The following is a 123,097-nucleotide window of genomic DNA, read 5'->3' on the forward strand; positions in this document are numbered from 1 at the left end:
CATGTGTTTCTCAGTTTTTCTTTCCCCTCTTAGGTGGGACAGGATGGCTACAGGAAGCTGGAGTTGGCTATTTCTTCTCTCCCAGATGAGTTAGGCTCTGATAATATCCCAGCAGTTTAGGTTCTGGTTAACTAGTTTCCCCTGACGGCCTTCTTAAGAACACCGTGCTCTGGCATTTCAACCTGGCTCCTTTTCCTTTCCTTCTGCTGGAAGCATGAGGGGATTTCTCTCCAAAATTCAACATGAGAGCCTGATCAAGCTCCTTAAGGTAAAAGCCACAAAAGTGTGGGGTCTCCTATGACTGGTTCCATCTGAAGTTTTTAACTCTGAGACTTGTTCACATTGAATCCCCAGCAATTTGTCAATTATAGTCCAGGTTTTTCTACCCTGGCACTGGTCCCCTGGTGGTTTCTGCTTGTGAACCTCTGCTCCAGTAAGACATGACTCCTTGTATTCTCTAGTTTGTCTCTTTAACCTTGGGGGGCTGTGGTTTTCTCTGTGTCCTCTTTTCTTCTGGTTCCGAGAAGAATTGTTGATTTTTCAGTCTGTTCATCTGAGGCAGGAGATAGGAAGGAGGGAACTCTGGAAGTGCCTCAGGGCTAAGATAAAGGACATTGATCTAAGCTGGAGATCTCATTCTAAGACTAGTTGTTTCTGCTTTCTGGAAAAGCACCAAATCATGGTGCATCATGAATGCACCTGCACAGAAGATGTTACATGACCTCTAGTTCACTATAATAGCATTATAATACACTAAATTAACATTATGGGATCCCCTTCCCCCGTGGCCAATCAAGGAAAATCATGGGAGACCACATGCACAGTAGCTTTAAAGTAATATAACTGCTTGTACATGTCCAATAAAACCCCACCAAAACTAGCCAGGAAATATCCACACTATAAGAATAGAATCCCTCCAGCTCATGAGGTCCATCCCTGCTCCGAGTTGGCCTGCTCCCATTTTCTGTGGAGTGTACTATCACCTAATAAATCTGCTCTCTCTCTTTCTGCTATAAACTCTGTGTGTGCGATTCAATTCTTTGTGATCACCAAGAACCTGGTTACCTATGCCCACCTGTGATAATTAGGACTTCTAAGCTCCTTACATGCAAAACCAGAAACCAGAAGTAGAATATTTTAATAGCTTATTTTAATTTCCACTTCCCTCACTTCTGGTGAGATTAAATATCTTTCATAGACCCCTTTTAATCTCAACTTAAAAGATGAATCAGTGTTCAGCAGAGAGAAAAGTGTGAACAAAAGCATAGATCTATTCACTGTCCACAGGTCCCAGGGTGTTTTAAGGGGATTGAAATTGCTTAGTACAGAGGAAGAGAGGGTGACTTTAAGAAAAATGAGGCTTAGAATAGTAGAGAGGTGTCAGATGAGAAGGCCTGCAATTCCTGTTGTTTGAACTTTATCCTGTTCCACAGTGCAGAGCTACTGAAGGGTTTTAAACAGGGCTGCAAGTGGTCAATTTTGTTTTGTTTTGTTTTTAAAGTGATTTCTCAGCTGTGAGAAGAGTGAAATGCGATGAAAGCAGAGAGGCTGAAAAGCAGAGATCAGATGGGAGGGAACTGCAGTGGGAGGGCAGTGGAACTGGCTGGAGGAGGGGTGGGGGGCAGGTAAGAGGGGTGAGGAAGACAAACCATGGCACCACCGGCAAAGTGTGTGTGAAGGTAGGAAAGTGTGAAGTCAGTTTGAGAGCCAGTTTTCTATCTGAGTGTTGTTGCTCTAGAAAAAAAAAAATTACAGAGTGGTTCCATTTAAATTTCAGTGAGGTTTCTACAGAAGTGAATATTTATTTTTTAAAATAAAAAAATGCACATTTACTTAAGAGAGAGACAATATTATCTGAAAAAAGATAGTAATAAATGAATCTGCAAGGAAAAATAATAGAAATATAAGAAAAGGAAAATATTTTTTAAATGGATGAAGGAAAGAAAAAGGCAAATGAAGATATGAAAGAAAAACTGAGGAGTTTTAATATTTACTTGTTTACATCTTCTTTTACATGCACTAGCATTATGCTCTGAAAATATAGAACATTAATTTATGGAAGACAGTAGATTTTGAGCCCCACGTTTGGTGAAAATCACAAAGTGACCCCTGTGCAAACCCACATCGTTGAGTTCTCTTGGGAACCGAGTAGGTATCACCACGCAGCACTCTTACCCTCTGGACACTATTTATTATAGAGAGAAATCATCATCTCTATTTCATAAAATGGAGTCCTAAGGTATGGGAAAAAGTTATCTACACATGTTACCAATTAGATATTTGATTCTGTTAGTTAGTCATTATTAGACACTTATTCATTGCTGGGGTAATTTTTATGGGAGTTCTGAAATCCCACAACATTCCAGTTCTCTTTCCCCTGGATGTTTGCCCCTCTTCAGAGTGTCTTAGACACAGCAATCACTGCTATTGTTTCTTTAACTCTGTGCATGCCAACTTTTAGATGAATAATGATTTATTTTGAAATCGGTGATACTTTTTTCAATGCATGTCGGTGAAAATCACCTTTGGTTGAAGGATTCTGTGGAAAACAAAATGCTTTGTTATTATCATTTTCATAAACCTGCTATGGAATAAAAATATTAACATAGAAAGAATATATAATAGCAAGGTTGGGTATTTATATAATTTAAATTTTGTAATTTAATGTTTTAACAGTTAGCAGATATAGAAAAGGACTGCTATGCTCTGAATGTTTGTGTTCCCCCCAAATTCATATGTTGAAATCCTGATGCCCAAGGGATGGTCTAAGAAGGTGGGGGCCTTTGGAAGATGCTTAGGTTGTAATGCTGGAGCCCTCATGAATAAGATTAGTGCTCTTTTGGGAGAGATCCCCTGCTTTTCCCACCTCGTAAGGACATAGCTAGAAGTCGCCAGCTATAAACCAGGAATAGGGTTCTGATCAGAAGGTAGCCATGCAGGTGCCTTGATCTTGGACTTTCAGTCTCCAGACTGTGAGAAGTAAATTTTTGTTGTTTATAAGCTGCCCACTCTGTAGTATTTTGTAGTAGCAGCCCAAATGGACTGAGATAAGCACAAAGAAAAAATAATAATCATCCATATTCCTACCATCAATACTAATCAGTATCATCATATTGGCATTTTTTAAAGAAAAATTAGTCTATTCTCATACCTATTATAGGGAATTCAAATACTAGAACTGCACAAAGACAAAAGCTCAAAAATCAGTACAAACCTACCACCCAGAAATAACCATTATTAGTTTTAGAATAATATTATTACATACATCCTTCTAAGCATACACACAAATAGAAGAAATACTTTCATAAATATAAGATCATGCTATCTATCTCAAACATATTAAACTTAATCTTATTTGAATTTAATAAAAGAAAGAAAAATTGAGAGAAGCTGAAAGAATTGTTGAACTTGAAATAAATATTTCTTCACCACAAGATATATTATTTCCTGCAGGATTCTATATACTCTAAAATGTCAAAAGGGTAGATTAACTGTGCTTTAAAAAAACACATTTCAATTGGATATATCATCAATGATTTTCTCCTTTAAAAGATAAAAACATTAGTATTTTCGTACTTCTCATCTCTTCATCCTCCCCTTGTTCAAAACATTACCTTCTACTTTACAATAATAATTCTCATGCATTTTAGCAGGCATGGCTAACGTACTGAAAAATCCTCTGTCTATCCCTTTGCCCGTCTCAATATTTTCTACATGGAAGAAGCTGCTTCTGAAAACTCTCCCACTGTCAACTCCCAACCAAAGCCCTTCAACACAATCAACAGGTCTAGAATTTCCTCCTTTCCTCATCTCTCTAATAAAGGCCAGGAGAAAGGTAAGTGGAAAAAATGCCTAGAGAATGAGTAACTCCACAGTTTTACTTAGCTTGTGGGGACAGGGGAAGAAGCTACGAACACCCATACATTAACAAGTTTGACTCTCTGTGAGTTTTTGTAATGCTACAATTCTCTGGGATGACAGACATGAACAATAGAACTCAGATGACGCAACTGGCTTCTGAGAACTTAAAGAGAAAGTGGTGGCAGGAAGTCCAGAGAGAATAGGGTCAAAAGACAAGGAATGATGGGAAGGATATTTCCCATGTTTCCAGTATCAGAGGCTGGCAGAGAGGCTGCACCTGTATCTCAGAGGAGTGTAGCCAGTCTCCACTCATCTCCAGGCTTCCTACTCAATTAAACAGAAAGTTCAGTATCTAGAGCTGAACATCTGGCTTGACAGCAGGGAACAGTGTTAATGGTAGTTCAGAGGAATTGCTGTGTTTGCAGCTGTTTCTTCTTGATAAAATAATTGTTGTTTCAAATGGGAAATTGTTATGTAGCATTGGAATCAAATGAAAAAGTGGTGTCTTACCACAGCTTAATTTAGTATTATATAAATAGGTTTTGGGAAAAGAAGGTAAAACATTAAAAAGCAAGATCATTACAAATGGTGGATAAGCACTTTTCTAAAGAAGAAGAGGGAACAATACCAGGGAAGTGTGACATGGGACAAGAGGCTTGGGTCACAATGTCGGATCAATGACTACACACATTTTCTAACCCAATTGCACAGAAAACACACACACTTGTTTAATCTGCTTTGCCCAGACTACAGGCTCAGTTGTTTATTGGAAGGCACAGAAAAGCTGCTTGGAACAGCTATGTGTATGATTTTTAAGTATTTCAAAGTTTCCTGTGGCAAGCATTAAGCTGTAATTTGCCTGCAAAACTATTAATAAAAGAAAGAAATTAATAAATGAGTGATACATCTTTTTTTTTTGCCTGCATCTGCAAGGAGCAAGTGAGAGAGGTGCTAGGGTAAGAAGGTAGCCTGTGGAACCTAAAAAACACAGTCATTGAATGAAAGAAACAGAGCCCAGGAAGGAGATTTCAGAACATGCCGAATGTCCTGATTTTCTCTTCCTGTGATACTTAGCCATGGTAAAAGCCCTACACTGGCTATCCATTGAAGATGTGTAGCTCCTATGTTGCAAGAACAAAACAGACAAGATTAGATTTGATAAATTTGGGGTAGCAAGAATTTCAGCACCTGGGGAGCCCAGACATAGAGTCTAGATGTAATGCAAACTTGTTTCCAGGCACTCTCTGCTGCAGGGAGTGGTAACTCGCCCCAGAGTTCCTGTATTGGGGCCTCCCTCACTGGACCCAGAGAATTTCTGCCCCTTGTGTCTCCACCTTGGTGCATCCCAAAGAGGATCAGAAAGAAGCAACCAGAGGTCTCACTCGCTTGGATGTATCTTTGGTTTATACTGCTGGCATTTCATTTTGAGTTTTGATAAAATTTACATTAGAACAAGTCACAGTTCGTCAGTTTCCTTTCTTATCATTATCATTGTATTCCCAAACCCAGTCTTATAGTTGGCCCTGAGACACCTAAAACCCCTTTCATATTTTTAGTTTGTGATCAATGTAGATCCAAAATCACATGCACCCCTTATTTCATTTGTTGATGATCCCATTTTGCCCTGTTCTTTCCATATTGTTTGGGTTTCTTGATATTGCCCTTTTCTCCTCAGTGACCATTAATGGAACCCCAGGGCTTGGTCTTTTAAAACTGGAGGCACATGTAACTGCTCCCTCTTTCAGCAGCTGATGAAAAAAAGCAGATGGTATTTTGCGTTATAAAACTGTTCTTACAGAAGTTATTTTCATTTAAAAAAAAATCTTCTCTTTCTTAAAGGGCCTGATAGTAAACATTTGTGGCAACTACTCACCTCTGATGTTGTAGCATGAAAGCTGTCAAATGAATGGATGTAGCTGAGTCACAGTAAAACTTTATTTACAAAAACAGAAGCCCAACGAGGCAGTAGTTTGCTGAATTCATTAGCTGTCAACTCCAGTTAGAAATCTGGACTTGAGATCGTTGTTGTGGCCTGTGAAAGCAATCCTTAATCCTTAAGAGGTTATAAACTGGTTGTCTTATTTAATGTGTCGCCCTAGTAACAAATACTTAAAATGACATCATTGTTTTCCAAAAGACATAAATGCTTGTGAATTGTTCTTGTTGAACAGAGGAGGTTATTGGCCTTCTCGTTTCTTTCTCATGCATGAAGTAAAAGAGAATATGTCACAGGTTAGGATCTTGAGAAGTCAACGGTGTGGCAGAGCTTTGAAAGCAAGTTGCTTTATTAGGAACAACACTTGTGAAAAGTAGGGAAAGATGCAGGACTGGACAGAGAGAGAAGCGAAACTGTTGTGCAGGTCCAAAAACTTCATCCGACCTGGCATGGAACTCTAGGAGAGTAGTACCCCAAGAGGCCAAGACTTTATACCCTTACCTTACTCAGCCACCAGAGGCAAAGGTACCCCAGGAAGAGGGAGGCTTCAGGCAAAGTAGGTCTCTGGATAAAGCACATAGCTAGAGGCTGCTGGCTGGCTGCATGCCTCCCGAGTGCCCCGCCACCCGAGCCACCGCCGCATACCGCAAGGCATCAAGTACTTTCTTGAAGGGCAGTATTGAGAGAGAATCTTCACATCTACTGCAGACAGCTAGATTTTTTATTTCAACAAAAAGTGTGAGAGTGTCTCGTATAACACCTGTAATGTAGCCATAAAGCCATTGAACATGTTAACTTCCTCCTTTTTATTCTGTTTTTAACTTTTTATATGTGGAAATACCCTCCATTTCATGAAGGAAAGAAAAGACTGTGGGACACACACATCATGATAAAGGAATATCTGGGCATCTTTTTTTTTCTGCTCTATTTCTTCACTTGCCTTTCCTAACTAGTTATCATTCATTTCCTATTCTGCCTTCTTCCATTCTCCCCTCTTACCTTCTTGTTTCTCCATTACCCCCTTCAGTGACTCCTTAAATTTACACCATGTTGTTGAATAGCTTTACGAGCTAATAGCAATGGAGAAAAACTTCACAAACTACATTAAACATTTCCTTGTCTTTAATCACTATGTATAATGCTTCCATGAATATTCATGTATAATTTTTGTGTGAACATATGTTTGCAATAGCTGTGGTTATATATCTATGAATAGACTTGTGTGGTTATATATAACTCCATGTTTAGTCCTTTGAGGAACTGCCAAAGTGTTTGCTGAAGTGGCTGCACCATGTTACATTCCCTCCAGCAACACATGAGGGTTTCATTTCCTCCACCTTCGTCTACACTTGCTATTGTCCATCGTTTTATTTATAGTCATTCTAGGGGATGTGAAGTGATATCTCATTCAGGTTTTGATTTGTATTTCCTCAATGACTAATTGTAAGCATCAATTCATGCTTTGTTTCTCTTAGTATATCTTTTTAGAGTAATTTTTTTCATGGTTGCCTACTAAGATACTAAGAGTAGTAAACTCTAAGTAGTATCTTAACTTATAATGATCAAGTCTGGATCAATAGCCCTGATCAGTATAGCTCAGTGGGTAAGGTGTCATCCCACAAAGTGAAAGGTCACCAGTTCAACCAGGTCACCTGATTCCTAGTCAGGGCACATGCCTAGGTTGTGGATTCAGTCCTTTAGGAATTGCCAGAGCACCCTTGTTGGGGTGCTTAAGAGAGGCAACAGATAGATGTTCCTGACATCAATATTCCTCTCCCTTTCTCCCTCCCTTCTCCTCACTCTAAAAATAAATAAATAAAACATTTTTTAAAAAGTTTAGATCAATAGTAACTTAATTTCAGTAGTAAAGAAAGGCTTTACCTAAATAAAGCTCCATTCCCACCCCCTTCCTTTGTGATATTATTGTCATATAGGTTACATGTTTATATATGGCATACCTATAGACACAATTTTATAATTATTGCTTTATGCAACTTTTGATTCAGATAAAAGCAAAAATACATTTCTATGATTTCTTAAAATATTTGCCCAGTATCAGTAAAGTTAGCTTCACTTTACTGATACTCTTTATTTCTTCAGGTGAATTCAAATTACTGTCTAGTGTCCTTTTATCTCAGCCTGGGCTCCTTTTAGTATTTCTTGTAAGGGCAAGCCTCCTAATGAGAAATTTGTGGGTTGTTGTTGTTGTAGTTTTTTAACTGGGGATGTCTGAATTCCTTCTTATTTTCAAAGTCCATTTTTGTCGAATTCTTGGTTAACGGTGTTCTTTTAGCACTTTGAACGTGTTATCTCATTGCCTTCTGGCCTTCATTAGTCCTAGTACTTGAGAGTCATTTTCCTCTTGCTGCATTTAGGATTCTCTCTTTGTCATTGGCTTTTGACAGTTTGCCTATGATGTATCTAGGTTTGGATCTCTTTGAGTTTATCTTTTGTTGCACACCTGAGATGTGTAGATTAATGTCCTCCATCAAATTGGGTTAGTTTGGGGGCATTACCTCTTTCTCTCTGCCTCTTTCATTGTTTCTTCTGTTTCTTAGGTTTTCATTACACATATGGTGGTATGTTTTATGATGTCCTGAAAGTCCTTTTGAATCTGTTCATTTTCTTTCACTCTTTTTTCTTTCTGTTCCTTACACTGGATAATCACAATTGACGGATTCATTCTTCTTTATTCACTGATTCATTCTTCTGCCAGCTCAAATCTGCTATTGAATCCCCTGAGCATAATTAATAAATATTATTTTATTAAAAATATTAATATATACAAGGTCTGTCTGGAAAAAGTCCCACCATTGTTACTATAATGGGAACGGTTTGCATGACATCCATGTAACTTGGCAGCCAAGAAGAGTGGACTGGAATGCACATGCATGAGCAATGATGGCTTGACTTTACTAGTTAGTGGGGAAATGGTAGACATTGAGCGAGCATGTTTACTGTGTGACCATCATGTTCAAAATGACTGAGTGAGTACAGCAAAAAATCTGTATCAAACCTTGCATTAAGCTTGAGTATTCCCCTGTGGAAACTATTCAAATGATTCAGAAGGTTTTTAGGGATGATGCAATAAGTGTGGTACAAATAAAAGTGTGGCACAAATGCTTCAAGAATGGTTGAGAATCTGTTGAAAGTGATCCATGTTCTGGAAGGCCTGCAACAAGCAGAACACCTGAGAATGTTGAACGTGTATGGGCTCCAATCAATTACGATAGGTGACTGACTGTGTGACAACTAGAAGCTGATTTGGGGATTCCAAAAACTACTGTGTCTGAGATTTTGACACAGGATCTTGGCATGAAACATGTTGTAGCAAAATTTGTTCCACGGCTTCTGCTACCTGAGCAGAAGGAACATTGTACTGCAGTTTGAAGAACTGTGTGAGGTCCCAAGGTGCCTACTTTGAAGGGAACTGAGGCATTATTGTTCTGTGTACAATGTTTCTTGTATCTTATATCTTCTTCAAGCAGTGTCTCTGTTTTTCATATTACATGACTGGATATTTTCTGGACAGACCTCATATGTAGCCCTGGCTTGGTGGTTCAGTTGGTTGGAGTGTTGTCCTGTACACCAAAAGGTCGTGAGTTTGGTTCCTGGTCAGGACACATACTTAGGTTGAGGGTTCAATCCTTAGTTGGGGTATGTATGGGAAGCAACTGATTGATGTTTCTCTCTATATATAAAACCAATAAACATATCCTTAGGTAAGGATAGAAATAGTTAATAATATATGTACCATATAAGCAGTGAATATTCACTTTTTTCACATTGCCATAAAATATTTACACAAAAAATTAATCGTATTTTAGGCCTAAAGCAAATAGTACAAAGGGTATTATTTGTATTGGCTACAACATCAGATCACAAATGCAGTTAAAACTAAACATTTTGAAACTAAAAAAACACTCTCCTAAATAACTATTGGGTAAAAAAAAATGAATTTGAAATGGAGATAACAGATTGTTTGGTCATTAATAATAATGACAATGCCACACTTAAAACAGATAGGAGTGGTTCTTATATTTAGAGGACAAAACGCAGATGTAAATGATTTTGTCCTGACTGGTGTAGGTCAGTTGGTTGGGCATTTTCACACAAAGTGAAAGGTCGATGGTTTGATTCCCAGTCAGGGAACATGCCTGGGTTTCAGGTTCAGTTCCCAGTCGTGGAGCATGCAGGGAGGCAACTGATCAATGTTTCTCTCTCACATCAGTATTTCTTTCCCTCTTTTTCTTCCTCCCTTCCCCTCTCACTAAAAATAAATCAAATCTTTTAAACAATAATAATTTCATTATTACAAAAAATTTCAAATAAGTAACCAAGTACCTACATCAAAAATCTAGGAACACAATTGCAAAATAAACTTAAAGAAATATAATTAATAAAAATTGAACACATTAGTGAGAAAATAAAACAATCTACAAATAAAAATATAGTTTTTAAAAAGTTATTATTTTATTTTTGGTCTTCAAAATGATTGTTTATAAAGATTATAAAATAGGCATGTTTTAGTCAAAGAAGCTCTTTCATACACAAACCAGGCCACATCTACAGCCTTCCATAGGCTATATACTACTATAATTTCTCTCTTAACATTCAACAGTTTCAACTTGATAGTTCTTCTTTTATGCACACATATGTTGTTTGAATAATCCACACAATGTGCCTGTATTTTCAGACATCTCTAGGGTAGAGAGAAGTTCATAAGCATTTCTATAGCAGAATAAATTAAACATTGTCAGGAAAGAAGTGCTGTTTGAGATAGGAAAATATAAACATGTTTCTCACTCCAACCAAGGTTTCTGTACTTTGGACTCTGTAAGAACTCACTGAACTTCTGGACAAGTAAATTACCGGAGAATTCAACAAGCTCGACAATAATCACACACCAGTAAAATTTGTGCCTCAAGGAAATTGTTGAAACTGGAAAACCATTTAGGACAGTGGTGAGTTGTCTCTGCATTGGATACAGGAATTTATATTTAAACCTGGACCCTCCCTTCTCTTTGTTCTGGGTGTGGCTACTTTGGTGAACTTATAAAATCATTTTGTTGCAAACAAGTACCTGGCATTGTTCTTATGGACACACTGAACCAATTATAAATGTTTCTAATTAAGGTATTACCTTTCTTTAGAAATCTAAATTGTATGTCTTTCTAGAATGAGGCCGCTACAGAGTTAGGAGGGTAAAATCTTTCTACAAATTCTAATAGAATTGTTTTTGAGAGATGAGAGGGCTTTTTTATTCAGTTATTTCCTCACAGGAAATCATGAGACTGGGATCATGCCAGGAGGGCACGTAAGTCTCATTTCTTCCTTTCTGCATACTGAAAAAAGGACTGTGAAGTGAAACTGCACTGTGTTGTCACAGTCCACTATGTACTGAAGTTAATGACTCATTTGTGATGCCACTTGTAACTGAATGAGCAGGAGGTTGGGAAATAGACTGTTGGTTTGGGCAAAAAGTCCCTCACATTTTTTCCATATGATGGCTCTAGTATCGCTTAGTTGTCTTTAACTTCATTGGAAACAATTCTGTTAGATTGTATTGTGACAGCTGTCATATCAGTATACATTTAAAAAATACTTATCAAAATTGGTGAATTTTTGTGAAGCCATTTTAATAATGAAAATGGAAGGCAATAAGCAACATTTTCAGTTTATTATGCCTTATTATTTCAAGAAAGGTGAAAATGCAACTGAAATACAAAAAACCATTTGTGCAGTGTATAGAGAAGGTGCTATGACTGATTGGACATGTCAAAAGTGGTTTGCAAAGTTTCTTGTACTATTGACATTTTGGCCAAATAATTTTTTGCTGTGGGCCTGTCTTATGCATTGGAAGATGCATTGGAAGCGCCCATGGCCTGTACCCCTGTAGAAGTCAATAGCAGGAGACAGCCTCCATACTCAAAATATCCAAATCAGTTAAGTTATTGGTGAAAATGAAAAATGTCTTATTTTATGGAAAAAACATAATGGACTTTTTGGCCAACCCAATACTTGTACCTTTGCGCAGGTGAAAGAGGCCAAAGGATCACTGAGGGTGAGGATGGGGAATTCTCTGCTGAAGAAAATGGTAGCTCCACCATCAGTTTCTTGGAGAAACAGGAATGGTAGCCTTAGATTAGAGGAAGGGACAACTTCATCCTTTCTCTCAACTAGTGACAGTGGCACCCGACTCTGGTTAAGGAGGACATGATAGAGGTACATAGCCATGGACAATAAGATGACATTGGCTACTCGAGACGTGCTAAGGGCTAAAGAGGGCGATGCATGCAGAGGATCCGTAGTGCAAGACAATGGTGGCTTGACTCTCGGCCCAGTATCTAAATTTCCATTTTATATATTTTTTGTATGTTCCATTCTTCCTTTAATATTTTTAAGCCTTCAGTAAAACTCTGAGTGCTACAGTCCAATGTTCTTCATGTTGTGGGGAATTAAGAATGGTCCTGTGCCTACAGCTGAAACAGACTAGTGTAGGAATGTGAATTTTGCCCTGTGCTGCCCTGTCCCCTGAAGTCTTCTTGGTGGTAGTTGTCATAAAATTGAATGGGTGTCCTGGCTGAGCAGTGTGTCTGTCACATGCCAGGCAATAAGCTGAGTGCAAGTGAACACTTGACAGTGGGAGACAGCTTCCCGACCAATAAGCAAAGGGAGGACACTGTTTAGAAGATAGGACATATTCTGATATTATATAGATGGGACTGACTATCTAGCCAGTAGATATTTTAGTTATAGTATGTCAGTCATCTAGAAAGAGTCATCCATACCAGCTAGGTGACCTTGGCAAATCATAGCAGCTTGTGGTACATTATAAATACTACAGAAAATTCAATTGAAAAAATAAATTATCCATTATTAATAGTTAAATATAAAATAGTGAGACTATTACCATCCCAAAAATGTTTAATATTGAGCAGAATATGATAAAAACATAAAATTGAGTTTCTACCAAATGAAAACCAGATTTTAAATGAATGCAGCCTGCTTCCCATATGATTTTCCCCTACAGTATCATTGACAAGATTAAAGGGACATGTTGACCATCAGGATGTGAAAAAATATTTTATGTTAAAAACAGGTATGGTTTGGCATCTCTTCGTTTATTGGGCAAAGGTACAAATTCTTCCTGTTTCTTGGGAAAATTCTATAGCTTTTAAGATTGTTAATAACCCCGTGTTTTCTGAGATTTTTTTTGTCATGTCATGATTCTTATTATGCTTAGCAGTTTTAAACACATGTGGAGGGGGCTATTTGCTTACCACAAAACACAATGGGACACAGGTTGATTTGCAAAGTATGGTAGTTCTTCACGGGCACAGATATTTTTTAAAACTCTAATTGAAGATGGGCAGCGAGAAAGGAAGTGCATTTACAAAAAATATTTTTTTGTTTTCATCATCAATTTTGTCACAAATATGTTGTAGTTATTCTGTGTATATATATGTATGTGTGTATGTATGTATATACATATATATCTGCAAATTTTGACAATTGAACATTCTACTTTGATTTGTAAAAAAATTATAGCTTGTTTGGACACAGTTGTAAATTTTACACTTATTACAACAAATTCTATGTACACTTACACTTTGCTTAATGAACCAGAAGAGGGATTAGCAAAATACGGCCAGGGCCATATTTACCCACCATTTTTTACGTGTTATTTACAGGCCTGGGGCTAGTCAAACCACCAAGTCTGAGAGCCCACTCCCCAAGGCTGCCGTCACTCTGACACCACAAGTAAGTGTGGGAGATTACCAAGACCACCCTCAGGTTTAGTAATTCACTAGAAGGATTCATAGAACTTGCTGAATGTTACTGTACTTACAGTTATGATTTATTGCAGGGAAATGATACACACTAAAATCAGCCACAGGAAGAGAAACATTGGACACAGCTTTGGAGGGTTGCTAAGGCAAAGCTTTTGTTGCCCTCTCCCAATGAGTAATGACCCATTAACTTCCCAGCATTGATGTTTGAGAATATGCATGAATTGGCATTCACAGTTTTATTGGAGCTTCGTTCCATATGCAAAACTGATTGACTGATTGATTACCCAAACGGTTGAACTCAGCCTCCAGGTCAACCGATAACATATTACTCAAAGCCCCTACCCTCAATCGCATGGTTGTTCTTTCCACTGAGGCCAGCTAGAATCCCAAACAAAGACACTCCTACTATTACGGCATAGATCATCTTCCAGAAACTTATTACACATTTAACATATAATTAATGCCAAAATCAATGTTTAGTCCTAAGACATTCATGGACCAATCATACCCATAAGAGAAAGGATGGTAAGTAGGACGTCTCCTTGCTAGGGCTGGATTTAAACCTCTGAACCCTGTTTTGCACTGAGTAGGGTGATTAAATTTTGGGAAAGATCCAGTAACAAGGGCCTTGTCATACCATCAGTAAGCTTTAATGAAGGGCCTCCTTTCAGCAAGATCACTTTCAAGAACATAATTCTCCAGTCTTTCACACATGTGCTCCAGATCATGTGGGAGGAAAAAATGGTGATTTACGAGCTAAGGCACAGAATTATTTGATTCAATGAAGTTTTTTCCATATCTGTAAAGTGAGTTTTTTCAATTCTAAGTCCTGTGAAGATTTGGGCTTATTTATATATATTATTAAAATCAAAACTAAGCTATATTCTTTCTTTTAAACTTATGTTTAAGTTGTTAAAGTAATGGATGATCATTAAATAAATGGAGAGTAAGGTAAAAAAGGAAAACAAATAATCTATTGTCTCATCTATTTTCTTTTCTAATTTTAGGCCTTAAAAATGAAATTGTACCTTTACTCTTTATATTCTATATATCTTTCCCTTTCTTATTTATTATTATACTTATTCTTACAAATTATTACATGTTTTTAAAACATCATTTTAATGTTTATATAATAATCCTTGCACAGATTTAGAATTGTTGATTTAATCATTTGACTTTAGTTTTCTATATTTTTCCTCAAATGATGATTTTGTTTCTTTGTTTAGTGGAGTAACATACCAGAATGTCATTCCAAAATTGTTTTTTAAATTTAGGCAAGCTGATAGGGTAATCCAGAACTTTTCTTCTAGTGGATATCAATTGCTTATATAATAAAACACATGCATTTACATCAGTTTAATTTTATAATCAAATCAAAAGTTTCTTATTTACAATTTTCTTTACCTTGGCAAATACTAAGACATATTTAATGCTACATCTCATTTGCATGTTTAATCAATTGAGTTTTCAGAAAATTTGCACATGAGAAAGAACAAAAATCAGTGTTGTCTAGTAAATATCAGTGAGACTTCTCTTGGTCAGTGTGGTTTGGCCTGAAACGGACAGTCACAGGGTTAGAAGATTAGAGGATGCCTTTTCTGATTGTGCCACCCAGAAGGCATGCAGTGTGGTATTAATCTCAGCTCTGCTTCTTAGCTGGTGGCCGGGATGCCTCCACCCTCCTCTCTTGATGTTACTGCTTGTCTTTGCAGGTTATTTTATCTGACCTCCCTCTTCTTCCACCTGGAAGTGCATGGTGTTGCCCCCTGTTGCCCTTCCTGGCCCCTCTCTCCAGTCTCTGAATATTGGCAAGGTTCTCAGTTGTGAAGTGAGGTATTTTTTTTCTTCATGCAAGGCAGAGCTGTCTGTTGTCAATTCCTTGCTGTGCTTCTTGTGGTAATAGCTCTTTATTTAGCTTCCTCTCTATTACAGCATTTTTCTCCCTAGGAATTTGGCATGCATTTCTGAGGGATGGACCAGAAGGCAATCAAAGGATGCATCTCACACTGCATCCAGAATTGTCCCTTCTCTTGGGCCTTAGCCTTTGTCCACAGAACAAGCCTGGCTCTCCTATTTCCTTTCCTGGGACCAAACTCTTTCCACGCCGATCATATTGCCTGTGAGAATATAAGGGAAGAGTTTCTCTTCCCTGTTGGCTTCAGGGCCTCAGACTTAGAGGTCGGCTCTCAGCAACTCCCACTGTCCCTCCCATGATGCTCCTGGGTCCTCTTGAAGTTGTTCTCTGGTGAGCCTGCCTACAGTCTACCCTGACATGGTTAGACCTGTCTGAGTTCTCAACTTCTCAACTTGAGCTAATGCTCTGGAGTCCTGACTCACTGATTAAGAAATTATTAGACTTGATTACTTTGTGTTAACATTAATTTTTTAATATCACATTGCTAAATTTCCATTATTTTACAAATTCACTTGTGTACCAAACCACAGTTTAATCAGGAAACTGGTCTAATACTCTCATGAAAATGCGATTAATTTATTCAGAACTTTGCCTGACAAAGTAGATGTTTTCTGTTTTTATCATCATTGATTTTCCTTTGCCCTTTATGGTGAAAAGTGGGTGACAAAGCAGGCAGTGGAAAGGCAAATGATATTTTTAGTTTTTTTAGTACAGAAATTTAATTGTTTTTTAAAAATCTTTTTAGAAACTTTTACCACTGCTTTAATGTACTGTGATAAAATATAGCATTATATGGCAAAAATTCAGAACATGTTGTAAAAACTACTATTAACAAAGCAATTAACAAAATGAGGTTAGATGCAGGGCGGGGGAGGGGGGTAGTGGTAGAAGGAAACCGGAGACCAATTGTACTTGAACAAAAACAACAACAAAAACAAAATGAGATTAGAAAAGCCACTAGGTGAGTGCAAATCTGATGTGGAAGAAATTTCTTTGGCTTTATGTCCATCCATCTATCCATCTATCATTCCTTCCATCTGTAAAGCCATCCATTATCCATCCATCCATGGCCTCTCCATCCACGCAATCTTTTAGTTTCCATCTACGCCACATGTTGTGCTGAGCATCAGGGATGCGAAAATGATCGAGGAATGCTGTGTACCCTAGAGTAATATGCGATGTAGAGGGGGGACAGAGGTGTGCCAAGAGGTATGATAGATGTCATCGATACCCCAGGTGACATTCTTTTGGCCACTTCTGATTTGATGTGGTAGAAACCGTGTATGTTGATGGCTTCTCACTACTAGTGTCCATTGAATATTTCAGCTTTACTGCCTCAGGGATTTCCCTGAAGTTATTCTACTGCCTCTGTGTTTGTGTATAATTAACACTCTAAGGAAAATCCCAACCAGAGGGATATAGGAGTTGGTAGATAAATGTCTCTGGATTCTCATCCTTCATAGGACAATTATAGGGAATGTTTTACATCGTTCTTCAGAGATCCCCACTGGGATTTGAGCCCCAATCACCTGCAGTTGTCAGCTGCTTAATAATTTCTCCTTTGTTGGTTTTCCCTATCTACCTGTCTTGTTTTTTCCCTCTTCCTAACTCTGGCTTCCTGGGAAACACCATCCAAATACACTGTTTGTACCCAAGTTCCTTGACACTTTCACCCAAGGTCCTGCTTTGGCAGAACCCAATTTTCATATTTCCAATACATAATAATAATTTCTATAGATAATAAAAATATACACAGAGTTCTCTTATTCTATAAAGGATGGAGCAACTAATTTCTTTGGTAGGAGTTTTCAGGAAAGAATATAGGTCAATTGCAGGAGCCAAAGAAAGGGAGAAATTCTAAATTTGTAGTTGAAAAACAAGGTTCTCCAATTTCTTTATTTTTATTTATTTATATTTTTATAATCGTCACCTGAGGATGCATATTTATTGAATCTAGAGACAGAGGAAGAGAGAGGGAGAGTGGTGAAAGATGTGAGAAAAACACCAGTTACCTCCTGCATGCTCCTGAGGATGATGCTCCAACCAACTGAGCCACAATGGCCAGGGGTCCAGTTTCTTTAACTAGAGTTCCATATGGGACATGTGGTCCTGGGATGATATAATGAAGGCTAATTTGCATATCTCTTGTTATTTGAGTGAGTTTTATATGCCTGAGCCCTTATGGGCTCTTGGGAGGAGTCAATGATGAAATAATTTGGATCTAATGCCCAGTCCTTGGACTAAGCAGCTTGGAGAACAAATATGAACAGGTCTACATTTTGACTTTTGAAACCGTTCCCTGGACCAGGCAGGATGCTTTAAGGTAGGAGGTCAAGAAATTCAGGCTTGGTCCGGGGATAATTGGTGTGGCATGGGATAAAAGGACAGTTTGCTTGCAATGCTGCATGATGGCTTTCTACTGTCCTGTAACTGAGCTCCCAGGGCAATGCATGCCAGGTTCCATGAAAGAGGGGCTGTGACAATATAAAGACTGTGTCAAAAGGAAAAGTTGTGATTCACTGAAACACTGTGAGAAATTAGAGTCATGAGAACTCCGCTGTGGAAACCCATTCAACAGAACCCAGTGCTTTTGCTAGGACCTCTGGAGGGTATGAAGTTTGAGCAGGTCCATACTGGTATTAATGGGATGAACCATGTCCTCCCTCTGCCCTAGAGCCTAAACTTATACCAAGAGGCAGGCAGAACCATCCAAGTTCCAAATGGAGGGAAACCAACTGTGGAGATCACAATCAGAGGGAAACCAAGTGTGGCAGCTGTCCCACAGACTGGTCAGGTGAAAGAAGGTATGCAGTAGAGATGGGTAAGGGTAAGAGGTCTGGCTCTCAGACCCAGAGACTATGGATACAGTCATCCACGTCCCTGTCACTATTTCTCCCCAGTTATCTGGTTCAGGTATTGGGTTATAACGGCATACTTAACCAACAAGATTACAGCACTTGTCTAAAAAAGTCCCAACAACCTGAAATTCTCTCCTTGGGCAATATGACCAAGCTTAATGTAGAATGCAATGACAAACAGTACAAAATCCCAGATATGAGGCATCTATTGTTCATAATAATTCTTAAAATAACTTTCAGGTTCACTTCACCTCTCTGAATTCACCTTTTCTCATTTGTAAAATGAAGATAATAATACTTATCATCTAAGGGTATGTCACATACGAGAAAATGTCTGCTGAGCCTCCAGCATCTCTGTACCTGACACATGCCTGATGCTCCAGACATTTTCGGTGTCTCTACACTCCCCCCTTGTAAAGTAAGGAAGAGAATAGTCATTTTAAATGAATCTGATTTCTTTTTTAAAAATTCTTAACATTAAAGTAAACAGGGAGCATCTGAAAGTAACCTTTCTTTTTTAAAAAAAGACCTAATAATCAGGTTGAAGTATTTCTTTTGAGAGGTAAGAAAATGAGTTAGATTCCTGTAATTATTTCCTCTCTTATGAGTCCCCTGAAGATTTATGCATAAATGCAATTTAAGAATTGTAAATTGTTCTCACTTTGAAGACTTTTGTGAAATTGCATAGACATAGGTAATATCAAGTATGATTATATAATTTATTGTTCTTGAAACAAACAAAATCTGTTTTCTGAAATTGTATCTAGAAAAAAATGACATAGTCCATCTTCTGTTTCTTTACATAAAGTGTCCAAAGTATTTACAGGACTGTAATACTTATTTTATTACGTTTCTATATTACTATATAATATATGTGACTATATTTATATTTTACTATTACTATTCACTTTATGTACTTATTATGTATTACATATGTACACACAATGTAGTTTGTTAAATACTATATAATTTATATATTATTACTGTATACTATTTTACTTTTTCTTGTTTTTAAAGTTATTTTTTTATTTATTGGCTTTAGAGAGAGAGGAAGTGGGGGAGAGAGAGAAAAACATCGATGTGAAAGATCAACATTGATCAGTTGCTTCCTGTACACATCCCAACCCATGTACAGGATTCAACCCACAACCTACGTATGTTCCCTGATGGTGGATTGAACCCACAACCTTTTGGCATATGGAAATATGATCCAACCAACTGAGCCACTTGGCCAGGGCTTATTTCTTATTTTTTTTATAGCTGTTTAAACATGATCATTGATAAATGCCTCCTTAATATTTAGGTATACATATATGTGTGTGAGTATATCATGTACATGTATGTACAATAATATATTTCTGTCTTGTAAAATAAGGATAATTTCACCATAATGTTCATATGCAGACTGTTCTAGGAAATAAAATGAGCTTTATAGTCCTTGCATCTCACTGGTCTATATTATTTGAAATTCTTCCATGGTCTTTCTATGAAGTCAACATTTAGAATTCAGAATTTCAGTCCAGAAGAATTTATTATGGCAGCTGCAAATTCTGTTTGTATTGACTAATAAATTGGCTCTTAATCTTATATTTGGGCTTACTCTGACCAAAGATGTTATGTGGCAATCTCTTTTATAAACAAAGACATCTTAACAGTAAACACAATTATTTCTTGAGTACCTCCTTTGAGCAGAATGCAGTGCTAAGCTCTGTGAATAAAGATAAAATCTCTCCCTGCCTTCAGCAGAGAGACAGATACATTCATTCATTCACCCCAAATATTGTGAACTACCATATATGCTGGGCATGTACTAATAAATTTATAACCATAGGAGACGGTATGTTATAAATTCTATAACAAAGATTCAAATTGTTTTAGATACTATGGGAAAGGAGAGACAAATGTGGATTAGGGATGGCCAGGATGGACTTATTCAGAACATGCTATTTGAAATTGGCCATGAAGGATTGATTGAACTATGACAAGTGGAAATTGAAAGGGAGAAGGACATTCTTGGTAGAAGGGACTCTATGTGCATGTATAATCTTAGGTAAGCTGAGACTCAAAATATATATTTATTTTGGTTTTATTTATTGTGTTTCTGTGTTACAGAATACTTTTTAAAATATCCTCATGTGAGAATATATTTATTAATTTTAAAGACACAGGAAGGGAGAGAAAGAGATAGAGAAACATCAAAACATAGATATGATAGAGAAACATTGATCAGTTCCTTTCCACACACCTCTCGACCGACTACGGATCAAACCCACAACCTAGGCATGTGCCATGTCTGGGAGTCAAACCCTCCAACCAGCTTAGATACCTGGCCATGTCCTGCACTACAGAACACTCTTATCTAATGAATCATAAAATAATACCACTATGATGTAATTATCCGAAGGATACTCAGACCATTCAGCCTTTTGAATAGCATATAATCACATGGGAAAGGGTGATTACTTTAGATATAGCTGGTTGGGCTGGAGTTGGCTTAAGTGGTGAGCTTGGAAGGCAGTGAGCTGGATAATGGGGGGTGGTGTGATTATCTTACAGTCCTGTAGGTCAGAAGGCCAGCATGGGCCCCATTAGGCTAAAATATTGGTGTTAGCAGGGCCTGGTTCCTTTTTGAAGGCTCTAGGAGAAAATCATTTTCTTGCTCACTTAGGTTGTTAGCAGAATTCAGTTCCTCATGGTTGTAGAACTGATGCCTCCATTTTCTTGCTGGCCACCAGCTAAGGGCTATTCCAAGCTTCCAGAAATCACTTACATACCTTGACTCATAAACCCATTCCTCCATCTTAAAAGCCAATTACTCTTCTGCCTTCCACTATTAAGCACTCATCCGATTCCACTGGGCCCACCTTGGTAATCCAGACTAATCTTCCCTTCTCAAAGTCCTCAACCTCAATCACATCTGCAAAATCCTTTTTGTCATGTAAAATAACATATTTGAAGGTTCCAGTATTAGAATGTGGACATTTTGGGGAGGGACCCTTATTTAGCCTCTCACATAGTGCATTCATCTCCTCTGATACTTTCTGGAAGTGTAGCAAGTGGCAGAATGGAGAGCCGCTGGTGCTCCTGTTAGGGTGTCCATAGGCATCAGTAACAGTGGTCACAACAGCAAACCTGGAGACTGGGTCTGCTGAGAGAGATGGTGGATTTTTAGTTCTAAGTCATTAGTGAACCCAGAGTCTAATGAAATTTTGGGGGTAAAAATTATATCTTTCTAACTAGACATTTTCTCAACATCTACTAGCTGTATGCTAGCCAGTATAGAAAACACGAAATTCAGACCGTAGCCCCTGCCCAGTGGATTCACAGATAGAATTTGGCAGATTGAGAACCAGCATGAAAACAGTGTGAGGCATGCCCTGAGGAAAAAATAAAGACAAGAACAAAAAACAAAATAGAGTTAAGCAGGGATGAGCCACTGTCACAGATGAAAAGAATGTTAGAGCTGTCCAGAGAGCCTGAGGCGTCATTTAGTCAAGTCCTAGACCTTTTAGGAAGTTTCTTGGGAATGGGCCCTACCCTTGTATCTAGCTCTCTGTTTTATCCCCCACATGTAAAACATTGTTTACTGCCTAGTGGGTGATGAGTAAATGCTTATTGACTCACTAACTAGGTGGAAACTAAAGGCAGAAAGGCAAATTGGTATGACTAAGGTCACATAGTTGGTTTATGGTAGAGCTGGATCTAGAAACTAGTTTTGATTTTTCATTCTTTGTTCTATAAACTTTAGGAAGCAGCTCCTGGAAAATGAACTACTTCAACAAATGACGCCTCTTGTATGCTGATTTTCATTCTACCTTGCACATAGCATCTCTTCTTCTTATATAAAATATTGCTAACAAAATCTATCAAATTAATGACTGAGGCAAATCACTTCACCTGTCCAAACTCAGTTCTTCACTTGTCATTGGAAAGGCTAAGATTCCTCTCAGGTCTATGCCCCGTGATTCTACATTTCATGAAAGTTAATGAATTAATAATCTTACCCATGGACTATATGTCTGAATATCTTTATATCAGTGTTCTTTCTTAAAGTGTGGTAAGAACATCACCTTTATCAGAATCACCTGTGGTGATTTTGCAATTGTTAATTGCTGATTTTGCAATTGTTAAAAAAATTAGTTTGATTAATAATTGTTGGTTTGAAGGGATTTCTATTAGGCCATGCTTCCCAACCCTTTCCATCTCTATAGCAATGGTACCCCTAAAAAGTAATTATATTTATGTGGTTTATTGGGGTAAGAAATCTTAGACTGTCTCTTTGCCAATGCACATCTCACAGAAAACTCTGCTGTAACATCACTGAGAAAAACAAGTTGCAGAAAAATATAAGTATGACCCCAGTTTTTCAAGACAATGCCAAAACTTTGTACAAGTGTATAAATATGCCTGCATGAATATGTATTATATATTGCATATGATTATGTTACAATATGTGAGCGTAGGCATATAAGAATGTTGAAAGTGACATACCAGGTTGTTAATGTAGGGGGAAAAAGTAAAGACAAAGGATAAACATAATTTTTGATTTAATATTCATTGTACTTATTTATTTATAATATTTTTAAAGATTTTATTTATTTTTAGAGAGGGGAAGGGAGGGAGAAAGAGAGAGAGAAACATCAATGTGTGGTTGCCTCTCACATGGCCCCCACTGGGGACCTGACCCGCAACCCAGGTACATGCCCTGACTGAGAATCGAACCTGCGACACTTTGGTTCACAGCCCGGGCTCAGTTATGCCAGCCAGGGCATCACTGTACTTTTTTAAAAAGTGAAAACACCATATATTTGCCATGAATCTATTTATGCATTTATGTAAAAGAATGTATTTGTATATATAAAGACATTTAAAAATAAAATAAAATATAAAATAAAATAAAATAAATAAAATAAAATAATGCAGATACAGGTCCTCTACCTTAGATCCCTTACAGCAGAATCTCAGGGATAGGAGATTTAGAGAGGTGGATTACCAGCATCATTGACAAGTATTTCAAGTGATTCTGGAACAATGAAGTCTGTAAATTTTTGCATTAGGTGCTAATGTCACCAACTGTAAACACAGCATATTTGGAAATATCCATCCTGCAATGTCCTCATCTGATTCTCATTGTCTTGGAACATAGTAGATGCATGATAAATAGCTGCTGATTATTTGGGTCATTTGAAGGACAAGTGCGAGCCACAGTGGTGAAAGAAGCAGATCAGCTGGGCAAGATCAAGCTCAGAAGAGATGAGGGAAAGCATCTGAGAACGGTGGCCTGGGCCCCCTTGTCATTTTCAGACATTAAACAAATACTATTTGTTAGACACTAAATACATGAGGGCAGTTTTCTATGTCTCATTTCATTTACTTCTTAAATAACCCTTTACAGACCTACAGAGGTGGAGTAGCACGTGTAATATCACAATTGGGATTTGAACACATAATTGGGTTTTGGAAGCTAAACAATCAACCAGATTCGAGGCTGCTGCTGACAATTGGATGGTGAACACAACAGATTGTTTGCTCTTTTTCATATCTAGAATCCTGCAGTTCTGCCGTGATTACCCCTATCTATTGTCACTTATTAGCTGACACCCTGGTCGGCTGTGTGGAAGCTTTTCATACACCCCAACCTGGATCCCGCCAAAGCCATATTACAGAAAATGTGATTTTTGTCCATCATCACCAGCTAGTGTTTTCACAGCAGGGGTAAAATATTAATCAGCTGACTTTGCATAGAATAGTGCATTCTTTCAAAAGGCCAAAGCAACTTCCAATTCTTAGGCATCTACCAAATGAAGATAATTCTGGCTCTTCGTAGCTTCGTTTGCTAGGTGCGTTTCTGTTAGTGCAGAAGCAAGATGCAAGTGAGGGAAAGAGATACTCTCAGTTCAGGGGTGAGGTAACGAACTATTAAAATAAATTCCTTACACCTACCTAATTTTCAGTAACCTCAACCCTGTTGTTGGAGTGAATAGGCAAAAACCAGAGGTGTATATTTTGCGCCCAAATGTTTGGAAGTAGACAAAAACGGCATCTTTTTGTTGCCACTAATACTAACTTGATCTTTCCACTTCTGTTCCCTTTTGCCCCAAACCATTCCGAAGTGGCCATTTTGCAGATTCCAGAGAATGGGAGCAGGGACTGGATCCTGGTACTAAACCTTATCTGTTTCCCAAACCTCCTCGGAGCCAATCCGGATCGGTAGCTCCAAGGCTGGTCTCCATGATTTGGCAGAAACCTAGAGTCGGAGGGACCGGAAGACTGGAGGCTAGGATTCACAGGTGGGGTCCACGGTGTGCAAAATTCTGTAACAGGGTTTGGGCCCCTCGGGACCCTGTCTTTGGTGACTGCGCCAGAGGTTCTCCGTTCCCCAGGCCGAAGCGTGGTTAAATAGCCACTCCCTCCCCAGGTGGGAGTCCCAGACTGCCTTCTCATTTGGGGCAGTGGGAGCAGTACGCATTCTTTTTGCCCGCATAATACCACCTCTTTCCTAAATTACGTTCGGCCATAAGGGCCGATTTTAAATTGATGACAATACAATCAGTCCACCTCAGTGCGTTGCTGGTCAGGATGAGATGTACAATCTCAGCCCGGCCCAAAGATCCTAGGACCGGAGTAGCCGGTCTCTGCTCCCGCCTCCCTCCGCCCTTAGTTCCTATTTCGTCGTAGCCAAAGTGCGGAGAGCGGAATTCAGATCCAGAGGAACGGGTCGGCGAAAGGGAGCCGCGCCGCCGGCCTGGAGCCCGGCGCACCGGGCATGCTCAGTGGCGCGGCCGGCTGGGTGGCCCGGCGAGCTGTACCCGGATCTGCTCGGCAGCAGCCGCTGCGACGTGAGCGCGCAGGGGGGCGGCGGCCTTCCCTCGTCTACCTCTTTGCGCCAGGGTCCGGTGGGTGACGCCGAGCGCGAGAGAGATGTCGGATTTCGACAGTAACCCGTTTGCCGACCCGGATCTCAACAACCCCTTCAAGGTGAGCGTTGTCCCCAGCATCTCCCGCCGCCGCAACGCGCCGTTGTTTGTGAAAACAGACAAGTTCCTTCGCGTCCGCTGCTCCTGCTCCTCTGCACCTCTCAGCCGCCTAGACTTGGGGCTCGGGGCCGCCGCAACGGTTTCGGAGGTCGCGTTCGGCCCCCCCTCATACTGGGGTCTGAGCGGAACCTCCTTAGCTCCGCGTCGGGCCGCCCTTCCTCAGGTCCCCGACTGAAAAGCGTCGCGCTCTCGCTCCGGAGTGGGCCCGCGCGCAGGGAGGTTTCCTGGCCAGCCTCTCGGGAGCGGCTGAGTGAGAGCCCTGGGCAGGTGGAGTTGTCACCTGCCAGGCAAGTGTGGCTGGCCTGGCGAGACCGGGAGGCGGCGGAGAGGGGGCTCGCTCTCGGGTGGGGTTGTCATGGAGACTCGAGGCGGCGGCGAAGAGCTGCGTGGGGTGATGGCAGAGGTGTGGAGGAGAGGTGAGGGCACCGAGTACGCTGCAATTAATTAAAAAAAAAAGGTTGTGTTTTTATTTTTTAAACTTGTGTTGCGCCCAGATACCACCAGCGGCGCTGCCATCCCCTCCCTACATTTAGGCTGAGCTTGCGGGTCTGGTATCAAAGTTAAAAATAAACGCACCTGGAAAAGAATAGTGCACGTGGACGATCATCTTCCTACCTACCTGCTCTTAGGAAGGTAAACGACGGGATATTTTCCAAGCTTCTGGTTCGTCACCGCTCCTCTGGGCTGTATGAGGATACCATTTCCCACTCGAGCTTCTTTCTTTCTTGGAGTCCTATTAATCACACCTGGGGAAGGGCTTGGCCCAGACAGGGAGGCAAAGGAAGGAGACTAAGAAGTTCATCATCTGTACTTAAATTCACGCAATATCTAAAGAAATATCTCTTTAAAATACTCCAGGTTACTTAATGAACTCTGTTGCTTAGCACGCGAAAGTAGTTTCCAAATGTTAGTTGAAATTTCTTAATTTCTCCCGGATATATGCAGTAGTAATCTTATTTTGTAGTCATACAAAATGAAATAGTAACTTTAATTTGTGGTCACATAAGTGTCACTTCTGGATTGTTGAGTTTACATCTCTTTTTACTCCTGGTTTTATCAGGAATCTTGAAAGAGGAAAAATATCCCCATTCTGATTATTGGCCTGATAATTTGATGGAGGATTATGTTAATTAGATGACCCTGGTTATAATTGACAACTTGACTCTGTATAAATGTAGAGTAGACCCTGTCACTATCCCTTTGCCTCTAATGTCACTTAAGAAAATTCGGTACAACTGGCCTGGAACTTTGAGGTTTTTACAGATGATGTGGTTGCACTTCAAGGAGATTCCCACCTCCTATAATTTTAATATTTAGTATTCCATCATTCCATTTTGTAGAAAATTGGATTATTGAATCATAGACATTCTAAAGAGCTATTTCATAACTTGCCAAATGGGTTTTATTTTAAAATATTTTTAAAGATATAACATTAAGAACCTGTTAGCTTTTCCTAATTCAGATAATTCATTGATGCTATTTATTCAGCATCTGATGGCATGACTGTCTATTTTCTCTTTGGTGATTCCATTTCATAGCCCATTTACCTAGCTGGTTCTCTCCTTAGTGCTTAACATTGTCTTCCTCTGAGCCCAGGCAGGTCTTTTGTGACATCGAATGTTGCCATGCTCTGCTACACATAAAGTTGCTATAGTAATTCTAAACCCCAAAATAGTACTCATTCATTGTGGCATAAACTTATAAACTTTTTTTGTTCTTTGTAAGTGGATACATTCAGGATAATTTTTATTCAAGTTCATAAAACATTTCAAGGGCTGTATAATTTAGGCCTAAAGAAGACTTAGTTGTACACATGTTGCTGTGTACGGTCACAGCACAGTGTATCTGACTTGGCACCTTTCCATTTGTGCCCAGCTGCCCTTCGTCTTCTCAGAGTAAAGCTTTGCATTTACAGCACATTCTTCCCTTCTACTTTTGCCTTCATTCTGTGTCCTCTCTACTTAAATGTAAAAAGTTTTTACATTCATCTTTGTATTACTATATGACCATCTTTCTTTTCAAATATGTTCTTTCTTTCAATATTATAAAATAAAGGTTGTATTTTCAAAATATATGGTATTTCACATTTGGCAACCACCAAATTTCTTCTTGATTAAAAGCGACTTGATTTCCATTGCTTTTTCAGTTTTTTAAATATTTCTTTCACTTGTATGTTAGGAACATTTTTGTTAGCATCTTCACTTGAGCCATGTCATGAAAATGATTTCTGAGGATACTGTCTTTAGATAATGTGACTACAGTGGTTTAGTTGATTTTATTAGCTGTTGTAAAGTTATTTGCTGGATTCATTTTTTGAGTGCCAGCTTTATTCTAGTGGTTGTGAATGAGTTAATGAGTTTATGTCATTTGAATAGTTTTCATTGTGCATGAAGAAACTTGGAGTAACTGGAAATGTGTAGTAATCTGAAAGAAAATAGATTATCAATTACATGGCTGTTTCTGATAATCCAGTCTTGAGTTGTAATAATGTTGTTCTAAACCTAGAGAGGAAAAACATCATCTGTATGGTCACTGTATTTATTGAATAACTGTTGTATGTCCCTCGTTCTTTTCAGTTATCCATTCTTTCATTTTTTAAAAGATTTTATTTATTTTTAGAGGGAAAGGGAGGGAGAGAGGGAGAGAAATAATCATTGTGTGGTTGCCTTTCACACGCCCCCTACGCAGGAACTTGCCGGAAACGCAGGCATGTGCTCTGATTGGTAGTCAGTCAATCCTGGGTCCCCTTGGTTTGCAGTCCTGCACTCAGTCCTCTGAGCCACAACAGCCAGGGCAATTATTCATTCTTTCATTAAAAAGATATTGAAGAAAAATCTCTGTTTTTAAGGACATTAGCCTAACATGGAGACAAGCATGCTTGGAAAAGTGAAATGAAAGAAGAGAGTTCAATAACCAGCAGGGAGATCAGTAATATAGGCTCTCATAAGTCAGTGTAAGAGTGTGTAAGTGCTAGAAGGAGGACAACTTGTTCAAAGAAGGGAACAATAAGTGGTCAGAAAATCTTCATGCCTCTTAATACTTCAGTATATTAATATGGTAATTGTTAGAAAATTGATTTTGGAACTAACATTTAGTGTAATTTTTAAATAGAATCAAAATTTCAAAGTTGGAAAAGGAAACTCTTAAGATGCGTTTAGTTGTATCTCATTCTATGGTTGAAAAAAGGCTCAGAGATACAATATTCTACATTTGGCAACCATCCTAATTTCTTCTTGATTAAAAACTATTTGACTTCCATTGCTAACTTGCTACTTGCTCATTGTCCTATGTCCAGGTACAGGCAGTACAAAATTGGCATTAGAACTTAGATCTCTGGATTTCAAGTCCACTGCTGATGATGGCACTTTATTTGATTGCATTTTGTACACCAAAATTCTTGTTTTCTACGATTGGGGTATTTGATCTTGGCTTTGTCCCTAACCCTCTGTGAGACTTTGGAAAGTTATTTAGCCTCTCTACACCTCAGTTTACTATTCTGTAAAATAGGATAATGGTACTGTCTTCACAGGGTTGTTAACAGGATTGGATGAACATACACTTACCATGTAATAAGTGCACAGTGTGTGATGGCTTTAATGTGGTAATAAGAAGTAGTATTAATAGTAATTCAAGAAATTATATTTAGTTATATATAACCATATTATTTTTAGCTTATTAATTTGGTGAAGTTCATGTTCCTTTTGAATCTTCTAGAGTGCTAGTAGTAGTTTTTTGGTAGGTCATAGTCATGAGGAATTTTTAAAAAATGATTTTATTTATATATTTTTAGAGAGGGGGGAGGGAGAGAAAAAGGAAGGGAGAGAAACATTGATGGATCAGTTGCCTCTCCCACACCCCCAACCAGGACAGACCAGTAACCCAGGCAGGTGTCCTACCAGGAATCCAACCAGTGACCCTGTGACTTGCGAGAGGACACCCAAGTGACTGAGCCACAGTCAGGGCATACTCATGAGGAATTAAGGCAAAAAATAATTAAGTGGTTTGCCCTAAGTCACAGTGCTACACTAGATTCAGGTTGCCTGAATGCTAATGCTTTGTCACTACATGTGCTTCCTCTCTAATTAAAGAACTCCAATAAAATTGAGCACAATGTCCATTTTGTTTTGGCCTCAAAAATTAATTCTCTAATTTAAACTAACTCTTAAAAATGTCTTACAACTCAGCATTCTTATTTGTGTTATCTTTTAAGTTATAATAATTTTAATGGTATCCTAAAAGTTCAGTTGAAGTTAAAAATTGAAAACTTTGTCATTAAAAAGTGACCCATAATTCACAGATGTTACCCATACTGTTTTCATTTACCTTAAGTTTATGTCAGTCCTCCTTTATCCATTTATAATTTAAGATTGGAGATTGGCTATCACTAGGAAAGGATTTTGAGGATTTCTTCTGCGATAGCCTTAGCTTTGCAAACTTGTCTTTCAACATTATTTTGGACGTAGTGATAGTAGTCTATGGTCTGTGGTATTTTACATTTGGGTCAACTGTGTGAGTGAGTTCCCACTCTCTTATTCTCGGGTTATTATTTTAGAGAAGCCTTTGTTGAGCTGCTGATTTTGTTTCATCAAATTAAGATGCATACTTATTTACCACTGTCTCAGTTAACTGTTGCTATATAACAAATAATCCCAAAATGTACTGGCTTAAAACATTTTGCTCGCTGTTCTGTTGTTTGAGCTAGACTTAGCTGGGTGGTTTATTTTTGAATGCAATTGTCTAGAGTCATTCATGTGGCTTTAATCATCTAGCCCAGCAATTTTCTACTGGTGTGCTTGCAAGAATTTTGCAAGAACATGTAATACTTGACTATTTAGTCAGGGGCACTGACCTCTTTTCCCTTAGATTGTCAAATTAAAAAATGGCAACAACTAACACAACAGTAGCCGTCTGGTGTGGATGCCCTATCTTGAACCATAAAAATACAGTGTCTGGCACAAATAATGCCCCTTTTTTATTACAAAATCTTTTATTACAAAGCCAGTCATGTAATTCTGTAATATAACAATATCATGCTCAAGCATACCATATAATACTTTAGGTGAAATGTTCAAATTAAAACTCTTAAATTACTACATCCATATTAGTATTCTACCAACCAAACTCAAAGCAGGCCTTACTTTTGCCAGACCCTGTAGAGGTCACATAGAGTTGCATCTTATTGGTCACATCACATAATAAGGTTGCATCTGATTAGTTAATTCTTGGAACCAGAAATCCTTATATACAAGTGTAGGTCCCTGAATTTTTAAAAAGTCACTTTAGAGCAAAAAGGGAAGGTAATTATTATTACTACTACTACTATTAGTATTATTTTTGGTATATCAGTCAACATTATACGTATTTTTGCCAGATTGGCAAAAAAATAATTTAATTTTTGGTATGCCGTAGAATTTTAGTAATTAGTTTATTGTGCCCTGAGATAAAAAAGATTGAAAATTACTGATCTAACCCCTTGACTGAGGCTGAATGGTTTAGGAGTGTCCAACCTTTTGGTGTCTCTGGGTCACACATTAAATACACTGCGACACATAATGATAAAAAAATCTCAATGTTTTAATAAATTTGTGATTTTGTGTTGGGCTGCATTTATAGCCATCCTGGGCAGTGGGTTGGACACCCCTCACTAAAGTTACCTGGGACTGTCAGTGGGGGCAGGAATTGGTTCCCTGTCATGTAGCCTCTGCTAGGAATAGCATAGGCGGTTTAAGCAGTGGCAGCAGCGTTCCAAGAGGGAAAGAGCTGAAGCTGCAAGGCTTCTTGAGTCATTTCACTTCTGCTCTATTCTGTTAGTCAAAACAAGCTACAAATCCAGCCTGGCTTCAAAAAAGGAGTGGGAAGGATTAGATTTTACGTCTTGATGGGAGCAACTGTGTCTCTGTTGATACAGACCTAAGAACTGAAAAAAGACACCCAGCATCAAATGGTGAGATAGGTACAGGATAACCTCAATACACACTTCCATTCATATAGAGGAGGGTTGGGAGGCATGATTGCTGGTCCATAGAAGTCTGAAATCTAGCCAATCTCATGTTGTCGTGGCCTCCTACTTTGGGGGCATCGAGTGTCCCTTGAACAGGTCCCAGTTTTACTACCTGGAAATCTTTCCTTAGTCTGTTACTCTCTTCTCCTCTTGGCTCCACCCTCTGGGAGGTCATTTTCCTCTGTAATAAATAACCCCTTTTTGCAGCTGAGTAGCACTTTCGGTCAGCTTTTTACCCATTGAAAATTGGGAACCCAGAAGTCTTTTTAATTTTGAAACGTCTGTATTACTTTTAGTTCAGACAAGACAGCTCTTAACAATTTCTTGTTACCTTATTGGGGTTCAAACTGTACCTTAAAACATATCCATAATTCTTTTAGAGACAGTCATTTTCATGTAGAATAGAGTTTCAGGATACTTTGGGTCAATGCTCTTAAGATACTTAGAAAACCTTCTTCTAGATTGAGCATCTCTTGTGGCCAGTGAAAGTTCTCAGGCAGGTACAAGGGGAGGCTTCTAGTGCAGGTGGGGTATACCTCTTACAAGTGCTACATTGACAAAACTAGTATGTGAACACAGTTTTTTTAAAAAATTATATTTTATTGATTATCTATTACAGCTGACTTGATTTTTCCTCCTTTTCCCGACTCCACCCAGTGCCCTCTACTCCCTCAGGCAATCCCCCCACCATTGTTCATGTCCGTGGGTCATGTGTGTAAGTTCTTTGGCTGCTCCATTTCCTATACTGTACTTTATATCCCCATGGCTATTCTGTAACTGCCTGTTTGTACTTCTCAAACCCCTCACCTCTTCACCCATTCTTCCCTCTCCCATCTGGCAACCTTTTGGTAACTTCTTTTCTCTTACTTTTAAGAGTCTCTATCTTTAGCCTTTGACCTTTTAATAATAATGTGTGTTGGAGGGAGCCTCTTTGCATCCATAATTGGGACTCTGCATTTCCTGGACTTGCATGTCTATTTCCTTCACCAAATTATGGAAGTTTTCTTTCATTTTTTCAGGTTTCCAAGTTCTTGCTCTTTCTTTTCTCCTTCTGGCACCCCAATGAGGCAAATTTTGGACCTTTTAAAGTCCCCCAAGCTGTTTATTATCCTCATTTTTTTGGATTCTTTTTTCTTGTTCTGTGTGGTTGGTTTTTTTTTTTTTTTTCTTCCTTATGTTCCAAATCATTGATTTGATTCTTGGCTTCATGCACTCTATTGTTTCCCTGTAAATTGTTCTTTATTTCAACTTGTGTATCCTTCGTTTCTGACTGGGTGTTTTTTATCCTGTTGAGGTTCTTACTAAGTTCCTTGAGCATCCTTATAACCATTTAGTTTAGCTCTTTTTCTGGAGTTTTGATCTGTTCTTTCATTTGGCCATGTTTCTTTATCTCCTCATTTTGGCAGCCTCTCTGTGTTTGTTTCTACGTATTACATAGAGCTGCTCTGACTCCATGTCTTGGTAGTGTGGCTTAATGTAGTAGGTGTCCTGTAGGGACCAGTGGCACACCCTCCCCTATCACCCAGACTGTGTACTTGAGGTGTGCCCTTAGTGTGGGCTGAGTACATCCTCCTCTTGTAGCTAAGTCTTGATTGTTGTTGGCAGATCAATGGGAGGGATTCACCCAGGCTAGTCAGCTGCAAGGACTGGGTATGACCACTGACCACCAACCTCGGCCCTCCATGGATGATCAGCTCTGAAGGGGCAGGATGGTAGTGCTCTGACATGGTCTGTAGCTGTCTACTGGCTGAGTTGCCCCTGGGGTTTCCAGGGTGGTGCAGGCCAAGGTCAGCCCCCAACTGTGTTTTTTCATGGGCACCCTGCCTGAGCTGTAAAGCAATCTGAGATGGCTGCTATTTGTGCTGGGCTTGGAGATTTCCAGATGAAGCCAAGCTATGACTCTAATTTGGCTGCTGCTAGGGCTCACTGAAGCCAGCTGTTGCTTGTTTGATAGGATTTAGTAGCAAAGACCAGCCATTCTTATGGAAAAGCAGCTTGGGTCAGCCTGTGAGTTGGGTGGGAGAGAGTCTCTGGGGATCCCCAAGCTGGGTCACACTGTGTTACCCAGGTTAATGGAGTCTTAGATAAGGCACCAGCCTATTGGCCCTGTGGGGGGAGGGCTCAGCAAAGGGACAATGGTCTCTGTTAGCGCGATGCCAGACACTTCAGCTTTTCCCCATGTGCCACTGGTGCCTTTCAAGCTGCTGCCCTTGTGCTGGACCTAAGAGGGAGTGAGTTTCAGTAGGTGAGTCCGTGTGTGGGTTCCTCAAGAGGAACTGCTTAGGGCTCCAGCAGCCTCCTCCACTGACTCAATCTCTGCTGGGTTTCGCAGCCATAAGTTGTGGGGGCATATCATCCTGGCACTGGAATCCTGGACTGGGGGGTCTGATGGGGGTCTGGGACTCCCTCCTGAATTTTTATCCATGTGGCTGTGGGGCCAGCCCTTTCCACGTCCTCGCCCTTCCTACCAGTCTGGATGGCTGTCATTCCTTCAGTTCTGTAGTTGTGGGACTTCCATTCAACTTGATTTCTGATGTTCCTGAAGGATGGCTGTTCTATATTTCAGATGTAATTTTGATGTGGTTGTGTGAAGAGGCGCACCATGCCTGCCTGCATCACCATCTTGACTGATAGCCCTGAACACAGTTTTATTTGGGTCCCATGAGTCTAACATTAATCATAATTTAGATGATGGTGATTGTGAAAAATTTTGAAAATAAACTCTTCTCTTCATGATATTACCAAAACAAGTTTTTTTTGGAGTACAATTAATATTTAGTAGTGCTGAATGTAGATTCAAGAAATTTATTGGATATTTTCTTCATATGAATCACCAGTGTGATGTAGTTCCTAAAATATATGTATGTATGTGTATATAGGATCAATTAAACTAGTAATCATTTTCTAAAAGTGAATGTACAATATTCTCTTCTGGCCTATCTCTTGGGTATTGTCTTCAGTTCCAAGTGCCTATTTAAAAAGAAATTTGGAAAAAAGTAGGATGTGCCCAAATAAGAAGTCAGAATGCTTGATGGGTTCTTGCTTGGTTGAGTGAATAGACCCTTTCTTGCTTCAGAGAAAAAAAAAGATCTAAGGCGGAGTTTACATGAAGATAGGTTTTGTCCTAACATAAACAATTTAAAGCATCTAGTAGAATAGTCTGACAGTGCTTTTTTGGGTATGGAGTTCCCCATTACTTGAAGGAATTAAAGCAGAATTTAGATGACCTTCAGAGATGCTGAGGTAAAGATCTTCGTGTCTCACGGTTTTTACTACTTGAAAGTCTGTAATTGTTACATTTTTAAATCAGTATGCACCATTGTGTGAATGTATAAACTCTTATCTTTTAATCTATTGGATGTTAGGATTCAGGCTATAATTTCAGCAGGCTTCCTGTTCTAGGGCCCTGCTAGTTCCGTGCCTCAGCTTTTGCTGAGGCAACAGCCCTAAGTGGTTGCTTACACAAAGGTGATCATGCCCTCTATTGTGTGACTCTTGCCACACTTCCCCAGCTGATCTTACTAAAGGTACTTGGCCCCCGAGAAGCCAGTCTCCTCAGCTGATCTGGAGCAGATAAATTGCTTAATCCAAAAATTTCACCCCAGTAAGAACAAAGATGTATATTTTGGGGCTGGCCACAAAGTCTGTTTAGATTTTTCCATAAAATAAAAGACATATTTTTCACTTTTACCAATAACTTTATTGATTTGTATATTTTGAGTATGTCAGCGCTCTCCCTTATGGTATAACGTTGATTGTTCTCAATTAACGTCTGTTTGATTGTTATCAGCTTCAACTGGTCTACCCGACCGTGGAGCATTGTCCAGCGAGAAATCTCTAGCACAAAACTTCGAAAACCACACTTGACATATTTGATCAGTCAGAGCACCGTCTCTACACACTGCACAAATCTTTTTTTTTTGCATTTCAGTTGCATTTTGATCTTTCTTGACATAATAAAACATAATATGCCAAAAATGTGTATTTTTTTCCATCTTCAGTATTAAAATGGCTACACAAAAATTCACCAATCTTGATACATTTTTTCAGATGCACTCTGATATGACAACTGTCACAACACAATCTAACAAAATTGTTTTGAATGGAGTTAAAGACAACCACTTGCTACTAGACAAACTTTTTGGCTAACCCAATAGTTAACTGTGCTGTCTTTCTCAGAACTGAAAGCACAGGGAAGTCTGCTAGTCATAGTGGGAATAACCATGGAAAGACACCAGGAAAGAGCCTAATTATCTTAATCATGAAACATTGGAGTAGAAATCGTCTTACTGGTGCTTCTGAGGGTCATTTTCTAGAATTCCTTTCCCTTATTAGAAGTGCTTTTGAACTACAAGAGATGTTTCCATGTCTCAAAGAATTCCAGCCCCTGTGAAACCTGGCATCTTTCTTTAAAATACCCTCCCTTTCCCCAGCATTTGTTTCATTCAGCCAGAATTGCCGAAAGGTGAATGCAAGGTAACATTTTCTTGCAAAAACCATGATAGAATTAAGTCTGTATTTAGACTTAATACAGATTTAAATGATAGAATACAAGTTTACATGATAGAATTTAACCTATATTTAGTTTTCTGTGGTAGAGATGTTTTAAAACCTCCAGGGGGTAATCTCCCAATTTTCAATAGGTGTGGGAAGTAAAAAATGTGGAGGATGGTTGTGTTTGACCTTGTAGTAAGTGTTACCACTTGTATTTTGTTTCTTTTGTTCCTACTGAGGCAACCTGTACTGTCCTGTACCTTCCCACATGACAGACCAGTGTGGAGCCCCTGTTCCCCTTCCCTGAGCAAGAACAGCCACAAGAAGTCTGTGTAGACTGGTATACTCCTTCCTGGTATTTGGTTTTGGGTGCTTTTAACAATTAGTAGTGCTAATTCTTCAGTTGCTGGATGTTTGGTGTTGTTTCTGCCTTTTGACTTTTATGAATAATGCTGTCAAAAAATTATGAATATATAGTTGTGTGGAAGTTTTTGTTTGAACACTTGTTTTACAATCTCTTGAGTACATATACCTAGGAGTGGAATTGCTAGGTCATGGCAGCTGTGCTGAATTGCTGGACTGTTTTCCAAAATGGCTGCACCACTTTACATTCTTGCCAGAGGTGTGGGAGGGTTCTGATTTCTCTGTATCCTTTGTCAACACTTGTTATTATCTGCTCTTATTCTAGTGGGTTTGAAGTACCTCATTGTGGTTTTGGTTTTCATTTCCTTGATGGTTGTATGATGTTGAGCATACTTTAATATGCTTATTGGCTATTGTATGCCTTTGGAGAAATGTCTGTTCAGATCCTTTGCCTATTTTAAAATTGGGTTGTCTTTTTTGTTAATAAGTTGTAAGAGATTTTTATGTATTCAAGGTACAGGCCCTTTATCCAGGCATTTGATTTACAGATGTTTTCTTCCATTTGTTGATTGTCTTTTTACTTTCTTCTTGGTGTCCTTTGAAGCACAAAAGTTTTAATTGGGATTAAGTCCAAATTATCTGTATTTTGTGGCCTGTATTTTGATATTTTATCAAAGAATCGTCTGCTAAATCTGAGGTAATAAAAATTTAACCCTATGTTTTCTTCTAAGAATTATATAGTTTTAGCTCTCACAGTTAGGTTTATGATTAATTTTGAGAAAAATTTGTTTATGGAATGAAGTAAAGTTGAACTTCATTTTTCTTTTTTTTGTATATGGATATCCAGTTGGAACATTTGTTGAACAGAATGTTCTTTCCCCATTGAATGATCTTGGCACAGCACCCTTTGTTGAAAATCTCTGTATTCTTTTTCTAGCTATTTGTTGAAAAAAAAAATTTTATCTTAAAAGCCTCTTATATTTCATGCAGAGTGGCTCCCAAATACCTGATGATTGTCCCTAGAGTACATATAACACAAGTATATTAGTTTCCCAGCTTTCAGAATTGTTAGAGCTAGTGTGCAACTGCTTCTAAATCTCTGTTTACTTTAAGATGTTTTTAAAGAGTGTAATAATGGATTTGTTTTAGAATGTAATTTTGAATACACTGTGAACATTACCAACTTGATTTTTTCCTTTTCCTTAAAAGAAATGCTTCCATTTATTTTTCAAAATGTAGATGAATTACTGAATATATTTTTGCATATAAACAAAAATATTATAAGGTGTGCATTTTGGGTATTGTGAGATCAAACATTGAGTATTGGTGGGATCAAACTAGAAAGAAGGGATTTATAGTAGTTATACACTGATAATTTTAACTTGATTGATAGCTGAATAAGAAAAAATAAATTTGACATTTGAATGCAAGAGACTTAGTATAGTACCTATTAAAGGTTTTTGCTTCTCAAACACAGTCAAACCAGTGCATATTGGAGAAGCATATACACAACAAATACTGGCAGTTTCTCCTTTCTATAAGAGCAATAAGTAGTGGCTGAGTTTATACATGCTGTTGGCAGCCTTTTTACCCATGTGAATCCTCTAATGGTGGTTAGACTCTTCCTATGGTGATTTGGAATATATGGTGAGAAATGAAAGTGAGAGGTGATGGGAAAAGAGTATCATAAATATCACCAGTCATGGCCACAGGCTGGTGTACTAGTATAATTTTACTATCATTTAGCAATTCTCCTAGAGCTATTGGTGCTTGTTTTAGGTTGATTTAGTCACTCTTGTGGTTTTATTTATGGCCTAGCCATAATTTTTGGCATCTTGGTCATACATTTTAGTGATTTACTTGCAGGTGAGTGGCATAATGTAAATATGCAAATTAATGTATTCTCAAAACTAAAAAGGCATTTTACATGCCTTTTCTATTTAGTTAAAATAACTTTTTATGGGAATGTTTATTTTGAATCTTAGGGGAACTTAACCACCAGGTAGAGTTGATTTCACAGGAAAATGTTCTATCAGGTATATACGTTGAAGATAAACATTTTGTGTGTTCGTAGTCTGGTGTTAGGGGATTAGAGGAAGGAGTAAATAATGTTTGCAGACATTTGTCTTCCACTAGTAGAGGGGAAATAGGTAGAAAGGTGACTCTGGAACCAGACCAGTTGAGTTTGGTTCTCTGCCTCCTAGCTAGGGGACATTAGCCTTATGTATTAAGTTTGTTGTTGTTGGTTTGTTTTTTTTTTTACATTTCTTATAGTTCCAGGAGTTTTTTTCCCCCTTGACTCAAGACAAAGATGGGAAACTCTTAAAATAATAGGCGAAGGAAATATGGTGCAAGATTATTTTTGGTTGCAACATATGATTGTTTATTCTACTCCTTTATTTCATCCCTAAATGGCCTATATTTTTTAAGGCAGACTCTAATTTTTATTAACTTTTAAATTTTGGGGTATTAACAGAGATAGTAAAAAAAACATACAAATTACTGGTTGTCTTACAAAGGTTAGAGCTTTTAGAAGCTGTTATATAGCACAACTTGACTTAGGGTAATAATGAGAGCTCATTTTATTTTTAGGACAAATCACCTTGTGATGTAAGTTTTGTTTAAATTTTGGAAAGTTGTGCACTTGGTTATTTAGTATTGGTGATTTTTGAAGAGGACATGTAGCGTGGTTTTTTGTTTTTTGTTTTTTTTTTTTGTTATATTAGAATCTATTAGTTTCTGAAGTTGTGATTACTCTTCAGAGTCATGGGAAGCTAGCAGGAGATGAATTCCTGGTCTCATAACTGGAATTCTGAACATTTTCCCTTCATAGAATATGTTGTTGTAGAGAATGCTTGGATTTGTTGGTGCCATGATTTTAAGTACTGGCCTGGGGTGCTTTACCACCAAGTTATCAAGAGTAGATTACTTATTTAGCCAGAATTCATTTCATAAGAAAATCTTCTATGAACTATACATTTACCCTCAGGCGGAAAAAGCTACATTAAAAAGCTAAGTGCCTATAATATGACCAAATTACTAAGACCTTTTAAAATTTGTTCATTTGTCCTGATTTGGCACATTTAGTTGTAATTGTTCTGATATTTTAGTATTTAATGTAGTAAAGGAGCAGATGACTTGATACTGGATATAGAGAGCCCTACAGATTCCACCAAAAAAGCTACTAGAACTGATAAATTCCATAAAGTAGCAGGATACGAAACAAATATCCAAAAGTCAGTTGCATTTATATATACCAATAATGAACTATCAAAAAGGGAAACTAAGAAAACAATCCAATTTACAATTGCTTAAAAAAATACCTAGTAATAAATTTAACCGGGGATGTAAAAGTCCTGTACTCAGAAAATTATTAAAAAAATTGAAGAAAAAAAATTGAAGATACAAATAAGTGGGAACATATACCATGTTCATGGATATGAAGAATTAACATCATCAAAATGTCCATACTACCCAAAGCAATCTATAGATTCAACATAATTTCTAACAAGGTACCAATAGTATATTTCACAGAACTAGAACAAATGTTCCAAAAATGTATATGGAACTACAAAACAATAAAAATCCTAAAAGAAAACATAGGCAATAAAATCTCAGATATTTCTCAGAGCAATATATTTTCTGATATATCTCCTTAGGCAAGGAAAGCAAGAAAAAAAATAAACCAATGGGATTACATCAAACTAAAAAGTTTTTGCATAATAAAGGAAACCATCATCAAAATGAAAATTCAACCCATTGGGAGTAAATACTTGCCAATATATATCTGATAAGGGGTTAATATCCCAAATGTATAAAGAACTTATAAAACTCAACACACACAGAAATGTCCAATTAAAAAAATGGGTAAAGGACCTGAATAGACACTTCTTCAAAGAGGACATGTAACTGACCAAAAAAGTGGAGGGTTGGCAGCCTGCTGCCACAAAAGCCAAACTCGTGAGGCAGATGCTGGTACAAAAGGATAGATGCTATATTCCGGTGCTGCACGACCTGGGAGAATGGCGGAAACCTGTCTCAAAATCCATTTCCTCAGCAAGACCAAGACAAAAGTCAGTGTGCAGAGTTCCTGCTCCAATTTAAAGTACAGTCCTTTAGAGCTGGCAGGCAGCTTGCTAAACGGTCATAATCCCCATCCAGGTAGTTTATCTTGTTCCCAGTTACTGTTTATTTTAGACTTCCTTCTGGGGCCTTCATGTGGAGCCACATGACCCATGGATGCTAGGGCCGCAAGGTCATGTACTTCTGGGAGAGTGTGTGAATGGAATGGCCAGTTGCATCACCAAGTGGGCAAGAGAGAGAGAGACCCCCTCCTGGAAGTCATGGACCATGGTGAGAACAGGTGATTGCACTGCATGAGTTCAGATCACGAGCATGCAAGGGAGTGAGAGAAAGCAACTTCTTTGTTCCCCTGGGATTATATTACTTTGGGCGTGGGACAGACCAGGTGTTTTCTCAAAATGACCAATCAACTTCCTAAACTTTCAGGGGCCTCAGGTGGGTCCACCTCCCAACCAATCCCTTCTCCAGGTTAGACCGACAAAGGGAAAGCACCTCCCCTTGTGCCATTTTAATTTCTGTGTTGTATGTGTCAGCCTCCCCGGGTCCTACCCTCCAACTGCTACTGAAAAGGGTGGGGAAAGAGCTTTTTCCTGTCCTTTTATCTTTGTAGCTTTTTGTGCTTGGGCCCTATCCATTGATATTTCCAGCTTTCCCCACACTCAGTGTAAGAACCTCCCTCTGCTGCCATCTGCTGCCATCTTGGCCAATGGGAGAGACTCTGTGGCTTTCCAGACAGTCTACTGGTAAAAGACATACAGAGGGCCCATAGACATACAGAACATGCTCAATGTCACTAATCATCAGAGAGATGCAAATTAAAACCACAGTGAGGTATCACCTCACATCTGCTCCTGTGTTATATAAAAACAGTGGGAAGCTTCTGTACAGGTCTCTTGCCATCTTCTGTAATTTTGAAAAACTCAGAGGAAATGTAGCTTTGTCTGAGTTTGTTATTTTATTTTTTGATAACAACTGAGTGCCCAAGTGGATGAAAGTGAAATTATAATAAAAGTCAATCTTGGAAAAATTGTAATGCCTCGATCAGCAGAGTCCAATGGAAATGTCACAACAGTAGATGGCTTTTGCACTGTTAAGCTGATAATAGAATGTTAGTAGTTGGCTTAATATTTGTTGTCTTCTTTAGCAGTTAATTATGTAGATGGTGAGAATTTACCCATTTTTGCAGTTCCTGTCCCATAAATGATTTCACCAGTTATTCATTGTCCAGTCCCAAGTTTTTATAAATTTTAAAAGACCTAAAATATGCTCTTTGATTATTGAGAGCATAAACCAAGCTTAATATACATTTATTCTCACATTAATCAAATCTGTAGGTGTGACATGAACAGGTTGATATTTTTAGAAACTCATTCTGGTTTTTAATAGATGGGGGAGTCGGTCGGAAGTAAGAAGGCTATTGGAATTTACATGCGAGAAATACTAGCAGCCTGATCTGTGGCAGGTGGTGAAGTAGATGGAAAGCAAACTGAGGGCTGGGGCTCATGGTAGCTTGAGGATATATGGTTGAAGGAATGTTTTTGTTTTTCTTTGCTTGTGTGCATTTTAAAGATAACTGAGACTTGAAACGTGGGTGTGAGGCATGCTGCAGAGAGAAAGCAGTTGAAATTAGAGAAAAGGATAACCATTCCTGGGAAAATATGGAAAGAAGTGAAATTTAGTTATGGAGAGAGTCCCCCACACTGCCCCTCAGCTAGGTTTTGCCAAGTTGGCTTAAACTTTTGAACTAAGAAACGAAGGGATAAATTAAAGACTAGAGCTGTATTTATATTGTCCTCCCTCATCTTTTGAAGGGGAAGAGAAAGGAGGTGAAATGAGTTAAACAGTGACTGGACAGCACTTTGGGATCAGTAAGTGTGTTGGGGATCAGTATGCATACTAGGGAGCAGTAGTTGTTCATACTTACTAAAATCTTTCGCAGCAGATTTTATTCAAATATAGTTAATGGCAGTAAGATCTTTACATAGAGTTTTAATAGAACACAAAATGATAGGGAATATTGGTTTCACCTGTTCTGGTTTTAAGGCATGAAGGTGTGTGTGTTCAGGTTACCTGGTTGGGGGATGGAGGTTTATCTTGTGGGAAGGAAGGAAGCCCAACAGTCAGTCTCTGCAGTTCCACTGAACCTGCCTCTGGGAGCTAACAAACTGTCTCCTCAGTCCACACCTTCCTGCCCTTCCACACCCTTCCAGCAAGTAGTGGAAGCCATTTTCTTGTGAAATTACTGTACTTTTCAGACTATAAGACGCAACCCCCAAATTTGGGAGGAAAGGGTGTGTCTTATAGTTGGAATATAACTTGCCTAGCTTGTGGGGTGCGGGTGCGGGGGCAGCCTATGTTATTTCTGTTATTAAATATTTTACCACATTTTTTGCTTCAAATTTTTTCCTGTTTTCCTCTTCTAAAAGCTAGGTGCGCCTTACAGTCAGAAAAATTTGGTAACTCCAGCTGTACCGATTCAATGAAGGTTAGAGGGTTAGTCTCTATCACCCTCTTTTCTCACTTCTTCCCTGCTCACACTTCCGCCTCCTTTTTTCTCCACCCCCAGGCCCTTCTGAGGATCTGCAGGACAAGGTGAAAACTCCTGTAATACCAGTCATTCCTAACTAGAGTAGCATTGACTCTGCAGGCCCTGTTTTTGCTTTGGTAACTCATTGGCAACTCCAGTAAATTGCCATTCCTCTCAGATGCTATACCTACTGCTCTTTCTTTTGATCACTTTCTTTTGACTTACCATCTATTTGTCTTTCTGCCGTGATTAGTGTCAGGTTCTGCTGCTGCTACTAATCTTGGTCTTGTATTCAAGCACTTCGAAAAATGGGATTTAATTGGATTGATTAGTTATTATCCAATATAGAGTCACTACTTCTGTTGGGGTCTGCCAGACTCTTATGTCCATCTAAAATTGGCTGCCTTTGACACAGATGCCAGTTCCTCATTCTTTACCATGTGGTTAAGGTAATAGGGTCACGTGACACAAAGGTTGGGCAAACAACTGCTCCTGCTTGCTTTCCTGAGAAAGTGACTGGGTGTTTTATAGCCTATCCGTTACGTGAGATGTGCTATACTGTCTTGATACTTCAGTTAATCATAAATGGGGAGTTTTTTTGTTTCATCCTTAGCTTGGTATTGCGGTAATGATGTAAACAGTCTCAGGGATCACTATTTTCCATGTGCAGGGACTGTATTAAGCATTTTACATGTAGTCGTGCATGAGCAATATGATACATTTTACTGATGGAGAAACTGAGTCACATAGAAATATGAAGTGCCTTGTTCAGTTTATAGTTTTTCAACAGTGGAACTGGGATTTGAATAAAGGCAGTCAGCTTTCCAAACAATAAAGACTAACAATCTATAGCTTAACATTTCAGAGCTGCAACTGACTAGGGAGATCATCTATCACATTTCCCGTTTTATTAGAGGGTCTGCAGAATAGCTTTGGATTTAATGAATTAATCCCATTAAAATATTAAGATAGAACTTTAATGTTTATATATAGTCAGATCCAAATAGGATATTTAAACTCTAAAGGATGTCTTTACTTGCTTCTTGAATGTTAATAAAATACAGAAGCCTAGTGTATTCCACTAAGTCCGTACACTAAGACTACCTCAGAATGCTTTCCTTGTTAGGAGTGCAAAGTCTCAGGCTCAATCTCAGACATTCAAGTATGTTGAGAGTGGGACTCAGCAGTTGGGTTTTAACAGGTGATCGCAGTGCCTACTAAGTTTGAGAACCAACCACTGCCTTGGAATCATCCAGGTTATCAGTTGAAACAGTTTTGTTTTGATTGTGTGGAAGAGGAAGCACAAGTTTTCCTGTCAGAGTTTTGGAATCACTAATAAACGATCAGCTCAACCACTGTCTTTTCTTGATAAAGTTATGATTGCAGTAAATTCTATTTTTAGTATATCTGATGGAAAGAACATATATAGGCATTGGAAAGTCATGACTTCATATTTTGTCTCAGACATAAACCAATTGACCTTGAGGAACTTTATTGACCTTTTTAAGGTCATAGGTTCTTTCTAAAAAAAAAAATGAGACAATACCTTCCACCAGGGAGAGTTATATCAAAGATTGGAAATAATGTAAATAAGTGCTAGTTACTTCATTGGCATTAGAAGATCATTGTTACTTAAATACTCAGTTTTGTTGTTTTCTCTCAGTTTAGAGGCTATAGCTTATTCAACATTATTTATACTTAATTAAAATCCATTTGAAAGGTTAATTATGTTTTATTCAATTTTCTCTTTTTTGGAGAGGGAGGGAGTGATAGAGGTGGGGGGAGGGAGAGAGAGAAAGAGCGAGAAAGATAGACAAACAGTGATTTGTTCCTTGCCTTATTTATGCATTCATTGGTTGATTCTTGTATGTGTCCTGACTGGGGATCAAACCTGCAACCTTGGCATGCATTTATTGGGGCAACTCTCTAATAACTGAGCAACCTGGCCAGGGCAGGTTATTTATGTTTTAATTCCTAAATCATTTTTGTTGTGTCTTGTACATACTCTACTGCTTTGTCACCTAATACTACATTAGGAGAAATTCTGACCAACTAGAAGTGAATTTACTTCATTTGAGGCAATGATTTTTTTAACTTTCAGCCTGAATTAAACTTTTCTGGATTCTAGAAGGAAAGTGTATTCTAGTTATAGTAGTCAAAAGTAGAAAGTTAGATGAATGAGTTCATTTGGTGTTAATTTAGAACTGAGTTCTCCCTCCTGTAGGATTAAAAAAAAAATAATTTCATCTGAATTTTAGGACACTTGATAATTGGATATGCATATTAGTAAAATGAGAGTAGGGAGTCATTGGACCCAATGTACTCTTGAGGCTGGATTCATCTTTCTGACCCCACATTTTGTCTCCTCCCTTTTTTCTTTTTGAATTAATTTTCTTCTATAATTATGGAAAACATTTTCATGGTTCCAAAGTAAAAAACTACAAAACAAGTTACACTCAAACAAGTGTAGCTTCCAAAGCTATGCTGTGTCCTCACTGTTTTCTTCCTGTCCCTATAGGTGATAATTTTAATTAGTTTTTGGTTTAGTTTTACTTTTTTATTTTTCTTTCTTTCTTTACTTATTTATTGAATTTTGGGGGGGTGATATTGCTTAATAAAATTATACAGGTTTCAGGTATACAGTTCTACAATACATCATCTGTATATTGTATTGTGTTCACCATCCCAAGTCAAGTCCTTCCAATCACCATTTATCCCCCCCTTTACCTTCTTCTACCCCCACCCCAATTCCCCTTTTCCCTGGCAATCACCATACTGTTATCTCTGTCCCTGAGTCTTTCTTTCTTTTTTTTTTTCTGATTAATCCCTTCAGTCTTCTCACCCCTCCCCCAACCCTTCTCTTCTGACAGTTGTTAGTCTGACCTCTGTATTGAATCCGTCTCAACTTTGTTAGTTTCTTTTGTTCATTAGATTCCAATATAAGTGAAATCATATGTACTTGTGTCTTTCTATGACTGACTGATTTCACTTAGCATAATACTTCCATGCTCATCCATGCTGTTGCAAAAGGTAAGATTTTCTTCCTTTTTTATAGCTGAGCAGCATTCCACTGTGTAAATTTTCCACAGCTTTTTTAACCACTCATCTGCTGATGGACACTTGGGCTGCTTCCAAATCTTGGCTATTGTAAATAATGCTGCAATGAACACAAAGGTGCACATATTCTTTCAGATTAGTGTTTCTGGTTTATTCAAATATATTCTCAGAAATGAAATCACTGAATCAAAAGGGAGTTCCATTTTAAATTTTTTGAGGAAGCTTCATACTGTTTTCTATCATGCCCATGCCAATCTACCTTCCCATCTAGAAGCAGAAGGGTTCCCCTTTCTCCACATCCTTTTCAGCATGTGAGGTAATAACTCCTTATGGTTTTATTTTGCCTTTCTTTCATGATTAGTGTTGTTGAGCATCTTTTCATATGTCTGTTGGCCCTCTGGATGTCCTCTTTGGGGAAGTGTCTCTTTAGGTTCTTTACCCATTTTTGAAATTGGATTGTTTGTTTTTTGGTGTTGAGTTTTATAAGTTCTTTGTAAATTTTGGATATTAACTGCTTATCAGATGTATCATTGGTGAATTCATTGGGTTGTTTTTATTCACTTAGTTGATGGTTTCCTGTAGTGTACAAAAACTTTTTAGTTTGATATAGTTCCATTTATTTTTTTCTTTTGTTTCCCTTGCCTAAGATCATATATCAGAAAATATATTGCTCTGAGAAATATCTGAGATTTTATTGCCTATGTTTTCTTTTAGGATTTTTATTGTTTTGAGTCTAACATTTAAGTCTTTAATCCAGTTTAAGTTTATTCTTGTGTATGGTATAAGAAGGTGATTTAGTTTCATCTTTTTGCACATTATCTGTTCAATTTTCCCAACACAATTTACTGAATACACTCTCTTTACCCTCTAAAAGTTTTTGCCTCCTTTGTCAAATATTAATTGACCATAAAGGTGTGGGTTTATTTCTGGGCTCTCTTTTGTTACATTGAATTGTGTGTCTGTTTTTATGCCAGTACCATGCTGTTTTGATTACTGTGGCCTTGTAGTGTAGTTTGATATCAGGTAGTGTGATACCTCCAACTTTGGTCTTCTTTCTCAAGATTGCTGTTGTTATTTGGGTCCCTTTGTAGTTCCATATACATTTTTGGAACATTTGTTCTAGTTCTGTGAAATATACTATTGGTACCTTGTTAGAAATTATGTTGAATCTATAGATTGCTTTGGGTAGTATGGACATTTTGATGATGTTAATTCTTCATATCCATGAACATGGTATATGTTCCCACTTATTTATATCTTCAGTGTCTTATAATTTTTTGAGTACAGGTCTTTTATATTCCTGGTTAAATTTATTCCTAGGTTGTTTGTTTGTTTTAAAGCAATTATAAATTGGGTTATTTTTTTAGTTTCCCTTTTTGATAGTTCATTATTGGTATATATAAGTGCAACTGACTTTTGGGTTTTTATTTTATGTCCTGCTACTTTACTAAATTCATTTTTCAGTTCTAGTAGTGTTTGGGTGGAATCTTTAGGGTTCCTTATATACACTACCATGCCATCTGCAAATGATGACTGTTTTACTTCTTTGTTTCCAATTTGAATGTCATTTATTACTCCTTGTCTGATTGCTGTGGGTAAATGGACATCCCTGTCTTGTCCCCAATCTTAAGAGAAACACTTGTATTTTTTTGCCCATTGAGATGAGGTTGACTGTGGGTTTGTCATTTACAGCCATTATTATGGTGAGGAATGTTCCCTTTATTTGCACTTTGCTGAGAGTTTTAATCATAAATGAGTGCTGTTTTTTACCAAATGCTTTTAGTGCATTTGCATTTATTAATATGATCATGTGGTTTTTATTCTTCATTTTGTTTATGTGATGTGTCACATTTGTTGATTTGTAGATATTATACCCACCTTGCATTTCCAGAATAAATCCCTCTTGATCACGGTGTGCAATATTTTTAATGTATTGCTGTATCCAGTTTGCTAATATTTTATTAAGGATATTAGTATCTATGTTCATCAGGGATATTGGCCTATAATTTTCTTGCTTTATAGTGTATTTCTCTGGTTTTGGAATCAGGGTAATGCTCATTTCATAAATTGAGTTGGGAGTCTTTCTCCTCTTGAATTTTTTGGTGTAGTTTAAGAAGGATAGGTATTAGTTCTTCCTTGAATGTTAGGTAAAATTTACCTGTGAGTACATGCAGCCCAGGACTTTTGTTTGTTGGGAATTTTTTGATTACTCCTTCCATATCACTAGTTGTTTCTTTGTCTCCTCATTTCAGCAGCTTCTTCGTGTTTGTTTCTATGTATTAGATCTGCCATGACTCCCAGTCTTCATGGGGTGGCCTTATGTAGTAGATGTCCTGTGGGACCCAGTGGTACAGTCTCCTTGATCACTTTTACTGGGTGCTCCAGTAATGTCTGTGTGGGTTATGTCGGCCCCCCTGTTGTAATTGAGTCTTGGTTTCTGTTGGCCGATTCGTGCTCAGGCTAGCTAACTGAGGCTAAACCCTGATCACAATAGCATAGGAGCTACTGTGGAGGTGCTGACCACGGGAAGTGGAATTCACCTCAGCTGGGGTTTGGGCTGGCTAAGATCGCCCTTTGGATATGTTGTTTGTGAAGCTTTTGAATCCTGCTCTGATGTTGTCTAAAGCTGGTCACTGAGTGTGTTGGTTCTGGGCCTCTTGGGAGGGACACCATTGTGCGGCAATGTCAGACAGTGTCTGTGCCTGGCTCTCAGCCACCTGTTTGGAGCCACAAGCAATCCAGTTTGTGGCTTCACTGGGCTTGGCTGCACGTGGGAAAAATAATGCTGCACACCAAATTTGGCTTTTACTAGCACCAGCCAGGTGCCAGGGCAGGTCAGCAAATATCCACCACATCCCGACGAGATCCCCCTTTGCCTGCCTAGCCTGTCCACTGCCTGTTAGGCTCAGTCACTGAAAGAGCTTCTGGTGGAGTCAGGGTGGTGGGCCTAGTGGATCTTCCCTGAGGGAGAAGTCATTCAGGCTTCAGGGAATGTAGTGGTTGTGGTCCCTGCCCCAGAGCCAGGAGACTCAGTCTGTCCTGGATTTTGTTCTGACCTGGGAAGGTCAGAGCCACTAGGAGTAAGGAGGATGGGGCCTCTGGAATCTGGTGGTTGGGTTACACTCAAAGTTAAAGTTACACTCAGAGGAGTCTAGCTTCCAAGCCTATGCTGTGTCCTCAATATTCTCTTCTGCACCCAGTAGGAAATAATTTTTATTAGTTTTTGGTTTAATTTTACTTTTTAAAAATAAATAAACACAAACAAGTTTATTTTTATCTTCCTTTGTGGATAAAAGGTAACATCCTATTTACACTGTTATTTTCTGCACCTTTTTCACGCACCCCATGGTAGTATATGTTATCTCCTTATACTTTTTTACAACTGCGTGATACTCAGCTGCATTGTATTATCAGGTAAATATACCATGGTTTATTCAGCCATCTTCTCTTACTAGACATTTAGTTTGCTTCCATTTATTGCCAGTATATATTTGGAATAAATTTTTAGAAGTGAAATTATGGGTAAGTTAAAACTGCAGATGTGGTTTTGCTAGCTATTGCCAACTTTCCCTTCATACAGATCTTAACAGTTCCTATTAGTAATCTATAAGAATCCTTTTTTCCTTACAGCTTTGTCACAAAGTGTGTTAATGGGTTTTTGCTAATTTGATAGTAGAAAAATGATTACATCTGTGTAGTATTTTTTGACTGGTAGTTAGTTCTCTTATGAGTGATCTTAAACATCTTTTCACTTACCTTTTTGAACTATCACCATATCTTCTTTCTTTTTTGATATATATTTATTTCTTAAGGAGGTATTTCTTGGTTATTAAAGCTGCTACTACAGGGTCTAGTGCAAATAATGCCCCTTTTTTATTACAAAATCACAAGTGTGTAATTCTGTACATAATACATATCACATTCAAGCACACCATATGATATTTTAGGTGAAATGTTCAAATTAAAACAACAAATTATTGCACCCCTATTATTACCCTACCAACAACACTCAAGCAGGCCTTACTTCTGCTGGACCTTGTATTTTGAAGACTTAATCTTTAGATCTCCCAGTCAACTTTAATCAGTCAAAAAACAGTATTACCAGTTATGCATGATTAAATTAAAAGGACCTATGTACCTATTTCTTATATTCAAATAAATCACAATCTAATTTATGAAAAAAGACTTGCATGAAGATCATTATTGTTCAGTGAAATAAATGTTAATGGAGAGAAATACCAAGCTCTGTGGAAGCACTGAGCCTGGGATGGAGTGACTTGGGGAGCAGGAAGATACTAAGAAATCATTGGTTAGCATATTAGGTTGTTTTTGGATTGAGTTTTTAAGAAAGAGGAGGAGATTGCTAAGCTGACTCTGCTTGGAAGAGTATTTCTGCTAGAGGAAACAATGCCAGACATGGTGTCTGCGGACTCACAGGTCATCTGGTCTTGTGGGTTGTGGAGGGTTGGGCATTGAGACTGCATCTGAACCATCCAGACTTACTAAGTCTCCACTTGCTGACTGTAAACCGAGTTCTAAATTAATTGCAGCAATACCAGCTCTAAGAATTTGATTGCACTGGCCAGGTGGCCCAGTTGGTTGGAGTGTTGTCCCACACATTGAAAGGTTGCAGGTTTGCTTTGTGGTCAGGACACATACCTAGTTCGCAGGTTTGATCCCCAGTTGGGCCACCTACAGGAGGCAACCAATCAAGTGTTTCTCTTTTTCTCTTTATCTGAAATCAATAAAAACATATCCTCATATGAGCATCAAAACATTTTTTTACTAAAACGTTTGTTTTTTATGTTTTTCTCCTGAGACACACATTCCCTCTTGACAATCTTCCTGCTCCTCATTCCTAGTAAACATGGGAGGGGAACCCAGTGAAGTAAAGTGACTTTATGCCTTCCTTCCATTATTTTAGAGCAAGCCTAAAACCTTTTTTTTGTCTGTGCTGTACTCTTAATTTATCTTACTTTTTTCTTTTTGCTAAGCTTGAGGTTCCTTATTCAGTGGCTGGTTTCATTTGGTTAAGGCAGGAAGATCTGGCAACATGAGAGTGGTTATGAGAAAGTTAATGAGGCTGGAAAGGAAGGCAGGTGCTGGGTTACACATAGATCAGAGCCTTGTGACTCATTTTGAGGAAATTGCATTTTATAGTTAGTGGAGAGCCTCTACAATTTTTGAAATGGAGGGGAATGACCATTTTAGCCATTCATTTTTGAAAGGTAACTTTGACTGTTGAGGAAGATGGATAAGAGAAGGTATGTATAGTTGAGAGCAATGGTCCCCAGACTAGCAACCACACATCACCTGAGAACTTGTTAGAAATATGGATATTTAGGTGTTACCCCAGACCTATTGAATTAGAAGCTCTAGGGATGGAGTGCAGCAGCCTGTGTTTTATTGGATTCTGATGCATGCCAAAGTTTGAGACTAGGAGGCCAATGAGGCTACATTACAGTTTGTGAATGCTTTTCACATTAATTATGGTGTTGATTTTGTTGATGTTCATTATGTTTGTGTTTTACATTCACAATCAAGTGAAATAGAGTATTTAGGATTTGTGACTTAGTTATTTATTTGAAGGCCTAATATTAAAAGATTTGAAAAGCTGGGATTGAGTGGTAATGCATTATACTTGGGAAGGGGAAGACAGTCCAGGATCATGTGGGAGAAAACAGTTACAGTCAGTGAAAATATTGAAGTAGAATAAAACAAGTGAGAGGTACTTAATGTTGAATGTTCAATGTTCCCTGTACATGACATTGGTTTGTAATGTCATACTTGGAATCTGTAGTAGGGAATACTGCTGAAAATACAAAAATAGGGGGAACATGAACTCTTTGTGGAGCCCAAAGGAAAGGATGGTGGGTTTTCCCAAAATTTGCCAAGATGCTCTTGTGCAATGAATTCCACAGCTGTTAAGAGGCAGTCTACTTTCAGTCTTTACATAATAGCTAGCAGCTGATTTGCATCTAACCCAGTTTTCATTTGGTTTTCTTTGAGGATGCCAGGGCTGTGGGTTTAAATTTCAACTTCGTTGGAATGGGACTGGGTAAATCTGATAATCATCTTTTTTTCTTTTACTTTCTTTGCCAGGTGACCAAAAGTACAGATAAAGTAAATGCTTTGTAAATATCAAAATTGTGTCTTAAAGGATGAGTAATCTTTTTTTCTCCTTAAAATTTTATTCCAGGACCCATCAGTTACACAGGTGACAAGAAATGTTCCTCCAGGACTTGATGAATACAATCCATTCTCGGATTCTAGAACAGTAAGACTATTCATAATTGAACTACTTTTAAATGTTAAAAGTAAAAGTAAATAACAGTTTTATTAGTATGATTTCTTTTTTAGTCAAATGGTTAAATTTATGTAAAACAAGCTTTTAGTATTTTATTTAGAATTTAGCAAGTTAATTTTTATTTATTTTTATTATTAATTACTTTTAAAAGATTTAATTTATTTATTTTTAGAGAGGGGAAAGAAAGGAGAAAAACATCATTGTGAGAGAGAAACACTGATCAGTTGCCTCTCATATATCCTCTGCCTGGAGATGGAACCCACAACCCAGGCTTTGGCCCTGACTGGGAATCCAACTGGTGACCTAGATGATGCCCCACCAACTGAGCCACACCCATCAGGGCTTATTATTTGTTTTAAACCTCACCCAGGGACATGTGTATTGATTTTAGAGAGAGAGGAAGGGAGAGAGACAAAAACATCAATGTGAGAGAGAACTGATATGAGAGAGAAACATCCATCAGTCGCCTCTTGTACTTGCCCTGACAGGGGTTGGGGAGGGTCAAACCTGCAATCTAGGTATGTGCCCTGTCAGGGAATCAAACCCACCAACTCTTGGTATTTGGAATGATGCTCTAACTAACTGAGCTACCTGGCCAGGGCAATTTTTATTTTTTGAAGAGGAAGGAATACTAGTAGTAATTGAAAATTACTTTTGCCCTGGCCAGGTGGTTTGGTTGGAGCATTGCCCTGTACACTGAAAGGTTGTGGGTTTGAATCCTTAGTTGGGGTACATGCCTGTGTTGCAGGTTCGATTTCCAGTTGGGGTGTGGGTAGGAGGCAGCTGCTTGATGTTTCTCTTTCAGATTGATGTTACCCTCTTTCTCTCTGAAAACCAAATAAAAAAAAATCCTCAGGTGAGGATAGAAAAAACATACTTTGATCTTAGTGAAATACTACTGCACATTTTCCTATATGTTCTATAAATTAAATTGCTAATAATCCTAATGTATAAATCTTATTGCAATACTTTAAATAGGAGAGGAAGGTTTTGGGGTTTTTTTGTATATAGGTTGTCTTCATGGTAATGTGGAATAATGTTTTTTTACAATGAGAGACACCTGTATATGGAACTATACCATGAATATTTGTATGATTGCCATTTGAATTATGTTATTCTGAATAATACTAGCTCTGCTAGACTAGAACCTCTGGAACTTTATCTGGCCTAGAAACATATTCTCTTCAGAATTTAGTCTTGATTTATAAAATATAGGAGTATAGGGAAAAAATCCTTGTAGAATAGAGGTTCTCTACCTTGGAAGTATATTAGAAACACCAGGGGAGCTTTATTACACTGTCTATTAGTGCCCTAATCTCTTCTAGTTAGGGCAGTTTTTTGTTTGTTTTTGTCTTAGCTCTTTTGTTGTGAACCAGTTTTGAGAACTAGTGAAGTAGGTACTGTTGAGAATTCTTCCCAAAGCATTCTCTGGTAAATAATTTTGTCTTTTGTGTTTGAGTCTTTACTTAAATATCATAGTCACGAGGTCCCTAATTGTAACTAACAGTTGATGGCCGTCAAAGTGTCAGTCATCCCCTTAACAGTATGGGAATTTTTCAGTTGTGTGCTTGGGTGTACATATCAATATGATGATTCTTAGTCACCTTTTTCTCATGTGTGTTTTTCATAGTCTAGAAAATAATTCAAAGAGATTATGTAGGGTTTCAGTTGGAAATTTTTTCAATTTTATTATATTGACTTTTATTTTTTGGAAGAACTTTGTACACAGTGAAAACATTAGAATAAGACGGATACCATTTAATACCCTTTGATTATGTGTAGCAACTGCGACCCAGGCAGGGCTCACTAAACTTAATTGAATAAGTAAATTTCAAATTGAACCATGTGAAATGGCCAATAAGTGGACTAAGTCAGTCTGTTTACTTTGACAAGTAAATATGGTAACTTCATCTGGGATTGGTGAAGATAGGATCAAGACATTTTAAAGTTTGCTGATAAAGAATAAAAACAGGTTTTCATATAATTTTGGGGGAAGATTTTACTAGCAAGAAATACATTTAACGTTGACAGGAGCAGTTTTAGATGATTTTTATCAGATATAGCAGTATTCTTTATTAAGTTGTCTACTTTGTGTCATGTGCTTTATCTGTATTATCTTATTGAATTCTTACAACATTCAAAATGGATATTTTTAAAGGGCATCCAGTTTGTAAGTGGCAGAACTGGTTTACTAACTCCTCTGTTTTCTGTAAAACTTTGCCTTCTCCATTTCCCTATTACTGATGCCTAAGAAATAGAAGATATAGTTCTTGCACATGAAAAATTTCTACCTAATTGAGATTTAAAAATCACATAAATGATACACATCCAGGAAAAATAAAATACAAAAATGTAAATTATAGCCCTAAGTGTTGAGACTTCACAGTCAGGGAGGGGTCTCAGTAGACAGCTGGGCCACGTGGCAGTGAAACACTGACACAGTGTCAGAACCGGGCAGGCGGTTACGCGAGCGCTCCTGTGCTCGGCTTCCACTAAACATGTTACACTGTGAAAAGCACAGTCGAAGTAAAAAAAAAAAAAAAAAAAATTTAAAATTCTTCTGTTTCTGATAAGCATGGTTTGAGAAATTTGTCTCTTTTTTTTTTTTTTTGAATGACTATGGCTATTTTCCAAAACAGATTAGATGTACATGGGTAGTTGATGTAAGTATTATGTTAGAACTTGGTCCAAATATTATTTTAGTTTATTGGTGGTATTCATATTCAAAATGAAGCTCTGGATTGTTGCATAAAGGTGGAATGAGCTGCTTGAAGTTAACTAGGAAGATCCTTTAGCAGAATGAATGTATAACATTGCTGAGATATAGAAAGTTTCTGCCTTGTTTTTTTCTTCTTTTTTAAAAATTAGATTTCCTTTTATATTTAATTTTCTGTTTGAATGGCACTTTAAATTATTTAAGGAAGTCACCAATTAAAGTATCTGAATAATTTTAATAATTTATATATTCTTTTAAAGAAATTTTAAAAGATTTATTTATTTATTTTTAGAGGCAGGGGAAAGGAGGGAAAAAGAGAGGGAGAGAAACATCGATGTGTGGTTGCCTCTTGCATGCCCCTTACTGGGGATGTGGCCTGCAACCCAGGCAGGTGCCCTGACTGGGAACTGAACCATCAACCCTTTGGTTTGCAGGTCAGCACTCAAACCACTGAGCCACACCAGCCAGGGAAATAATGTATGCATTAATTCAGTCTATATTATAAATTCGGAGAAAGGAGTTGTCACAGTATAAACTAAGTCTGTTGGCAGTATAATGAAAGGCTATTGAACATTTGAAATGTGGCTAGTCTGAATTGAGATATGCTATAAAAATGATGGTAGTCTTGAGTTATAAGATATTGTTTTTTGTTTGAACTCAAGTTCATTTCCCACTGAACTTATTTTGGGCCTGGTGGATAGATTTCTTGGCCTACCCTCTAAAATTTAATATATAAATTACTAGAAGAATTAGTTCGTTTTTTAGAATTGGTATGTACTTATGGAGAATGTTTCCCTTTTAAATTAGATAACAGTTGAAATGTCTACTGCAGTTTGATTTTCACTAATTTCGGCCACTGGTGGTGGCATTCATGGTTTGGGACAGGATATCTTCTGGTGGGTATTAAAGTATAGGAATAGGGACACCTCTGTGTGTCGGGATATGTGGCACTGCTGATATAAATCTGTAGTGACGGTTCTGAGGGCCTTGGTTTACTGTCACACTGATTTTCTTCAGGGATAGGCTACCTTCAGGGATGGGCCTTTTCTGCTTGGCTAGTTGTTGCCATATATGATTTCTGTCAGCTATACAGTGAGATCTGTACTTTCTGGCAGAAAGAAGAATGAGGAGAAGAAAATGTCAAGACTCATATGCCCATGTGGTCATTTCTGACCATAAGGGAATATTGGGGTAATTAATTGATTTACCTCCGTAAGTAAGAGCTGCCTCTAAGATAATTCAGGATGTAAAGTAGACTGAGATAAGACCTGGATTCTAATCTAGGCCGTGCCACTAATTAGTTGGTTACTTTAGGCAAACAATTAATCTCTTTGGACATCTTTTTTTTTAGTGGGTAAAAATGGAAGCAGGATGGAAAATGTTGAGGGAAATAATTTCTAATATCAGTTTTTCTTTTAAAAATGGATACAACTTTTAACTCCAGGGACTGACTGAATATAGTGTGTTTAGTAGTTTACCTATCTCTAACACTGTTAAAAACATTTTCTGTACTGTATTGGCTGTCTTTATTTCTTCTTGTTGTGCATTTCTTTTTTATCTTTTCCTTTCTCCTTTGCTTCTTACTGTCTTGTCTTTCTTGGAACTTGTTATCTGTCCTTTCTGAAACCAATCTTCTTTGTCTCTAATCTCAGTTAATGGTAATCGTTGCCTTCCATCCTCTTATGTCACTGGCTAGAAATACCTGAGTCCTCTGGCTCAAACAGCTTTTTTTTTTTCCCACCTAATCAGCCGCCACATCCTGTTACTTATACCTCCAGGAGATATTACCTGTCTGTTCTTTTTATACCTACTAAATTGTCCTAATTCAGGTACTCTGTGGAATAACACAGTGGCTATCTACTTACCTCGTTTTTGTGCTGTGACTAGAATTATTTTCTTAAAGCAGAGGTCTAGTGTTAGGTCCGTCCTCCTTAGAAATGTGTGCATTGATTATGTGTTACCTGTTTAGTAGTGTGGCAGTGTGGGGTCCCACATGGCTTGGCCTCAGATTGCCTTCAACTTTTCTTGGTAGAGCAGTTTTAAGCTTACAGAAAACTTGAGCCGAAAGTATAGAGTCCTCCTGTATTGTACTTATCCCCCAGATTGTCTGTTTAGTGTTATCCTCTACTGCGCCATTTGTTGCAGTTGAAGTCATTTGCTAACACCCACCCTCATTGGGACCACCATCCCTATACCTTTTATCAGTCGTTGCATAGAGTCAAAGAGGCTGTGTGTGGACATAATGGCTTCCCTAGGCTATCCTCACCTCTTTGAATGGGTCAGGATGAAGCACTCATACTAGATATATTTTCTATTGCCAGATAACAAGTTACTACAAACACATTTCTTATTTCACAATTTCTGTGGAACAGGAGTCTGGGCACAGCTTAACTGGGATATTTATTCAGGGTTTCACAAGGCTGGGATCAAGGTATCATCTGGGCTATAGTCTCATCTTGAGGCTTAATTGGGGAAGAATCTTCTTCCAAGCTCATTCAGGTTGTTGACAGAGTTAATATCCTTAAGACCGTGTGACTGAGGGCCTTGGCTTTTTGTGGGCTGTCAGCTGGAGACTGCCATTAGTTCATGGATACAATCCACAGTTCCTTACCACATGGTCTTCTTCAACATGGTCACTTAGTTCATCAAGTCTGCAGAGTGTCTCTCACTCTAGATGAAGTTTTTTTTTTTTTTTTTTTTTAAGATTTTATTTATTTATTTATTTTTAGGGAGGGAAGGGGGGGAGAGAGAGAGAGAGAGAGAGAGAGAAAGAGAGAGAGAAATAGAAACATCAATGTGCGGTTGCTGGGGGTTATGGCCTGCAACCCAGGAATGTACCCTGGCTGGGAATCGAACCTGGGACACTTTGGTTCCCAGCCCGCGCTCAATCCACTGAGCTACGCCAGCCAGGGCTTAGATGAAGTCTTATATAATGTAACATAATCAAGAGAATGACATTCTGTCACTTACACCGCATTTTGTTGGTTGGAAACAAGTCATGGGCTGCATGCACTCAAGGGGAGGGTATTCTATAAGGATGTGACACCAGGAGGGGAGAATCATTGAGACTCACCCTAGGGGCTGTACACTCCATTGAAATAAGAGTATGTTACTCCATTACTCTTTACATCCACTTAAAAGAGGCCAAGTGGGCCCTGACCAGGTAGCTCAGTTGGTTAGAGCATTGTCCCAATATGCCAAGGTTGTGGGTTTGATCCCTGGTCAGGGTATATACAGGGGTCAACCAATGAATTCATGAATAAGTGTAGCAACAAAACAAAGTTTCTCTCCCTTGGTCTGGTCTAAGTTTACTAGGACTTATCTCATCATGCCCTTTATTTCTGTTTATGTCAGTCTCTATGAGAAGCCCTACACCCCGGGCTACTTTGGATCCCCTGATTTTAATCCTCATGGTGCTGTGTACATTCCTTATTCTGTACTCTTTTTATTTCCTTAATTTCTGAATCTTTCCATCATGCTCTCTGGGAGTCACAGTCAATTTTCGTCTAAATTCCACATATTCTTAACCTTGTCTATGAATGTATTGTGTTTTGCTCTGTGGAAACTGGCCTGTTTATGAGGACACTCTTCCCTTGCAACCTTCTCAAAAAGTAGCTGCTTTTTCCCTGGCCAGGTGGCCCAGTTTGTTGGAGCGTTGCCCCCAAACATCAAAAGGTTGTTGTTTCGATTTTCTGTCCAGGCACATACTTAGGTTGCAGTTCGATCCCTAGTCAGGGACACATAGAGGAGGCAACTGATCAATTTCTCTCTCTCTAAAATCAATGAACATATCCTTGGGTGAGGATTACCTCCTCTCTTCCCCACACCCAACCAAAAAAAGACTTAGCTGCTTTTTCTCTCATAGTTCTCAGACAACTGGACATAAAGGTGGGGTAGTTACCTTTTTTTTATATTACAGTATTACAGTTTTCTCAATTTTTTCTCCCTTTATCTTCCCCCTCTCCCCTGCCCTACCAACCCTCCAGTATCCCCCCCCCCCCCCCCCCCCCGCCTCCTTAGTTCTTGTCCATGGGTTGTACATACAAATTTTTGGAGTCCTCTGTTTCCTATACCATTTTTTTTTATCTCTCCCTGTCTATTTTATGCTTACTAATTATGCTTCTTCTTCCCTGTACCTTTCCCCTCATCCCTCCCTTCCCCCCGCCTCTGAAATCCCTCCGTTTGATGTCCATTTCTCTGATTCTCTTCCTGTTCTAGTTTGCTTAGTTTTTGTTTTCGTTGTTTTTCTTTTCTTTTAGGTTCATTTGTTGATAGTTGTGAGTTTGTTGTTCATTTTACTGTTCATATTTTTAATCTTTTTCTTAGATAAATCCCTTTAACATTTCTTATAATAAGCCCTTGGTGATGATGAACTCCTTTAACTTGATCTTATCTAGAAAGCACTTTATCTGCCCTTCCATCCTAAATGAAAGCTTTGCTGGATAGAGTAATCTTTGGATGTAGGTCCTTGCTTTTCATAACTTCAAATACTTCTTTTCATCCCCTTCTTGTCTGCAAGGTTTCTTTTGAGAAATCAGCTGATAGCTTAGTGGGCACTCCTTTGTAGGTGACTCTCTCCTTTCCCCTTGCTGCTTTTAGGATTCTCTCTTTATATTTAATCTTGGGTAACTTAATGATGATATGCCTTGGTGTGTTCCTCTTTGGGTCCAATTTCTTTGGGACTCTCTGGGCCTCCTGGACTTCCTGGAAGTCTATTCCCTTTGCCAGATTGGGGAAGTTTTCCTTATTACTGTTCAAATAAGTTTTCAATTTCTTGCTGTTGTTGTTGTCCTTCTGGCACCATTGTAATTCGGATATTGGAGCATTTCAGGTTGTCCCAGAGGTTTGTAAGACTCTCCTCACTGTTTTGAGTTCTTGTTTCTTCATTCTGTTCCCATTGGATGTTTATTTTTTCCTTTTATTCCAAAATTTTGCTTTAAGTCCTGGTTTCCTTCCTGTCACTGTTGATTCCCTGAATATTTTGCTTTATTTCACCTTGGGTATCTTTCATTTGTTTTTTTCATTTTTCTACCAAACTCAATCAGATCTGTGAGCATTTTGATTACCAGGGCTTTTAAATTCTCGATCAGGTAGGTTGGCTAGGTCCTCATTGTTTAGTTCTCTTCCTGAGGTTATGCTCTGTTCTTTCATTTGGGCGGTATTTCTTTGTCTTGGCACAGCTGATAAGTTGAAAATGGGCGAGGCCTTAGGTATTTACTCAGGCAGGGCAACCCTCTTTGCTGCACGGCAGCACTGCCTGTGGGGGAGGGGCCAGAAAGGGAACAGTGCAGCTGGCTTCTGGTCTCTAGCACACTTTCCAGCAGACTCTCTGTGAGGGTGGGAGTTTCTCCCACCGTAGCAACCACGTATCAACTCTGAGTCTCAGTTTCCCCTTCAGTCAGCCCCGCCTGTGCAGTCCGCTGCCTTACCACAGTTTTTCTGAATTGGCCTGTGTGGTCTGTTGCCTTACTGGTTTGGTTGTTCTGATTTTTTTCTTTAATTCCCTGGTTGTCAGAGTTTCATGCAGTTTGATTTTCTGGCACTTCTGGTTGTTTATTGGTTTTAGATTGGTTGTTATCCTCCTTTTGGTTGTGCGTGGAAGCGAAGGGTTTCTGTCTACACCTCCATCTTGGTGGGAACCAGTAGGGTAGATATCTTATTTTCCATTGCTGCTTCTGGACATTCTTCCTTTTTCTTGTCTAAAAATCCCCACCTTTGAATGTCATCAGATTATATTTGGGTACCACCACTCTTTGTGGCTATCATCTATCTATCGATCCCTGAATTTTATTACCCTCTATTTCTTTCTAAAAATTTCTTAATTTTAGTTCTTGATTCACCATTACTCTTTTTGACACTATTCTTATTTTAAATACATGGTAGTGGTCTTCCCAATGTTCTGCCTCTCAGTGCCTTGAGCTCATTTATTCCATTGATTTTTGCCTTCCATGTTATTTTAAGTCACTCAATCCTCTGGTCATATCCTAGACTCATTGTGGTCACTTACTCTTCCATAATTTTCAGTTAATGTATCTCTTTAGTCATTACTCTAGTTCCTCAATTTCAACACATCTTTAAACTTCACCAGGACCTCTAGTTTGTTGATCCTACTATGTCACTGTCTTTTATTCACCTCTTGTCTTCTCTCATTCAGTTATTGTAATCACTCTTTTGCATGCACCTTCAACTTCCTTGCCTTTCCATCTCCCTCTTACTTTGACATAACCCCTTGGCTAAAACCCAAGCGCCGGTTAAATACAACTCTTTCTATTCTCATGCCATAGTAGCTAAATATGGTTGGAGAAACCATGCTGAAGGGTCTCACTTTCAGGTCATGACCAGCTCTGAACTGTGTTGAATATTCTAGTAATTTAATTGTCCACTCTCGTCTTCCTTTCTTCTCTTCTTTATTATTTAAAAAAACTTTAACCCTCACTTGAAAACACGTTTTCATTGCTTTTTGGAGAGAGAGGACAGGAGAGAAAAACATTGATATGAGAAAGAAGCATCTATTGGTTGCCTCCCGTATACACCTGGACTGGGCATCGAACCCATAACCTAGTCACATGTCCTAACCAGGAATTGAACCCACTCCCTGTTGGTTATGGGTCAATGCTCCCACCACCTGAGCCATACCAGCCAGGTCCTCTCTCCTCATCTTTAAACTCTCTTCCCCATCCTTACTCTTAGCTGATGATCCTGCTTACTTTACTGAAAAAATTAAAGCATTCAGTAGAGAATATCCATAGACTTCCAGTGCCATGTCTACCTACTAATATTTATACCCATATACTCTGCTTTCTTGACTGTTATTTATAGGTGAACCATCTGTGCTTCTGTCTAAAGCCAGTCCCTATATTCGTGCTCTAGATTCTGTACCCTGTCACCTTAAGAACTTTGCTAAATTGCCCCCTTACATCATTAGTTTTTTCACTTTCTACTGGATTATTCCTGTCATAAAAACATGTGTTTTCACCTGGCTGGCGTAGCTCAGTGGATCGAGCACGGGCTGCAAACCAAAGTGTTGCAGGTTCGATTCCCAGCCAGGGTACATGCCTGGGTTGCAGGCCATAACCCCCAGCAACCGCACATTGATGTTTCTCTGTCTCTCTCTCTCCCTCCCTTCCCTCTCTAAAAATAAATAAATAAAAATTTTAAAAAAGAATTTATATGTTGGTAGAAAATAGAGATAGTTTAAAAAAAAAACATGTGTTTTCTTCCATCTTAGAAAAAAATCACAAAAATCTGTTCATGTATTTTAACAGCTTTTTTGAGATATGATTAATATACCATACTCTCATTTAAAGTGTACAATTCAGTGTTTTTAGTGTAGTCATAGAGTTGTGCAAGCATTACCAAATTCTAATTTTAGAATATTTTTGTTCCTCCCACTCCCAAAAGAAACTCTGCATCCTTTAGCACTCACTTCACATTCCCACCTCCTCTTCAGCTCTAGGCAACTACTAATTTACTTTCTGTCTATAGATTTGCCTGTTCTGAACATTTCATATAAATGGAATCCTACAATATGTGGTCTTTTGTGTCTGCTTTTTTTCACTCAGCATAACGTTTTAAGCATTCTATTATGTTGTCATATGTATCAGTGAGTACTTCATTTCTCTTTAATGGTTTTTTTAAAAGATTTTATTTATTTATTTTTAGAGAGTGAAGAAGGGAGGGAGAAAGAGAGGGAGAGAAACATCAATGTGTGGTTACCTCTCATGTGCACCTCACGCTGGGGACCTGGCCTGCAACCCAGGCACATGCCCTGACTAGAAATCAAACCGGTTCACAGGCTGGCACTCAATCCAGCCAGGGCTCTTTTTAATGAATTTTACACCACATTTTATTTATCCATTCATTTGTTGATGGGCATTTAGGTAGTTCCCAATTTTTGGCTGCAGTGAACACCTGTGCATTATTTTATGTGTGGACATATGTTTGTATTTCTCTTAGATATATGTCTAGGAGTAGAGACTTCTGGCCAAGATGGAGGCATAGGTAGATACACTTTGCTTCCTTCCACAACCAGAAGAAGGACAACAACACATTGAAAAACAAAAAATAACCAGAACTGTTAGAAAATCAAACTGTATGGAAGTCCAACAACCAAGGAGTTAAAGAAGAAACAATTCATTCACACTGGTAGGAAGGGTGGAGACAGGCAGCTTGGTCGGAGAGGAAGTGTGGCAAGGCGACTGCTGGAGGACTTTTGGTGTTATATCTAAAGACCATTGCCCAACTCAAGGTCATAAAAACTTGCTGCTGTGTTTTCTTCTAAGAGTTGTATAGTTTTAGTGCTTGCATTTACGTTTATGAACTATTTTGAGTTCATTTTTATGTGTGGTATGATATAGGTGTCAAAATTCATTCTTTTGCATGTGGATATTCTACTTGTTCTAGCACCATTTTCTGAAAAAACTCCCCCCCCCCCCATTGGGTTATCTTGATGAAAATCAATTGCTGATAAATGTGAGGATTTATTTTTGGACTCTCAATTTTATTGCATTGATATATATATGTCTCTCCTTATGCCAGTACCATACTGTCTTGATTACTGTAACTCTGTAACAAGACTATCTTGATTCAGTTTTCTTTTCTATCAATTTCTGCCATCCCTTTACCAGAAAAACTTTCTCTTTTCCCCATTGCTGCAGAACTCCTCTGAAGAGTTGTCTGCTTTTTTTTTCTCAGTCCTTTCTTATAAAAGATACTTAATTAAATGAGGGTTTTGCTCCCAACAGTCTACCAAAATGCAATTGTCAAGTTAGGCAATGACTTCCCCATTGCCTAATCTGATGGTAAATTTTCAGTCTTAATCTATCACCAGCACTGACACTCAATCAGTATCTCATTCCTGGAACACTTTCTTCATTTGGCTTTCAGAACACTTGAGGTTTTCCTTTTCAGTCTCCTTTGCTGGTATCTTTCCTATTCTTTCCCTTTTACTCCCAGTATGGGAAGGTATCAGGAGTTAGTTTTGCTGCTCTTTATCTATGCTCACTCAAATGGTGATTTCATTCTGTCTCACAGCTTTAAATACCATCTATGTGCTGATGACTCCTAACTTGACATCTCTATCACAGACCACTGCTCTGAACACCAGATTCATATATTCAGCTGCCTATTAGACATGTCTGTCTGGATGTCTTAGAAATTGCAAATTCATCTTGTCAAAACTGAACCGAATCCTCTGCTCGTAAACCAGTTCAATTTCAGCCTTCCTTACTTCTGTCCTACAGGTTGCATAGGCCAAAACCCAAGTGGTGTTTTGCTATTTCCACTTCCTTATATCTCACATCATTTTATTAGGAAATCCTGTTGGTTCTCCCTTAAAAATATGCCCAGACCTGACCCCTTATCTCCATGGATAGGACTTGGCTTAAGCTGTGATCATCCCTTGCCTGATTTCCTAACTATTCTCTCTTCATTTACCTTTGGCTCATTTCAATTTATTTTCAACTTGGTAGCCAGAGTGATAACACAAAACAAAACAAAACAAAATAAAATATAAAATAAAATAAAATATAAACTAAACAAATATAAAATAAAATCGATCAGTTCAGTCTCCTGCTTAGAACTCTTCACTAGCTTTTGTTCTTCATCTAAAACCAAGAATCCTTAAAATAACCTATAGTTTGGTCCTTAAAGTCTCTCCATTATTTATCTTCTTGTACTTTTCCCCCTCATGTATTCCTGTCCCTCACACTGGTCTTCCTCATATATGTCAGGCATTTTCTGACTTTGCACTGACTCTTCCCTCTGCTTGAGGTGATCTTCCCCCCAAATACCTGCAAGATTGACTTCTTCACTTCCTAATTGCCTTTATAAAATTGTCCCCATGCCACCTTTACAACCCCTTTACCCTGTTCTTTTTTTGTTATTGTTGTTCCATTAAATTTATTTTCTTAAGATAATCTACAGTATATTTGTTTATTATATGTATTATTTATCTTCTATTACTAGAATGTAAGCTCAGTGAAGTTAGGAATGTTTATTTGTTTTGTTCATCAGTGTCTTCCAAGTGTCTGTAGCTGTTTGTGGTACATTGTAGTTGATCAATAAATGTTTGGTGAATTTATGAATGAGTGTGCACGGTCATGCTTACGCTCCTTTATGAGCCCTTCTGTAGTTGGAAACTCCCATCCTTGTATATCCCTTCACTCCTCCTATTATGCATCTCCACCCCAATTATTTTCATCTTTAAAAGCCTTACTTGAAAATGGTTATCTATTCTGATAAAATTATTTCTATTTATCTCAATTCTAACATTAGTATGTATCATTTTCACCACCCTTTATAACAACAGAATCTGTATTAAGCACAACATAGTCAGTTCTTCTCTGCTCAATCAGAGATTGAAAGTTGCAGAAAGTTTTAGGTTTCTTTTGGCAGCCTCCCTACTAGGTGAAAGGATAGGACAGTGGTTTACAGAAGCTGTAAACTCTGTCGCCTTAGAGGAGAGCTCTCAAATTTCAAGGTATCTAAAAATCACCCTGGGGAGTTGACTAAACATGCCAGCTTGTTAAAAATGCAGGTCCCTTCTTCTCAACTCTTGAGCTTTTGAATCAGTATGTCCACCATCGGGTCCGAGTCTGCATTTTCAATAAGTACCAGCGATTTCTGATTCAGGAGACCCATGAACACGTTAAGAAACATTGCTGTAGACTCTCAGTGTACTTAGGTACGCTATTAATAGATTCACAAGTAGAAGAGAAAGTGCAGGAAAAAAGCAAGGAGAAATTTTCTTCAATAGGTGTTTAAAATATGGAAGAAAACCAAGAAGGAGAACATATTTATTTACACATGAGGAAGACAGCTGTGAGCACTCCATACCTTAAAGGGGTCTTGAATGTTCAGTCATTATTTAATAATGAAACACCTTTGGAATTTCTAGTGTAAAAAGTTCACTATATTATAGAATAGTTCACCCATTATTGTATTGCCATGATTGTTATAATGTTCTTAATTCTACTGAGCTAAAATAGGTATCTTCCTGTAACTTTTATTTATTGGTCCCAGTTGAATTCTCCAAAGCCACATAAGCAGGCAAACATAGTAAGGTAGTTTGTGTTATAATATAAAACAATTGGAAACAACCTAAGTGTCCATCAGTCATTTTCTTTATCTAGATGACTAGGTAAAGAAGATTTTGTGTCTGTGTATTTATGCACACATATATATGCATATACACACGCAATGGAATATTATTCGGCCATGAAAAAGAAGTAAATCTTGCCATTTGTGACAACATGGGTGGACCTGGAGGGCATACCTTTTATTCTCACTTGCATGTGGAATCTTGAAAAACAAACTAACAGACAATTGAGCTTATAGCTATAGAGAACAGATCGGTGGTTCCCAGAGGTGGGGTGGGGGATGGGCAAAATGGGTGAAGGGGTCAAGTTATAAGTCATGAGGATATAATATGTGGCATGGTGACTATAGTTAATAATAGTTTATTGTATATTTGAAAGTTCTTAAGAGAGTAAGTCTTAAAAGTTCTCATCACAGAAAATAGAATTTGTAACTAGATGGGAACAGATGTTAACTAGACTTATTATAGTAATCATGTTGCAATATATACAAATACCAAAACATTGTATGGTACACCTGAAACGAACCTAATGTTATATGTCAATTAGACTTCAATACAAAATAAATAAAAGAAAGTATAGCCCTTAACTTTCACAGAGAGATTTTAAAATAAAGTCTATTCCTAACTAGTGAAATTTCATCTACTAAGGGAGAAGGGTTTACAGCTTTGCTCTGCCAGACTTTGTTTTTTATTCTGCCTCAAGGTTGCTGTCCTATTCTCCTGTCTTGTCTGTTTTTTTCCTCTCTGTCTCTATCTTGGCACCTTCTGCTTTTCTCAATACTTAAGGTTTTCCCTAGGGTCTGCCAGAGCAGACGTAGTTTTAGAGTTGTTAGGGAAAGACCTTGTCTTACTCTTGTACACTCAGTTGTACTAGAATGTCCTCTTTTTTCTATAGGTAGGTTGACTTTCCTTCCATATCTGGAGTTTTGATGAGTGTAAAATGAAGATGATAGACTCAGAAGTGTCCAGTGAGGCAGAGAGATATTCCTTCTTGCATCTCAGATTTTCCTTCTGGTATCATTTTTCCTATTTCTTTTTTTTTCTTGTTTGGAATACTACTTTATTCATATGTGTATATATATTATATATATATATTTTAATTTTATTTTAATCATTGTTCAAATATAGTTTTCTCCCTTTTACTCCCAACATTTTTCCTATTTCTAAGTAGAAGTTTTTTTGTGGGGGTCTGTTGGTAGTAACTCTTTCAGTATCATTATTTTATCACCTTGGTTCTCAAATGTAAGCTTATGGGATTGAGAAATCTACATTGACACTTTGTCTCATCAGTTCGACACATTTATGTGGGCTTCTATTGTTGCTCTTGAGAAGTTAGCTGTCAGTCTTATTGACATTGCTTTACATAGGTTTGTGTCTTTTTTCTCTTGCTGTTTTTAAGATCTCTTGTTCTCAGGATTTGCTTTTTTACTATGAGGTATCTATGAGCTATTAATATATTTTTCATTTGATTTGGGCTTTGGAGTTTTCAATCTGAAAATTAGTGTCCTGACATTCTGTTTGAATATTGACTCTCCCTCATTCCATCTGTCCTCCTCCTGTGAAAGTCTTCCGCTTTTAGGCTTTCCCACTCAGGTGTCATCTCTCTTACTTCTCATGTTTTCCTTTCCCCCCTCTTTCTGCCACATTTTGTGCAGTTTCTTTAGACCCACTTCCATTTGTCTAATTATCTCATCATCTTTGTCTAGTCTGCTCTTTAACATTAAATTTATGATTTCAATTATTATCGTTTTCATATTTAGAAATTCTATTTGTACCTTTTAAAGGTGATGTTTGGTCATTTCTGATAGTCTTTTGTTGATGAATCATACATTTATTACCTGCTTTCATTTCTTTATTAATCATATCTATTTTATATTTTATATCTGATAATTCCAATATTATGTATCTTATTTTGTGGTTTGTAAGCCTGTGGGCCTGTGCTCATTGGTGGCTTGTTTCCTTCTGTCTTTATATCATGACTCAAAGTTTCTTGGAGCTTTTTATCTGCGAAGATTTTTAGAAGCCCCGTTTGAAGTGTGTTCCTCTATGTTTGCCAGGTGCCCGAGGTCACTGTCCACCCAGGATTCCTGAGACAGAATTTTTGCTTTACTTGTTTTGTCTGTGTGGGTAGATTGAAAAGTCTGCAGGTTTGGTAGGTTTATGATTGATTATGTATTCTCAGGGAAGCTTTCTTTTTTTCCCCTCTTTATCCAGAATCACGGGCAAGACAAACAGATATTCCTACTGTTTCTTTCTGTGAAGTTGCTATTTTTCTTACCCACTAAGAGCGTTGCTTTGTAGGGAGACCTGGCTTTATGGAGGGATCTCAGATGGATTTTAGCTTGCATGCTTTTCCCAAGCTTTTCTCCAGCTTATTAAACCCCGTGGTTTTGTGAATGGCGTGGCATGAAGGCTCTTCTTTGTTTGGATTTGCAGGGGTTTTTGTGGTGGTGGTGGTAGTGGCGGGTGTGTGTGCGCATGTTTTACTTTCTGCCATCCCAGGATTTTCTGTCAGCATAGTTATACTTAAAATATTATTTAAATAAAATTTGATCTGACATTTTTAGGTATTGTGTACGGGGGGTTCACTACAATCTGTGGTCTTCTGTGTTGCCTGAAATGGAAATCTTGGGTGGATTGTTTTATTCATTTCCCTTTTACTCATATGTGCAGAAGTGAGCAGTTGGAATGCATCTAGGGGGTATCATCAGAATAGCTCTTTAATAATTATGGCAACAGCTGTACTTGGCTTGAGGTGGCTAATCAAGTATGTTGTAGCTGAAGAAAATTCTGCATCCCAGAGCTGAACAGGGATCTAGCTGATGTCTACAAATTTGAAGAAGTTCTCAGGATAACAGTGGCCTCATTAATATCGGTGCTCACCTGTGGAGATTGGTGCCTCTCCAGTGTTTCACATCGCTGTTACATCATGAGCAGCTGTGACCTCCTATCTGTCAAATTACTAGTTCTGGCCCAGCCTTCATCCTCACCTACTAATTTATTGTGACTTAATTCTTCATTTATTACTCAAAAGAGTGAAGAATTTGTAGTAAGGTTTCAACTGGGTGAATTTCTTCTGTGATTTTTCTAAAGTATGTTCCAACTGACTTTGTCAGGCATTTTACTTGGTCGTTGTTTTGTTGTCACTACATGTTAATCCAAGACAGTGAGACTTCAGGACCATGCTTTTCTAGTTGGAGAACAGTTAGGACTGATTAGTTTCAGTGTTTCTGCCCATTAGTATGAGATATTGGGGTAGAACAGGGCATTTATAATTCTTTGGGTAACAATATATTATAGTGGAGATAAAATACAAGAAAAAGCTTTTATATCCTATTCTCCAGAAATAATCATTATTAACATTTGATATATTTTAATTATATTTTTAAATAACAATTGGGATGAAAGTATATATGCAGTTTTGTTTTATAACTTGCTTTTATCACTTATTATTTTTTAAACATTTTATTTATTTTTAGGGGAAGGGAGGAAGAAAGAGAGGGAGAGAAACATCTATGTGTGGTTGCCTCTTGTGCACCCCCACTGGGGACCTGGGCCTCAACCCAGGCATGTGCCCTGACTGGGAATTGAACTGGTGACCCTATGGTTCTCAGGCCAGCACTCAATCCACTGAGCCACATCAGCCAGGGTGCTTTTATCACTTGTTATAGGTATAAGCTTTCTGCATTTTATTATTTTTCAGAACTTTTAAATGGATGCATAATATGTTCTATGAATGTATCACAATTTATCTAAACATTTTTCTGTTGTTGGACAGTTGGGTTATTTCTAACTTTTTGTTTTCATAAATAATGCTATAGTGGGCCTTCTTAGCATACACATACTTGTGCTTATACTAGATTATTGCCTTATGATGTTTTTTTAAGAATAGTTCTTTATTGGTCATAGGTTTAAATACTTCTGTGGCTCTTACACATAATACCAAATTATACTCCAGGATTATTGTATGAACTAGTATATGCTTCTACTATCTATTCTCACACACTACTCAGTGTGTGAGAATACCCATTTACTGCATCTTTTCCAAAATGCGATAATCTTATAGTAATAATCATTTTAAAATAATTAGGTGAAATTTGCATTTCTTTGATTATGAATGAGGTTGACATTTTTATTTTCCTTTTGTATGTCTTTTATAAGTTGCCTGTTAAGAATTTTTTAAAATGCATTTTCTCTGTTAATGTATTCATCTATTTCTTATTGATTTGTACATATGAAAGGTAGTAAAGAATTGACTGGTATGTATTGCTTATTTAAATTTTGTCTTTTAGTCTTGTTTATGAAATACTTTTATCAACGTTCTAAATTTTTATGTAGTCAGATACATTACCTTTTCATTATGATGTCTCTCTCCTTACCCCATCTTAATGTTTAGAATGGCTTTTCTCCAACCCAAGGTCAGATATTCATCTCTATTCTGTGTACTATACTTCTGGTGTCTTCATAGTTTTTTTTCTTTCTTTCTATATTTTTTTTACAGTGGACTTTAATCTAGTTGGAATTTATTCTGGCTAGATACAGGATCTTATTCCCCACCAAATATTTAAATAATTGTTCTAGCACTGTTTATCTTTTTTGTTCTTGCTAATTTGAAATGCTATTTTGGACATATGCTTTAATTTTTATGTATACTGTCATAGTGTATGTACTGTAGTTCCACATTTTGGTATTTCAGGCTTTATATTTTTCTCTCTTATGGTTGTGAGAATATATGTCACTGTTTTTGCACTTCTTGATTACTAGTGAGGTTGAGTTCATATTTTTATTGGCCATTTCTGTTTTCTCTGTAGTCCCTGCACAGGTCTTTTGCCCATTTTTCTGTTAGTATTTGCATTTTTATGGTTTTGGAACAATTCTTTATGTGTTCTGGGTAGCAGTATTTTGTTTATATTCACTATAACAAATTTCCCCTAGTCTGTGATGTTACTAAATTTCAATGTAGTTGAATCTGTCAATCTTAACTTTATGGTTTGTGCATTTTCTGATCTTAATAAATACTTACTGAACATGTATTATGTTCCTGTCACTGTTTTAGGCACTTGAGATATATCATAGGCAAAATAATGATGAGTTCTAGAGCTTACATTTGAGAAGTCTTATGTACTTTGAGTTCATAAAAATATTCACTTATATTTTTTTCCTAAAAGTGTTTAAATACTGATTTTCCACTTTTTGGTCATTAATTCACCTGGAATTTATTTTTGTATATGGTGTGAAGTAGGAAGTCTAGTTTAATTGTTCCATGTGGGTAATCAATTATCCCAAGGTCATTTATTGACTAATACGTTACTTCACTGTTTTGTAGTGTCACCTCTGTTGTCTGTCAAGTTTCTGTATTTGTGTGGGTTTGTTTCTGTGCCCTTTCTGTTTATTGGTATATTTCTGGATCTTTGGCATCTGTACCATCCTCTTAATTACTATATCCTTAAAATAAGCCTTGATATCATAGGCCTGACTTTTAATTTTTTTTCAAAACTTTTTGACCTATTCTTAGCCTTCAGTTTTTTCATATGTGTGTGAGAATCAGCTGCATTCCATTTTGTCTTTGGTTGTGCCTGGCTTCCTTTTCAGACCTGCCGTTTGCTGTTTCAGGATGTAATGCTGCTATATTGGTGGTGTCTTCCAGTTTGGATCTTTGAACTTCCCTTTGCAGCTGCTGCTTCATGTTTTTTTTCCTCTTCCCTTCTCCTTCTGTCTTTCTGTCTTTTTCTTGGTGTCATTTTAAAAAGTGCTTTAAACATGTATTTTTAAACTTAAGACAGTATATTGGGGAGGGAAAGGAAAATAATAGAAAAATGTATAAAACAAAAGGTGTAAATCCCTCTGATAGCAATTTGCTGAGACCTTCCAGATACTTTCCTAAACATGTACAGATGTGTGTTTATAAAAGTAAAAATTGTTCATATGCATACTATTTTACAGTATGCATTTAGTATTTAAAAAGGCATTCTCCTAAAGCTCTAACCCATTTCTTTTAATGACTGAATCATATGTTTACAAAGTAATTTAACCAGTTCCCCTTTGATGGGCTTGTAGATGTCTACCTACTTTTCTGTCTTGCAGCTTTCAAATACAACTGACCCCCATCATTAAAGGGGAGGTTGTGCAGTTTATTTTACATCTACCTAAGGCCTCCCCTCTTAACTCTTTTCAAGGGGTATCAGTGGAGTTCTGTCAAGAGGTAGCCTATTAGAGCACTGGCACATAGCTTTCTTAAAAGGTAAGAGATGATAGTTAACCTTGGTGTAAATCCTTTAGTTGGTGCTATGTGTGTTTTGCTAAAAAGAAACACTCAAAGTTTATTTGTTTTGTTTTTTTTTAATTTACACGTGGCATCCTGGAGGAGAGTGTTTGTGGTGTAGTGTTAGAGGTAGGTTCAGACCAAAGAGTGCAGACATGAATGAGAACATAGAGATGGAGAGCTTCAGCAAGTCTTTGCCACACACTTGACTATGAGAAGGTAGGGGAGGAAGAGAGGCAGTTCTTGGCATTTGCTTTTTGTTGTTATTATGCCTTTTGAAAGAAGTTAAAGTTGGATCTCTATGTTATGTAATTTGCCCTTTTCTTAATCTTTCTAGCCTCCACCAGGCAATGTGAAAATGCCTAATGTACCCAGTACACAGCCAGCAATAATGAAACCAACAGAGGAACATCCAGCTTATACACAGATTGCAAAGGTTAGTTCATGTTACACGTGTAAATTCATACTGGAAATTACAGTATCAGTATCAATTTACTTCCAGTACAGATGGAGTTATAAATCAGAATTTCTTAGCCATATCCTTCTTTTATAAGATATTATAAATTCTTGCATTGGGAACCTTACATACCATTTAACTCAATTTATAAGAGCCAATTCAATTGCACTTTTCTCCTCAAGTCTGTTTTTCTCAATTCTTCTCTTTGTTTCTCCTGCTCACTCTTATAGGCACAGAGGTCACCTGAATTTCATTCTCCCAATTACCTTAGGGCTCTGACTGCTTTTAGAATTTTTTTTCTGTCCTATGTGCCCAACATTCCCATGAAACTTTTCATAACCAAAAGACCAAAATGGGTCAAATATCTATATAATATTTTCTGAAACTGTGGTCTTCAGTGAATTCCTATATTTTGGAAGAGCACTTTGTATTAGCTTTGTAACATAGTAGAGGGAGAATTAGAAGATAGCATGTCAATGTTACAATATTTTATACTTATGACAACCTGTTCACTTACAATTTTTTGTTTAGGAACATGCCTTGGCTCAAGCTGAACTTCTTAAGCGCCAGGAAGAACTAGAAAGAAAAGCAGCAGAATTAGATCGTCGAGAACGTGAAATGCAAAACCTCAGTCAACATGGTAGTATCCAAGATGTCTGAAATAAAAGTAACCTTTAAACACTTTAAATTATGCCTGTACTGGCTCTAGGTCATTTGGTTTGTGAATAAAACTGCCCTGTTTTTCTATTCTAGCAAGGAGATCAGACACAACAAATTTTCTACTTGACTCTGTGTAGCTCTTTAATCTTGGCTGTTTTGCATAGTCTTTTGATAAATTAGAACAGTGTGAACCTTATCACACAGAAGGTGAATTGAATATGACAATTTTGGTTAATTCTAAGGCCAGGAGCCTTTGATTATGCACTTGGGCTGTCTTTGTGGCTAATGAAACTTTATGAATACATGGGAGTGTGCCCTACATTTGACTCTTCTGGTTTAGTTAGCCTAGTTTCAAATTATTTGTCCTTGTCCTCACAAGTATGTTGTATCTGCCAAGTCATGTGGTGACTCTAGAAAGCTTAAGGTATTTTGATGTGCCAAAGAAATAAAGAAATGCTAAATTATAAGCTGTGAAATCTGTTCACAGGCTGTGATGACCAAAGACCTCTTCAACGGAGTATTTTAGGGAAAGCTAGCAGTCTCTGGGTAAGAAGGGGTAAAAGAGATAGACAAGTCATTGTTAATGTGTCTGGGATAGTGATGGGATGACAAAGCTAGGACAGCAATAACAAATGATCTGCTTCTTCCTTATTGTGAATGTGTAAATCCAGGGGTTCCTGAGGATACGTTTATCCTGGGCCTTTTTCTTGTTTGCAACATCGAAGACAGCATCTCTAAAAGGAGAAACTAAACATGTAATTGAAATTAGTGTTTCTCAAATACCTGTAACTAAAATCTGTCCTATTTCCTTAGTGTTGACTAATGCAAGTTATTTCTATGAGAGAGATTTTAGTAAAGGTTGTAGTGAAGAATGGGATATTAAGTGTTAGATTTCTAGTGTATTATATGTTTAACCCTCAGTACAGTTCTGTGAAGGGTGGTTGTTACTGTCATTTTTCATATGTAGAAACAGTCTTCAGGAGGTTAAATTGCCCAAGGCCTCCTAGTCAGTATGTGGCTTGGCACCTCTGGTTTTAGAGCCTTTTTCTTTAATGCCATGTGTGGCTTCTTCTCAACTAGTATGAGACTTGTGTGAGGAATGTATGAACTACCTGAAACTTGAAAAGATGATAAACAGTGGAGACATGTTGGGGAGTATCAGAAATAGATCGTGCTTTTTTCTGCTATGAAAATTTTCCTGGTCTATAAAATATATGTAAAATCTAATTTTAAAAGTTCTAGGATTATAATATCTAAAATGAGAAAATGCCTTTAGGTGTTAATTTTGCTATTTTTAATGTTTGACTTCTTGCTTTAATTTTAGTTTGATATTTCCACCACTGGTTCCCTGTTTTCAACCTAATTTCTTTATATAGATACATTTTTTTCTCTCACAGTTTGAATTTTTTTCCTCTAGGTTTTTGAAGGTGTTTTAACTCCTTAGCTTCAAATTTTTCATGACTGTTTCTTGTTTTCTTATAGTTTTTCAATTTTCTTATGTGTCTTTTGGGTATTTTTTTTTGAGACTTTGGGATTTCTGAATTTTTACTTTGGTGTTGTTTAATCTTGTGTTTCTTCATGAAGTTAATGGTAGAAAACTCGAAGGATTCAAAAGCAGTGTCTTCCCTCTCCACGTGGGTTTAGGAATTATATTTAAAGATTCAAGACACTGAGGAAGAAATTGTAGAGATTTAAAAACTAAATGGCCTACACGGAGAGCCAGACTCTTGGAACTTTGAAATAAATTTGTTTTTAGGGCAGAGTTACAAAAAATAACTTGCATTAGTCAACCCTAAGGAAATAGGATAGATTTTACTTACAGGTATTTCAGAAACATTGATTTCAATTAATTTTCAGAGTGAATATGTGTATCCCTATGTTCTTTTTTCTTTTCTTGTTTCAACTGTATATAAATAGTTCCTGATAAATATTATATGACACTGGAAAATTATTTTACCATCTAATGTTTTCTAAAGTGATTCTGGGAAAATATCTGAAAGATACAAAGATTGGCTTTCAAAGTTGTCCAAGAATGTAGAGATACATTGTTATATTTGTAAAACAATAGATAATGCTCTTTATTCTGAAAACAAAAATAAGAATAGCTCATATTTGTCCTAATATAAGTAACTTCTTTTTTAAATTTTGCAGGCAGAAAAAATAATTGGCCACCTCTTCCTAGCAATTTTCCTGTTGGACCTTGTTTCTATCAGGATTTTTCTGTAGACATTCCTGTAGAATTCCAGAAAACAGTAAAGATTATGTACTACTTGTGGATGTGTGAGTACAGACTAAATTATATATTCAACAAAATTTATATTTTATTGTCAAAATGCAAGTTTTTTTGGAACTCATATATTAAGGATAGTATTATTAATTGAGTTTTTCCTATAGATCTTTTAATTTTCAGAGTGAAATATATATTTGGGTACTTCAGAATTGTACTATATGTGACAATCTAAGTTCTTAGCTGAGGGAAGCCTGTATAGTGAGAATTGGCATTCTTTTGAGGAAAAGACTTCTCTGTCACATAGATAGAATTTTGCAATAATCCATTTTCCTTGAAAAATTTTACCTGGGCAATATTTTCTGTGAAAAAGTTATGCATACTATTTTTATGCAAATGAAGGTTATTAAATATTCTATTATGCATTATGTCTTTTTGCATGAAAAAGAATACAAAATAGAATGCAAAAAGGGGCATAAACTATTGTAATATTATGAACTGATTTATAGCTTTGAGTATGATTACACTTCATTTTCAAGTGAGGATGAATACTTTGATTATTGAAAGTAGTTAATATGGGATGTTTTATTGAACAGGACATTAGGATGTATATTTCAGGTTGCAATACATTCCTTTGAGTATAATTACAACTCATGGAATACTAAAAGTAAAATGGCAAGCTATTAATAGTTTACTGTATGTACTCAGAATTCCCACTTACTCTGTTTCATTTTCTTTTCTTCTTTAAAAAGATATTTTGTCACTGTGAAATCTGTTTTGGTGGGGATCAAGAACTGGGACTTCTAATTTTTTTTTAATCTTCACCTGAGGATATGCTAATTGATTTTAGAGAGAAGGGAGAGGCAGAGAGAGAGAGAAAAAGAGAGAAAGAGAAACATCAACTAGTTGCCTCCCCACAGCCAGGGATGGAACCCACAACCTAGGTATGTGCCCTGGCTGGGAATTGAACCTGCAGCCTTTTGGTGCATGGGACAATGCTCTAGCCAATTGAGCCACACTGGCTAGGGCCTTGTTTCATTATTATTCCAAGCATTTAATATAATTTAGTATCACTTTGTCAATAGGAGAGGGAGCTGTCACAACTTCTCACCTGCACAACCTGTGGGTTAAAGGATAATTAGTAGGGTGCATTCTTGGTGGGGTAAATTTGTGTCTTTTTCCTATATGATTAGGTAACCTTTTTTCCCCCCTCCAAATTTATGAAGTAATTTTCTCAAAATCTTTTAGGAGCATTCTTCACATATGCAAAGTTGCCCTTGAAATGTGAGAAGTAATTCTTCATGATAGTATATTAACCCTCATTTTTAGTTTATTTTTGAGACTTTTGTTGTTGATCTAATATCTTTTCCTCAATCCCCAGTGTCAGTATTATATATTATTAACATTAAAGGTTTTGATTTTATGTGTATTCATGCTAACCAACTCATACTTTATTTAATCAATGTAATCATATAGTATATGCAAATATATATACTAATTATTTTTTAATGGGCAGAAGTTGGCCTAGCATTTTAGATATAAGTTCTTTGGCTTAGTGAAAAACATATTTTGCTGGTGGAGATGGGGGTTGGGAGAAAATTCAATAAGGAATTTAGTAAATAGGTTCCAGCAGAGATGGAGGCATAGGTAGAAATGTTTCACTTCCTCACACAACCAAAAGATGGATAATAACCAATTTAAAAACAATAAACAACCAGACCTGCCAGAAAATCAAACTGCATGGAACTCTGACAACCAAGGTATTAAAGAAACTTTCAGCCAGACCAGTAGGGGGGCGGAGATGGGAAGATCCAAGCAGAAAGGACCTGGGGGAAAGGCGGCAGACTGAGGCAAGGTGGGGCTGGCTGACTGGGAAACTAAATACCCAAAACCTGTAGTTATAAAATACTGTGGGGGGTGTGGCAAGAGAAATTCCCAGTCTCACAGGAGAGTTCTTCAAAAGTGGAGCTAGAATGGAGTGAGTGGTATTGTTCCCTCTCTAACCCCTCTCTCAAAGACAGCACCACAACACAGCCCAGTGTGTTGCCCTGGCCTGGGAAATACCTAAGGCTCCACCCTATTACAACCTAACAGCTCTGAGACAAATAAATATAGCCCAAATGAAAGAACAGATCAAAACTTCAAAAATACAACTAAGCAACAAGGAGATAGACAACTCACAGAACTGATTGGGCTTGGTTGCAAAATGAAAGAAGAAATGAAGGCTATGCAAAGTGGAATAAAGCAAATATACAGGGAACAAACAGTGAATGGAAGGAAACCGGGGCTCAAATCAATGATTTGCAACAAAAGGAGGACATAAAATCCAGTCAGAACAGAATGAAGAAACAAGAGTTCAAAAATATGAGGAGAGGCTTAGGAAGCTCTGGAACAACTTTAAGTGCTCCAACATCTGAATCATAGGGCTGCCAGAAGGAGAAGAACAAGAACAAGAAGTTGGAAACTTATTTGAACAAATAATGAAGGACAACTTTTCCCAATCTGGCAAAGGAAATAGATGTCCAGGAAGCCCAGAGAGTCCCAAGGAAATTGGACCCAAGGAGGAATGCACAAAGGCACATCATCATTAAGTTACCCAAAATTAAAGATAAGGAGAGAATCTTAAAAGCAGAAAGGAGAGAGTTACCTACAAAGGAGTTCCCATTAGACTTTCAGCTGATTTCTCAAAAGAAATCTTGCAGGCAAGAAGGGGCTGGAAAGAAGTATTCCAAGTCATGAAAGGCAAGGACCTACATCCAAGATTACTCTATTCAGCAGAGCAATCATTTAGAATGGAAAGGCAGATAAAGTGCTTCCTAGATAAGATCAAGTTAAAGGAGTTCATCATTACCAAGCCCTTATGATATGAAATGTTAAAGGGACTTGTCTAAGAAATAGAAGAAGATCAAAAACTATGAATAGTGAAATGACAACAAACTCACAACTATCAACAACTGAACCTTAAAAAGAAAAAAACTAAGCAAACAACTAGAACAGGAACAAAATCAGAGAAATGGAGATCACATGGACAGTTATCAGTGGGGACAGGGAAGGAGAGAATGGGAAGGGAAGGTCCAGGGAATAAGAAACATAATTAGTAGGCATAAAATGGACAGGGGAAGCTTAAAAACAGTATAAGAAATGGAGAAGCTAAAGAACTTGTATGTACAACCCATGGACATGAACTAAGTGGGGGGTGGAATGCTGGAGGGTGGGGGCTACAGGGTGGAGGAGGGATAGAGGGGAGAAAAAAATTGGGACTACTGTAATAGCATAATCAATAAAATAAAGAACAACAAAAATAAAGGATTTTAGTACAGGTTGAATGGGGAGGACAATTTTAAATGAATGATTAACTTTACCAATGCTGATTGTTTCAAAATAGATGTTTTATCTTAGAAATATATAACTTTCTGAGGTTCTTAGAAATGATATAGTTGGTTATAGTATTTCCTAATCTTGTTCAGTTGGCAGATCTGTTAACTATATTCAAAGAGGGCTCAAGATTCAAGGTAAGGCTCTGATTTAAAGAAGAATTATCTGAAACAGAGTAAGATCTAGTACTAGTTTAGTATTGCCTCTAAACTTCATAGAATAAAAGCTATTTGAGTAAGTTATTTTCAAGAAGTGTCAACCTTTTACTGACTTTGGAATTGACTAGTGCTTTCACACTGTAATTATAATTATAACGAGAGATTAAATTTATTGAGGATTTACTTTGTGCAAGGCACAGTGCTAATCACTGTTATATAAATTTTTATTAAGTCGTAATCATACTGTGAAGCAGGCACTGTGATATCTAGTTTTACAGATAGAGAAAATAAAGCATAGAGAAAATAAGTAACTTGTCCAAGATTACATAGGAAGTAAGGCTGGAGTTAGATAGTTTGACTGCAGAGCCCAGAGTCTAAATTTACATGTTATACCACCTACAGAGTACCGAAATGAAGAAATAATTGACATTTTAAACCCAAATACGATGCAAATATGCTTTCAAAGGTACCTTGCTTGAAGCATTAAGAAATATCACTGTGAAGTGAATCTCAGCCTCTTTGCATGTACCCTTGATTTAAAAGAAACAGAAAAAATAAATACAGGCCAGCTACATTAAATGCCATTTAGTGAAGAAGATAATATACTATATTATAAAGCTGTTTATGTTAGGTGTCTGTATTGTAATGCAGAGCTAATCAAGTAGAATATTGTGATAGTTGCAAATTTAGGTCTACTAACACCAGATTTGAGTACTTAATAAAGCAAATCGAAATTTCATATGATGAATCATTCAACTTGCAAATCATATAAACAAAAATGGCCTAAATATTTCATTAGTGTTCTATCTACACTTGGAATCCAACAAGTGGATTGGAATTGTATTAAAATTAGCAACACAGAATCATGCATTTCATGTTACCATGCTTTTCTCTGTGTGTGTGTGTGTGTGTGTGTGTGTATTTTATCTCTGTAAGTGGACCAATTATTTAGTAAGTAGGCATAAATATTTTACTCTTCATTGGAGTGCAGATAAATGATTTTTTTATTGTAGTTTATTACTATAAAAACATTTACAAAAAACTTTTAATAGATTATATAAACTTAAATTGCTATTTTTTAAAAAAGCCTAAACCTGGAACAATTTTTGTGAACTTTAAAGTACTCATACCCATATATTATCTTTCTTAAACAGATTAGTAGATAAACTTTTAAAAATTATTTCTTTCTGCCCTGGCCGGTGTGGCTCAGTTGATTGGAGCCTCGTCTTGTAGACTGAAAGGTCACGTGTTAGATTTCTGATCAGGCCACATGCCTGGGTTGTGGGTTCAGTCCCCAGCTGGGGTGCATGCAAGAGGCAACTGACTGTTTCTCTCATCTGTGTTTCTCTCCTCTCTCTCTCCTTTCCCCTTTCTCTAAGCATGTCCTCAGGGGAGGAAAAAATAAGTAAAAATAAAAATTGTTTCTCTGAAAGTTGATATTTGAGTTAGAATGTTCTGAATATTTAATACTTATTTAGGCTGTTAGATGCCATTTAATGTTACAGAATAATAGTTTTCTATTTCTCAGTCTTTTGAATTCTGTTTTTAAGCCCTTAACAGAACTACTTTTGAGGCAAAAGATTTTGATTATATTTGTTAGTAAGCTACATTTCATGAGAGTTAGAAATCTTAATGGGAATAAAGTAATTAGTAAGAGTCATTCTTGTGTAATAGAATGAAATGGAATTTAAGGCTGGAAGAACTGCATTTCTGTAGATGAAAAATTAAAACACAAGATGAAAAATTAAAACGCTAAATTAAAAATCTAGCTCTGTAGAACCTAGATTTTTTCCTATGGAGCTTTTTCTCTTACCCTACAGATTGTGTATTTATCTAGTTGTCAGTTGAGAGCAAATTAGATGAGGCATCCTTGAATGTCTGTTTTTGTCCTGTTTCCTTAATTATTAACTTTATTTGATTAATAATTTAAAGAGAATTTAAAGTTTATTTTTATGTATATTGAGATTGTTTTATTGTTTAGATTCATTAGGCTTTTCATTTGTTTTTAATTCAAGTAGTATTTTGTTGGTATATTTTTATTGTAGTGATAATTTACATGAAAAATTATTTGAACTTTTGAGAGAATTTATTTCCTATAATAAATTCAGCCAGTGAATACATTTTTAAAAGTGCTAAAGCTATTAATTATAATGCATAAATGTGGTTCTTTAGGATTACAGTGTAGTCATATGTTACTTAGATTTTTTATTTTTGGTCTGTCAGGGAAAATAATTATTAACAACATAAGAAGAGTTTGCCAAGATCTATTTGTGTTGACTAAAGAAAGGTCTGTCCCCTGAGCTGAAATGTGTCATAGTGTACTTTTTTTTTTCCTTTAATAAGTTTCATCCTCTACCAAAACACAGTTTCTACTCCAGGACTTTGAAAAAAACGGACAACTCAATGAAGATGAATTAATAATTCTTACAGATTGACTATATACTGTATTCTTTTTAGTCCAATGATTCTAAGTTTATTGCTGAAAAATGTCATGACGAGATTGCACAGGGCACTTCTCCTCAGTGTATAATGTGCTCGTGGAGATATCTGTAGCCCCACTCCACACAAATATAGTTCTGAGTGTAGGATCTTTTCCCTGCTAAGTCCTGGTTCTTTTCCTGGCAGGCACTACTTTCTTTTTGGGCATTGGATCAAGAGAATATCACATGTTTCCTTCACAGGAAAGAGGCCTTTCAGGTAGTGCTTCTGTGGTTTAGCAGTGTAATTGCCCTTTAGGAAAGGGCCAAAAGAATATTTGCCAAACAGTGCATGTATTAGGGCTAGTTTTCCTCTGATTACTCTGTTTTCAAATCAAACATGTAAGAAACAGAAATGTTTTGAGAAATACTAAATGAAAACATATGGTACAGTACATTTACTTTTGGGAAGTATTTTTTCACTTATAATTTTTGTTGAATGAACTCATAAATTGAATGTAAACATTTCTTTTTTTGTTTGTGTTTTGATTCCTCAGTCCACGCTGTAACACTATTTCTAAATATCTTTGGATGCTTGGCTTGGATTTGTGTTGATTCTACAAGAGGAGTTGATTTTGGATTGAGTATCCTGTGGTTCTTGCTTTTTACTCCTTGTTCATTTGTCTGTTGGTACAGACCACTTTACGGAGCTTTCAGGTAAAATGTGTATACTTTAAGATATGCTCTTTAAAATCTGTGAAGTAAATAATTCATGGTATACCTTATAATGACACATTTTCATTAAAGTTTTTTATTATGGTATAAACTTTCATAAAAGTCTGTATAACACATGCCTGTATATTCATTGGGTTTTTGTCTTCATGTCAGACAGGTAATATGCTGGTGTCATAACAGGGTTTAAGGGAGGCACATCTCACACAACAGCATGAATACCCAGTCGTCACACTTACAAAGTACAGAAGGATCTCATTAGGTTTTTTAAGTCATAAAATCCCATTTTTTTCTATCACTTCAGAAAAATTAAATATGAAAATGAAGGAAAAATGAGAGCAGTCTTAGACCTTAATATTTGTAAAAGGTTCTATTCCATGTGATACAATTAACTGTAAGAAAAATTTTGTTCTCCTTTGCCTAGCCTCGTTTTTTTTTTATTCTCTCTCTCTTTTTTTTTTCTTTTCTGGTTGAATGCTTACTTCTTCCTTATGTTCCAAATCATTGATTTGACTCTCAGCTTCATCTCCTCCACTGTTCATTCCCTGTAGATTTTTACTTATTTCACATAGTGTAACCTTCATTTCTCCCTGGGTCTCTTTTATTCTGTTGAAGTACCAAATGGGAATTCCTTGAGCATCCTAATAGCCAGTATTTTGAACTGTCCATCTGTTAGGCTGCTTATTTTCACTTTGTTTAGTTCTTTTTCTAGAGTTTTGATCTGTTCTTTCATTTGGGCCATGTTTCTTTGTCTCCTCATTTTGGCAGCCTCCCTGTGTTTGTTTCTATGTATTAGATAGAGCTGTTTTGATCCCCTGCCTTAGTGCTGGGACCTATTGTAGAAAAGTGCAGTGCACCTGTTAAGTTGAATGGGGCGGAGCCTTAGGTAATTGCCTGGACTGGGCAACCCATGTAAACCAGATTGGTGGAGTCTCATATATGGAGTCGCTGCTCTGTGGCTCTGTGTGTGGGCCACACGGAAAGGGGATTGGCTGCTGTCTGGCCTCTGGATTTTTGTTTGGGAGAAAGCTGTCCCAGGCGTCTGTCCTGCACTTGCTCTGATGTCAGACACTTCAATTTCTCCCTGTATGCCATTGATGCCCTTCCAGCTGCTGAGCCCATGCTGGAGCCCAGAGGGAGTGAGTCTGCATAAGTGCTAAGTCTGTTGCAGGCACTTTAAGGGGAGTCTCTTGAGATTCCCTCAGTTTTTTCAGCCGCTCCAACACCCACTGGTGTTTATAGCCAGAAGTTACAGAGACTTATCTTTTTGAACTGGAACCCTAGGGTGGTGGTCTGGTTGGGGCTGGGATCCCTCATTCCCAAGGTTACCCTCCGATTTTTATCCACCACATGTGGATGTAGGACCACCCATCCCACATCTGTTTCCATGCTTCTGTGCACATCTCCATGTCTTCTCTCCTCCTACCTATCTGGATGAATGTGACTTCTTTAATTCCTTGGTTGTTAGACTTCCATACAGCTCAATTTTCTGATGATTCTGGGTGATATTTGTTTTGTAGTCTAGTTGTAATTTTTGCTGTGGTTGTGTGAGGGAGTGAGCTGTGTCTACCTATACCTCCATTTTGATCAGCAGTGTGACGTATAATTGACAAAATTATAATATATTTAAAATATACAACATGATGATTTGATATTTGTATACATTGTGAGAAGATGGTCACAATCAGATTAATTATGATACCTATCACCTTACATATTTTACCTTTTTGTAGTTTTTTTAAAGATTTTATTTATTTATTTTTAGAGAGGAAAGGGAGGGAGAGAGAAACATCATTGTGTGGTTGCTGGGGCTTATAGCCTGCAACCCAGGCATGTGCCCTGGCTGGGAATCGAACCTGCAACACTTTGGTTCACAGCCCGTGCTCAATCCACTGAGCTATGCCAGCCAGGGCTACCTTTTTGTAGTTTTAAGAATGCTTAAGATCTACTCTCTTAGCAGATTTCAATTATATAATACAATATTATCAACTGTAGTCACTGTGCTCAACATTAGATCCTCAGACCTTATATCTTACAACTGAAAGTCTGTACCCTTTTCCAAACTTCTCCTCATTTCCCCCAACCTCAAGCTGTTATATTTTAGAGGAAACTGTTATATTGTCAGTCTTTTGAGAGTTTTTATCATGAATGGTGTTAGATTTTTTCTCAGATGCTTTTTCTGTGTCAAGGTAACTATGTGATTTTGTCCATTTATTAATTTGGTGAGTTACACTGATTGATTTTCAGTTACTGAATCAGTTGTCAACATAAGGAACATCTAAACCTGTAGGGATTTTTATGAGTTTATTGGAACCAAGTTAACAACATATTCCAGGGAGCAAGATCGGAAATGCTGAGAGTGGCAGTTTTACAGTTTATTTTATATATTAGAAATCAGAGGAGAAGACATAAGGGAGGTGCATGATATCCATTGGTGGTTGATGAAGGAGGTGGGAGAAAACATAATGGGGGGGAAATCTCTAGGACTGTATAAAAGACAAAATAGAGAAACATATCTTGTACATTGGTAGATACAGGATAGTTAATACTTAACATTTACAGCTCATAGAGATGGTATGCCAGAAAGAGAGAGCAATGAGGAGTTTGGTGGTGATGCGCTCTAGTGCCACTGCTCTGCTTTCGAGGGGCAGGGTAAGAAAACTACTCTGACCTTCGAAGTATGTTATCCTAGAAGCATAAGTACAAGGGGCGGAACTCACTCTAGGGTAAAGATTGGCCTTTGCTGAGGAAGCTGTAGGCCTGGGACAAGAGTGGTATATTTGTTACAATTAATGAGTATATATTACATGTTATCACCCAAAGACCGTATTTGATACTAGGGTTCACTTTTGTTGTATATTTTAGTGGTTTGGATATATATAATGACATAAATCCACCATTGTAGTTTCATATGGAGTGGTTTTTCTGCCTTACAAATCCTCTGTACTCTGCCTGTTCATCCCTCACTCCCCAACCCCTGAAAACTACTGATCTTTTTACAATCTCAATAATTTTCCAGAATTTCATATAGTTGGAATCATATAGTATGTAGCCTTTTGAGATTAACTTCTTTCACTTAGTAGTAGTGTACCTTTAGGATTCCTCTGTGCCTTTTTATGGCTTGATAGCTCATTTCTTATTAATGTTGAGTAATACTTCATTGTCTGCTGTACCAGATTCTTTTAAAAAAAATTTTTTATTGTTGTTCAGTTAAGTTGTCCCCATTTTCCCCCCATTGCTCTCCCCTGCCCTGCCCACCCACCCTCTCCCACATTCAATCTCTGCCCTGCCCTCCCGGGATTGTCCTTGTCCATGGGTCCTTTGTACATGTTGCTCAACTTGACCCTTCCCTTGGTTATCCCCTTCCCCCCTCCCCTCTGGTCACTGTCAGCTTGTTCTTTATTTCCATGTCCCTGATTCTAGTTTGCTCTCTTGTTTGTTTTGTTGATTAGGTTCTACTTATAGGTGAGATCATATGGTATTTGTGTTTCACCTCCTTGCTCATTTCACTTAGCATAATGCTCTCCAGTTCCATCCATGCTATTGTGAAGGGTAGGAGTTCATTCTTTCTTTCTGCTGTATAGTATTCCATTGTATAAATGTACCGGTTTTTTGATCCATTGATTTATTGATGGGCATTTAGGCTGTTTCCAGCACTTGGCTATTGTAAATAATACTGCTGTGAACATTGGGGTGCGTAAGTTCTTTTGAATTGATGTTTCAGGATTGTTAGGGTGTAATCCCAGCAGTGGAATTGCTGGGTCAAAAGGCAATTTTCAGTTTTTTGAGGAACTTCCATACTGCTTTCCACAGCAATTGCACCAGTCTTTATTCCCACCAACAGTGCACTAGGGTTCCCTTTCCTCCACATCCTCACCGGCACTTGTTTGTTCATTTGTTAATGATGGCCATTCTGACCGATGTGAAGTGGTGTCTCATTGTGGTTTTAATTTGCATCTTTCTGATGGCTAGTGATGTTGAACATCCTTTGATATGTCTCTGGGCCCTCTGTATATCCTCCTTGGAGAAGTGTCTGTTTAGGTCCTTTGTCCTCTTTTAATTGGGTTGTTTGTCTTCCTGGCATGGAGTTTTGTGAGTTCTTTATATATTTTGGACATCAAACCTTTGTCTGAGGAAGCATTGGCAAACATATTTTCCCATATGGTTGGTTCCCTTTTCGCTTTGTTGATGTTTTCTTTAGCTGTGTGCAAGCTGAATGGGTGATTTTTTGTTGGGTCCTTCCCTCCAGCTGGCTTAGTGAGCATCACTCCACCCGCCATGTCTTGTATTCTGTTGTGTAGGTGCTGCCAGAACAAAGCCACTCTGCCCTGGGAACAAACCCACTCCTGCAAAAATAACTCCCACCTACAATCCCACTGTCAACAGCAAATGAACTGGTATTAATAAGGTATCAAGAGATTAAGACTGTTATAAGAAAGGAGAAGTAAATATGAAGTAACCTACTGAAAGAAAAATGATTTTGAGAGGGTAGTGAGAGGAGCCCTAATAAGAGTAGAGAATTGGAGCAATGCAAAGAGAGAAAGTAAAATTTACATTGTAAATAAAAAAGGCAATGAAGAAGATGGAATAGGGTAAGAGAAGGGAAGTATATAGTACTAGGTTTAAACAGAAAAGTTTTAAAAAGTTAAAGAGAAAAAGAAGGAAGAAAAAAGTAAATAAAAAAATACAAGAATAGGAAACAAATTGGAGTAAAAGATCCATCACAGCACTATCAATAACAAATGAGGTAAGATTAATATAGGTGGGATGGGAAAAAAAGAAAGAAAGAAAAGCTTAAGAGATGTCTAGAGGAAAGGGAAGTGATTTTTAGATCACAGGGAGCGGGAATACTAAGAATGAGGAACAAAAACCAGGCTAAGACAGGGAAAAATTAAAACTTGAGATGAAGAAAAGAGCAAGATGAAAGAAAAAAGATTCAAAAGAAAAAAAAAAAACAGGCTAAGACAGGGAAAGGTTAAAATTTGAGACAAAAAAGAAAATGGGCAGGATGAAGGCAGAATGGAGTAGGAGAATGGTAAAATTTGAGATTTAAACTACAAGAAGAGTGAAGGTCTAGAGATAAAATTGAAAAAAAGCAATAAGAACTACCCTATCTACAACCAAGAAGCAAAGATTGCTGAAGGTGGAGATAGAACGCAGGTATTCTAAGAGTGGGAAAAAGAATGTGAGATGACCATTGATAAGAAAATTGGTTTCTGGAGGCTAGATGGGGAAAAATAGTAGGAATGCAGAATGGAAACAAAGTTATACCAAGAGAGAAAACACAATTTAAAACAAAAATAGTAAGAGGAAAGTAATAGGTAAAATGGAGTACGAGAAGGGAGGAGCAAAATATGAGAAATAGAATAAACTGTAATACAGAATCTAGTGACTTAATATGCACAAACTTGAAGGACAAGAAATAAATGTTAAGCTATTCAGGAAAGAATATATTGCTAATCATGGAGAAGACCACATTGAATTTTGTCTTGGTAGCACCTAGTATTTACCACTGTTTTTTCTTTCTGAATCTGCCTCTAGTGATGTCAGATGTCCCAGTCTGGCCTTAGGCAGCCTATTGAAGACTGCCAGGGATCTACTGTCTGTGGCTGGCTCCTTCAGCTGTTAATCTAATCACTCTGCTCTCAGCAGTCAGGCTTAAGCACCACAGGTGGGGTATAGTACCTCCTGGGTGCAGGCTGCCCCCTCAGGCTGATGCCACTCAGACCCAAGTGGTCTGCCTGAGCAAGATGGCTCCTGCAGTGGGGGGAATGACTCAGCACTGGGTTCCTCATGGCTGCTATCTCAGTTCTTTCCCCAGAGCATCTGTCCCCAGTCTGTCCTCAATTGTCTCTGGTCCACTGTGCCCCACCCCCTCTTTGCCGAAACCCTGGGTATGTAGCTACATATGAAAAATTTATGTGTTGGCCCTTTAAGTGCCTCTCTGTGTATCCAGCTGTCCATCTCTGTCAGAGAGAAACCCTGCCACTTTTCACAACTGGATGTTATCTATGTACTTTTTGGGCTCTGGTACTGCTAGCTGGGGAGCCCAGCTTGGGGTTTAGACCTCACAGTTTTCTGGGGGAATCCCCTGGTCACTGAGATATCCCTCTAGCACTTTAGCCCTCCTGTGGGGGCTCAGCCAGCCCTCTTGCATCTCCTCCACAATCCCTACCAGTTGCATTTTGTTGAAGCTGTTCTTCTGTTTCTCCGTGGTTATAAGACTTCCCTCCCACTAGTGTTCAGTTGTTTATTCTGAATGATTTCTCCACAATTTAGTTGTAATTCCAGATTGGTCCTGGGAGGAGCTTAGTATAACTTCCACTCACTCCTCTACCATTGCATGTACCAGATTTCCTTTATTCATTCAGCTACTGCAGAACATCTTGGTTGCTCTGTTTTTGGCTGTTATGAGTAAAGCTGCTATCAACATCTGTATGTAAGTTTTTGTGTGGACTTAAGTTTTTTACTCTTTTGAGTAAAGAAATGTATAGAACCAGTTGGGACAAACTGACATCTTGACAATATTGGCTCGTCCTATCTACAAACGTGGAATATCTCTCCATTTATTTATTTCTTTGATTTATTTTATCAGAGATTTGTTGTTACATGTTGTTGTTGCCTCCAACTGCTGGTGACCCTATGAATGAGTTATGTCCAGTGGGTTGTTATGTCCTCAACAACCCTACTCAGCTCCTGTAGACTCATATCAATGGCTTCTTTTATGGAGTCAATTAACATATTTGGTCATCTTCTTTTCCTGCTGCCTTCTGTTTTTCCCAGCATTGTTGTCTTCTCTAAAGAACTCTGCTTTTTCAAAGTGCCTGGAGTAGAAGAGTTTTTTATTTTCTTCATGTAGATCTTCTACGTATTTTTTAGATCTGTGCCTAAGTATTTCATTTTTGGGGTGCTGTTTTTTTTTAAATTTTTTATTTATTGACTTTAGGGGGTAGGGAGGGAGTGGGGGGAGAGAGAGAGATTTGTTGCTCCACTTATTTATGCATTCATTGGTGGTTTCTTGTATGTGCCCTGACCTGGGATCAAACCCTCAGTTTTGGTGTATGGGGATGATGCCCTACACCAACTGAGCTAACTGAGAATTGTGTTTTGAATTTCAAATTCCACTTGTTCATTACTTCTCTATAGCAGCTATTTTCAACCTTCTTCATCTCATGGCACACATAAACTAATTACTAAAATTCTGTGGCACACCAAAGCATATTTTTTGCTCATCTGATAAAAAAATAGGTATAGTTTTTATTCATTCATACTGTATTGCTATTGTTGTGTTGGCCATTGTCATTTTTTTATTTGACAATCCAAGGAAAAAAGAGGTCAGTGCCTCTAAGTATTCAGACATTGCATGTTTTAAAAATCCTTGTGGCACACCAGTTGAAAATTGCTCCTCTGTAAGAAGGCAATTGATTTTTTATATTAACTTTGTATCCTGCAACTTTGCTATAGTTACTTGTTAGTTCTAGGAGGGCTGTTTTTTGTATATTCTTTTGGATTTTCTTCATAGACAATCATGTCAACTGTGAACAAAGGCAGTTTTATTTCTGCCTTCCCAGTCTTAATATCTTTTCCTTTCTTGTCTTACTTCATTAGCTTGGACTTACAATACAATGGTGATAAGCTGTGATGTAAAGCAGGTTATACTTGCCTCATTCCTGAAGTGTATGCTATGCATTTACAACTAATCCACATTCACTTTTAAATTACACTGTACCACATCTTAGGTAGTATGAGTACCTTATAATACAAAATAATCCTAATTCCTCCCTCCTTTCATTTTCATCATTGCTGTCCTTCATTTCACTTATACAAAAGTATATGCACACAAGCATATATAATCAAATATAGTGTTGCTGTTATTTCGAACAGACTATTAGATTAATTGAAAATAAAAAATTAAAGTTTTCATGTAGCAGGTTGGAGTCACCCGGGTAATTTGATGTTTTGCAAAAAAACTGCATGAAATGTGATGCATGAGCGGGCATGTTGTCGTGATAAAGCTGCCAGTCACCAGTTGCCCACAGCTGCGGCCTTCTGAATCATCTAAGTAGTTTCTGTGGAGGAATATTCAAGCTTAAAATTTGAATGTTCAAGCAAAATTTGATGGAGATTCATTGCTGTACTTTCTCAGTCATATCAAATGCTACAGCCACACAGTACGTGTGCTCCCTCAATGGCATCTACTGCCCCCACTGACGAGTACAGTGAAATTGTCATTATTCAAACATGTACATTCAGTCCACCCTCCTTGGCTGCCAGGTTACATCGATATTGCGCAAACCGTTCTCATTATATTAACAATGAATGGACTTTTTTTCCTAAAGAACTTCTTTTAACATTTCTTGTAAGGCAGATCTACTGGCAACAAATTTCTTCAACTTTGTTTGCCTGAGGAAGCCCTTTTCTTCTTCACATTTGAAGAATAATTTTGTAGGGTATAGAATTTTAGGTTGGTATATATTTTTTCCCTCGACACTAAGTATTTTACTGTACTCTCCTCTTGCTTTCATGGTTTCTGAGAAGATGTCAGATGTAATTCTTATCTGTGTTTTCTATAGTTAATGTGTTTTTTTCCCTTTATTTATATTTGATTTTCTGTGGTTTGATTACAGTTTATCTAAGGTGTAGTCCTGTTTGGTGTTCTCTGACCTTCCTGGATCTGGTGTTTGGTATCTGACATTAATTTGGGGAAATTCTCAGCCATCAGTGTTTCTAATATTTCTTCTGTTCCTTTCCTTCTTCTTCTGCTATTCGTGTTACATGAATATTATACCTTTTGTAGTTGTCCCACAGTCCTTGGTATTCTTTTTTAAAAAAATTTTTTTCCAGCCCTGGCTGGCGTAGCTCAGTGGATTGAGTGTGGGCTGCGAACCAAAGTGTTGCAGGCTCAATTCCCAGTCAGGGTACATGCCTAGGTTGCAGCCCATGACCCCCAGCAACCACACATTGATGTTTCTCTCTCTCTATCTCCCTCCCTTCCCTCTCTAAAAATAAAATAAATAAAAATCTTTAAAAAAATTTTTTTCCTACGCTTTTGGTTTTGAAGGATACTGTTGAGAGACTGTCAAGCTCAAGATTCTTCCCTCCCCATGTCCAGTCTACTAATAAACCCATGATGACAGTCTTTATGTCTTTCACAGTGTTTTTGATCTCTAGCATTTATTTGGTTCTTTCTTAGAATTTCTATCTCTCTACTTGTGTTTCTAATCTGTTCTTGCTTGCCGCTTACTTTATCCATGAAAGCCTTTAGCATACTAATCAATAATAGTTGTAAATTCGTAACTTGATTTTTTTTTTTCATTTTAATATGCCCTGTAATTTTTACTCGTGCCTGTGCCTCTGGACTGTGAACCTCACCCGTGCTTCTCAGTGGCCCCCCTTCCTTAGATGGGACAGACGGCTAGAGTAGGAGTTTGGTATTTCCCTTTACCCACGCAGGTATTAACCCAATAAGAAAGCCAAAGTGGGAGGCAACAAGCACTTGAGATAAAGAAGTATAGCTATTCTGGGAAGCACTCATTCAGGCAGAAACTCAAATAGTGTCCCAATTAGGAGACAAAGATAAAGGGTATTTATGAGAAAGGGAAAGGAACAATTATCTCAGTAGAAGACATTTCTATTGGTGCAGATAAGCTAACCTAATGACAGTAATTTTAGACTATGTTAATTTTTAGTCTAGTAGTCAGAATATCTGTTTTCTTGTTATCTTTGGAAACAGTTCTTTGGAGCACAGTGCTGTTTTAGACCCAGTGCAAAGGTTATTTTACCATGTTTTAACATTCCAGAGGTTTGAGGTATAAGATGTGTAAGACAGTCTCTTTAGAATGACAGCTCTGACTCCATTTTAATGTGGCTCCATTTATATTGTTTTTTACATAGGATAGGCTCTAATAAGACCCCAGTACTTTAGGCTTTTGCTAACCTGGTTAAGAATAGAATGATCTGGAGTATTTCCAAATGGTTCCTTTTCCCTTCTTCCTGCAGCTAGCATGAGGGGATTTCCCCCCAATATTCTCTGAGAACTAGGTTAAGCTCTTGGTGTTAGAACTCACAAACGCATGAGGCTTCTCCCATGAGTAGGTCTCCCTGCTCTCAGAGCTGTCCACTTGAGCTTCCAGCAGTTTCTACTACTGAGGCACTGGTTTCTGTGAATGTTTTTTTGCTCATGGGTTTTTGCTCTATTAAGTTTTGATTTTGTATTCATCTGTCTGTCTCTCCAATTTTGGGGTAGCAGTTTGCCCTGTGACTTCACTTACCTTTTAGATCTAAGAAGAGTTGTTGATTTTTCAGTCTGTTTCACTTTTTATTTGTTGTTAGGATAGGTTGGCTTTTTCTAAGCTTTTCTAGGTATACTTTTTAAAAGCTGTCTTTGGGCAGTAGACAGTATTTATGTCTTTATTCTTTATGATATATTTCATATCCATGGGGATATTATACCTTTTATATTGGAATAGTTTGTTAATTGAAGTTATAAATTAAATATAATTGAACTGCAACACTGTTTTAACATCTTGACATAGAGTATGAACCAAAAAGTCAGTTTAATTCTTTTATGTAAAGATACTTGATTTTTAAAGGACAGAAAACTGTACTTGAACAATGATTAAAATAAAATTAGAAAGAAAAAGATACTTGATTTTAAGTTTAAAATCATATTTAAAGCTCAGGACTTGATATTATTATAATAATAGAACAGGGGTGTCAAACTCATTTTCACCAGAGGCCACATCAGCCTGTCAGTTGCCTTCAAAGGGCCGAATGTAATTTCAACTCCTTAACAGTTAAGGAGTAGTTACATTTATACAGTCCTGAAATGATTTCAGCCCTTTGAAGGCAGCCACAAGGCTGATGTGGCCCCCAGTGAAAATGAGTTTGACACCCCTGTAATAGAGTTTGTAAGTGTGATGTAAGGACTCTTGGGGTTCTCCTTTCAGGGATCTTAAGGGGAAATAGGAAAAAAAATCTTTGTGTCCTTGGCATTAGCAAAGATTTCTTAGATATAACAATAAAATCAAGATCCATAAAAACAAAATGATAAATTGGAGTCATAAAAGGGCAAAATTTCTGCTCTTTAAAAGACACTCTTAAGGGAATGAAAAGACAAGCCACAGACTGAGAGAAAATCCTGCCAAGCATATATCTGATAAAGGACTTGTGTACCCAAACTCATACAACTCAACAATAAGGAAAATAACCCAAGTAGAACCTCAGAAAAATATTTTAACAGTTTATCAACATTGATAGATGGATGACAAAAAGCACATGAAAATGTGCTCGCAGAAACATTAAGGTATTAGGAAAATGCAAATTGAAATCAAATGAGATACCATAATATACCTGTTAGAATGGGTAAAATTTAAAGGATTGATAATACCAGCATTAGATGTGGAGGAACTGGAACACTTATAATTGACATTGGGAATATCAAATGGAAACAGTTTGGCAGTTTCTTGGGTTTTTGTTTTTAAATCCTCACCTGAGGAGAGGAAGGTGGGAGTTAGGGGAGAGAACACAAGTGAAACACCAATGTCAAAGAAAAACATGGATTGATAGGTTGCCTCCCTTATGCGCCCTTACCAGGAATCAAACCCACAGCTTAGGTCTGTGTCTTGACTGGGAATCAAACCTGCAACCTTTTAGTGCATGGGCTGATGCTCCAACCAACTGAGCCACCCAGCCAGGGCTGGCAGCTTCTTAAAAAAAGTTAAACATATATCTACCATGTGTTCTAGCTATTCCACTTTTAGGTAGTTACCCAAGAGAAAAGAGGTATGTGTTCACATGAAAACTTATACATAAATGTTTATAGCAGCTTTACTTAAAATGGTAAAAAGCTAGAAACAACGTAAATGTCTATCAACAGGTGAATGAATAAAACTGTGGTGCATATGTACAGTGCAATACTACTTAGCAATGAAAGGGAATGAACTTTCAACAAGTGCAACATGGGTGAATCTCAGAATAATTGGGCTGAGTGAAACAGGCAGATGAGAAAAAAGTACATAGGGTATGATCCCACTTACAACTAAAATATGAAAGCTATAGTGACAGAAAACAGTGAGTGGGGTAGTGAGGATGGGATTACTCATGTGCACAAGGAAACTTTGGGATATGTTTACTGTTTTTATTGGAGAATGTTCACAGGTATATACATATGTTAGGCCATCAAATTGTACATTTTAAATATTTGAAGTTTATTATATGTTAATTATAATTCAGTGAAGCTATTCTGTAAGAAAAACAAGAGGAAGACAAATTTTTGCCAAGATATTTTGTGGTACAGTTGGAAATTGAAAGGACAAATGGAGGTTACAATAATAAAAATATCATATAGTATTTGAACAAAGTATTCACATAAATTATTATAATTTCAAGCCTCAGTTATTTGCTACTGGTATTTTTAAAAATATGTATTTTTTAAATGTTGAGTGTCAATTTGCATGTGAATGTAAAGGTATTGAGAAAAGTGACATTTTATCTTCTTCCCTCCCCCCCCCTTTTTTTTTTTTTTTACAAAAAGGAGTGACAGTTCATTCAGATTCTTTGTATTCTTCTTCGTCTATATTTGTCAGTTCGCTGTACATGTTCTACAGGCTGCAGGATTTCACAACTGGGGCAACTGGTAAGTCACTTAATTACTGTAGTTAATCTATTCATCTAGTATCTTTATGTAATTTTTGGCTTCCTAAAAATAAGTAGCAGAGAGACCCTGGTCGGATAGCTAAGTTAGAGTGTTGTCCCATATGCCAAGGTTGCGGGTTCTTTCCCTGGTCAGGGCACATACAAGAATCACCCAACGAATGCATAAATAAGTGAAACAGCAAAGGGACATTTCTTTCTCTCTCTTTCTATTTCTCTCTCTCCTTCTCTTTCTCTAAAACCAATGAAAAAAAAATTTAAAGTAGTTAACAGAGAAAAGCCAGATTAGCAAAAGTAAACAGAAGTAAAAATTACATTTTTTTAGTATTTAAAATTTGTCTAAGGTATAACCTTTGGACAAACCATTCTATTTGAAAATTATGATGGAAAATGTTAATTAAAAACAGCACATTATACCTAGTTTAAATAAAATGTATATGTAACAAGCACTAAGGGGAAGAGTGAAAAGGAGACTGAGGAGTGATTAGATAGAGAGGAGGGCCAAGGATAGTGGAAGGGAAAGAAAAGAAATTCAAGGATTTCAAGGAAAAGGAGACCTAATGTGTGTAAAGTACTATTTTAGGTATACAAACATGTTTTCATATACACGTGCATATGAACACCTGTTTTGAAAAGTGGAATCACTGCATACACTTATACACATGGTTTTTTTTTTTCAGTTTTATTGAATTTATTGGGTTGACATTGGTTAATAAAATTATATAGGTTTCAAGTGTACAATTTTATAACACATCATTGGTATATTGTATTGCGTGTTCACCATCCCTTCTCAAGTCTCCTTCTGTCGCCATTTATTCCCCCCTTTACCCTCTTCTACCTCCCTCCACTACCCCTTCTCTCTGGAAATTACCATACTGTTGTTTGTATCTATGAGGGTTTTTTTTCCTTAATCTCTTTACCTTTTCCACCCAGCCCTGTAATCCCCCTTGTTTCTGACAGCTGTCAGGCTATTCTGTTTATGAGTCTGTTTCTCTTTTGTTCATTAGTTCATTACATCCCACATATGAGTGAAATCATATGGTACTTGTCTTTTTCTGACTGGCTTATTTCACATAGCATAATGTTCTCCAGGTCTATCCATGCTGTTGCAAAGGGTAAGTTTTCCTTCTTTTTTATGGCCAAGTAGTATTCCATTCTATAAATGAACCACAGCTTTTTTATCCACTCATCTACCTATGAACACTTGGGCTGCTTCAAAATCTATACATATATTTTTAAACAACATTGTCATTCTCAGCATGGCAAAATAGTCACTCAGTGGGAGATCCTCAGAAATGGACACCCTGGACCCAGGCTAGGAGGTAATAGCATATTTATATTTCTTTTCATGCACTCTAGAGCAAACATTCCTTGAATGAGACGGCAGGTAGAAGAGCACACATTTCTAAAATTATTCCTCCATCTCTTCTTTTTTTATAACTGAGGTGCATGTAGATGTGTTCTTGTAAGCTGAAAGCACATATGAGGCAAATTTACTGCACTGTGTACATAAACTGAAATGAGCATGTAGCTGTAGAGTATATTGAGGACTTACGTTTAGTGTGCTACTACTGAATCAGAGTAGTGGCTGGCAATCAGATCTCCTAATGGGCATATATATACATGCAGAGAATTTATATAGATATTTCAAATCAGTTCTAGGAAAAAGTAGTATTCATTATCATTTTAAAAGTTTTTAGTCTTTGACATTTGAGGGAACAGAAATGTTTTAAATGTTTAATTAAAAAATACTGCATATGTTAACAACACAAGTTTTTTGAGTTATGAAATTAATGTCTTGCTTTTTAGCACAGACTTAGAAAAAGTGGTAAAATTGAGCATAGCAGCATGAATAGTAATGAAATAGCACAGGGATCTGCTAGTGAGGGTGCGTACAAGATGATCTGTTTTAAGACAGACCTCATGTAATTCAGGTTTTTAAAAAATTAAACTATTTTGAGTTAATTGTAGATTCACAAACAGTGATGAATAATGCAAAGAGATTGCAGGTACCAGTTTTCTCCAATTGTAATGTCTGAGTATAATATCTTGGTAAAACTGGTGTAATGTCAAAACCAGGATCTTGACATTGATATAGTCAAGGTAAAGAATGTTTCCAGCACCAGAGGATCCATCGTGTTGCTCTTTTAGTCACATTCACTTCTCCTCCTGCCCCCATTTCCTCCTTAACTGCAGCAGTCACTGATCTGTTCATCATCTCTTGTTATTTTGTGTTTCCAAGAATATTATATAAGTGGAATTAATACAGTGGAGATTCATCCAGGTTTTTGTATGTATTTGTAGTTCCTTCCTTTTTGTTTCTGAATGGTATTTGATGGTGTGGATGTACCACAGTTTGTTTAACCAGAGTCAAAGGACTCTGGAGTTTCCAGTTTTGGGGCTATTATGAATAAAGCCACTATAAAGATTTGCGAACAGGTTTTTGTGTGAACATAAGTTTTCATTTTTCTGTGATAAATACTCACGATGTGATTGTTCGTTCATGTGGAAGTTGCATGCTTAGTATTTTTGAAGAAACTGACAGACTGTTTTCCAGAATGACTGTATCATTTTACATTGCCACCAGCAATGTATGAGCAAATTCAGCCTCCACATCCTCACCAGTATTTGGTATTGTCACTGTTTTTATTTTAGCCATTCTGATAGGTGTGTAGTGATTTCTAACTGAGGTTTTTAATTTGTATTTCTTTAATGACTCATGATGTTGAACATGTTTTCATTTGCTTATTTGAGATCTTTGTATCCTCTTGTTGAAATATCTCTTGATGTCTTTTGCCCATTTTCCTATTGATTTTTTTTTCTTTCTTTTTTCTTTTCACTGTTGAGCTTCGAAAGTTCTTTATATATTCTGGATGCTAACCTTTGTTGAATATATGGTTGAAAATATCTTTTTTATAATTAAGCAGAATTTAAAATGAACTTTAAAAGAAAGTAATAATGAACACCTAGGCCTAAAAGATATAAAACCTGGTGATACACACTTAGGGCTAGAGTTTAATGTCTGGATTTGAATTCAGACTATGTCATTTATTAGCTCTGTGACCTTGGGCAGGTACTGAATATCTCTGTGGATCAGTTCCTCACCTGTGAAGTAGGGGTTAAAACAGCACTTTCTTACAGGATTGTCGTGAGAATTAAATGAGTTAAATGTATAAAGAACATGAATGTTGCTTGGCTCATAAGAACTGAATATGTGTTAGTTGTTACATTATTTTCTAAAAAGTGTGCATTGATTTATTTGCCCAATTATACTTTCCTTTTTATTACTTCTTAGTGGTTGGATTTCATCCCTTACTGGTCTCAACCGAAGTATTCCTGTTGGAATCATGATGATATTCATAGCAGCACTTTTCACAGCATCAGCAGTCATCTCACTAGTTATGTTTAAAAAGGTGAGTGAAATTTCATGTCTGCAGATCTTTACAGTGAAACTCATTTTCCCATTTTGCTCTCACTGTAGTGTAGCCTCAAGCCATTTTTTGTTCTTCTTGTGCAAGTTGGTTCCCTGAGGATTACTTTGTATAATTAAGTTATGCATAGATATATTTTAGAAGATTGCGTCACATATCACATTTTTAACTTCCTTTAAAAAGGAAATATGTTAAAATCCTGTCAACTGAAGTTTTTTTCAATTGAAGAGTTGAACTTATTTTTAACATTTAAAGACACTAATTTATTTATCTAAGAGTATAAAGTGAGCTGTTGACAGGTTCGGGCTCTGTTATGACATGAATTTTGTTTTTAGCAGCTGCCCGATTATCTATACTTCTTCCTGTAGAACTCCCATGACTGGTCTCACAGCCTTCAAAAACATCATTGCATAGGGTAGGAGAGAAATTGGTGTTTTTATTTGTGTATATAAAGTTTAATTGTGAGATATACATACATATATATTTTATATTCTACCTGTGTTCAAACATGGTATAGTAACCCTGGGAATAACATCTATGTTTTAAAATGATAAAAGATTTTTGGTAGATCTCACTCTAAAGAAAATAAGTCTATACAACATTTTTTTAATGTTTTAATGCCCAGTAACTTGAGAATATGTCCCCAAAATGCATAGAAATAATTGTACATTATATTTAAGAATATTGCACTATTGAAATATTTTACTTATGCATTTGCCTTTGTCCTTCTCAAAACTCTATGAAGGCTGGATAGTGTTTTTTCTGTCCAAATTTTGTTACTCATTTCTCTCATAATACCTTTCATTTTTTTAATCTACACACATATACTATTGAAACTCAGCTTTCTAAAGTTACAGAATCCTAAAGTCTTTTTTCAGTCTTCCTCCTCCTCCTCGAATTCTGTTGTCTTCTATACTACAGGCAGCTCCTCTTCCTCAGTCTTCATAATTGTGTTCTAATTCTCTTGCCTCTGAGGCTGTTCTTTCTCTTTTATTTATTTCTTTGTCCAGCTCATTAGTAAGTCTTCTTAAATGCATTCAGTTCTCCCTTTCGTGCTCTGCAATCTTTTTTCGTGAGGAATTGCAGCCTCCCTCATTGTTTCAGTGTCTTTTTTATCTGGATGACCTAGAATCTTGGGGTTGGGAGATACAATGCTTTGCATAAACATTCAGTTGCATCATCAGGTGACTCTTTGCATCACCAGTAGATTGGTGTCATTGTCTCACAGTAACGCATCACAAACTCATTATTTTCTTCTCAGAACTAGCTCTTCTTCCAGAGGTTCTGATTCATATTCAAGAAACATTTACTAAGATTACATATTATATGATTCTGTTTATGTGAAATACTCAAAATGGGCAGACCTGTAGAAATAGAAAGTAAATTAGTGGTTGGCTGGCTGGGGTGGGGTATAGAGTGACTGCTGATGGTTATGGAATTTCTTTTGGGGTGATGAAAATGCTCTAAAATTAAGTTGTGTAGAGGATATAATCACAACACTATTGATATGTTAAAACCCATGGAATTGTACACTTCAAAAGGCTAAAGTGTGTAGTATACAGATTTTATCTCAGTGAAACAACTTTTTTAAAGGTGCATTTATTAAATACCTACTATAAATGAGGTGGTGCTAGGTACTTTCTCAGATGATTCTGTTTATCACTTGGGTCAGCACTTTGACTACTTCAGTCAGTGCTTCCATTACTTTTTTAGTGACTTTCCTAGATACTTTTATACCTTTTAAAAAATATATCTTTTGTGCCTTTTCATTTCCAGCCTCAGTGAATCCAGAATTTTTTTGGACTGGTTAGTCACACCCTGCACCCACTTTCTTCAGTCTATTTGATATTTTTTTTAAAAAAGCCCTGGACAAACCCAGCGCTGTGAAGATTTTTGAAGTGGACATGGGGAGGGGAGTGGGATTGAGGTAATCGTGGGAAGTAGAGCTAGTTCCTTTCACGGCTTCCAGATCGAGACTTCCTACTCTACTCAAACTGTACTACTCAGTTTCTTTAAATACCTCACGTATGTTCCCAGTTCTTGTTCATGCTGTGCTTCTTAACTTTCAGGGTGCTTCAGTTCTCAATTAATGTTCTTTCAAAAAGTTGCTCAAATCTTCCTGCCTCTTAACAGAATCTTCCTCTTATCCCATGTCTTAGGGATTATGTCGTCCTCTGTTTTCCTGGGGAACTTGCTGTCTGGACTAGACACGGCAGGATTTGGGCACAGGCCACTTTATGTCCCTTGTAGCACACATTTTCTCACTACACAGCTTGTTAAGCTTTTCCAGGGTGAACATGTCTTGTACCATTGGAATTAAATGAAAAGAGCAATAGCTTTGGAGCCACTCAGCACAGGTTGAAGTTCTGGCACCTTCATATACAGCTGTGTGAATGGAGGCATGCTCTGTAACCACTTATACTCTAAGCTCCATGAGAGCAGGGGCCTAGTCTGTGTGCTTTCAGGCTATATTCCTCACATTTAGAACAGTGACTGTTAGTGATTGGCATGTGATAGGTACTTAAATATATGTTGAATGAAGAATGAGAATAACTGCAACTTTTATTGGTGTGATGATTAAACAATGACTGGAAATTGCATAGCACATGGCCTCAATTAAAATTAATTTTCACCCTGGCTGGGTGGCTCAGTTCATTGGAGCATCATCCCATACACAAAAAGGTTGCAGGTTCAACTCCCAGTCAAAGCACTTACCTAGATTGTGGGTTTGATCCTTGGTCGTGGTGCATATGGGAGGCAACTAGTCGGTGTTTCTCTTGCTCTTCCTCCCCTCCCTTTCTCCCGTTCTCTCTGTTCAAAATCAGTAAACACATCCTTGGGTGAGGATTAAAAAAATTTTTTCTTTACTAGTCTTTTAGACCTCTTTATCATTTTATATTTAGTGTCTGGTTTGATGTGTACTTTTGTTTAGTCGGTGTCTGTTCAATCAGAGAAACAAAATATAATGAAGATATTTATTGAAAGGAATAGGCTTATGTGGTTGTGGTGGCTGGCTAGGTTAGCCTGAAGTTTGCAGTCAGAAAGGATTGGAAACTCAAATAGAAAATGAAGCTGTAGTTCACAGGTGGGATTTCTTCTTTCTCAGAGAAACCTCATTTCTGTTCATAAGGCCTTGAACTAATTGGATCAGGCCTACCCAGATCACTCAGGGTATTCTCTGTTTCTCAGAATAAGCTGATTATGCATGGTAATCACATATGCAAAATACCTTCACTATAACCTGATCATTGCAGCATCTCTTTGTACAATTTATTATTCTGGATATATCTTTGGGGGGTGCTTTATAAAACTAGAAATGTAATAAGTTTAGAGCACAGCAGAGGGTTTTGTGGTCTGTTGCAGGTTTTACTCATTTGTTAAAACAACCACTAAAGATTATGTGTTATGTGCCAGGGACTGCACTACAAGCTTAAGGAGCTCACATTTTGGTGTGGAAGAGAAACAAATAATGGATACCACAATCCAGTGATTTAGTGGCTATGATAAGGCCAAATATAGGGAGCACACAGGAGGGAAACCTAACCAAGTTTTGGAGATTTCTTTTGGTAGGGAGGCCTTTTTGTATTGCCTTGGGTGATGTATCGTGATGAACAGGAGTTATCTAAGTCAAGGAATAAGGGAGAAGAGAGAAAATAAGTAGATACCAGGTAGCAGGGATACCGTTTTCATATCTAGTTGCAGGGAATAGCATGGCATGTTCAGATAATTAAAAGTAGCTGAGAATGGATGGGAAGTAAGGTTGGTGCAGAGAGAAAAGTGGACTGGTTGGTGGTGGGGGACAAGTAAAGATGAGGCTGAACACACAAGTGTAGTTATATTCTGTAGAGTCTTGTGACTTACGAAACCTTGTTAAGAAGTCTGGATCTTCTCCAAAGAGTGGTGGTGAGCCATAGAAGAGGTACAAAGAGGAGTCTAATTTAATTGATCCAATTTGAGCTTTAGAAACACAATTCAGGAATAGATTTGGGATTTGTTGGGCACAGATATAGTACTTGGAGAAAGTAAGACTGGTAGATAAGCTAGGAAGTGGGCTAGTAATGATGGTGGCCTAAGCTAAGAAAGTGGCGGTGTAGGTAACTGTAGTTAGGGGAAATGAGTAGGTAGTGATTGAGTCCACTTGGGCCTGGAAGTGGAGGATGAGGGGAAGACTCAAGGATGACACCCAGGTTTTTAGATGGTGGGTCATTCAGGAAGCAAGTACAGGAAGAACAGATTTGAGCATCAGGATGTTTTTAACTTTATATGTGGAGAGTTTAAAATTCTGGTGGGGCATTAAAGTATAATCACTTGGTAGGCTTTTGGACCTATAAGTTGCGAGCAAAGGAAAAAGCTTCAGGCTGGATTTCTAAACTTGGGAAGTATTGACTTCTTGATGTAAATGAAGCCTGGTAAGTGGATATGCACTGAGAAGAGAGCATAGTGTAGAATACCCCTACCATTTAAGAATCTACTGAGGGAAGAATGTGGAGGAGATTTAACTCGTACTGGTGGTGCTGGGGAGTGTGTGGCACAGATGATTAGCAGAATCAGAGTGTGGAGGAAGTGTGTGTTTGTTTTTTTGTTTGTTTGTTTGTTTGTTGCGGCTGTTGAGTAACTGACTACTATGTGGCAGCACTCTAAATCTTTGACCTACATTGTTTCCCAGCAAGTAACACAGTTCTCCAGGGCCCAGTGCATGAAAGGAAAAGTTTTAGAGCTGGGCTTGTTGCATATCAGGCATTCAAAAGAAATGTGACTATGTCACAAATAAATATATCGCTATGGAAATTGTGCAGCATACTGTATTTTGGTTGATCATTTTTTCTTTTACCTCACAGTTAAAGAAGTTCCTAGTTACTTCTCTTTTTATATTTGTTTACTTTCTTTCGTTCTATACAAGTTCCTAAACTTCTCTAAATCTCATATTCTTTATCTGCGAAATAAGGAGTTTAGATGAGATAATTTTCTATATGACTTTATGAAGTACAATCAATGGGGATAATATAAGCTAAAATGTAATTTGAGGCAGCTTTCATATTTGTAATAGTGTATATTTCACTTCCTTTGACAGAAATTTGATCCAATAAAAACACCTGATATTTTTTTCCTTTTTATTTCATTTTCCACACTTAACTCAAAATGGCTGTTTTAAAAAAAATCCTTTGGAGTTGTGTAGCCATCCTTTATAACCACTAGAGGTCAGGCTCTTCATAAACAGTTAATGCCCTCTAAAAGTTATCTGTGCACACAACATTTTTACTCTAGAATTGTTGCATTTCATTAGATTGCTCTGTGTTTCCATCCCCAGTCAAATGTGTTCTGTGGTGTATATATCTATTTCAGTTACAGTGACTCCATCTTTCAGAACCTGACTGGCATTCTGATGTCTTGCGCAGTTGGAGTAGGTGATCGGTGGTGTGTAGTTCCCAGTATGAGCACTGTGGTAGCTTAAGGTTGTTTCCCCCATAGTGTCATCTTATAATTCACGTTTTTAAAAATTGAAATGCAAGAATATCTGTCTTTTGTATCTCTTCTATAAATAAGGGTATAGTTCAGTCTTTAACTTTCTTAAATTTTTCCTTAGATTATTTCTAAATGGTGTTTTTTTTAAAGATCTTTCTATAGTAAATTATTAAAGTTGAATAATAGTTTTGGGCTAAGGCAGAGATATAAGTGGGTCAAATAACAATAAATGAATGAATCACAGGAGACTATATATGAGGCCAATCCAAAATTTCCTCTTTTAATTGTTGTAAGAGCTGGAATAACTTGGTATGGAAGAGATAAATAGATAATACATAACTCATATTCCTTTTGGGGCCCAGTTTTGAATGATTATTTGTTTTTTTTTAATTATATTTCACTGATTTTGCTATTACAGTTGTCCCAATTTGGGGCAACTGTCCCAGTTGCCCCTTTACCCCCTTCCACCCTGCTCCCCCACTGGCTCAGGTAGTCCCCACACCGTTGTCCATGCCCACAGGTCATACATATGTTCTTTGACTACACTGTTCTCTATGCTGTACTTTACATCCCCATAACTGTTCTGTAACCACCAATTTGTACTTCTTAATCTCGTCTTCTTTTTCGCCCATACACCAGACACCCTCCCTTCTGGCTACCATCAAAACATTCTCTGTATCTATGATTCTGCATCTGTTCTCCTTGTTTATTTTGTGTTTTTAGATTCAGTTGTTGATAGATATGTATTATTTTTTCCATGGAACCTTAAAAATTGTTCATAGACTCTTGTGCTCACATAATATAATTATTAATAGAGAATATTTTGGCATTTGGAAAGCATTTTAGAAAAAAGTTACTTTAAAAAACAAGTTTCCTTCAATGCTTAAAAATTTTTTATATACCAAAATATTCTGCAAATACTCTTTTATTTTGTTTGAGTGTATAGAATTTGGCTATACTATCCAGGATAATGACAAGTCTCATTTATTAGTTAAATTGGTTTTTACAGAAATGTTTTGTGACAGTAATCTATTGCATGCAAAGAGATAACCTTCTTAGATTAAATGTGGCTTTCACTTTCTTTGAAAACATTGTAATTGCCCCCTGCCCATACCCCACCTCCTGCTTTGGGGGGCTTTATTTTTGGCTCTAGGATGGAAGGCTGGCCACTTTACTGCATGGGTGTTCTGTAGCCACAGATAGGCCTCCTGCTGTCCTCCCTTGCCCTGCTGTCTGCAGGACTGCATTGTTCTACACTCTCCCCAGCAAGGGTTCCAATTTCTGTATGTCTTTGCCAGCACTTATTTTCTATTTTTCTGATTATAGCCATTCTAGTTGGTGTGAAGTAATTATGTTCACTTTTTTAAAAATTTACCTCTGAGATCATTACAAAGTAAGCATTTTACTTTGTAACGTAGATGTAGTCTGTTAGAGCAGTATTGCACTTCTTTTTTTTCTTTTTTAACATATTTTATTGATTATGCTATTACAGTTGTCCCATTTTCCCCCCTTCACTCCCCTCTACCCTGTACACCCTCTCCCACCCACATCCCCCTCTTTAGTCATGTCCATGTGTCATACTTATAAGTTCTTTAGCTTCTACATTTCCCATACTATTCTTACCCTCCCCCTATCTATTTTCAACCTACAATCTATGCTACTTATTCTCTGTACCTTTTCCCCCTCTCTCCTCCTCCCACTCCCCTGTTGCTAACCCTCCATGTGGTCTCCATTTCTGTGGTTCTGTTCCTGTTCTAGTTGCTTAGTTTCTTTTGGTTTTGCTTTAGGTCGTTAATAATTGTGAGTTTGCTGTCCTTTTACTATACATGTTTTTTCTTTATCTTCTTTTCTTAGATAAGTCCCTTTAACATTTCATACAATAAGGGCTTGGTGATGATGAACTCCTTCAACTTGACCTTATCTGAGAAGCACTTTATCTGCCCTTCCATTCTAAATGAAAGCTTTGCTGGATAGAGCAATCTGGGATATAGGTCCTTGTCTTTCATGACTTGGCATACTTCTTTCCAGCCCCTTCTTGCCTGTAAGGTCTCTTTGGAGAAATCAGCTGACAGTCTGATGGGAACTCCTTTGTAGGTGACTGTCCCCTTATCTCTTCTTGCTTCTAAGATTCTCTCCTTCATTTTTACCTTGGCTAATGTAATTATGATGTGCCTTGGTGTGTTTCTTCTTGGGTCCAACTTCTTTGGGGCTCTCTGAGCTTCCTGGATTTCCTGGAAGTCTATTTCCTTTGCCAGAATGGGGAAGTTCTCCTTTATTATTTGTTCAAATACATGTTCAAACTGTTGCTTTTCCTCTTCCCCTTCTGGTACCCCTATAATTCAGATGTTGGAACGTTTAAAGATGTCCTGGAGGTTCCTAAGCTTCTCCTCGTTTTTTTGAATTCTTATTTCTTCATTCTTTCCTGTTTGATTGTTTTTTTTCTTCCTTCTGGTCCACTCTATTGTTTTGAGTCCCAGTTTCCTTCCCATCACTATTGGTTCTCCGTGCATCTTCCTTCATCTCTTTTATGGTAACCTGCATTTTTTCATGTAATTTGTGCCCAAAATCAACCAATTCTGTGAGCTTCCTGATCACCAGTGTTTTGAACTGTGCATCTGATAGATTGGCTATCTCTTAGTCGCTCAAAAGGATAAGTCCTGGGGCATTGATCTGTTTTTCTGTTTGAGACATGTCTCTCTCTCTCTCTCTCTGTTTTTTTTGGCCTGGTCGCTCCTGTTACAGTGAGAGGCAGAGCCTTAGGTGTTCACCAGGGCTGGGCACCCCAGTCACTAGATTGTGATGTTGTATGTGGGGGCAGGGGCAGGAGGGAACAATGGCAGTAGCTCCGTTCTCCTGGGACCTCAGTCCCTTCCCTGGGATCCTGGGTTGCTCGCTCTGCCCTGGTCCACAATCACCGTCTCACTGGGTCCGCCAGCTGCCACTTGCATACTCAGGGTCCACCCGCTGTGATCTTGCGTGCCCCAGATGCCTTACACGCTCCCGGTTGCCTTATGTTCTCCCTGTTCTCTGCACGCCGTGACCCGCACCCGGCTGCTTCTCTCTGCCCCTCCTACCGGTCTGGATGAACGGGTCTACTTCAACTTCTTGGCTGTCCAACTTCCATTCAGATAAATTCTCTGTCAGTTCTGGGTGTTATTCTGCCTCTAAATTGTTGTTGTTCTAATCTTGGTTGTGTGTGGAGGTATGTTTCATCCACCTATGCCTCCATCTTGCCGGAAGTCTCAGTATTACACTTCTTTGATAACACTTTAATGATGAAGATAATTTTAGGCCGTTTTTAATTCCTAGCAGATAAACAAATAATTATTCAGTGGTTTCTACCACAAATATTATGTCTTTTAGAGGGCATGACAGTGAGTGAATATGAGCTCTTTCCCTCAAGGAACTAAAAGTGTGTGAGGTATAAGACGTGTAGATAAGCCCCCCAAAAGAAGCAGCATAATATGCATGCCTAAAAGATGTACAGAGTGTAGGAGGTGCTCACTGTAGGGAGAGGAGAACCATAGCTAGTTCACGCACAAAGAGGGCAGCACTATTGGAGATAGGCCTCCAAGGATGAGTGGGATTTTTCAATAGTATGAAACCAGAGTGATTTTCAAGAGGTTACAGAAGGGGCGTCTGACCCAGATATGTGGGTGATAGGGTTTATAGAGGATTTCTAGGAAATGGTTAATTCAAAAAATTGGGCTTAAGGATCCATAAATTTTTAAAAAACTCAAAACAAGAATAAAAATATTTCAGAAACTCACTTGTTTATATTTTCCCAGCTTCTAAAAAAGGTAAAATAATTTTAGTATGGCAGGGATGTTACATTAATAATAGCATGAATTCTTGAAATGGTGTTCTATAATCTTTAATGGAAACATGTTTGGATTATTTTGATTAAATAAAGTGCCATGGCTCTTTATTTTCCATACATATATTTTTTGTCATATACCTCCTCAGTGTTACACTAAAATATTTTGAAGCTACATTAAGGAAACAGGATCATTTTTATTAGTGTAACATATTTACATAATTATCTCATATCCTGAGGAAAACTCTCAGAGACAGGGCAACAAATACTGTTCTATGGAAGGTGAATTCGAGGTCCTGAGTGATGACAGTACTGGAGCATTGTACACCGAGTACTGACATGGTTGCTTCCCTCTAGGTGGCTCTCTGGGTCCGTGTAGACGCAAACTACTGAGAAGTGTGTGCTGTTCCTGTCTTTGTTTTGCCTCTGTGCTCTATGGGGCTATAAAGTTCATTTCAAGTAATTAAACTAAGAAGCCCATAAATATATCACATCAGCTACTCAATACACATTTGAAAAAGGAAATAACAAAGCACATTAGAACAAATGTTTATTTATTACATGCTTGTAAACCGGGGAAAAAAGAGAAGAGAGAGGCAAGTGAACCTGTAATTACATTGGATTGACTGGGTCTAGTAAGTAAATAAGGTTTATTAGATTTCTATAATGCACTTCATTTTGTAGAATCTAGTCATATGTGCTCATTGTAAGATAGTTTCTTGGACACAGGATTAGTAATTTGTCCCTATTTTTAATGTTCTATAGAAAATGTGGTTCTGAAAGAGGAGTAAAAATAGTTACTTCTATGCTGTGAGGATAGTGCTGTGGTTACTAGAAGAAAAGACTTTTAGGGTTTACCAGTATGTATACTTGTCAGTCCTCTCTTTTTCTCCCTCACCTTTTCACACTCTGATCCATAATAATATGGATCCATGGTAAAGCAGTGCATGTGTTGTGCCACTGTATCAGAAGGATTCAGGACGATCTGGGTGTTTTTATTTTTAACATGCTTTCTTCCCTTGACATCCATAGAAGAGTCCCTGGTTTTTCCCCTTCCTTTCCTAATATTCCTTTTTGTTCTGGGTACTTCTTAAATATTGGTGTCTTTATTTTGTGTGTGTGTGTGTTTCAGTTTTGCATAATAGTCTTTAATATTTTTCTTAAAAAGTGAAAAGATAAATGCAGGGCATTTTCAGTGTGTTGACTGCATTATATAACCTGAAAGATTATTGAAACAGACTGTGTGGCTATAGAGAAAACAATGGTAAAGAAAATGCAAAGGAAGGAAAGTTTTCATAAATTACACAAAGTATCAGCCTGATAACTTGCTTTCCAGTGTTTCTCAGAAGATAGAATGCAAACCAGAATGCTGTTTTATTTAGATTGGTTGTAAGACCAGACAAAAGAAATCTGACACTTCAGAATACATATCACAAAATCAAATATGAAAGAAAACTTGGAAATTAAATTTAAATATCTAGATATATAGAAAGTCCCTATGTTTTGACATGTATAACAGGTTTTATGTTAGTGTAGTTGGTTATTTTTTCTAAGCTGCTTCATTACTATATAGACTAACTAACCATTCCAATGGTTCTGTAAGGGAAGAAGTTAGGAACTACAGTTTGCAACAGTTGTAAACAATTCTCTGCTAGGCCCTAATATTATCTAGTAACTCATATCTTTGGAATTAAAAATAGGTTTAAATGCTTAATTTAAAATAATTTTTAAAAGCTGGGCAGTGGGATGTTGCCTGACCTATAAAAATGCCAGTAAGTAAAGAAGTGACTGAATATACACTGCAGGTATAATGAACTTAAGTGGTCTAAGACTTAAGGACAAAGCCCTCATTCACTTAGAACATTCGCTCCAGAATTTTGGAGGCTGTATCCAGTTCTCTGAGTTTAAAGCCTGGGGCATGTTACTGCCCAGTTACCTCAATATATGGCAACTGGTAGAAGTGAGTATTTATATCAGAAATCTTAGAATTATCTCTATATAATATTAAATTTTACAAATTTATTTTCAGTCCTCTTATTCCTCCCATTTTTGTTCCTTCCAGGAACCTGGACACTCTTCTTTGGTGATCTTGGGAATCTTTTCAACATACTTATTTATCAGGAGAAAGAAATTTTGCTTTGAGCATTAAAATGCATACATGGCTCTGTCAGATTTATTAAATGGCTCTTGAAGTATTTGATTCTTGGTTGAATGTAGAAGTTACCCACATTGGTTGGAGGGGAGTTACTATCTTCAGAAGTCATTTTAGAAATCACTCTTCTTGAGAAGTTCTCTTTGAGATTTATCCAGGTTTTCGAGAAACGGTTCAAAAAATTTTATTTAAGGACCTAGGCTGGTATTTTTATAATCTCTGATTCTGTGTTTGATATTGGATTCAGCGTTGTTCTCCTCTTTTTCCTCTTCATTAATGGAATTGGCATCTAATTCATGGCAGATGGAGCTTATGGTTGGAACAGTAAACAGATCAAACTGATCCACTTTCTGTGAACCAGTAGGCACTGAAATTCGGCCTGTTTTAGGGTGAACACTGAAAGGGCGCCTCAGCAAATGACTGATTCCTTTGCTAACTTCCATGTCCAGCCATGGAAAACAGTGCTGCAGTATGACCTCCCACTCAAGCCTGGGTCCACACTTGTCATTTTTGATGTCATTTTAGATATCTGGCTGAATTCTTCAAATGCTCCCAACACTGAAGTGAACTGTGATGCTTTTGGAAGCTTTTTGAGGGTCATCATGAATTGTTTCAGGAACAAGAATTATTGCAGCTTTCTTTATGTCCAAGAATATCTTGATCAACCAAGGCATATTTTTGAAAGTACTAATGGATTATGCTTATAGATTTTTCTGACAAAGGGGTGAATTTTTTCACTTAGGGAACTTCCTTTTTAATGTCTTGACCACCCTTTAAATAGGCATATAATAAATATTCTAATTTGCATTATTATTTTCTCTTTCAAATTTGTACTGACTGTTATATGTATTGATATGATTCATAGTTTATGCATCTTAATAACGTTATTTAGCTTCTATGTCTTTGTGTGTTTTTCAGTGTTCTTCTTGTGATTTGTTTCTAGTTTCATAGCATTGTGGTCAGAGAAGATGCTTGATATGATTTCAGTCTTCTTAAATTTATTGAAACTTTTTTGTGTCCTAACATGTGTCTATCCTAGAAAAGGTTCCATGTGTACTTGAAAAGTATATATATGCTGCTGCTTTGGGGTGAAATGCTCTAAAGATATCAGATAAATCCATTTGATCTAGTGTGTCATTTAAGGCTACTGTCTCCTAGTTGATTTTATGTCTGGAAGACAGAATTAAAGTCAAAGGGGTGTTAAAATCTCCCCTACTATGACTGTATTTCTATCAATCTCTCCTTTTATGTCCATCAAGATTTGCTTTACATATTTTGGGGCTCCTAGACTGTACTGTGGATGACAATTTTCTGATTTATTGCAGACCCAAGAGTGAACTCCTCGTCTTCCAGAATATACCCAGAGACAACACTTAAATCTATAGTCCTCTTTCAAAGCTCAGTTGATGATGCATATGGCCCTTGCCATGTGGGTCCAGCACTTAGAATATATGTCTGCAGAACTACGACATCTTCTCATATCATCGTAGTCTCTCATGTCAGTGCCAGACACCAGTTGTTTTTTTCTTGAGCCTGGAAAGCTCCCAGCTATACTGTATTATGTTGATTGGATCTGTGGGAATATGCCATGCATATATCAACCTTGCATGTATTCATTTTCTGCATCTCCTTTCCAGATCACCCTGGTTGTTGAAATATTGGTAGTGAATGTAAATATCATCTGTCAATGTGAATGAAAATTACTGGTGTTGAAAGTAATTATCACTCTACAATACTTGTATTGAGCATAGGGAAGGAGCCTCCGGTAATAAAGCTTATGCAGCTCGGTAGCTCAGCAGGGTCAAACGCCTCCATGGTGCATGGAACATTGCACTCAGATCTGGAAGGATCACCTCAAGAGTTGGCAGGAACTGCACAAAAACCTCTACTTTGTGGTTTTCATGGAGAGGTTCATTTATGTCAGAGTTGTACATTTATGTGCCAATGGTTTCCAAGTCCATGTCTCTAGCCTACTCCTCTCTTGAGCTGCAAACCAAGTCTTCACCTGCTTTCTGTGGCAGGCCTAGCATAGGTATTTAATAAACATTTGTAGAACATACGACTGTTTAGAATCCAACCCAGCATCTCTTTCCCTCCTTGAACCAGCCTGTCCTCTCTATTCTCTTTTTGAAATGGCAACACAGTGTCCAAACTTGACTGTCTTTGACTCATTCTGTTTTACACTTGATATTTACTCCATAATTACCACTTTCTATCCATGTTTTGGAAAAGGACTTTGTTGCACTACCCCCATCCACCAAACCTGCTTTGATTGCATTTCAGTTGGGCTTCTAATTTAGAACTAATCACAGTGCAGTGTAATTGCAAGTTCATGTTTTTGTTTCTTCCTCTCTGTCCCCCAAGTTTATAGGCATATAATAAATATTTGTTCTAAACTGCTTTATTATTTTTTCTCAAGTTTGTATTAAGTAGCTGATGTTACATGTATTGATGCACTTCATAGTTTATGCATGTTAATAATATGTTATTTAGCTTCCATGTCTTTGTATGTTTTTCAGTGTTCTTCTTGTGATTTGTTTCTAGTTTCATAGCATTGTGGTCATAGAAGATGCTTGATATGATTTCAGTCGTAAATTTATTGAGACTTTTTTGTGTCCTAACATGTTGTCTGTCCTCGGAAATGTTCCACTTGAAAAGTATGTATATTCTGCTGCTTTGGGGTGAAATGCTCTAAGAATATCAATTAAATCCATTTGATCTAGTGTACTGTTGGGTATCAAACTTATTTTCACCAGGGGCCACATCAGCCTTGCGGTTGCCTTCAAAGGGCCAAATGTAATTTTAGGACTGTATAAATGTAACTACTCCTTAACAGTTAAATAAGAGCTCTGCACTGCCACCAGGTAGAAACAAGGTGCTGGGCTGGATAAAATAAGGTGGAGGGCTGGATTCAGCCAGCCGGCCTTGTTTTTGCTGCTTGTGGTTTAAGGCCACTGTCTCCTAGTTGATTTTTCTGTCTGGAAGATCTAGCCATTGAGGTCAAGGGGGTGTTAAAATTCCCCCCTAGTATGACTGCCTGTCTATTGATCTCTCCCTTTTTGTCCATCAAGATTTGCTTTACATATTGAGGTGCTCCTATGTTGAGTATGTAAATGTTTACTAGGATTATATCCTCTTGTTGGATTTTTCTCTTTACCATTATGTAGTATTCTTTGTTTCTTACTATAGCCTTGGTTTTGATGTGTTTTGTTGGATATGAGGATTGCTACCCCAGCTTTTTTTCCCTTTCCATTTGCATGAAATATCTTTTTCTATCTCTTTACTTTTAGTTTGTGTATATCTTTGATTTGAGGTGGGGCTCTTATAGACAGCATATATATGGGTCTTGTTTTCTTATCCATTCAGCTACCCTATGTCTTTTGGTTAGAGCATTGAAGCCATTTACATTTAAGGTGATTATTGAAAGATATGTATTTAGTGCCATTTTATTGTTAGATTATTTTACTCTGCTTCTTCTTCTCCTTCTTTCTTTTTCCTTCTAGCAAGCCCTTTAACATTGGTTGCAGCACTGGTTTGGTGTTAACAGCTTTTTCTTGTCTGGGAAGCTCCTTATTTCCCCTTTGATTCTAAATGGTAGCCTTGCTGGGTAAAGTAGCCTTGGTTGTAGGTCCTTGCTTTTCACCACCTTGAATATTTTGTGCCACTCCCTTCTGGCCTGAAAGGTCTCTGTTAAGAAATTCGATGACAGTCTAGTTGGTACCTCCTTGTATGTAACTACCTGTTTTTTTCTCTTGCAGCTTTTAGGCTTCTCTTTTTGTCTTTAAGCCTTGCCATTTTAATTGTGATTGTATCTTCCTGTAGGCCTCTTTGGGTCCAACTTATTTAGGACTCTCTCAGCTTCCTGAACTTGTGTGTCTTTTTCCTTCACCAGATTAGGGAAGTTTTTAGTCATTATTTTTTCCAAGTAGGTTCTCAGTCCCTCACTGACTCTCTTCTCCTTCTGATATTCCCATGATGTGTATGTTGGTACACTTCAGGTTTCTTAAGTGTACCAATCAAAGGTTTCTTAAGGTCGTCTCATTTTTTAAAAATTCTTTTTTTTCTTTTTGCTGCTCAGCTTGGGTGTTTTTTTCCACCTTATTGTCCAAATCACTGATCAGTCCTCTTCTTCATCTACTGTTTATTCCTTCCAGTGTATTATTTATTTTAGATACTACATTTTTATTTCTGACTGATCCTTTTTAATGGTTTCTGTGTTTTTTCATGCTGTTGAATATCCTATAATCATTACTCTAACTCTCTATCTGATAAATTGCTTGCCTCCATTTCATCTGGTTTGTCTTCTGGAGAATTCTTATTATTTCATTTCGGGTCTGTTTTTGTCTTTTCATTTTGGCTGCTTTCTTCTTTGTATTTGTTTCTATTTATAAGGTAGATCTGCAAAGACTCTGGTTTAGACCTATGTCTGATGCTGCCTGTGACTGGCCCCGGATAACCTGTTTGAAGCTATAAGCAATCCACAGTTCGTGGCTCCTGCTGGGCCTGTTTGTGTGCAGAAAGAACTAGGTTGCTCACCAAGTCTAGCTTTTACTGGAACTGGGCCTGTGGGAGTGTCAGCTGAAGTCTCAGATCTGCTTCTGCCTGCAGGTTATCTGTTAGGTTTTATCAGTGAACATCTTCCAGCTACACTCCTGACTGGCAGGTCCTAAGCACCACAGGGTGGGACAAGAATGATTCTTGTGGGCAGCACTATTGCTTCCCCTCACGCTAAGGACACTTGGAGAGGAGTGCTCTGTCTGAGAAGGATGGCTCCTGCAGTGTGGGGAATGACTCAGCACAGGGATCCTGGTGACTGTTCCTTCAGTTCTCTCCCCAGAGCCACCAGCACCAAACTCTGCTCATGTGTCTCCAGTCTACTCTCCTCTCCCTCTGCTGGAGCCCAGGGTAGGTGGCTGCAAACAGAGTTTTGTGCATTGGCCCTTGAAGAGGCTCTCTGCATCTCCAGCTGTCTCTCGCTGGTGGATAGAAACCTTGCTGCTTTTCAAAGCCAGAATTTATTTGGTTCTTTTCCCAGTTCTGGTACTGCAGGCTAGGGAGGCCAGCTTGGGGCTTAGATGCCACACTTCTCAGGGTGAACCACCCTGGCCACTGAAATATCCCTCCCATGGCCAGGGTGCCTGTGGAAGCCCAGCCAACCCTCTTACACCTCCTCTACATTTTCTACTAGTTATGTTGTGTTGATGTGGCTTCTTCTTTATTCCCATGGTTATAAGGCTTCTTTCCAGCTAGTGTTCAGTTGGTTATTCAGGAGGATTTTTCTTTCTTTCTTTTTTTTTTGTCCTTCAAAATATACTTTATTTTTTCTTTTTTCTTTTTAAATTTTTATTTTAATTGTTGTTCAAGTACAGTTTTCTTTTACTCCCATCCCAGCTGCCCCCCCCCGCAACTCTCCCCACCTCCCTCCCATTTCCACTCCCCCTTAGCTTTTGTCCATGTGTCTTTTATACCTATTCCTGTAAACCTTTCCCCTTTTCCCCTGAAATTCCCTTCCCTCTCCCCTCTGGTCACTGGATGATTTTTCTATAATTTTGTTTAATTCCAGTTTGGTTCTGGGAGGAGGTTTGTGAAGCTTCCACCTACTCTTCCGCCATCTTGGATCCCTCTTCAGATTTGGGTTTAAGCATCCTAAAACATATGCTAATGGAGCATTTTTGAACTCTGCTAATGAAAATAAATCCCAAGATTTGTGTGATGAATAAGTATAGACAGATAATTCACAGAAGTGTTTTTTTAACAATTTTTTTGAAGATTTTATTTATTTTATTTTTAGAGAGGGAAGGGAGGGAAAAAGAGAGAGAGAGAGAAACATCAATGTGCGGTTGCTGGAGATCATGGCCTGCAACCCAGGCATGTACCCTGACTGGGAATTGAACCTGCGACACTTTGATTCACAGCCCGCGCTCAATCCACTGAGCTATGCCAGCCAGGGAGAAGTGGTTTTTTTAATCCTCTAAAACCTGAGGGGGCTAGATTGGGAGTAAAAGGGAGAAAACTGTACTTGAACAATGATTAAAATAAAATTAAAAAAAAAAAAGAAAACACGGGGTAAGCTCCTTGACATTGGTCTTTGTGATTTAAAAATAAATAAATAAATAAATAAATAAATAAATAAATAAATAAATAAAACCTGGCCATACACAAAAGATTAAATGGTTTACAGAGTGGATAGCAGAAATATCTTTAAGTCATAAATAGTTCTTGGTACATCAAATGATAAAATGATGTCATATGTGATTATAATATGGTCAGTCGTATATATGTAGCCAATACAGAAATAGGGAAGGCTTTATTTTCTTTGATTTGTCGAGGGAGTCATTAATGTTTTAAAATCAGAATGTCTCTTGTTATGTTAAACCATTTTCTTTTAATGCTGTAATATCTTAGTTAGAAATAGCAGAAAACAAAGCTTTTTCCTTTTCTTTTTTAAGAAGTTTTTATTTATTTTAGATAGAGGAAGGGGGAGAAAGAAAAAGACATCAATTTGTTGATCTACTTATTTATGCATTCAATGGTTGCTTCTTGTACGTGTCTTACCTGAGGATTGAACCCATAACCTTGGCGATTGGGACAATGCTCTAACCACCTGAGCTTGCCAGCCAGCGTCACAGCTTTTTCATTTGGTCAGGTTCTTCAGATTATTTTGTTTTCACATAGGATAATCATCTTTTCTGCACTAGAGATTAAAAGGAGAATCCTGTGTTAAGAAGATACTTAAATACAATATTATGTGCCAGTGTGGTGGCTGATGTTCTGGATCTTCAGTATCATGCCTAGAATCTACTTTTTTCTGAGTAATGCTGAGATGGACTGAAGAGCTGTTGAAAATGAATGTGTAGATGAACACTTATCTTCTCCCGCTTTTTTGTGCCTCTGTAGGTACATGGACTATATCGCACGACGGGTGCTAGTTTTGAGAAGGCCCAACAAGAGTTCGCAACAGGCGTGATGTCCAACAAAACTGTCCAGACCGCAGCTGCAAACGCAGCTTCCACTGCAGCAACTAGTGCAGCTCAGAATGCTTTCAAGGGTAACCAAATTTAGAGAATCTTCAAACAATACACTGTTACCTTTTGATGGTACTTTTTTCTCCAGTTACTGTATTCTATAAATATTTTTATGTTTAAAACACACAATACACACAGCATGTATATCTCTTATTCACTTGTGCATGGGTGAAAACCAGAAAAACATCCTCGTCTTATTATTTACCTAACAGTTTCTTAAGATTTTAGTGCCCCTTGCAGAAAAACATATTACCTGCTAAATATTCTCCATATTTTTTGGAGGATGAAGGTTCAGCAAATTATTTCAGTGGTGAGACACTGAAATTAACATGGTAGTTATTATTAAAAATGCATTTAGTACTAGCTGCAGTCATTCTTTCAAGAATCTTATTCTTAAGGGTTGCACATTGGAGCAGTAAGTTGTTGCTTCATTTCTCTTTCCTTATTTATATTGAAAAAAATAGACCGGATTTTTTAATTGGCTTGCTTTTTAGCAGTTTCAGTCACCAGTGAAGAGCCTATGTGCATTCGTAGTAGATAATGTAAATTTTATCTTTTTCTTTTCTTTTTTTAGAGTAGTTGATACTTTGATATCAATCTCGGATCTTGCATGGGCACCACATTTCTTAAAAGAATTAGTATTTTGGGTTCTGCACTGCTTATGGTTGTAGGATTGGGAAGTTGTAGAATTATAGAAATGATTTTCTATAATAATTTCTTTTAAATAAAAGTTTATTGGGGTGTAATGAGAATATAAAATGCAGTGTATTACCCAAAAGAAAAGGTAGAAAATTGATGGAATAGAATGTAATGATGAGAATTCCTTTTTTAAAAAAAATTTTCAGTATTCATATCATAGTAAAATATTACTGTATGGAAACTTTAGTATATTCTTGTGGCTACCCTTTTTAATTGAACTGAGATTGTATTTGGCAGCTCTTTTTGGGGGTGTGTGTGTAATTTTTAACAGAGGTGTTAAAGTCTAGCCTAACTCCTTGTCCATAAAGAACATACAGTATTTAAGGGATTTTTTTAGCCTCTCCTATCTAGTGGCATTAAAAATAAAAAGACCCTCGCATACACATACTTGAATCCCTAATGCATCCCGGTCTTTCAATTTTTGAGACTAACTATATTAAAAAAGTTTAGTAGTAGAAAAAATAAAACATTTAACTTGCACCAAGCAAGAAAATACACAGTTGAATGCATTAATTATGAATGTAATCACTTTAAAATTGTTATTGTGCAGCACAGGGGTTCATTCTCAGAGTATGCTTTTGGGTTGAAAGTTTGAATCATGTTTAATACTGATTAAGAGACCCAAGACATTTGTAAAGTAGTGATACTGTGTTTTTGAAGTCATTAGCTAATTTAAGATTACAGAATAATAGGCAGTGATTTATTCAATTTGATTTTAAGTAAGAATCATTTATTGGATTATATTATTTGAGACTGCACATCCTTTTTTAAAACAAAGATCGGATGGACACAAATGGTTAAATCCCTTTTTCTCCCCTCCCTAACTCTGGGCCAGAATGGTGTGTTCTCACTGTTTATGAAGAGGCTTTGCGTGGCAGTGCTGCTGGGTGACTCAGATCCATCCAGGTGGTGTTTACATTGGATTTAGTTAGGACTTGACTGAAGTAATATACTTGGAATATATTTCTTTTATTTTGATGAAAATAGGGCTCAGAGTATGACTTTAAAGCTGTTTATGAGTATTTCTCATCAGCCATAATCTCCACCTACTTTCTCAACCAAATAAGCCAGTTCAAGAATTACAGTTCAGAATCTGTAATCTTATTGAAAATATTTCATCTGTGTGCTTTAATTAAGTGTGGATTTTACAGACATTCAAAACATTAACCACAAAATACAGCAAGAACACTATGTCCATTATTAATTTATATCTCAAATCCATTTTCATTTTCCTTTACAGTACAACTAAAAGATGTAGCGTAGAGACTTTTGGAAAACGCTGAGATACTGTTCTTCAGCATCAGAAGTGTCTGTACCTGTTCTGTAGAAACCCCATTGTTAAATAGCAGAGAGTGATTACAAGCAACAGTAGCTTTTTTGTGTGGACGGTGAACACGTTGTTATAAATTCAGTTGTTTGGATTAATAAAAGCTTATAAGAGAATTGTTTTTTAAAAACATAAATGTGCATTAAAATGATGGCAATGCTCACAGTTTGATAACGTGTAGGGGGTTTAAATTCTTATATTTTCTATTCCCTTAACAATAATTAGTAAACAGTCATGTTTTGACTCAGCAAAAGATAGGCATTTGTTGAAGTGTTTTATATTTATTATCAACATTACCCAGTATCAGAATCATGAAATGGTCTTCACAGGGTAAGCAAGCACCCAGGTCATTTTTTAGTTTGCAATATTGAGTTGTGGCTGTTTTACTTAAAACTGAAGTTTGAACACTGGAAAATCATGGCTCAGTGACGTGTGATTTGAGACTTGGATTATTTATCTAGGGATGTGTGTGTGTCTTGTCAGGGAGCAGTACTGCGCTGCCATCATGGTGACTGTCACGGGTCGGCACAAATGCCCTCCATCTGTCCCTCTACTGTTGCATGTTTTCGGTGGTTTGGAAGTTTTGTATATTTATTGTATTAACACAGAGTGTTATAAAATAAAATGCTGTTTAGTGGATATTTGTTTGTATAATTTTAAATACTTTATTAGCATGTCAGAGGCAGAAATTGTGCTGATGGTTTAATGTATATAGAAATTCCACATTTGAATTTTACAAAATAAGCTGTATAATTCTATCATGTGCTAAAGAAAATAAACATATAAAAGATTAGGTAAAACTCTCAGCAATATAAAATGACAGTGTTTCTGTTGCATTAGACCTTTGTAGGTAGTGAAACATGAGCTTCACTCATATTAAATATTTTGACCACTTTAAGGTCAAAATACACAGACTGTCTAGAAACTCAAAGTGAAAAAATGTGTTTTGTGGCTGAGATTTTTCCCAGTGGGTTCAAACATATGCCTCTGCACCAGTGTTGCGTTGATTCAAGGGAGCCCGTGTTCTGTTCCTGACCTCGTTACCTATTGCTGTTTTATGTGCTGATGGTAGTACCTGTGTGCTTTTTTACTTGGTTATTTAAAGAGGATGTTAAAATGTAATATAAAATTATGTTAATGGTGAATCTTATTTTGAGAAATATGTGTTCAGTTAAAATAGGAACAGCATTTTCAATTTTCTGGGTGTCAGCTAAAAAAACGAGTTTGGATTGTCATTGGATATGTATCTCCCTCATGTGGAGATGATGTATGGTTTGCATTTTAGAGAGAATTTGTTAAATTTTTTAGTTTCTATAAATTGTTTGTAGTCGCATAATGCCTTTACAGTTATTGCAATATCTTTTTCTGAAAACACTAACATTATTAGCATTTAATTTTATCCTTATTGGTAAAATCTGTGTTTAGGCTGTTAATGTACAGAACTTGTTATCATTCTACATACATTTTCCCATTGGAATTACCATGACTGTCAAATGTCATTTCACTGTATCTCCTTCCGTTTTTTCCTTAAGGAATGAGTTTAGAGGAATTTGTTGATTCCATGTGATTAAGACCTTTAGGGGTGAAATAAAAGTGGTTAATGTAAAAATAATTGAAGATGGTTAAAAATAAAAAATACCTTATTTGATAGATTTTGAAGTACCATGGTATACATTTATTTAGAGTAGAATAATATGTTTTAAAACATTAGAGTTGTATTAAGTGCTTATTGAACTAACAATTGTATCTCAATGGGTAAATTGAGTAAATCTCAATGGGGAACATGAAGTATTTCCATTAGAGAATTAAGGTACATTTTACAAAAACAGCATGCTTTTTGTATTGATTGATATTTTAAACATTATTTTATGGTTTTATCACAGAGCTAGAAAGAAATCTGTAGAAATTTTCTAAGCCAGGCATTGCCACTATTTTGTCCTAGGTACAGATATCTTTAATTTAAAGATTCTAGGAAAATAGGGAAAGATTCTTCTCTAGAGGATTCCTTCCATAATATTTACAATGTAACTTTCTGGGTTTAGGACAAAACTTACAACATGTAAAATTTTCTTTAGCACTCTTCATGTTTCAAATGGCAAGGGATATATATGGGAGCCATCATGTAGCAGTGAACTGAGTGCTAAATTTTATGTTTATCCAAATCTTTGATTTGTTTTTTAGCTCGTATCTTTGTGGGCTTGGCATGGCTGATGATGGTGTAGCTAAAAACATCTTTCCACTAAAACCCATTTTATCTTTTCTCTAATAGAGAGGAGAAAAGATAAGCCTCTTCCACCTAGTAATGTTTCATATACTTGTATAAGATTACTCTATTATCTTCTTTACATTTAAACAGTTCTCATTTGTAGAATAATAATATGCAAATTTTATTTTTTTAAACACTTAGATATAACCCCAGAATTCTCCAGAGCTTTTAAAATATTCTGTGGGCCCGGGATTCTCAAGATAAATCGTGGTTGAGGTAGTTGTTACTGTTGGCAATTTTTATAATTCTTCAGGTGTTTTGGGGCTAGGAAGAAAAGACACCAAATCTCACTGTCTTTTATCTGGTGGCCACAGTGGGTTTTGCAGGGATGTAACCACTTCAATAAAAACTGAGTTCACTGTGCAGACCCCTTTCTCAAAGGATTTTTTTCTAGTAGGAAAGTAATATATACCTGTTGAACAATTGAGGAGTATAGAAATTTATAAATGAGAAAATAAAAATAATATGTAATTTGTCATTTAGGGATATCGCTGCTAATGTTTTACTGGATTTTTTTTCCAATCTTTTTCTCTGTGTACATATGTTATAGAGTTAAGGGATATAAACAATGTGGATTTTTTAAATCTTATTTTCCTTAGTATTATATCATAATCACCTGATAGTTTAACTTTTAAAATTAACTTCTAATTCATAAAATTAACACACATCAGTCTAAATTGTAGGAAATAGTTGTAAGCAAAAGATGATAAAGTTGTTTATAATTTTACACCCATAAATAACTTGTTAATATTTGGTGTATATCTTTATTAATTTTTTAGGAACACAACTTTTTTCCCCTAAAATTAAAAAAAAAAAGATTTCCCTCTATATTCTTGTAATAGATTATTTTAGGGACATTTACCCAGCTCTCACAAGCCCATTTCTTTTGGGGCCCCTGAAGACCACACTGGTGCAGGATGTCACATCCTGCCATGGTGGACTCGTGCTTGGCTCATTAATTTTTTTCCTTGCTAGCTCTGTCCAGAGCTCTATTGTTCCAGAATATGGGGTAGCCATGTTCTACCATGAGGAAGGAGTCTCCAGAAAGCTGAAGAGTGAAGCCGATATGCAAGGACATGTGGGGTGATGGAAGGACTTAGAAAAGATACTAATAGCTTTCCCTTTCCTGTATGGGGCCTGGCTGCTCACCCATGCTTCGTCCCATTATCCCAGTAATGTTCTTACTCTGTTTTCTCCCCGAGCTACCTTGAGTTGGTTTCCTGTTTCTTTCAGCTGGAGAATTTTAACAGGCACAAAGGTTTGTAATCTTTTAAAATTATGATGTAATATATGTTGGAATTTTTTTCATATTGCTGAATGTATTTCTATAACATTTAATAACTGTGTAACTACCTTTATTTGGGTGTACCATAAATTATTTTTTGAAGTCCTGTTATTCCTTCAGGCTTTGCTTTTTAACGTATAATTTATCAAGGAATACACTGTTGCTAAATTTGGGGACCCAGGCTTTTTTTTTCCCTTAAGACAAATTGCTGGGTCAAAGCATAAGTGCACTTTTTAAGACCTTTGATGTGCATTGCCAAATTGCTCTCCAGAAAATTCTATCAATTTATGCCTCCATAAGCAGTGTACTTGAGGGCCTCTTTACCTCTGCCAACCTTGGATGCCCCTTTTCTAAGAAGTCTTTGCCACCAGTAGGCTTTGACAAATAATCAGAAGGTTTGTTTTTCTGAGCATTGTGGCTTTCCATAAATGTGCTCATCCAGCACTACTTTTTTTTGTTTGTTTGCTTTGCCTTGCTTTGGTCTTGCTAACCAGGAGTGAACATGTGTCCTGCATCCACAGGGAAATCATCTACTTCCTGAAAGCATGAAGCTAAAGAAGACTCTAGAACAGGATGGAAAAAGAAACGGCGGCATTAGGTAGCCAATCCATTGAGCCTCTCTAGGTAAAATTAGATTGGTT

At 37.4% G+C, this 123,097-nt stretch overlaps 1 protein-coding gene, 1 non-coding gene and 1 pseudogene across 2 annotated transcripts; 1 reads left to right on the forward strand and 2 right to left on the reverse strand.

Annotated features, from left to right (window-relative positions):
• The first annotated feature begins 25,124 nt into the window (after positions 1-25,124).
• Positions 25,125-119,029, forward strand: SCAMP1 (secretory carrier membrane protein 1). The gene is made up of 9 exons (XM_028511464.2): positions 25,125-25,344; positions 52,128-52,205; positions 72,649-72,747; positions 73,300-73,408; positions 75,580-75,708; positions 82,163-82,322; positions 94,873-94,974; positions 98,287-98,404; positions 116,752-119,029. The coding sequence occupies exons 1-9, from the start codon at positions 25,288-25,290 to the stop codon at positions 116,914-116,916; spliced, it is 1,017 nt and encodes a 338-aa protein (XP_028367265.1). The 5' UTR covers positions 25,125-25,287; the 3' UTR covers positions 116,917-119,029.
• LOC114514704 lies at positions 82,488-82,591 on the reverse strand. Its single transcript, XR_003686105.1, has one exon. It is a non-coding gene; the product is annotated as a small nucleolar RNA U13 (small nucleolar RNA).
• Positions 109,400-111,669, reverse strand: LOC118499290 (annotated as a pseudogene).
• Positions 119,030-123,097: the final 4,068 nt, after the last annotated feature.

This window comes from Phyllostomus discolor, chromosome 3, assembly GCF_004126475.2.
Source record: "Phyllostomus discolor isolate MPI-MPIP mPhyDis1 chromosome 3, mPhyDis1.pri.v3, whole genome shotgun sequence".
Lineage (NCBI taxonomy): Eukaryota > Metazoa > Chordata > Mammalia > Chiroptera > Phyllostomidae > Phyllostomus > Phyllostomus discolor.

What these genes read in the sequence shown, in the direction of transcription:
- SCAMP1 (XM_028511464.2), top strand. Translation starts at nt 25,288, where the DNA reads ATGTCGGATTTCGACAGTAACCCGTTTGCCGACCCGGATCTCAACAAC. An exon ending in ATCTCAACAACCCCTTCAAG is followed by an intron (nt 25,345 to 52,127) that starts GTGAGCGTTGTC and finishes ATTTTATTCCAG; the next exon opens with GACCCATCAGTTACACAGGT. An exon ending in TATGTACTACTTGTGGATGT is followed by an intron (nt 75,709 to 82,162) that starts GTGAGTACAGAC and finishes TTGATTCCTCAG; the next exon opens with TCCACGCTGTAACACTATTT.